The sequence below is a fragment of the Melitaea cinxia genome, chromosome 16 (assembly GCF_905220565.1).
Source record: "Melitaea cinxia chromosome 16, ilMelCinx1.1, whole genome shotgun sequence".
In the NCBI taxonomy this organism is placed as follows: Eukaryota; Metazoa; Arthropoda; class Insecta; order Lepidoptera; family Nymphalidae; genus Melitaea; species Melitaea cinxia.
The window spans coordinates 6095734-6239912 of record NC_059409.1 but is presented as its reverse complement, the minus strand read 5'-3'; the positions used below and the strand labels follow the sequence as shown (position 1 = coordinate 6239912).

General features: G+C 34.2%; 7 protein-coding genes and 1 long non-coding RNA gene across 8 annotated transcripts; 3 read left to right on the top strand and 5 right to left on the bottom strand.

Moving 5' to 3' along the window:
• Positions 1 to 29726: 29726 nt before the first annotated feature.
• On the top strand, positions 29727 to 37525 carry LOC123661234. Its single transcript, XM_045596221.1, has 9 exons — positions 29727 to 30054; positions 30163 to 30418; positions 30499 to 31055; positions 31579 to 31908; positions 32338 to 32473; positions 33288 to 33429; positions 34339 to 34447; positions 36433 to 36566; positions 37325 to 37525. The coding sequence occupies exons 1-9, from the start codon at positions 29727 to 29729 to the stop codon at positions 37466 to 37468; spliced, it is 2136 nt and encodes a 711-aa protein (XP_045452177.1). The 3' UTR covers positions 37469 to 37525.
• Positions 37526 to 39367: 1842 nt separating this feature from the next.
• On the bottom strand, positions 39368 to 99427 carry LOC123661233 (sortilin-related receptor-like). Its single transcript, XM_045596220.1, has 25 exons — positions 98035 to 99427; positions 94790 to 94951; positions 92292 to 92540; positions 68919 to 69181; positions 64603 to 64790; positions 64213 to 64294; positions 60725 to 60988; positions 58268 to 59789; positions 57031 to 57229; positions 56274 to 56398; positions 55601 to 55819; positions 54887 to 55211; positions 54237 to 54451; positions 52501 to 52662; positions 51365 to 51531; positions 50932 to 51047; positions 49884 to 50098; positions 48615 to 48852; positions 48041 to 48298; positions 43637 to 43772; positions 42695 to 42797; positions 42010 to 42165; positions 41379 to 41524; positions 40535 to 40740; positions 39368 to 39974 (listed from the first exon to the last, which is right to left on the bottom strand). The coding sequence occupies exons 1-25, from the start codon at positions 98254 to 98256 to the stop codon at positions 39637 to 39639; spliced, it is 6276 nt and encodes a 2091-aa protein (XP_045452176.1). The 5' UTR covers positions 98257 to 99427; the 3' UTR covers positions 39368 to 39636.
• LOC123660881 lies at positions 50944 to 51549 on the bottom strand. Its single transcript, XR_006744266.1, has 2 exons — positions 51365 to 51549; positions 50944 to 51047 (listed from the first exon to the last, which is right to left on the bottom strand). It is a non-coding gene; the product is annotated as an uncharacterized LOC123660881 (long non-coding RNA).
• A 5222-nt stretch (positions 99428 to 104649) lies between the features above and the next one.
• LOC123660880 (40S ribosomal protein S19a) lies at positions 104650 to 106523 on the bottom strand. Its single transcript, XM_045595904.1, has 3 exons — positions 106453 to 106523; positions 105692 to 105901; positions 104650 to 104865 (listed from the first exon to the last, which is right to left on the bottom strand). Exons 1-3 carry the CDS (start codon positions 106521 to 106523, stop codon positions 104685 to 104687), a joined length of 462 nt encoding a protein of 153 aa, XP_045451860.1. The 3' UTR covers positions 104650 to 104684.
• Positions 106524 to 107801: 1278 nt separating this feature from the next.
• LOC123661022 (protein lin-52 homolog) lies at positions 107802 to 109126 on the top strand. The gene is made up of 4 exons (XM_045596038.1): positions 107802 to 107895; positions 108041 to 108142; positions 108390 to 108488; positions 108878 to 109126. Exons 1-4 carry the CDS (start codon positions 107862 to 107864, stop codon positions 109018 to 109020), a joined length of 378 nt encoding a protein of 125 aa, XP_045451994.1. The 5' UTR covers positions 107802 to 107861; the 3' UTR covers positions 109021 to 109126.
• A 3405-nt stretch (positions 109127 to 112531) lies between these two features.
• Positions 112532 to 113797, bottom strand: LOC123661232. Its single transcript, XM_045596218.1, has one exon. It carries the CDS (start codon positions 113795 to 113797, stop codon positions 112532 to 112534), a length of 1266 nt encoding a protein of 421 aa, XP_045452174.1.
• Positions 113798 to 120553: 6756 nt separating this feature from the next.
• LOC123661231 (1,25-dihydroxyvitamin D(3) 24-hydroxylase, mitochondrial-like) lies at positions 120554 to 135645 on the bottom strand. Its single transcript, XM_045596217.1, has 10 exons — positions 135270 to 135645; positions 134939 to 135176; positions 125983 to 126176; positions 125401 to 125599; positions 124808 to 124878; positions 123294 to 123403; positions 121816 to 121985; positions 121554 to 121619; positions 120930 to 121143; positions 120554 to 120764 (listed from the first exon to the last, which is right to left on the bottom strand). The coding sequence occupies exons 1-10, from the start codon at positions 135643 to 135645 to the stop codon at positions 120654 to 120656; spliced, it is 1749 nt and encodes a 582-aa protein (XP_045452173.1). The 3' UTR covers positions 120554 to 120653.
• An 828-nt stretch (positions 135646 to 136473) lies between these two features.
• On the top strand, positions 136474 to 143052 carry LOC123661230 (probable N-acetyltransferase san). The gene is made up of 4 exons (XM_045596216.1): positions 136474 to 136536; positions 137424 to 137480; positions 138826 to 139238; positions 141969 to 143052. Exons 1-4 carry the CDS (start codon positions 136474 to 136476, stop codon positions 142165 to 142167), a joined length of 732 nt encoding a protein of 243 aa, XP_045452172.1. The 3' UTR covers positions 142168 to 143052.
• The last annotated feature ends 1127 nt before the right edge of the window (positions 143053 to 144179 follow it).

Sequence of the window (144179 nt, the reverse complement as noted above, 5' to 3'; positions counted from 1 at the left end):
AAATTTTTTTTTATAATTTTTTGACGTCTGAAAATTCGATCCAAGAAATCTTCCTCAATTGTTAAGCACGAGCAGAATTTTTAAAACAATATCTCTAAAAGTTCAAGATTTAAAAATGGTTTAAAATCACATATTCCATGGACTAAATCCACTTTCAGAAATATATTCATAACTCCTTCCTTCCTAAACCTAACGCTTGTAAGAATCGTACTCAGTTACTCAATCTAACATTAATTTCAAAATGTAAGCGTTTTCTGATTCACTAGAATATCAACGAATATGTATTTGCAAACATCACCAAAAGGATTAGAGATAATCAAATTGTAATTACATATAAAAGCGAATATAGGGCAATAAAACAAATCGTTTTACCATCATCATTAAGCCGTAGTAATCATACGCCGACTCAGAGGCGCCACTGTCAACGAACTGGTGCAGAGCAAACGCCCCGCAGTGTCCTATTTAATAACTTGTTTACCCTAAATATAGGCTACCGATTACAGCGGATGATGAATATTGTATCTTATATAATTAATGTCGAAGTTATTTAGGACAACTTAATCTAAAGTCATTATATGTAATTTGAAATCGAGCTACAAAATAATATGGAGAATTCAGATATAATGAAATTGAAAACGACGCGATTATACTACTTTTTAGTATAACTGCTAATAAATCGTAACATAAAGTTTGATAGCCTAACAGTTTTTCACTAAAACGTAGTTAGAACGCTCAAGCGTAAGTTTTTCTTTCTGATAGGTCCTGAGGTTAGTGCGTTCAAAGGAACTAATCCTTCAGATATTATCATTAGTTTAGATTATTTTTATATCTAGTAGCAACAGTGACACTCAGTTATTACTCATTTATTAATCATTAATACTAAATCACTTCAGCCTATCGCAGTCCACTGATGGACATAGGCAGGAACCATACATTATAATTCTTATTTATCCATGTGAACTAAAACAGTAATAAAAAAATAATAATTCGATTTTCAAATGGTGTAACAAAATTGTATAGATGTTCTTTCTAACTTTAATAATAGTACCTGGGTGACCGAGCTCCGCTCGGTATTTTTAGTAAATCGTGAAGGATTAGTAGTAGAAGAGAGAGTTAAAATGATTCGCTGCCGGGTTGGATAAAGTCTTTTTTAACCGACTTCAAAAAAAGGAGGAGGTTACTCAATTCGGCTGAAGGAAACTCAATATATATATATATATATATATATATATATATATATATATATATATATATATATATATATATATATATATATATATATATATATATATATATATCGCACCTTCGGTGGAACAAAGTCACAATTCAGGACACTTTTTTTGTTATGTCTTTTATTAGGACTTTTTGATAATTTAATATAAGATTTTTAAACTATAGCAAAGAAAGTAAACTATTGATTTTATAAAGATTTTATAAAGCGAAAAAAAAAAAAATTAAAAGTCCTCTCCTGTAAAATTAAGAAATGAGCTGTTGTGACTTTGTTGCACTGAAGTTGCGATATATATATCACTACATAGTATAAAACAAAGTCGCTTTCTCTGTCCCTAGGTCCCTATGTATGCTTAAATCTCTAAAACTACGCAACGGATTTTGATGCGATTTTTTTTAATAGATAGAGTGATTGAAGAGGAAAGTTTATATCTATAATTACATCCATTAAATAGTGAAGAAATACTGTTATTTTGGAGGTTTCTATTGTGATGTAGTAAATAATTACAATTTTTCCGCTTACATTGCAAACGCAGCCTGAACCCTACGAGATTTATCAAAATAATGTACTAAGTTCACATTGAAAAGTTCTACAGAAAACTCCGCTATAGTATATAATATGTCTATCTCTTATGAATATCCCACAATAACATTTTTTTTGTCATTTACTTTTTACGACAAATAATGGCTAATTTTCAAAGCGATTTTAATCAATACAGCATTAATCCTTATCTAATTAAATACTTTAAATACATTGTTGATTTAATATAGATCTATATGGCCCTTTACAGTATATGATTTAAATAAATAATTTTGAAGATTTAAAAATTGCGGTACGTAGCGTTTGCGGCAGTTCCTGCCGGCTTTAAGTTAACGCGTGCGGGCCACGGGCAGTAATGAATAAATCAAAACTACTGGATCGATTTTAATCTTTTTTATTCAGTGAATGATATAGGCTATAATTATATTTTATACCCGTGTGAAGCCGGAGCGGGTCGCTAGTATATATATTAATGTATGTTCGGGGATAACTTCGTCGTTTAGGAAAAGATTTTGATAATTCTTTTTTTGGAGGAAAGAAGATATCCCTGGTGTGGTAGCATGATAATGAAACCAGGATCTGATGATGTGATCCTAGAGAAATCGAGGGAAACTCTCGAAAATCCACATAACTTTACATTAACTACATAATACTTAACATACTACTGGGTGTACTGAATTTGATGATTTTTAACTTAATCGAAAGCCGATATTTATCATGTGGTCACATTTCATCGAGATCTGATTACAACTTTTGGATTAATCTTTGATAATGCTTATTTCTCGACTATTTTTCCGTGTACCTACATTGTATTACCTGTCGATGTAATTGAAGTCGATTTTTTTTTCGTTTGCCTGCAAACACAATTACTAATAATGAATTAACACAAAATAAAAATAAAAAATAACGATAAATTAAAAATTGATATAAAATACACAATTACAAGATTGAGAGTGATTGCTTCTCAAAACCGATAGGCGCTCCAACAAATCGTGTTTTTTTGAAAATCATATTTACGAATTACATATTTATAAAATATGAATAATATTTTTTTTACCGACAATAATAAAAACTATAAATAAAACACTTTTTTCGGATTTTATCGCGGTTTATTGTTAACTTTTGATTCCCGACGTTTCGGATACTTTACAGCAACCATGGTCACGGGAGGACCTCCCTCCTTTATTAAATGAGTAAAATTCGCGTAAACATTAGAAAACAACTATAAATAAAAATAAAAAATCAAAAATAAAAAATCAAAAATAAAAAATAATTAAAAAATAATAATGATAAAATATGAATAATATTTTTCGATTTAACCGACATAATAATAAAAAATAAGAACAGCTTATTTAAATAAAAAATAGCGAGTGCAATTAGAAAAAGAAAAAGAAAAAATAATTGATCAGGGACATGTGGATTTGAACCATGATCTTCTCGGTTGATCCCGACCGGCCGATTTTCCACCGAGCTATTGCAACTAATTTGACAAATGCGAAATTTACCTTCGTATTCTAACGATATTTTTTTCACTCCCTAAAAACAGGGATAAAACGACATTTTATGAAAATGAATCCTAGCTAGATAGATTTATCTCCCTCGAAACCCCCTATATACTAAATTTTATGAAAATCGTTGGAGCCGTTTCCGAGATTCAGATTATATATATATATACAAGAATTGCTCGTTTAATAGTATAAATAAGATATTTTAGATTATAGTCTTAAGTTAAATTTATAAAATTTTAATGATAAAAACGTACAAAAGGTAGATTTTAACAAATATTCCATGTTTGATTTTCTTTTCTTGTCGAATTATATTAATTTTATGTCGAATTATATTATATAATAATTATTATTAATATAAACGCCATCAAGTTGAGCTGTAAATCTATTACCTAACAAATTCATAAATGGTTAGATTATTGAAACCAGCTGTAAGTAATAAAGGTTTATTTTTATCTTCTGTCAATAAAACAACACTTAAAGTAGAAGATTATAGATATAAAATGTTACTGTAATAGCCTATAAATTCTGTGTGTTCTGCTGCTATGTTGACGTCTTATGCACTAGGTTTACCTCGCGAGTAAAATACTCGCGTTAATTTGAAGAAAAACCCACTAAAATATTTTTAAAGCATTACTGTTTAACTCGGGCGACTTACAAAGGTGTGCGGCGCGACTAGATGTAGTTTCATTTGATTTTAAATTATCTCCTAAATTATGCGACCAAATTGAATTCTATAAAAGACAACTATATAAATTTATCTTCATAAAATTGCCTTGTTGATGAAGTATGCTACATACGGAAGGATTTATATACCTGGCAAATAATAATGCAATTAAATCGACTTTTTTATCATTTATTCGTTTCAGGGTTATTTTAAAACTATGATATATATGAAATATTTTTAAATATATTATTATTAGGAAAATTTGTTGCTTGTATAGATAATTTAAGATATATATTAAATAATATTAACTAACATAAAAAATATATAATAAAAAAATGCACATAGATAAATTTATACACATTGAATAAATAAATAGAATAGTTAAGAAAAAAATTGCATCTTATACTATAGAATAAGAACCGGTCGGTGGACTCAGGTCTCTGTTAGAGACATTAAAATAGTCCAAGTTAAGCAATGATGTTGTTGAATAACGCCTACTTTGATAAAAAAAAAATAACATATTTTAGGAATAAAAAAGGACACGAATTTTAAAAGCCCGTGGGTGTATTTTCATGTTATAAAAATAAAATAAAAACTTTGATATATTCTAAGATATTCATTCAAACAAGTGATGTCAAGGACAATTTTGTACAAAAATAAATATTTGTGATGGATAACGTATTTCAATAGTTTTTTTTTTTTTTTTTTTTTATAATTTGAACCAGTAGTTCCTAAGGTTATTATGGTGCTTAAACAAACAAACAAGCTTTTCAGCTTTATATTATTAGTATAGATAGGAAAAAGAAAGTTATACCTACGAAATTAAAAAGTTATATCTAATTCAAAAAACCTACTGACGATGGTATGGTTGGGTAAAAATAATATAGAAACATAAAAAAACTATCCATCCGCTTAAAAATATAATATTTCGCAAATTATGTTGTAAAATATACGTAAAACTAGAGATATACTACTGTGGGAGATTTCCTTCAAAGGCATCTGGTAGGAATACTTTCAAGCAAGCGAGACTGGGAGATTTATTTCCTTAAGAGGATAATTTTATTACAATTTATGTTGAAGCTGATAAAAAAGCCCTTTTTTATTCGTTTAGTTTTCCTTTGTAAAGTAACTTTCGAGAACTTTTAGAACATCGATATTTTGTGTATAGTATGTGCTTTCATGTGTGTAGGTCTAGGTGTTGAATAAGAGTAAAAACATATTTTTCATATGTTAACTGTTTTAAAATCATTCTACTACCAACTTAAATCTACGAAGAAACTTACATATCTCGTTTATTAAATTGTTGATAGCGAAACCTTTGCCTACACTAACAAACATGTGACTGAAAATAACAAAATAATCCTTAGCTCAACTATACTTAAGAAATCCGACTAACTATTACAGACTTAAAAAAATATTGCAGATCATTGAGACGGTTATTTTTTTCTTATAATATAAAAACACTTGTATTGATATGCTAGAAAGAAAAAGTATTTTCTTTCAAATACGTAAATTAAGATAATAACGACATTGTTCTTAAACTCCGCTCCGTTTTTCTCAAACAAAAGAGTTAAGTATTCGAAATGATACCACCTATTAAGTACAGTCTCGCATTATCGTCTATAGACAGATCTCTTTTTTGGAAACCTTCGCTCACTAAATATTCTCAAAAGACATCATGGGTGCGATGAAAAAAATATTAAATGGTTTTTATTTTATACTTTTTCTTGTTTCTTAAAACGCTATCGTTGAGATAGCCCGTATTAAATTGTTGGGGTGGTTTAATGGCCTGTAAAAACGTGACGCCATCATGAAGTTACCATATTCTAAATTAAGTGAAATTAAAGTAAAATGACGATTTTATAACGCAATTTTATGAATGAATTATGCTGAACATGGAGATAATGCTGTCATTAAAAAAGCATTAATGTTTCTTTTAGAATTAGGATTTTTGCTTATCTTTGCTTTGACTTTTTCGTACGAAATACTTTTAATGTTCAATTAAACAATAGTAATTTCTTTTTTCTTCTATTATAATATTAACGTGGAAAAATACGACTACGTAAAACATTGTTTTTGCTTATTTTTACCTTAAAATTTACCATATTCAAAGTAATTTCATTAATTGAATACTGAATGAAGAAGTAAGTTCAGTTCACTGGTTAGAAACAAAGGCTGTTGAATACTCAAATCTCAGAAGAATAGTCCGGAGCGAATCCTTAAGATGTTTTAAATGAATTTTCTACCCTTGTGCAAACTAGTTTTGAGTTCTTAAGAAGGTCTGTTTTTCAAAGCTTTCTTGTTTGCACTAAAGCACTTCGTCAAATCGAATTTATCTTCAGAATTGTATTTTAAAGCATCGCTGAACAATCTACTGTGTTTTGTAATCGCACAAATAATAGTATTTTATTAAATCGGATATAACAATTGAAGAAAAGTTGCTTCAAGCAGTAATGAAAGACTTTATAATATATAAATAAATTGCTTAAAGTAATCAATCATCCATACTTTTCTTTACTGTTCAAACATACCAACACACTACAATGTGAATCAACTTTTAGATTAAATTAAAAATTAGTATAAAGCTACATTTTTTTTTTTAAATTCACCAAACTTTTCTTTTATGCAACTAGGTCGGCAAACAAGTGTACGGCTCACCTGATGCTACGTGATTACTGTAGCTAATAGACACCAGCAACACCAGAAGCATGGCAAGCGTGTGACCGACACTACCCCCGACCCCCCACTAAGGGCTCTGGTTACCTTACTCACGTTTCGCTATACGTTTAAAAGTGCATATATAATTGATATATGAAAAAACATAAAATAACAAGAAAAATACAATATTAATAATCCCATTAAAAAAATCCATATTCTATTTATTTGACGACAATTCACAAAATCAAAACAATTAATTTATACTTAACAATTATCGTCATTTCTTAATTTCCTTTTTTAATATATATTTTTTGACGTCGTCAGTTCTTAGCTGTTTTGTACTGGACATTTTACGAATTTTCGATTTTCGCATTTCTGACGTATACTCTCCACGATTCATTTACGGGGAGTCGGCAGGAGTGTACTAATACTGTATTTAATAGAAACGAGGTCGCTATTTCAGTAACCTAGGACCTTAACGACTATTGACTCCACAAGACGTGTAGTTTATGATTAAGTTATTAAGCAATAAAACCCCACTTTTGAAAGGCTTCACTACTAATACCCAAGCGTTTGGAATATTTTGGGTGTAATGTGACTAAAACGACAATTAGTTGTTGATGTAATACCTAAGGCTCAGTGGCGTAGCGCGGTTGTCGGCCGCCCGGGGCGGAAGAAAATATTGCCGCCCTCTTATTTAGGTATTTCAATTTAATGCATACTATACATTACATAGATTATTATAGAGAACTTTTCGGCAAGAACAGTCATCATTATTTTGCATTGCAGAGGTTATATCTATAGATCTATACAAATAAATAAAATTGGCTACGCTACGCCACTGCTAAGGCTTGCTGCTCGTAGTTAATGTTATTATTTTCTTACTTGATTGGTAATTTAAGGCAAAATAATAAGATGCATAGTAGTCAGATCTAATTAAGGTACAACTGTGTACAAGACTTTTAATTGTATTTGTTGCCTTATGGTATTGTGACATAGAATATAATTACCAGCGTAAGGTTGAATACTCGCATTTAATGAGATAATCCTACCTAAAATGCCGTGGATTAGCATCTCCCACTCATCAAGAGACTGCTGAAGTATAATTTCGTGAGCAGGAGCAATGTTGCAGGAAAATCATGTGAAATTCTGAGAAATGTATATTCGGGCATTTATAATGGATTAGCAAAACTTATTAAGCTACAATATAAACAAGTTATCAAATAAATAAAAAAAATCTAAGTTAACAGCCTCAGTTTGCTTGATTTTGGTTAAAGTTAGAGGATAAATAAGTATTAAAGGACTTCATCTGAAAGATCCTTTCAAATAGCCTACGAGCATTTTTGAAATGGCTCTCAAACGCCAATGTGGCTGGTACAAAAGGCTCCTTTCTTCGCCTTACGCTCAAAGCAACGTTAAGTAGACTAGATCATTTCCATTGAGCTCGGTGGACTGCGCTGCAGTATATTAACTTTAATATTTCTGGAACCTTCAGCGTTATTAATATTGAAACATGATTAGAAAATCTATCTCCGATTTAATACAAAATATAAGTATCTGTTACAAAATGGAAAATATGGAGTTTATCATTACAATATTATAGCTTTTTTTTTACTGCACGAGAAATCTGGTGGTTCATGATTTGAACGATTCATAGTAAAAAAACGGTCACCAACCCGCCTGCCCAGCGTGGTGACTATGGGCAAAACACATGAGTTCACGTTATTTTTGGCGTAAACTTGTGGAGGCCAATGTCCAGCAGTGGACTGTATAGGCTGTAATGATGATGATGATAGTAAAAAAAAGTTGTTATAGATTAGATTATGATCTCCCGTTTTACAACAATGCTTGTTTATAAAAATTATTCTTTAAAATACTAAATATCGAAGCATTTTTGTAATATGTAAGAGCAAATTAATTTACAAAACACCTAATAAAAATATTAAATTTTTTACTAAATTATTTTTATGTGGAAACATAAAATTTTCTCCTCTTATATTTGCAAAATAATAAAGTTAGAAATACGCCTTATTTTATTATTATACGCAACCATTTACGACGCTCATTTTTATAAAGCAAAATGATATAGTAGGTAATGATAAAAATAAATGTTTTCCCTTGTAATGTCATCTTCAATGAAGGGTAACCGAATGTGACATGAATAGGGAAAGAGCCCTTATTGTCTGCGCTGATTCACCATTTCGTATACAGATCTATATTTATAGCATCGATACACTATTAGTTGATTGTTGATTGAAAACTTATAAAAAAAGTATCGTTTTACCATCATCCCTACCATGCTGTACTGTTGTAATTGAAACTGTAAGTATTCTTAGATTTTTCTTTAGATTTTTTTGCTTATAAAGTTTTAACTGTGCAAAAATCTGTAAGCTTTTGAAAATATTGTTTGTATCTGTCAATATGTAAGTGCTTTGAAACTTCTCAATAGGACAAGAAGAATTCGTTCAATAACTTACAGGCTTATACATTGATACAGTATAAATATTTGTATAGACATTTCTATGTTAGATGTTACTAATTTAACTTATTAAAGTCGCTTAAGTGTAATTCAAAAACTAATAATAAATAAATAAACCTCTCACACTCAACGGCCTTCACTAGGATTTACTCCTGAGTAGTATAGTAGTAGAGTCCTGTAGCAAACATCTTTATGGCCAATACAAATGTTTGCCATGTGAGGAGATCGAACCCGCGACCGCCAACGCAATAATCATAAGCCAGCGCCGTGACTGTTGTGCTTACGCTTCGTCATTGAAAAACTATAACTACTCATAAAAATATATGACACATATAATATGAAAAATAATTTGCAATTTTTACACGCAGTTACTTTAATTTACTAACATTAAAAAAACAACAAAAATGTACACAGGTTGATGCTGAAAATATAATAAAATCATAGATTATCCCATGTTATATAGTTTGATATGAAAGCGACAAGGCTTTACGGAGTTTAAATGACGTCATAAAACACCAGTCCACTCAGAATAAGGCTTCGCATTCATTGAAAAGGATCAACGCGAGCTATAACATTTAATAGTTTAATATTAATTTCCTTTTTATTATTTAAAATTAGCAAACGGTGTAAAATAAAATATTCAAATTACATTTATTTATCGATATCGCATTTAGTAAGTAAATGAATAATAAAGAGCAATTACCTTTAAAGAGAAAATGTTACCAAAGCTTCTCCGCATATCCATGGTGTGGTATCACCCTACCCTGGTATATTATGTCGTCGACAATGGTGCTGCAAAGCGCTATTGGCTTTATGAACTAAAAATATGGTATGGTGTCGTACCACATAACATGCAAAAAGTATGAAGTATTTAGTCTATTTCTTATAATAAATACCAACTACTAACGTCTTGCTATAAGCGTCGTTCGTCGCAAAAAGTTATAAGCAGTGCGGTACAGCTGGGGTCGCTGCCACACGCATTTATAAAATCGGTGCTGGCGGTACTGGTAATGAAACATGATGAACGATTGCTCCACTCATTTAAGTCTATTATATATTTTAATGATTTTTAATGACATGAATTGGATCTAAAAATATTTTGTAAAACCAGCTCTACGTTTATTCTGCTTATATTAATAAGTAAAATTTAAATTACTAGTTAATTACTATGATAAAATAAAACGAAACATTAACCTAATATTCTAACAATCTAATCAAGTAATAAAACTCCTTGCAGATGAAAACTCGCAACAATTTAATATCCCAGTTATAGTCTCAATTAAGTATCACCACAGGTTATATTTATCCGATGGAGAACAATCCTTAAGATGTTTGTGAGAATCCACTAGTTTTAGCGAGAGCACTTTATAACGGTCATATAATTTTATCTTTTTCACTGGAACGCGGTTATTTAGGATTATTTATCTATTTATAACTTGTCCTTTGGGATATTAAGATTTTATATATTTTATTATTTTTACTAACATCATAATAACAAGTCTCTCTTAATATCGTTTATATACATAATTATAGTAAATAAATTATGTTATTATAAAAAATTCATATTTTATTAGATACACGTTTATCAATATAATTGTGTTTGCTCGCAAACGAAAAAAAACCGACTTCAATTACATCGACGAGTAATACAACGTAGATCGACGAAAAAATACTCAAGTAACTGCGCGTTATCAAAGATTACTCAAAAAGTAGTTATCAGATCTCAATGAAATTTATATGTGACCACATAACAAACATCAGCTTTCGATTAAATTAAAAATTATTAAAATCGGTACACCCAGTAAAAAGTTATTGTGGATTTTCAAGAATTTCCCCCGATTTTTCTGGGATCCCATTATCAGATCCTGGTTTCCTTATCACGGTATTAAACTAGGGATATCTTCTTTCCAACAAAAAAAGAATTATCAAAATCGGTACACCCAGTAAAAAGTTATTGCAGATTTTCAAGAGTTTTCCTCGATTTCTCTAGGATCCCATCATCAGATCCTGGTTTCCTTATCATGGTATTAAACTAGGGCTATCCCCTTTCCAACAAAAAAAGAATTATCAAAATCGGTACATCCAGTAGAAAGTTATGCGGTATAATACAACGTAGGTCGACGAAAAAAGCGTCAAGTAAAAACGCATTATTAGATATAGCTCGAAAAGTAGTTGTTAGATCTCAAATAAATTTAAATGGGACCAATTGGCACACACCACCTTTCGATTAAAAGAAAATTTGTCGAAATCGCTCCATCCAGTCAAAAGTTCTGATGTAACATACATAAAAAAAAACAGTCGAATTGAGAACCTCCTCCTTTTTTGGAAGTCGGTTAAAAAGATATAGAGAATCAATGAATGCGATTAAGAAAAGTAGAAAAATATTTAACAAAAAAGAGCTCGAATTTTTATATATCTGTATATGTATCTAAAACTAAAATAATAATATTGTAATTAATTGCAATGCGTTCAGCAAAAAAAATATAAATGTAAATAATTGTGTTTGCTCGCAAACGAAAAAAAAACCGACTTCAATTACATCGAAGAGTAATACAACGTAGATCGACGAAAAAATAGTAATACTTTGTTCGTATTCCATATAACGCGACATTATAAAATTGTAGAATTATATAATGTTCTACTGTTATTTCTAACATTTTGTTAGCGATTGTAGGCAGAAATTTCATAAAAGGCCCGTCGTCGATTCGCGCGAAGCGCTGACATCGCTTATTACGGCGGGTTTTTTAGTTGAAGCGGATTTATATTGAATTACGGTTTATGTCTTTTTTATTAAAAATATGTAATGTTCATGTTTTCACACAGCTCCGATGCACGACTGGAGTTTACCTCTTCAGATCAACTGTCTAAATAGGCACAAAAAGGCTTACTAGTCTAAGAAATATATTATTACTATATCAAATTGTAAATAAATGAATGCAATAACGCCATCTATCGGAACCTAATTGCGTTATTAGAAAACGTCTGAACGCCATCTCTAACAAGGTCATTCGTTCAGTAGATTTTACTGTTCAATTTTTTCATTCCGGGGCCTTAAATGAAAATCAATTCTTAAGGAGAAAACTCCAAAAACAGTCAAGTAAATACGCCATATCAGATATAGCTCAAAAAGTTCGAGTCAAATCTCAATTATATTTAAATGGGACCACATGACAAGCACCACCTATCGATTAAAAAAAGAATCATCGATATCGGTCCACCCAGTAAAATAGTAATGAGGTTAATATAACGTTGGTCGACGTAAAATAGCCAAGTAAATACCCAGTATTAGCGATAACTCAAAAATTAAAAGCTCAAATATATTTATAACGAATAAACTGCTACTCTCTACTCTAGTGGAATATTGTAATTTGATCGATAGTGAACGAAGTAATTTCATGACATTTTGATAGATGGCGTTGTGGCAAAGTATTGAACATGACCACAGTCGTCTTAACATCGTCATGTAAATACGTGTCATCAAAGATTACTCAAAAATTGCTCATTATATCTCAATCATATTTAAAACGGACGACATGACAAGTATTAGCTTTTGATTTATACAAAAAAGATCAAAATCAGTGTACCCAGTAAAAAGATATAACGTATAATACAACGTAGGGTGACGAAAAAACCGTCAAGTAAATACGCAATATTAGATATAACTCACAAATTACGAATCAAATCTCAATTAAATTTGAATGGGACCACGTGACGAATAGTAGCTTTTAATTTATATAAGAAACGTCAAAATCGGTGCACCCAGTAAAAAGTTATGAGGTATAATACAACGTAAGGTGACGAAAATAATGTCAAGTAAATACGCGTTATCAAAGATTAATCAAAAAGTAGTTATCAGATCTCGATAAAATTTATATGTGACCACATGATAAACATCAGCTTTCGATTAAAGTAAAAATTATCAAAATCGATACACCCAGTAAAAAGTTATTGCGGATTTTCAAGAGTTTCTCTCGATTTCTCTGGGATCCCATCATCAGATCCTGGTTTCCTTATCATGGTACCAAGCTAGGGATATCCCCTTTCCAACAAAAAAAGAATTATCAAAATCGGTACACCCAGTAGAAAGTTATGTGGTATAATACAACGTAGGTCGACGAAAAAAGCGTCAAGTAAAAACGCATTATTCGATATAATTCGAAAAGTAGTTGTTAGATCTCAAATAAATTTAAATGGGACCAATCGGCACACACCACCTTTCGATTAAAACAAAATTTGTCGAAATCGGTCTACCTGGTCAAAAGTTCTGATGTAACATACATAAAAAAAAAAAAAAAAAAAAAAAAAAAAAAATACAGTCGAATTGAGAACCTCCTCCTTTTTTGGAAGTCGGTTAAAAAATAAAGTACTTCTAAAATATTATCTTCATTTTTAATTACGCTACATCCTAAGATTAAAAAAGATTGTTCATCAAAATTGTTGATTTTGTTCACAAAGCGAGATTCGCTAACGAAAAGGGCCCTTAATGTTATCAGCCTATCTCTAAATTAAGATCCTTTGATCAGTTTTTCAATAGGTCAGAAAAATAAAAAGCAAGATCACGATATTATATTCAATAAACATTTCACACCAATACATAACAATATTTTAATCTTGTGTAGTATTAAATCTTCATAAGTATCTTTCTTGATTAAGGGAATGTAAATAGCTGTTGACCACAATAGCGAAGTATATAAAAGTTGCTGAAACAATAAGATTAATGACAAAAATTTCCTACTTAACTCATTTAATCAGTGAACACGATTCGTGGATCTAAATCTAAGAGATTACGAATTCAAATATAACTTGAAGAGCTTCGTGCTTTTTTGACTGACCCAAATAATAGATATATACATAAATAAAATTGGAGTGTCTTTTTGTCTGTCTGTCTGTTTGTTCCGGCTAATCTCTGAATCGGCCGATTTTGGCGGGACTTTCACTGGCAGATAGCTGATGTAATGAGGAGTAACTTAGGCTACTTTTATTTTAGATTTATTTTATTTTATAACTGTGAACTAAACAATAACTATTTTATTAAATTCCACGCGGACGAAGTCGCTGGCACCTCAAGTATATATATGCATATACTTGATACTACATATATATATATATATATATATATATATATATATATATATATATATAGCACATATTATCTCAGCATCATACAACTATGACCTTACCAAATCTAAAAAATTAATTTGCCTGTCTAAAACAGAACGATCATATGTGTATGTTTCAAACATTTATTTATTTATATTATAAAATTCACATTCTCAGAAAACCTAAAGATAGTTTAAGATATGATTTTTTTGTCAATATCTAATAATGAAAAACTCCAATGATTTCCCAACTGTGACTTTTGTACAGGCTACATTGCAATACAATACACCCTAGTATGATTAATATTATTTTAAATCCAATATGGCGGATTTCCAAATATGGCTGAACCAATTATTTTATACATCCCCATTATACGAGTATCAAATAAAAAGATTTTGCAATACAAAATGAAAGCTTACTCTTTTTATTAAAACTGACGTAAAATTTCGAGTATGAAAATAAAAACCTTCATATAAAATTCCCGTTAAAGCTGTAATCACTCCACTGACGACGTATCTCTTGAAACAACAGACCACAGCCTCCGCGCTGAACAGTAAAAAGTACATCGTCAACAGTGATATATGGGACACGTACCATAGCATGCAAATGAATATGCTACCTTTCGTCTGAAAAGTTTTTACTGTATTCGTTATTTAATAAAGTATTTCGTGTCATATTTTCTCTACTGGTAGCAAAATAGGTGGTTGATTTTGCTGAAAAAATCGTAACTTATCCGTCAGTAATTCTGTTTATGTACGCGTAATAAACACTTGTTAGCTTAATTTTTTGTTCGTCTATTTATATACACATAATTATATGAATACAAAATTTTTGTATGTATCATAAATCATTCATCGGCACCTTGAAATTTATTCTGTTGCATGTAATATTTTCTTTAAAGTAGTGAATTTTAACCAGTTTACATTTTAGTTTTAACAAATGCGAAATATTTTTATGGAAGTTTACTCCTTAAGATACGATTTGTATATAAGGCCTTCGGAAAAAAATATGAGGAGTATAATCTACTGAACGAATGATCTCGTTACGTTTCTCGTAACGCCATCTATCAGAACCCTATTGGGTTGGGTATTTGATTCGTTTTTTTGCCATTTGATATGGTATTAATCTTTTTCTTAGACTAGTAAGTCTTTTTTGTGCCTATTTATATAATCGATCTGAAGGAGTAAACTCCAGTCGTACATCAGAGCTGACACACGCACTTTTTTTTACAAATATTTATTGAATTCAAACTTCATTACGCACGCTTGACTTGGGAAGTAGACTGGCTATGCGTGACGAAAGCGTTACGAAAAGTATTATCGCGCAACGTGACCGGAAGTTGAGAGGGAGATATAAGTTAGTGAGGATAAAAAGAGAGAGAGTTACGTTTCGTAAGCTTTACTTAAGTCTTGGGGCAGTAGTAAAGCACACTCGTTTTTTGTTTTCTCGTAGATTTCCCTACAGTACTTAGCTTACTTATAATTATGTTACATGCTATTCATTGCTTTTAAAAACACTCTAAATTAATGTTATCTGTTGTGATTATCCGTTAAAGGAAGTCAGTGCCTGTGGTCTTTTTGAGTAAGAATCAATTAATAAATAAAAGTAAACACAAATTATATTTACCCTAATTGATTGCCAAATCAATAGCATGGATAGGATGATCTGGTAAATCGACAGACTACAAGCGACGAGTCCAAATATCAAAGTTGATGCCATTACCGGATTGCTATTGTATTGTTTCTTCGTAGTTCCTACGGCTATGATACACGCGACTGCCATAAATAACATCATGATTGACATTACCTAAAATATTTAATACTATTATTTACGTCGAAACCAACTTGGTTCAATTTGTACAAATAGTTATTTCTATTACATTTGTTGCTAATAACAGTTACTGCTGGTTGAAAAATTATGCAGCAACATTCTAAAGAGCGGCTCTCATCCAGGACAAGCTTAATACATCGATGTATTAAGCTTGTCCTAGTTAAGTTTTTCCTGCATAGAGAAAAGGGCATTAAGAATGGAAGTGAGACGTTTAGAGATCATTATTCTTGTTCAATGTTTCAAATGTATAAAATAGTTACTACAACCAGCAAACCACTACTGCTTACAGTCGAAATTCTGTTTAGCTTAACTCTATTAAACAATATAGTTAATTTTTGGTCGCTTTGCATAATTGATCTAGTTTACACTAAACATGAACACATTGTAATAGAAGTAGATTAGCATACTGTGATGAACAACAATAAACAATTAGGCAGTATTATTTAGATACTGTTTACGGACCCTACATATTTACCCTGAAGGGTCTTATGTACAATAATGATAAAGTAAATAATATGAAGTATAAGGAGTTTACTATAATTATCCTAGTCGGCTAAACCCGATACAAAAAAGAATTGCTGATTTTGATGTAATAGTTTGGAAGTGCACATAGCATATATACATTCACTTTTATTTATATATAAGATTTGTGTAATATAAGGATTTGAATCCTGTGTCGGGTGTTGAGAAATGTACAAGACACACAATCGTACACGCCCAGACTTATTGAGGTAAGGGCACAGCAGGAAATATCTTGCTCAAAATCTGAAGCAGCTCGTCTAAGAAAGTTCATTTGCTCCTTATATTTTAAATATATCTATAAATTTGTATGCTATAGTAAGATATATACATATATTAATCTATCAATTACACATTGAGCGTTCACGTTTATTTATCCTCTGGAATAGTGCTGGCTTGTGAATGAACACGAACTAACTAATAATTCTAAAGACAAATATTATATATTGCTGGGTAAGTAAGCGAGTAAAATAACAAACGAAAGCAATATACCTTATGTAATGTCCTCTTATCGAATGGTGAATATAATTGTGTCCTACTGCTGTGTGGCTACGGCAGTAAAGGATAACACAGTTTCACTACCACCTTGGAACTTATAAAACCAACTGATGGCGGGTTAACTATCCATCTGATGACTTTGAAGTACACAGGTCTTCAGTGCGACAAAACCAGCCCTGTGGTCACCAACCCGCCTGCCCAGCGTGGTGACTATGGACAACACACATTAGTTCACGCCATTTTTGGCGCGAACTTGTGGAGGCCTATGTCTAGCCGTGGACTGCGATAGGCTGAAGTGATGATGATAATGTCCTACTATAAGTATATCAAAAAGCTTTAAATATATTTACCAAAGATACTATTCCCACAAATAATACACCTTCTTTCAAACTGTATCCAAAAACGGACTCCACTTCGCAACATACACATTTTGATCTTTTACACATAAAATTTAGTACATAAAATAGTTATTCATGTATTGGAGTTTTCGTGTAATATAAAATTCTTGATACAAATTATTTCGCCAATGTCTTGTGGGATAGAGAAGACTTGGTAGAGATTATTTAGTGCAGTCGAGAATCAAACCTCAATAAAATTATAAAAAACTTTTAAATAATATGAATTTATTAAAAGTCTTTAACCTACAACATAAATATAAATTATTATTAATACACTTACTACTTATATATTTTATAGGCAAGTGATAAAAATTTAAAAAATTGTATCAAAATAGTTTTATGTCGTCAATGTCAATCAGTGACATGAATCACTGTCTATCCAAGTCAAATATGCGAAAATTTCAGCCAATACCAGAAATATGAATATGTCAATGTAAAAATTTAACTGCATTATAAAGACAAATATATTTTTTGTACCTGCTTCAACAGTAAGTGCATTTACTAAACATATTTACTTATTTCATAGAAGGTACATATTTTTATTGAATATATTTTCTATTAATAGTGATAACTTTGTTTATTTTTTTTTATATTTATAATACAGAAATAAAGAAAGAAAAACAAAATAAACTTATGGCCAGATAACTGCTTTCCATAAATATTACAAATCTAAACAGGACATATTTACGAAACATGCAAAACGGCATACATAAAATACAAAATAATTTGCATAGCTTCTCAATTTGCATATTAAAATCAAAGAACGAAAAAAAATTTAACATAGAAATCGGTTTATTACACACGGAAAATATTACCATATATATGTATTTAAGTTTTATAAATCGTCCATATTTCCCTCGAGTGTGTTTGAGTTATTTGAAATAATGGAATTAGAATATATATTATTATTTATTTTCCGCAATAACATTTAGATATGGTAAATAAATTCATTTACTTTTCAAAGGTCATGCCAACTTTTTGGTATTTTTTTTTAAATATTTTAATTTAATTTTTCAGCTGTCGCAATTTTTCGCAATTAGAGGTAAAAACAAAATTTTTAAATTAACGGAAACCTTTTTTAACTTATTCATTTTCCTGTCATCTAAACTTTCATGAGTATATATTAACAAAATCCATAATAAAAATTTTTCCAGTAGGTTTTTAAACATGTAGGTTACTATTTAATATAGCACTTTATCCTAATGTTACATTTTGTGTATGTACTCTAAACAGAAATAAAAGCTGACGGTTTTTTATGGCTCCTACTCAGGCACAATCACGTAGAAACATAGCCCTGTTATAACACGCGTTCCATAAAAGGGTATACAAACTAGCGAGAAAACTTTCCACTTAAAGTTATGAATTTGCTTAGGGACATGCCATAAGGTCCCATAATTTTACAGCCAAGTCACGTTTATCATTTTACTCAACTCTGTAGGCTATATTTTTATGACAAATTTTTGTGTAGTAACCGCCTTCATCATGTGCAAGATTATGTCACAACTCACACTATAATGTCCGGGACGTTAGTTACATTTATTTTAATTTGATTCCAAAAAAAATGTACTCTATAAATTACATTATTAAAATAAAATGCGAAAGTAATGTATCTTATTAATTACTAGCTGTACCCGCGACTTCTTTCGCGTCGGAGATTGTATCTGGATTTTTTTAGCAATATAAATTTGATCCCGTCCCAATTATGAGATAAAAAGTATTCGTTGTCATGTGACCTTCTCTATCTTATTTTACGATTTTAGTTGTTTTTGAAAAATATTTGTTTATTTCATATCTATCAGGGCGGCAGGTACTCGCGCGAAGTAAATGCGAATTTTCCCGTGTAAATCCCGATTGCGCGGAGATTTTGGATTAAAAAGTAATATATATTTTGCTCCATAATCTCTTATATTCGTCAGTGCAAGTCCAGTAAAAATCGGTTCAGGCGTTCCGGGGAGTAGCCCGGACAAACAGAAAAACAGACAGACGGACAAAAATTTTAAAATCGTTTGTGAGTGTTTTAGTATCGTGTATATAACTATATGCACTCGAAAAAACATAGTTATTTTGAAATCACAGACAGCCACTGAAATTTTATTAATAGGTATGTATTTGTTTAAAAATAAACTTTTCTTCTATTTTTATTTAAATAACAGATCAAACTTCTATATACATTACTCTCATCGTGCTTTCGTGATCAGTTAAAATGTATACTGCAATATGCCATATAAAACAGACTTCTTTATTCAACTCGTACTTCAATACAAGGGATTTAAATGAAATAACTGGATGCTGATTACCTAAGATATTGAACACGGGAAATCATTTCAAAAAGTAGACAACCTGCCAGCTTTGCGTATATAACAATAATACGGTAGGTATTTGGCAAAGTCCCTGTTTGAATGTAAAGCCAAAGCAGACAGCTACATGAAGTCCATACAGACATGCTTTGTTTGAAATATTCAGGAGGTGAAGTCAATCCAGTATCCTAAATACCCGTCGTGTTTATCGCGTTCAGTAAACAAAGCTTGCAAAGAGGCAATGAGCAATGTTCAAAACGCTTTTGACATGTTTATGTATGTATATAAAACACTTCGTCTAATACGAATAGTATAGTATTAGTTTTTTATAATTCTATTTACTACATAAATGAAATTAGAATTAAAACATTTAAGTAAAATTGCTAATCTTCTCGGTAGATCCTATTAAAATATATTAGATACTTCAGCAATAATATACAATATTTATATTACGTTTATTTATTAAACAACTAGATTTTAACCACGGCTTCGCTCGCATTGATTTTTTTTAAATACAAAGTATCCTATGTTACTTCTAATACTTCCAATAATATGTGTACAAAGCTGTGGTACAAAGTTTCAAGATGATCGGTCAAGTAATTTTCGCGTGAAAGCGTTACATAAACAAACTTACATTCACATTTATAATATTATATTAGGGATTTCTTGCATCTATTTAAATCGAATGGATGATGGTCTTATCGCGCTTAATGATTACGTACAGACAATTCATGCATATAAAGAAAACATGGGTAATATAACATTGTTGTATAAAACAGGCACAAGGTACAAATAGCCAGTAAATAGCTTTCTGTTTCTTTATATACAAATATTGATTACATATATACTGATAGAGCCGCTCTGTAGGTACCTATTAATCGAAATGTTTGATCATTTGCTAAGATGCAATCAAGTAAACAAGACGAGCACGGTACATAATATATAGGCGATAGCTGACGGGCCCGACACCCCAGTGTAAATTTGCTTAACAAAGCGTTACTAATTCCCTGAAAACGTGTCAAAGGCATATTGTAAAATCAAGCTATAATCTCATCGGAATTTATCGTCCTGTGTATAATTTCAATAGTAATTAAGGATTCTGTAGTTAAATTTATTCGTAGATTAAAATTTGCAGAGAGTATTTAAACTAGACCCGTATACAGATGAATTGATTATGCAACGGCTCCTTAATGGTTCTATAATATGGTTTTAGGTTGCTTTGCTGACAGATCTCTTGAAACGTCTGAAACAATAGCTGATAGTGAGGTCTGAGCTTCTTCATCGTATCGAAATACTTAATTTAAAAAGTATTACATAGGCGTTTAATAAAGTTAATAGCTGTATTTGATTTATATCAAAGTGGTATTTCAATTATATTCAATATTTCAATTTCTTGAAAATTTCAACTTGTGGAGGCCTATGTCCAGCAGTGGACTTTATAGGCTGAAGTGATGATGATGATGTGATGATGGTATTTCAAACCTGCTATGTATATTATTATCATTACTTATAATGTAAAAGAATAATAACAATAAAAAATATATGATCATTGTTGAAGGAAAGAATTTCAGAAATTACACAATTTGTACAAATAAATATTTATATAGAAAAAATTATGTAAATATCTATACAATATTTCAATTTTGAAACTGAATATTGTATACCGATAAATTTGATATTGCAACAGCTGTACCTCCAGTCATCACTCTACATATATAAGTAGCTTCCGGAAATTCATATTATTTAATCGAAACTCAATTTTGGGCTTGTGTACATGCTCATATATAACAAAGTCCTTTTCCATGAGGTAATTTACTTAACATTAATAAGTCTATAACTTACCTGGATTTCAAAGTTATGTCGAATTATATAGCGAGGATATAGTATAATTATTGTTAAAGTTCCGGTGAGATTGCCTTACTAAAGCGATATTTCACCGACACAGCTCCCTCGAGGGCTTTGTTCGTAATCCCGTGACTGAATAGTAGTCATTGTACGAATAACCGTACATCACCAGCTTAGTTACTTCTCAAGTTTTTAAGCAATTTTATATTTCTTTCCTATAAAAAATGTCACATTCTTTTTAAATTATTATAATACATAAGGGAAAGTACATAAGATTTATAAATATTACAATTTCCACGTAGCTAAACATAATTGTGTTTGCTAGCAAACGAAAAAAACCGACTTCAATTACATCGACATGTAATAAAACGTAAGTAGACGATAAAAATTACCAAACGCACTAGTCTTCACTACGATTCCCTCGATTCTGGGATTCCACCATCAGATCTTGGTTTCCTTTTCATGGTACCACACTTGGAATATCTCCTTTCCAACAAAAAAAAAAAGAATTATCAAAACCGCTTCATAAACGACAAAGTTATCCCTGAACATACATAAAATAATTGTGTTTGCTCGCAAACGAAAAAAAAACCGACTTCAATTACATCGACGAGTAATACAACGTAGATCGACGAAAAAATAGTCAAGTAACTACGCGTTATCAAAGATTACTCAAAAAGTAGTTATCAGATCTCGATAAAATTTATATGTGACCACATGACAAACATCAGTTTTCGATTAAATCAAAAATTATCAAAATCGGTATACCCAGTAAAAAGTTATTGCGGATTTTCGAAAGTTTCCCTCGATTTCTCTGGGATCCCATCATCAGATCCTGGTTTACTTATCATGGTACCAAACTAGGGATATCCTCTTTCCAACAAAAAAAGAATTATCAAAATCGGTACATCTAGTAGAAAGTTATGTGGTATAATACAACGTAGGTCGACGAAAAAAGCGTCAAGTAAAAACGCATTATTAGATATAACTCGAAAAGTAGTTGTTAGATCTCAAATAAATTTAAATGGGACCAATTGGCACACACCACCTTTCGATTAAAACAAAATTTGTCGAAATCGGTCCACCCGGTCAAAAGTTCTGATGTAACATACATAAAAAAAAAAAAAAAAAAATACAGTCGAATTGAGAACCTCCTCCTTTTTTGGAAGTCGGTTAAAAAAAACATATATAGTCGAATTGAGTAACCTCCTCCTTTTTTAAAGTCAGTTAAAAATTATTAGCAACATTTATATTAATTCAAAAAACGCAACAAAGTTAAATAGTACACTTAATTTAAATTCAAACTCGTATAACTAACATGCATACGAAACAGAATTTAAAAATGTATTTGACACGAAGCACCATAAAAATATGATTAAAAAAGTTATTACAGTTTCATACTCCGGAAACGACTTTAAGCATAACTACATGAGACCAATATCTCTTGCATATTTTACAAACTCCAACATTTAAATTCAGTGCAGACGCAATCCGACCCAAAACAAACAGAAAAAATGTTATCATGTAAGCAAAAGCTTAGTTTTGATGTGAAAATCAAGAAACATATTGATTTCAAGCGATTTTATATTCTATACTCTTCAATAAGGGGTCTGATCTCTTTTGATTTAGTCGTCTGTAGAGTTTCCGACATCCTTTTCTCATGGGGGGTTGTAAAGGGGCCGCGTAAAACCAACTGCGGGTTACCGCCAACATGCTCTTCATTTAAAATTCAGTTGAGCGGTCTAGAAGTGTACTATGAAACATATACTTTGCCAAGTTTTTTTAAACGGCTTAACAGGGTTTTTAAAAAAAAAAACAAAATTAGCTTCAAACAAATTTGTACTTAACTTTCAAACTATTCTTGTAAAAATAGACCTAAAGTTGTTAATTTTTATTTAATAACTAATTACTTTCAGTTGATATCGACAATATCTTTACAAATGAAATTACTTCTTCCACTTTATTGTAATATTATTGAATAAGTAGCATTTAATTATTATTGATTTTCACAAAATAGTTTTGTACATTGCCTTTGTTTTGGTTAACCCTTGAGAATTTAAATGATTCTGGGTTTGTGTACCTATAGGTAGTTCTACATTAGGTGTTTCTACATTTTACGTGAAACGAAAAAGTCTATCTTGTTTTCAAATAAATCAATAAACAAATAGTTTGTGAATTATTCAATTTTTAATACATAAAAAGTAAAACATACAGCGTATGACTAATAAATAAATTTTAATTGCACGGTCCTCGAATGAATGAATATTAATTGAGCGTATGTATAAAAGTATTTGATTCATTTTTGAACATTGTAAAAACATAGAATATAAAAAATATTTTCTTATTTCGTATATTGTGTTTTATTTTGTTGTTTTCTTTAAAATTAATAAAATTTGATTTTTTTGTATAATATTATTCTGTTAACACAATAACGAAAACAATTTGTTTTTAATCTTTCACGATTCAGCTTGTAATATCCCACCACTTGGCATAGGCCTCTTTCCCCATGTAGGAGAAGAATCAGAGCTCAATCCACCACGCTGCTCCACAGTGGGTTAGCGGATATATTCCCTACGATGAGTAACGATCACTATCAGGTGTTTCTACACGGCACACGCACCATTAAACCAGAGTAGTATTCATTAATCTTTATATTACTAGTTTTAATAATTTAAATCTATCTAATACTATTAAACGAGCAATTCTTGTATATATATATGTATATATATAATCTGAATCTCGGAAACGGCTCCAACGATTTTCATAATATTTAGTATACAGCAGGTTTCGGGGGAGATAAATCCATCTAGCTAGGATTCATTTTTAAAAAATGTCGTTTTATCCCTGTTTTTAGGGAGTGAAAAAAATATCGTTAGAATGCGAAAGTAAATTTCGCATTTGTCAAGTTAGTTGCAATAGCTCGGTGGGAAATCGGTCGGTCGGGACCAACCGAGAAGATCATGGTTCAAATCCCTATGTCCCTGGTCAATTTTTTTTCTTTTTCTTTTTCTAATTGCACTGGTTATTTTTTATTTAAATAGGCTGTTCCTACTTTTTTATTTATTATGTCGGTAAAATCGAAAAATATTATTCATATTTTATCATTATTATTTTTTAATTATTTTTCATTTTTGATTTTTTATATTTATTTATATTTGTTATTATTGTCGGTAAAAAAATATGATTCATATTTTATAAATATGTAATTCGTATTTAAATATGATTTTCAAAACAAATACGATTTGTTGGAGCGCCTATCAGTTTTGAGAAGCAATTACTCACAATTTTGTAATTGTGTATTTTATATCAATTTTTAATTTATCGTTATTTTTTATTTTTATTTTGCTTTAATTCATTATTAATAATTGTGACGCGGCGTTGGCGCAACGGTTACAGACATGGATTGTACCTGTTGCGCTGGCGGTTGCGGGTTCGATCCCCGCACATGACTAACATTTGTATTGGCCATACAGGTGTTGTCGTGGTCTGGGTGTTTGTGCAGTCCTTGTGGGTCTCCCTACCGGAGAGCATTTTAAGCCGTCGGCCCCGGTTGTTATCATGTATACCTGATAGCGATCGTTACTCATAGTAGGGAATATATCCGCCAACCCGCATTGGAGCAGCGTGGTGGATTAAGCTCTGATCCTTCTCCTACATGGGGAAAGATGCCTATGCCCAGTAGTGGGATATTACAGGCTGAAGCGTAGACAAATATTTGCTTAGACATTATTAAATTGTGTTTGCAGGCAAACGAAAAAAAATCGACTTCAATTACATCGACAAGTAATACAATGTAGGTGCATGGAAAAATAGTCAAGAAATACGCATTATCAAAGATTACTCCAAAAGTTGTAATCAGATCTCGATGAAATATAACCACATGATAAATATCGGCTTTCGATTAAGTTAAAAATCATCAGAATCGGTACACCCAGCAAAACGTTATGCGGATTTTCCAGAGTTTCCCTCGATTTCTCTGGGACCCCATCATCAGATCCTGGTTTCCTTATCATATTACCACACCAGGGATATCTCCATTCCAACAAAAAAAGAATTATCAAAATCTTTTCATAAACGACGAAGTTATCCCCGAACATACATTTAAAAATATATATACATATATGTATATACTAGCTGTGCCCGCGGCTTCGCCCGCGTTGAAATCAGTTTGTCACAAAGTTTTCCCGGCAAACTTCCAGTGAAACTCTCATCAAAATCGGCTTTGCCGTTCCGTAAACCTTCCTCTTGAAGCCCTGTCTCCATTTGTGAAACCGCATGAAAATCCATTAAGTCGATTTTGACGGAATCGATCACATACGCTTTTGGGAACGTTGTTTTATAATACACTAACTGTTGCCCGCGACTACGTCCGCGTGGTTATGAAGATATGCATTACTATTAAGATGCTTAACGCAAATTATTTTTTTATTTCAGTCACTTGAAATGCTTATCACTCTGAGTAACTTTTTCAAAGGCACAATTAAGTATAATTTAATAGTTATTTTTATAAAACCTCTCTATATACCACATTTTTAGTTTTATTTTCAGGCTGCAGTATGAATAACCTATCAGGCGAACTTATTGCTGCTGTATATGTTTCATACAAACTATCAACCCCAATTAAACCCCCTTAGCGATGGAATATCGCAAAATCCGTTTTTAGCGTACGTCTACTAACTATAATCTACCTTCCTGCCAAATTTCATCTTTGTCCATCTTGGATGATGGACCATCCAGCGGTTTTTGAGTTCTCGTGATGTCAGTCAGTGAACTTTCTCTTTTATATGTAGATTACGATGTATTATTTGGACACTTCCTCGCCATCTATAGAGCTTGCATTTGAAATGTCAAGTCTCTTACTTCAAAAACATAGGACTTTCATACAAACTTCCAACCCCCGTTTTACCCCTTTAGGGGTCGTTTTTCATAAAATCCGTTCTTAGCGGTTGCTTACGTCTTATAAGGAGCCTACCTACCAAATTTCAAGTTTTTAGGTGTTATAGTTTTGGAGATTTCGTGATGAGTGACCTTTCGCGTTTATATATATTATAGATTATAGATAGATAAGATATATATGTATATTGAGTTTCCTCCGGCCGGATTGAGTAACCTCCTCCTCTTTTGAAATCGGTTAAAAAAGACTTCGTCCAAACCGGCAGCGAATCATTTTAACTCTCTCTTCTACTACTAATATTTCACGATTTACTAAAAATACCGAGCGGAGCTCGGTCACCCAGGTACTTAAATTAATTAACTACAGAAAATGTAAAGGTGATGTAATATTCACACTTAATATACTTCTTATAGCACGATATAGATTAGATTTAGGTTTCATCAGTTTGCAAGCATTGTTTGTTTTACTGAGTATAAATTTATATGCTAATGAATTAACGATCAATTAAACCGTAATAGGTTATACTTACTGGCAAATATGTAATAATAAGAGCATATTTTTAAATAATTCGCTATCATTAGATGATCATTATATTTTATAATGTTAATATTTATCGACAAGAGCTGGCAAATAATTACTGTTTTTATAATCGTGTAATAAACATACCTTGTGACAGTTATTAGTTAGGATAGAAGTTCAAAATTTTATTGTCAGCTAAAGTGAGTAAAGAAAAGAGAACAGAAGTAAGGAACGATGAAGAGAAGATATTCTGTAACAAATTTCTCACTTTGATTTCTACTTGAGTCTTTGAGTTACTATTGTCAAGCCATCCATTTACGAAGTATATTACGACTATAAACTAACTATTTAACTGCATTATATTACTTAATACCATAGGTAATTTATTTGCAATTAAAAATTATTGATTTTTTTTATATACAACTAAGTCGGCAAACTAACATAGCCTATAGATGCCTAGAACACCAGAAACATCGGAAGCTCGTTGCCAACCCTACATCCAATCCCCCCAGGAACTCTGGTCACCTCACTTAATACAGGAACACAACACCTCTCGAGAGCAATATAATTTCATCACTCATCACTTCAGCCTAATACAGTCCACTTCTGAACATAGGCCTCCAAAAGTTTGCGAGAATAATGACGTGAACTCATGTGTTTTTCCCATAGTCACCACGCTGGGCAGGCGGGCTTGGCGGTGTTGGTGACCGCAGAGTATAATTAAGCTGTGATCTTCTAGGTTAGGTCGAGGTACTTCCCCAGTCAAGCTGCTCCAGATTCAAAGCAGGATATGTCCTGCTATGCTCTACCTCAGTTAGTAGTTTTTGAATTGCACTATTTTACTTTAATGATTACATAATTAACGTCTACATGCTGTGAGTATACGGCATGTAGAACATTGTTTCTACAGTAAAGTTTTTTATCCACAAAAAAGAAATAAACAAAACAACATTTAAGGCAAGTTAAAAGCAAAACGTAAGTATTAACATGATGTAAATGGAATTTTCAATTAACGACCATTTCTTTTGCAAATAAAATAGCTACTTTTACATCCCACATCTACTACTTAAATGCAATGGAATATAAGTAAACCTTAGAATTTCCTGCATCCTTGTTGTCACTTCTCATTCCATAAAAACTAAATGGGAAAAGGAACACATCAAGGCAATGTACTCGTTACTTCTCGCATAATTAATAACGATGTATTTTTAGGAAAGCGAAGACAGAATGAAGTTAACAATTCTTAGCTTTTCCAGTTCAAACTTTCAAATGAAATCAATTTGAACGGCGCAGTAACTTTTTAAGTACCTAACTTCCATCGACTCGGAGATGAAAACTCTTAGTAAAGATAGTGTATAAATGTACAGGTTAAGTAACTTCGTTTTTTATCCTTTATCTCCGAAATATATTTTTACACGTGCATAACTTCCGAACTAGGAAGCTTGAAAAATCATGTTTATCCAGTATTTCAGTCAGTTTGTCAGGACAAGGATAAAAGGAAATTAAAAAAATGCTCTTTTTCCACTCATTTATCGCTTACTTTTATTTCGATTACAATTGAATACCATTTTTAATGTAAATAATTTGTTTTTTACTCTTATTAATATGCTATAAATAGAAATGTTGTTGTAAATCAGAATATGTTTATTTTTATTTCACCTAAAACAAGCTGTACTTAATTGATTAGTTATTTAATTAGTTCAGTAGAGCATCAATAATTATCCTCTTAATTATATTTATAGTTACTGTGATCTCTAACGCTATTATTTTAGCAAAAATATTATGATTCAGTGCAGCATTATGTAGGCCATGGCTTAATTCATGTGTTTTCCTGATTACTTAATAACACAAATTGGTACAGTCAAATTGATAATGTATAAACTGATAACTGTTAATGAATTATATTTTAGATTTGTAATTGACATTGTGTATTTCTAGACACCTGATATTGACCAATCAAGTTTTCTCCAATTAATAGATTTTTTTGCAATATGTAGATGTCTATTCTATGTATATCTTCGTGTACATATACACAAGAATTGATTCAAGCTAATTGTTTTTATTTTTCTTTTAGGTTTTTTTTTGCAATTATTTTTTTTAAATCATTTTTATGGGCTTTATCGCAAGAGCGATTATGTAACATTCGGGCCAAGTCTGAGAGTGATTCAGCCAGAATACTATTACACTTCCCAACTCATTTATAAAAGAACATCTATCTCTGATGTCCCTATTCCAGGCACATTCCATCAATTTGTGGTAGAAATTATCAACAACATAACAGACGCTGCAATTCGGAGATGTAATCAAATATTATTTTATCATACTACTAAATATTTACTGCACAATATATATTAGCGATGTTTTATTTTATAGCGTTATTATAACATATATATTTTTTTATTTGTATTTATTTAATAATAACAAAAAAAATTAAGAACAAGCCAAAAGAACTTAAATTAATAAAAACGTGAAAAATAGAAAAGCATCTAAATGAACCGAATTACTTTCTTAACTGTACCAATTTCAAAGTTCTGGCCGCTTCGATAATTGACCGCAAATTGTCCATAGTAGTGTGTGTGGGTTCTACGCACTGATCAATCATAATTGTCGCGAACTAACAGAGACCGTAATTATAGTAAATTACTCGCTAATACGCGCAGTCGATGCAACATCCGCTGCTTTTAAATTCAACCATCAAATTTTATCTGCAGTTTTCATTTGCGTTCAGGACGTGTAAACGCATAAAATGTTTTCGTATACTTTTATCATTGTATTATTGTCTAAAACAGTTTTTTCGCAAATGAACGGTGAATTTTGGTGGCTGCATGAGAAGTTCGCAAAGTTACAACAGGTCGAAGCACCTCAACCACAATTTGACAATGTAAACGAATTCGATACAGATGAAAGTGCAAAAATAATTTTTAAAAATAATGAATTATCTCCCAGAGAAGAACGTAATCTTAATGAAGATGAAAAAATATTTCTTAATGAGGGTGCGAAGCTATCAACTATTTACTTTCGAGATCAAATGGAATTATCCAAGCTCGCTAATATAGAGAAAAATCCTGAAGTTCGTAATAGCAAAAATAGAATGAAGGCGACAGTCCAAAATTTTAAAGAAAACAATATAACTACATCTATTTTTGAAAAAAGTAATTATGTACCTAGAAATAAATCCCAAGGTGATGGAGACGAATTAGTATTTGTGTTCCCGGAAAGTAATGAAATTGTTTGGCAAGACAATAAAAAAGATGTTAAAAATTCCTTGCCTCCTAAAAATGAGTTCTATAAAAACAATAGCATCACGACACCAAAAACAACCATTATTAACAAAATACGATTTCAACAAGAACCTATACAATCTGAATCAGAAAGTATATGTACTTTTATTACACAGCAAGATTGTATGTATAAAAACGGAATCATTCATCCTTCAGGGTTAGTAAAATACATTTAAATACTACTTTTATCTTTGTAGTAAAAATATTAAATAATTTTATGAATTCATTGTGTCCTAGGTGCAGTATATCTAACACTCAAAAAATTTGTTGCGTGTTTCCACTGAAACCAAACGTCATTTCATCTACGAAACTAAAACAATCTAAAAAAAAATACGACTTCAATATACGATATAAGCGTTCAGACCCCAACGAGAAATTTAATACAGCTTTGAAACAAAGAAATAGATTATTGGAGAGAAATCATAATTTACAGATACAATCCTCGAAACTAACGGCTACAACTGTACGCTCTAAGCCTACTCACAAAATTGTAACACCTGAGTACGTCGACCCATACTGGAATATAAAAAATATAAAGTTCAGAAATCCTGGATCTCAAAGTAATACAAATGCTGATTACCAAAATACTAAATATGACTATAGCGATCAAGATTATGTAGAAGATTATGCTGTTGAATTACCTAAACCGGGACTCGTCGGTCTTTATTCAGATCACGATGAATCACAAGGACAAACAAGTTGGAACTACGGGGTTTACTATGGAGATACGAAGGAAGTAAGCGAAGAAGAAAATAATGCCCCATTTGGATATTCAACTTTCGACCCAAGGCTAGGTAAAAGAGACATAATTAAAGAGACATTTTTGGTATTTTTTAACCAACTTCAAAAAAGGAGGAGGTTACTCAAGTCGACCGTGTATTTATATATATATATATATATATATATATATATATATATATATATATATATATATATATATATATATAATGTAAGTTCGGGGATAACTTTGTCGCTTATAAACCGATTTTGATAATTCTTTTTTTTTTGTTGGAAAGGATATCCCAAGGGGATATCGTACTGATGACTAGTGAATTTGTTAATTTTTTTATTTCGTCTACTTACGTTGTATTACTTGTCGATGGAATTAAAATCGTTTTTTTTTTTTTTTGGTTTGCGAGCCAACACAATTATATACCACTAGCGACTCCTTTGTACAGGAACCCAACACATTTTAAAAGCAGTTTTATTTGCTGGAACCTTTTGTAAGAATGCGATATTTCCTCAGTTGAACTGCTCCAAATTTAAATCAAAATATTTATATCACCGATCAGTGAAACTAATCATATTAATTTTTAGGTAACCGTGCATCCACTCAAAGCCCCAAACCTATAAGACGTAAACCACAACGATTAACGACAGCACAAAGAAATGACGATGTTATGAAAAATTCTGGGAGTCAAACAATTAGTTTCCATTCTACGCCAGATTTTCATGTTTTACAAGGCTTTAAACTAATTAACTTAGCATCAAGTAAGAATAATTTTGTAAGAAAAACAGAAAGGTTTTACGACAGTGGTGAAGACAGTTCATGTGACACCTCAGCGCTAGTTGAGGAGGATTATTTAGACGGTATAGATCTTGATCAACAAGTTTATAAACAATGTGGAAAAGTTCCCAAAAAACCAGGTATTTCATTGTTTTAATTTATTTTTTATTTATTTTCTCTTTGTTGTACACCACAATATGCAAATACAAAATAACAATAATACAGACGACTTAAGAATGTGTAGTACAAGAGGCGGTTTTATGGCTAGTTAGCCATTTCTTACAGACAACCCGAAATAGGATTGGCTATTATTTATTTGAGAGAATAATTAATAAATATTTAATATTAAATAATTTAATGATTATTTGCTTTTATACGTAAAAATAAACTTGATTTAGGTGCCATAAAATAAACTAAATTAAAACTAAATTCTAATAATAATATCTTCGTCAAAGCCCTTTCTTAAGGTTTTTCGCAGCAAACAAATAATTAACTCGAATATGAAATAAAACAAAATATCCAATACACTAAATCAATATAATAAATGAATTTATAAGCTGTTGTTGTAGGAAAAGACGCTGTGCAAGGTGGGAGTGATCCTTGGTTGGCTTTGGTCGTCTTAACAAAGAGTATGCAAAGTATTCTTTGCTATGCTACTATAGTGCACCCTCGAGCAGCAATAACTGCTGCAGATTGTGTTCATGGGTTTGTAAAATATAGCACGTCTCTAAGTAATAAGTGCATTATAAACTAATGTAAAAATTTATATTCTTAATTTATGCCAAATTTTAATTCGCTTATACGCATCATATACCTACTAACCTACACGCGTAAGCTAAAGAGCCCCGGATCTAGGGGGCAAATTCAAATTTTGTGCTTCATGTGATATAGAAAAGGCTAACGGATACTATCTCTTCTAACAGATCTATGCGCATGATACAGAATGGCCTTCTTAATATTTGTATTGCTCTGCGAATTTTCTCTCAGCTTCCTACTACGTCCGCAAGCTGTGGGCGAATTTTTTGCAAACTAAAACTTATTCAAAATTATTTGCGATTGTCTATGAGCTAGGTCGTCATTTTTGGGAGGCCTATATAATTATGTTCAAATGTCTATCAATGCTGCTGGCTTTGAAATACACAGGCCGAAGACGGGCAGCAGCGTCTTCGGTGCGACAAAGCCAGTACTGCGGTCACCAACCCGCCTGCCCAGCGTGGTGACTATGGGCAAAACACATGAGTTCACGTTATTTTTGGCGTAAACTTGTGGAGGCCTATGTCCAGCAGTGGACTGTATAGGCTGTAATGATGATGTCCATCAATTAGTGGACTTCCGATGGCTGAAATGATGAAGGTGATAAAAGTAAAAATAAACATAGGTGGGTGGGGTCGGCATTTTTCAGTCTTTTCCTCGCCTAACAAAATTAAAGATCCGGGGCTGAAGTTAATACATAGATGTATTACAATATTTACTACTATTACAAAATTTATTGATTACAAAATTTATTTTATTTATTTAGAAAAGCACCTGGCGATATCACCATTATCAGTGGCGTTTGGGACTTAACGGCAGAAAAAGAAAGTTCCCAAAATAGAATGGCCACAGTATATCTCCATTCGCAGTTTAAGCCTGGTGATCTCGCTGACGATCTTGCTCTATTGGTAATGTTTCTGCTTTACTAATATATTTGTAAATACACAACTTTAGCATTAATAAACTTGATAGCTAAACGTTTATCTGGTATTAAGATCAAGTAATTTATAATATACATATAGCTTTAGAGATACTTCATTCACGATTCTTGATTCAGCCTGTCAGCATCCCACTGCTGGGCTAAGGCTTGTTTCTCCCTGTAGGAGAAGAATGTAGATACATGTAGGAGAAGATAGATCCTTATTTTTAACCGACTACCAAAAAAGGAGGAGGTTCTCAATTCGACTGTATTTTTTTTTTATGTATGTTACATCAGAACTTTTGACCGGGTAGACCGATTTCGACAAATTTTGTTTTAATCGAAAGGTGGTGTGTGTCAATTGGTCACATTTAAATTTATTTGAGATCTAACAACTACTTTTCTAGCTATATCTAATAATGCGTTTTTACTTGACGCTTTTTTCGTTGACCTACGTTGTATTATACCGCATAACTTTCTACTGGATGTACCGATTTTGATAATTCTTTTTTTGTTGGAAAGGAGATATCCCTAGTTTGGTACCATGATAAGGAAACCAGGATCTGATGATGGGATCCCAGAGAAATCGAGGGAAACTCTCGAAAATCCGCAATAACTTTTTACTGGGTGTACCGATTTTGATAATTTTTGATTTAATCGAAAGCTGATGTTTATCATGTGGTCACATATAAATTTTTTCGAGATCTGATAACTACTTTTAGAGTAATCTTTGATAACGCGTAGTTACTTGACTATTTTTTCGTCGATCTACGTTGTTTAATATAACTCTTCGATGTAATTGAAGTCGGTTTTTTTTTCGTTTGCGAGCAAACACAATTATGTTTTATTAAATATTAATGTTTTGTAGTAAATGAAAAATAATGTTTCGTGTCAACAGCACTGGAAACGGCCATTGACTATAAACAAAAATGCTCAGCCGGCTTGCCTCGCAGACCCTCATATAGGGGATGATTGCTACTTTGTCGGTTGGAGTGGATACGATCAAGGTAACTGTTCAATTTTGTTTTAAGATGACTTCAACAAATAGCCTATATTTGAGGTAAGTATTTATATACTTAATAATTTATACCGATGAACGCTTAATGCTATTTATGAGAAAACTTTCTATCTCAAAAACAACGTTTACTATGGCTTCCTTTATATTGAAGCTTTATAATGCCTACGTTACTTCTAAATATAATTTTCTAATAGCAAAAGATTTATTGACATCAACATCCCAATTTTAAGCATTAAACACTAAAAAGGCAAACAAATCTTTTTAATATTTGCATTGATTTTTATTTCTGCTAATGGTTAATGAAATATTTTAAACATCATTAGGTACAAGTTAAGCATGTATTACGAAACGCGACATGTAATAGCAATTGAAATAATTCCATTGAATGAATGTGTTACCTAATATTTATTTACAATAGAATGGACTCAATATAGCTTCTATTGTGTCTAGTTTAGTTACCTTTGTATAATGTTTTTAAATGCTTTTACGTGTGTACATAGGGCATGATTATTTACAAGCGAGATAAGTACCCGAAACAGTTTTAGACGACTGCATTGTGTTTCAAATAATATATATACATATATATAACAAATATTTCAAAATATTTTTTTTCTGTAATTTTTTTTTTTTTTTTGAAAATATTCCTAATATAACTTATGTCACCGGGGTTAGTGTAGCTTCCTAACAGTGAAAGAATTTTTCAAATCGGTTCAGTAGTTTCGGAGCCTATTCAATGCAAGCAAACAAACAATCAAATCTTTCCTCTTTATAATATTAGCATAGACAATAGCCTTTATTTTGTTTTATTATATACTAGCTGACCCGGCGAACTTCGTATCGCCTAACAGTCGATTCTTTAATTTTATTATTTTTTTTTTTTTTTGAATTTCTCTCCGTAAGAACCAATCTCGTACTTCAAGGAATATTTTAAAAAAAGAATTAGCGAAATCGGTCCAAGCGTTCTCGAGTTTCGCGCTTAGCAACACATTCAGCGACTCATTTTTATATTATACTAGCTGACCCGGCGAACTTCGTATCGCCTAACAGTGACTTTTAAGTATTATCACAAATCTTTTGTATGGGAGTATAGAAAAGTGTTGTTTTTAGACTTTTTCAGGAAATTTAAATTTTTTTTTAAATTTTTCTCTCCGTAAGAACCATCCTCGTACTGGGAGTATAGAAAAGTGTTGTTTTTAGACTTTTTCAGGAAATTTAAATTTTTTTTTTAATTTTTCTCTCCGTAAGAACCATCCTCGTACTTCAAGGAATATTTTAAAAAAAGAATTAGCGAAATCGGTCCAACCCTTCTCGAGTTTTGCGCTTAGCAACACATTCAGCGACTCATTTTTATATTAGCGTAGTAATCTCTATCCAATAAAAATAGTCTAGGATAGTCCTACGTAGTATTACTGACGTTTTAGTTCTAACGCTATTGTTATTATAGCGTTCATTAATTAAAAGCAATTATTAGTAAATGTCATTTAATTTAGACTAGCTGTGTCCGCGACTTCGTTCGCGTGGAATTTAACAAAAAACTTATCGTTCAGTTCGCAGTTATAAAATAAATAAATTTCTATAGTAAAAGTAACCTGAGTTATTCCTTATTACATCAGCTATCTGCCAGTGAAAGTTCCGTTAAAATTGGTCCAGCCGTTTTTAGAGATTAGCCGGAACAAACAGACAGACATACAGACAGACAAAAATTGTAAAAAATGTTATTTTGGTATATGTACCGTGTCCATATACATTTAGTAAAAAGCGGTTATTTCAATGTTACAAACAGATACTCCAATTTTATTTATTTGTATAGATAAATTAATTTAAAATGTTCTCAAGTTCCGTCTATGTACCTACCTATGTCATTAATCGATATGCGTTTTCATGTATATAGGTACATAATAATTAATGGCGAACATGTAAAATAGGGTTGAACAGTTAAATATTGAATGTTTATTTATAAAATATATATTTCAGCATTACAACAACATCCGCGCTGCCAGCAAGCAACTGTACTCACACCCCGGAGTTGTAACGAAAAATTGTCGGCGCCAGACGTAGATTTACCTGCCGGCGCTTTCTGTGCATCCGTTGAAACTCGCGGGACAGTGGTAACAACATCGTTGTTGAAGTAAAACTTCTTGACGCACGCTTGACTTGGGGAGTAAACTGGTGAATGCATGACGAGAGCGTTACGAAAAGTATGATCGGGCATGGCGAACGGAAGTTGAGAGGGAGATATAAGTTAGTGAAGACAGAAAGAGAGAGAATTACGTTAGTTTAGTTTTACTTCAGTCGTGTGGTCTAAAACATACTCGTTTTTTTTTTTAATTCTATTTGCCTGGGTAACTTTAGTGGGACACACAACACGCGTTACAATAAATAAATAATTGCTTTCCCTTATTACTATGGGTGTCTATGTTGGATTCATTGTGTCAGTTAATTCTTTTCCTGGCAAATCTACAAATGTCATGTTACGTCTGTAATATAATAATGTTAATCTATATATTGGCTGTATGGATTATAGTCCTTTGCCTTTCCCTATTGGGGAAAAATTTTAAAACAATGTTAATCTATATAAATTAAACCAATCGAGAATCATTAAGTCTTCAAATGGGAGTGTGTAACTTAAGCGCAAAACTAGAACGACAGGACCAACTTTATTGCTTTGAGAGAAGTTCTTACAGAAAAAAGAATTAAGAAACCTGTGGAAAATAATTGAACACGATTTAAACGGGTAACAGCTCAAAATGTAGGACGTCCGTCAAGTCAGCTAGTTATTCTTACACAATGTCTCTGATCGTTTTAATTCTCCCAATTTTGCCCGTTAAGAATATACGTATGCACTATAACTTTCTTTTCTTTTCAGACGGGCATAGGAGGCCCACTGTTGTGTAAAATTGGTGATCGAGTATCAGTAGTAGGCGTAGCGGTCTATCGAGAGAACGTCGTAGTACTACTACCAGTTTTTGACTGGGTGAGCACAGCACTACGGGAGCTTCGTATTAATTAATTATGTTACCTATTTTTGTGTAAACGTGTTTTTTTTTAATATACTTTTTTTACGTTTTTTCGTTGTGTATTTCATTTCACGAACTTTAAAATATTTCAAAAGAAGGTCGAAGTCTTATTGAAACAGACAAATTAGAATACGTATCAATAAAATAAATACGAAATACAAATTTCTTGACTACGTTTAGTCAGTATTTTTTTTTGCAACTATTTTCTGATAACATTAAAATATCTAACGACGTGTCACATCCACGCATTATTTAATAACAGAAATAAAACAAAAACAATTAATTTTCCTTTATACTTTATTTCATTTTGTCGCTCGAAAACACAATATTTATAACATTCGGTGAAATTTAATATCATTAATAATATTGACGCTAATTTTCTAATAAATTACAATATTAATTTTCACGGAACGCTCTTACAATTAGACATAAGAGGACGCGGGGATTTTAAACATTTCATATAGGAACTAGAAAATAAAACTAATCAAGAAACTTCGGGAATGTCGAGATCTACTTCTTATGGTAACGTTGTTCAACACAATTCGATTTACAATAATTACACTAGGCACGTAACGAACGAATGATTTACTATATAGGCTATCATTTCAGTCGTCGGTCCGTATTGTCTGTACCGCGCTCTATATACAATACGTACGTTTTATCTTTATACGGAGATCTTTGGTGTCGAACTTGAAAGCAAATATGTCAACATTTAAATGAATTACTGAAATTATAAACTACAACCTACCATTAAAGATAACTGTAGAATTATTACATTTCAAAAATCATCACAATAACAGCCTTTTAGAACTAAACATAAATTAGACAAATTAAAAATAATAATCATAAGACAATTTTATCCAATTTAAATTTTTTGTTTTTTTATTTTTTATTTTTTACCAATTTAAGAGATATTTATATGTTTGCTAAATTGTTTACAAAGTGAAAAATAAATAACAATCATTTGAACTAATGAACTAAGAAAAAAAATAATACTCTGAGCATTTATAGTATCCGTAAATAGTGAGCGAAATTAAATATAAAATTAAATGTGTACTTATATAACTATATGAATACAACATTTTTTTATGAACTGTCATCATTGTATTAGCTGCAGACAACCACGTGTTTAAAAATAACTAACAAATGCACAAAATTACTTCGTATGTAATACAGATAATAAATATGCAATACTAGAAAACCGGCATCATAGCTAGTTCACTGGCCGAGGATCGACTTAAAACTTTAAAAGAAATCATAAGATTTTTAAAACATAACTGCTTGATGTACAATTTTAAATAAAAGCAGTAAATTATCCTTTTTAGGGTGCCGTGCTTAAATAGCAAAGTTAAGATGACAAAAGTTAAATATTAAAATCAGTGGTATATAGCAATACAACAGCTACTTATACTTGTTTTTAATGATCCTAATTATTTGTTCTTTTGAAAAATTCTAATATATAGTAAACGCAATACAATAATCCTGTAATGTAGATTGTAGACCATAATATATATAAACTTAAAAAACATAAAACAAAAAAAAGTGAACGAAAGGCGGTCTTATCGCTAATAGAGCGAAACAGCACGTATGTAGCACGGAACCCTTAAGCGCAAGCTCAAATTGTATTATTTAGATTTACTATTACAATTTTATTAATTATTAGTATTCCTAACCAAGATAACCGGTATTGACAAGATTGTTTATCACAAGCAGCTCACGCTATCACCAGCGGCTCATCGTCTGAGAATCCGTGGATTGGAGGTACGTCGTCGTCATCTAGAAAACATTAAATGTTTGTCATAATTTATAATGTAGGTAATATTATATCTATGAATATTTTAAAATTTTATCTTGTCGATATCTGTACAAAAACGAAATATCTTTTTTCTTTTTGAATTATTTTTTCGAAATATTATCTTTTTTAATAGTCTTTATGAGAGCAACAGAATCCTCAATAATTATATTTAGAATCACTGTCTATCTGTACGTTTGTTCTCGCGTCTTGTAAAATCTGCTGTATAAAATTAAAATGGTCCAACTTAAAATCTGAGCAAGTATCTCTATAAACATAGTGTACATCTATAAACTATATTGATGGTGTTTGTGCGAGGTGGTGCAGTGTCGTTTTTTTTCCTATCGCGTCGTACAGTTTGGTAGTTGGTTAGTCACGTCGTGTCATGTCATGTCGTGCCGTGTCATGTCGTGTCGTGCCGTGTCGTGCCGTATCGTGCCGTGTCGTGTCGTGTCGTGTCGCATCGTGTCGTGTTGCGTCGCGTCGTGTGCCGTCGCGGCCGCGTGACGCACCGTGGTCGATGGTGGCCTGCCCGCGGCGCGAGTCGTAGCGCGGCGTGGCGCCCCGCGCGGGCGAGTGCGCCAGGCGGCGCGCGCGCGCCACGCGCAGCAGCGCGGCGCCCGCCAGCAGCGCCAGCAGCGCGCCCGCGCCCGCCGCCCACCACGTGCTGGCGCTCCACGTGCGCGCCTCCGCGCTCGCCTCCGCGCCTGCGGAAACGCCTGCTTTAGACGCCTGATCGAATCGAGGAGTGCGTGCAAATGCGTCATTTATATGCCACACAGTATTTTTTAAATCAGAGGATGAATGTGAGTTCTAGTTTCACAAAATCCTATCAATATTAATAAATATATAGTAATTAATCTGATTTTTTTAAACGCCGTTACATAGTAGATATTTCCTTAATAAAGGAAAAAAGGCCTTTGGTACATTAATTATAATTAATTTATTAAAAACGATTATAATTTTAATTTGTAAAATGACAACTTAAAACTGCTTATCCCAATTGAATTAAGAATTTTTATGTTTGTCCTAAGAAACTAAGATACAGCCCAGTCAAACTAAGAGTCAGCCCAGGGTAAAGTGAGAGTGGTCGATGAAACTTCTATACTTCATTCATGGTACTCAACTTTATGGACACATATATGCGCATACGAGGGACGTTGGAGTAGTATCTACTGCCATAATGAGTGGGAAGAAATCTACTTAATTGTCACAATATAACATTTTATAAAAGACGGGACCACATATAGAAGATAATAACACCTACCTTCCATACTGAGCACTTCGCTCAAATCACTGTAGTATCCTTCCTCGTTGACTGCGCGTACGCTCACGTACAACGGCCCGCTCGGCTTGCTGTCCGCCGTCATTATGAGCGGGGAGAACTCCGCTTCCGCCGACTTTATATCATCCGTTATTTGAACGAGGTCTTCTGGTATCTCTTTTTGTGATACTAGGATTTGGAATTTATGTCTGAAAAATTATATATATTGAAAAATGAAATGAACACTATCGAACACAAAAATAGTTAAATAATTAAACAAGCGAACGTTTTTAATTATTTATAAAATTTATATGTTAACGAGATAATAAGTTAATAAGCAACATCTTCCAAGCATAATAATGATGAGTCATTTATAAGAAAATAATACTTTCTTAATTAATCCCTATATGGGGCAGGCATAAATCGTTAACATAAAATATTTAATACAACCTACTAAATTGACAAACACATAATACTAAAAGTTTTCAATAAAAATACATAAACTAAAGTAATCAGCATTTGTGTAAATTCTCCCTTAAACCGTAGATAGAGAAGTAGAACTGACGCAACTTGACTTCTCTAATGTAGTATGATCACTATTTATTATTGGTTGGCAAAAGCGTAAATAACACTCCTTCATCGAGCGAGAGACAGCGGGATATACCCTGCTCGAAAGCTGGAGCAACCCGTCTGAGGTGCCTCAACCTTACAGGAGATCACAGCTAAATAGCATTGCTCTTAATTAGTGATTGCATCGTGGTGGATTAAGCTCCAATCCTTCTTCTACATGGAGAAAGAGGCCTAGGGCCAGCAGCGAGCGTCAAGCACAACATAGCGGACGCCGTACTTGCGCTGCGAGCTGTTGTCGTCGGGGTGCTGCCAGCTGACCATGACGTGTCCGTTGGGCGACAGCCACGCCATGACGGCGCGCGGCGGCTGCACGGCGCCGCTGCGGAACACGCCGCACGAGGCCGCCGCGCCGCGAGCCGTCGCCTTGTTTATGCGGAAATTATTGTTAATCTGTGTATCTTATTTTCTCAAATGTTTCAAGTGAATTATATTCTATTTTTTTTTTTTTTTGAGAAATACATTCTAAAGTCATAAATAAAGCTTCGAAAAGCATACCGTCTAAAAATCTGGCGTAACAGATGGCATAAATGCAATATAGAAAAGTACGGTATCTCTTATCATAAACATAGTAGAATTTTTCAAAAAACTATTGATTGACAATTACAAATAGTAATGTTTTATTTTTTTTCAAACCAAAAAAAAACTTTAGTTTACAAGAATAATACACATTACTAGTGATAACTCAAAAACTACTTATCAGTTCAAATTTAAATGGAACCACACAACAACACCAGCTTTCGATAAAAAAATAGAATCATCAAAATCTCTACACAGTAAAAAGTCAGATTGAGACTCGGTTAGATTATAATTATTGAAGTCGTTTGAAAATGACATTATATGTAATATTAGTGTACTAAATAAATGTTTTGAGCGCTCACATGTACGCAGACGTTGAACCGCGCGCCCAGCGGCACGTCTCGCAACACGTGCGACAGCGACACGTTCCGACTGGCGCGCAGCTCGTAGCGACTCACTCTCGAGTGTGTCAGCTCCGTTATATCCAGCTAATAATAATAATAAATCTTTATTTCATGTAACTATGGACACAAGACACATTTTTTTGCCATTATATAATAATATTTACAGTTCATAGAACAAAAACAAATAAAAAATTTATAGGTATTAACACAGATATTGAGCGCTCCGCGACAAAATTCGAAAACAGAAATTACCTTTATAATAAAAAAAATAAGTATTTAAGCACTCATTATATATCCATATACATAAAATTGCTTACGCTATCAGTATTATTTGTAGCTATTTCGTCATAAGTAAACTCATGAAGTCAATTAGTACCAAAGGTTTAGCGCCCCTGGAGAAAAGGAAAGAAGCTAATCACGAAAGGCGCGCGAATGATAGTTATGGCGCCAAGTACGACTGACCAGTCACTGAACAAAATATTACCCGACCCCCGTGCAGGTGTTCTTCACAGGTTGAATTGGAATTTATAGACCACGTCTCGACGACATAAAAATTATTTTATTAGAACTTTATTTAAAGTTTGAGAGTAACCATATTATAACATAAACTTACCCTATAAGCTACTGGTTCACTAATACTGTTGCAGTTTGCAGTCCATGAGATATTTAGTTCCTTATTTTCGTTGTAGACAACGTTCAAGTCCTTAATGGGCGCCCTGTAGAGATATAAGAATTCTAAGTTATTACAGTTTGTAAAAAGATCTAAAACCTGAGAATCGAGATAATTATATTCGTCATTTCAAATTTGTTTCATTGTTAGTAACATTTTTCCTTTGGTTGTATTAAAATAACCATTTGTTTTACTTAGGAAACAACCGTCTTTAATGCTAAAGCTTAATTTTTTTTTGGACCTGTATAAACTTTACTTGCCATCATTTGCTTCTGTATATTTTGATGCTATTAAATTATTTGTGTGTCCTTTTATATAATGTATTTAATATAATTAATGTAATTTAAAGACTCAAATGAGCAATGTTCACTACTTATCGCTCGCTATACATACTTCATAAATTCTTCAGCACATGAGTTACTTAACTAGTTTGCCCAAGAAAGTTTAAATATTCGTTATAGAAGGAACTTTACCCATCTGCTTAATGGATGATTATTATTTAATATTTATTTTTATATATTAGAAAAATAATCACGAAAGGGTTTCCTAAAAAATCCTGTCCAGACTATATTTATTTCAAAATTGAAAAATTCCTCTTTATTTAAAAAATATACCTACGAGTTATGAGTAAGTTGAATACCTACAGTCAGTTTGAAACCTTTATAAAATACAATTAAATAATTTTCTTTACTAATTTATATCGTATTTTCTTTACTAAAATAAGAAGATAATTAATTAATATTTATCCATTAAGCAGATGGGTGTAGATCACGTCTAGTTCGTATCTCAGACTATTACGTTTGCTGAAATTTGATAACATAACATTTAGCGATTCATTTTAGAAGACACGTTGAGAATGTGAGAGTACGTTAGGTGTGGTCGTACTTAGGATTCTCTCTGGTGAGGATTTCCTTGGGAGCGGCCAGCGGCCCGCCTCGCAGCGCGGCCGAGAACACGTACGTCTCGCACGCCTGCAGGCCGCCGACCAGCACGCTCGTGTTGCGGGTTATGATGCGGGTGTCTGCAAACATTGCTATATATACCATCGCAAAAATTTAACCTACAAATTGTACCAATACACCTCGCCTAAATTCGATCTAAATCACACAGTTTCGAAGGAGCATAAATTAATTTTTTTTTTTTCTTCAACTCTGTTGACAGTACAAACACTGGCTCAGCTGGCTCATGTGTGTAATAAAAGCATATCGCACCCTTAATAAAACAAAGATGTAACTCAAAAATCGCAATTTGTGGGAATTGGCGTTTGAAGTTTAGCACTTTTTCCGCATTGTGTTTGATTAAAGATTACCAATTATTTGTAATGCTCTTAATGACTTTTACTATTGATATCAGTAGTTTAAAGTACAGAGATTAATAGAATAATAGAAAAACAACTGTGTTAAAATCTATGATAGCTGTAAAATGGAGATGAAAAAAAAGTTCCGACTTAAATCTCTTTATGCCAAAAATTACTTAATATTTTAGGTAGTATTTCAAAAAAATTCTCTTTAGTATTAAAACATAACAAAAAGTTTTAAAAATAAATCACAATATTTCGTTTTATGATTATTTAATTTTAATTATGACGTTGTATGTACTAATGCATCATTTTTTTATAAAACGAAAACGCAAATTTATCACCTTTTTTTTTAAATTAAACAAATTTTTATGAATCATCTGATATTTATATATCTCTTTATGGCTACAAATATTGTTTTTTAAACAAAACAAAAACTATATACTATTATAAGAATTAGGTACAATTAGTTTCCAGTAAATATCTCCTAAAATCACAAATAATTACTAACCACAAATAATCTAATATATAAAGTTCTCGTGTCGCGATGTGTGTAGTTAAACTCCTCCGAAACGGCAAGACCGATTCACACGAAATTTTTTGTTTTTGCTCATTGTTTGAATTATCATATGATACACATAGATCACACTGACCTTTTTTTGGTTGGTGAAACCCTAAGTTAAATACCGTCGGAATCAATATTTTCTGCACATTTGAATGTACATTTTTCGGTACATGTATCTTTTATAAAACGAGCTAGATTTGTTTACGAGCTTTTGACACTGACGTATAATAATATGATTGGTCTATGTTTCTGAGCCGTTTTGCTCTAATTTGATGCCATTTTTCAACGTTTAGTGACCTTTTGCGGCCCCTACACATATTTGTACCACTGAGCTTCTTAAAGCCGCAGAGCAACCTGCCCTAAAAGACTTGGCAAGACTCTTTAACACTGACATCCACCTAGGTACTACGTCGGAGTTGTGATCCTGAAATGTGGTGGTGTTGTTCTTTAGGAGAGGCGTTAAGTCTCTGCTGAAGAATTACAGACCGATCTCACTTCTGAGTCACGTATATAAGCTGTTTTCGAGGGTAGTTTCGAATCGTCTCGCCATAAGACTCGACGAATCCCAACCACCAGAGCAGGTTGGGTTTCGAAATGGCTACAACACCGTAGACCACATCCATACTGTTCGGCAGATTATTCAAAAGACAGAGACATATAATCAGCCGCTGTCTATGGAATTTATGGACTGCGAGAAAGCCTTCAACTCTGTCGAGACCTGGGCTGTCCTGGACTCTCTGCAGAGATGAGGGAAGAGAGGGGTAAGACAGCAAGATGTAATATCACCGAAACTGTTTACCACTGCGCTGGAGGATATCTTTAAGACCTTGGATTGGGGGGAACAAGGCATCAACGTCAACGGTGAATACATCTCTCACCTTCGTTTCGCCGACGATATCGTCATCTTTGCGGACACGTTAGATGAGTTAGGCCAAATGCTAGCCGGTCAAAACGAGTCCTCTCGACGTGTCGTTCTCTGTATGAACTTGGACAAAACGAAAGTTATGTCTAACAACCAAGTCATACCGAGACAGGTATCGGTTGATGGTACCCTTCTCTTATATTTACTTAGGCCATACTATCCAACTAGGCCGCAACAACTTTGAGAAGGAGGCCGATAGGAGGATTCGGTGGGGCTGGGCGGCATTTGGCAGGCTTCGTCGAGTTTTCACTTCGAAGATTCCGCAATGCTCGAAGACAAAAGTCTTCGAGCAACACGTCCTGCCTGTGTTAACATACCGAGCCGAGACATGGACACTGACGAAGGGACTGGTCCACAAATATAAAGTCCCTCAACGTACAATGGAACTGGCCATGCTTGGGGTTTCCCTCAAAGATAGGATTAGAAACGAGACTACCGCGAGAGAACGAAAGTATCCGACATAGCCCACAGAATTAGCAAGTTGAAGTGGCAGTAGGCTGGTCATCTGTGTCGCAGGACCGGTGGCTGTTGGAGCAGACGCGTCCTGGACTGTGTTTGCCAAGACGCGGTCTCTACGACCGCGTCTTGGCAAACACAGTGTGTGACGTCCTCTGGCCCGTTGGACCGACGATCTACGTAAGATTGCCGGTGTGTCTAGCGCGAACTTGGGGAGGCCTATGTCCAGCAGTGCATTGCAATAGGCTGAACTGACTGACAGATATTTGGTTTATTATTGCAGTCAGAGTCAGAAGAACTTTGCTTTTCAAACATAAAATTTCTTCTGTTGACAGGCTTATTAAACAATTTTTTAAAATCTACAGTGGATCGTCGTCACTCAGGTCGACGTCATTTAGATCTGTGTATACTGGAAAAATATTTTAACTGGCCACACTATTGTAATTTCGTCGCTCTCTCAGCTGAATTTGCTGCCTCTCAGTATTTTGTGGTGAATTGGTGTAAGACGTCTTTTCTTGACAATCCGTTGTAACGTTTTGTGGGCCAGGGTTTTGGGTAGGCATTGAACTATTGAAGCTCTAGAGATGAATCGGAACTAGATGAAGATGATCTTAAAGACGAACTAGAGGACTGTAAATGGCTAGTATTATTTAGGTGTCATTTTTCTCGTCAACTCATAAGTGACAGTAAAATATTGAGTCGGTGTCATCATTTTCGTCAGCTCTTCAGTTACATTTTTGGGCTCTGGAGATGTATATATTTTGTTGATTTTCCTCTTCAACCTGCATAACTTCTTTAGTCTAAAATAACAATAATTCATAACGCTGTAGTATATTTTAAGGATGAATAATAATTATAATTGTTTAACGTCAAAATAGCAGGATTGTTGAATGACAATGATCTATTGTCGTTTTGCCGTAAAAGAGTAACAATCATCCATCCATACGTCATCCTCATAAACTTTCACATTTATTACAGTAATCAGATGAAAAAAAAAATATAACTTATTACACTATTATTATATTACTTAAAAAGCCGACTGGTGGCGGGATAACCATCCAACTGCTGGCTTTGAAATACACAGGCCGAAGACGGGCAGAAGCGTCTTCGGTGCGACAAAGCCAGCCCTGCGCTCACCAACCCGCCTGCCCAGCGTGGTGACCATGGGCAAAACACTTAAGTTCACGCTATTTTTGGCGTAAGCTTGTGGAGGCCTATGTCCAGCAGTGGACTGTATAGGTTGTAATGATACACTATTATGTTTATCTTATAACTTTTACGCTCGATACGCTGTAACTCTTCATTGTGGTGTTCAGTTTCTGAATGTGGTATTAAACTTAAAAAAAATTGTGAGCTCTAAGACGACACCATTTTCAAAACCTATACAAATAAGCACAACAGTTACAAGTTATTCTTAACTTTTACACGAAAAGGGAATTAATGTTGAAAGTTTTTTGAAGTAAACAAAAGTAACTTTTATAAACAGCCTTATTTATTACAATAAAGTGATACTTAATCAATTACTCCAACAACTAAGGCATATATTTCAATATAAAACTGAAGTGTTAGGCGTTAACTTTGTAAAATTTGTCAATTTTTAAAACAAAACCGAAGTAAATCCAAATGTTACACATCATCATTAAATGCGTTTTCTGAGAGAATGAAGTATCACAAAAATTATCTTTTTAGTTTTAAATAATAAAATATTCCATATTTACCTTTTAATCTAATACCGAATTATTTGATGTTACTCAAAACGACAGCACTTCAATCTCCGCTCACTGCCGATGCATCTCTGAATCACGCCACTTTATAAGAACTGACTTGTCAGCTCCAGTTGATAGAAAAGAGAGCAACAATCCCGTATTTCCCTGTATCTTATAGTTAAAACGCTGGAGTCAAAGTCTACCTATTCTTTACGCGACGAAGACGCGTTTTATTGTAAAACCTCCAAATTCACAAATTTTGAGTTACATCTTTGTTTTATTAAAGGTGCGATATGCAGAAGCATACAATATATTCCGTTTGAAATGAATTCTTATAACTTACCATTAGTCCTCCAGTTCCTAATATGAGCGTAATGCACTTCATATTCGAGCTCCTTGTTCTTGTACCGTTCAGCGATAGGTGGCGACCAGGACAGTTGTACGGTTGTACGTTCTTTCTTTAATAACATCACTGTAACGTTGAGCGTTTCGTCCGGAATTCCCTCCGTGATGTAAGGTATCGTGAACGACTCGCCGACTGTCGTGTTCTTGTACGCCATTATGTCGATATATATTTTCACACCGGGAGGAAGGTGGGTGACTGGAATGTGACATTATTCTTATTTTTTTACAAGATTTTTTATGTATAAAGTGGACTAAGCAATATTGTCTATCTGACTAGCTCTAATGCTTCCCCTAGATAGATAAAGAGATCCAGAGTAATGGGATGTTACAGGCTGAATCAATCTATCAAAAAATGAACTAGACAATTTGGTCTCTATGACTCTAATAATAACCGATATTTTTCTATCGAAACATTTGCATACTTTAATCTTTAAATATGTATATTTTAATACGTTAATGATTAAAGTTTTTATTGAAATAGACATAAAATTAAGTAATAAAATAAAACATACTATTAGCTTTGTTATCCTTAGTCTTAATGACATCCATCTTCGGATACTGTATGGGCAGTCTCGTCTGTACTATGTAGCCGTCAACGCCTCTCAACTTATGCCACTGCAGAGATACCGCGCTGGGCGACAAGCGGCTCATACTGGCATTCACGATGTAATCCACGTCTCCGAGATCATCGAACGTTAACGTCACGATTTCTGAAGGATCGGATGTATATGCGTTGTTTGATGCCGTTACCTGAAACATATATAATTGATTACTGGTATGTTTTACCATTTTCCAACATACAAGACATCCATGGAACTTACAAGGAAAAATTGTCGTGTTTATCTGGTTTTTTAAATGTAGAGACTGGTTGTGTAGAATATACTTATATTTGCAAACGATTTAGTACATAGTTTTAGATAAAATAACAAACATTTATTATATATATTAAATACTATTTACTACTACTTATGTTTGAGTTTATTAAATCCTGGTACTTACTTATTATCGTTATAAATCTATTACGTCGAAAAATATTGATTTATTTATTTACTAGCGGCCCGGTTTCGCTCGTTTGAAAAAAACTATCAGTGTTCCTCTACTATATTATGCATTATTATACATATAAACCTTCCTCTGGAATCACTCTATTCACTAAAAAAACCGCATCAAAATCCGTTACGTAGTTTTGAAGACGTAAGCATACAGACAGCGGGAAGCGACTTTATTTTTTACTATGTAATGATACTCTACTGACTACTTTATTGCACAATATATTTTGTAGACTTCTTTTTTTTTGTTATTTCTTGCATATTTTATGTTACATGTATTGTTTCTGGTCGTACAATAAAGTATATTTGTATTTGTACATTAAAGAATTGTACAAAGGTGGGTTTCTACGAGAAATAGAATTTCTTTCCATATGCGTTTCTTTAGTCGTATGCGGCATATTTTATTATTATTTAATATTAATATTTCATTATTTATCGTCGTTTTTTGGGATAAAAAATTGTAATGGACGGTTACAAATGAGTCACTTGCCAGAGTAGATTTTATATTAAGATAAAGTAAAATTTTAAAAAGCTCTAGATTTTTTTTCACGTGGCACGTGATCAATAACTATTACGGAACACCCTCATTAGAAGGAACGCAAGTTATACTGTCTGACTCCTAACTGTGCTCCTTCGAATGGGATCAAACTGCGCGAACGTGCTAGTCGCGTAAATACGGGTATGGAATACGCAGACTAGAGAGCAAAAGCAAATGAGAAAGAGCGAACGCACCCAGAAGGAGTAGTTGGAGCCCGGCTCGAAGTAGCCCTGGATGACGACGGAGCGCTCGGAGGCGCGCACGAGCACGTCGGCGGGCGGCAGCGGCGGCGCGCGCGACACCGTGTAGTGCAGCAGCGCGCCCGCCGCGCGCGCCGGCGCGTCCCACCACAGCTGCACGCGCCGCCCCGCCAGCTGGCGCGCCGACACGCGCGCCGGCGGCGACGGCTCTGGGGGGAGATCGGTCAGACTAACGAGTGCGAGCTAGTGAGCTGCCGCGCGGGCCGGGCCCGGCGCTGCGCGTGGCAGAGTAAGAGTAAATGGCCTTTTACTCTACTACATTCTTTTTTGGAAACTTTTTTACCCGACTACCGCAAAGCCAAAAGGAGGGTTATAATTTTAGCATTATATGCATCTATCTATGTATGTATACATGAATATATATATGTATGAATATATATATAAATTATCCTTCCCAGGGGTATTTATAGGTTTAATATAAAAAGAAGTTTGTTTTTTTTTTCTTGTGTTTTTTCTTTTATTTTATTTTTTCACGTTTGTTATTTTAAATTTTAAACGGATGGATGGTCGTAATTGGCCTTTTTGATTATATTTCATTCTAGTTTGTTTTATAATTTTTTCTGTGCTGTGTACCATCCCTTGTAAATAAATAAATAAATAAATATGTATGTATGTCTGTAAGCGTCTTAATTGTCCGCTGGTTATCGGCTATATGGCGACCTCTAAAAGACAATGTTACGTACTTTTTTTTTTTGTCATAGACGGGTTTCATTTTAACTTTCTTTATCTTGTTTCATTTTTTTATCCGATTTTAATAATCCTTTTTAATACTGTCATCCTCGTTTAGATATTAATTCAGTGAACAAGTTTTACCTTTGGTTTATTTTTGCTATTTATTTCACGTAATGTATATATTTATTACAATTATATTTAAATCATAATTGTAGTTGAATAACTATTATTATATTTAATATTCAAATATTTTATTACAATATTATAATACAGCTTATCGTCTAAAAATAATAGAAATAATTAGACTCACTTCCTTCACCCGTTTTGGTCGTAACATATTTCATCGAAGGGTAAACCTTATTCGATTTACTGTCCTGAACATATACAGTCACATTGTAATCTGTATATGGTTCCAAATCCGTGAACCTAAAAGAAAAACATCAAAAAATGATTGCGCAACTTACGATACCTAAAACTTTACCGTAATACCACAATCGATTTAACAATATACAATAAAAATTAAGAAATTTTTAAATTTAAAGCATTCAAATAAATGAAAAAAAAAAATTATAGCGTTCTTTACATAACATCACACAATATTCTAGTAAAAAAGCTTTTTTATTGATACCCATCCCTTCTTATGGATCTGACTCAGTCTGAACTAGATTTTTGTTTCAATAATAATAATTTCAAAAATAAATTGATACCTGAAATAAAGAATTGTTTATTTAAAATGTTCTTACCTGTAAACGCTATCGTTAGTCCAAGTCATGTTCTTCCAAATACCATCGCTGACTTTAGCAATCGAAGGTAGAAAACTGTACAGGACTGATTTCTGCTGAGCCAGCCAGCAAGATATTAGGAAACTTGAAGAATTGATAGAGGTCTGATCCACTCCGATGCTGATGAACTGATGAATAAAAAAAATATTGGATATTAAAAAGAAAATATGCATACATAACGTTTTAATTATTTTACAAAAGGAAGTTCTTTCAATATTTTTCAATATTACGCAAGTAGATATAAAATAGATAAATATTTCTTATATTCATGTTTATATTTATCGTGTAACCATTATACAATTATTACGTTCGTGCTTAGTATTTAAAAGTAAAGAATTAACGTGGACGAGATGACCGACAACGTGGTGAAGACAGTGTGTGTACACTGGTTCGCAGACACTTTCCGCCAACCAAATTTTCTCCCGAAGCCTTGGATCTAATGCGGCGGAGGCGCGATTATTAATTATAATTTGTTTGTGTTTGGGTTGTATGGAAGAAATTGCTAAATAGGCATAAGCCCGCCCATTCTACTTCACAGTCTGTAAATATTTTTTTAAATGTGTTTATTGTTTAAAATGTAGTTGTGGTGTACAATAAAGTATAAATAAATAAATAAATAAAAATTTAAGTTCTTAGCTACAGTAAATAGCGTGATTTCTCAGAATTTTCGGAACCAATGGAAGTTTAAGAAAAAGAACAATTTATTAAATATTTAATGATACAGTTTTAGTTTTGTACAGTAGCTAACCTGATAATCGTTAGACAATGTTTTTTCACGTGATAAAGTCTTATAAATCGATGAACACCGGCTGCACGCACGAAAAAGTGTCACGTTCCGTCTGATCCTGAGTGCAAGCGAGAGCGCGAAACAAGCGATAGAGAGGCATGATCGGCCCAAGCGTTAGCTTGTGACACATTTATCTTTCTTCTCGCGTAACGTCTTAGCTAGTTGTTCTAAATAATTTTATTCAATTCATAAAAGTATGCAATTTTTCATTAATATTTCTTTATGACGTTATCAAGCACAACTATCGTTCTTAAACCAAATTTACAGATAACCAATTATTTTATATATAAAGTAGTCAAAGAGATCAAACCTGATAGAATTGCGTCTGCTTGGTCTCGCTGGTACAGTTCGCCTCGTCGCTTCCATCGTAACAGTCCTGGTGACCGTTGCACACCTTCACTTGCCACAAGCACTTCCGGCCGTCGTCGCATTGGAAGTAACGCGACGGACAGCTTCCACTGATCTTATGTTTCTGATACAATATAATATTTTTTGAGTCCGTAAATCCTACTAACACAGAGGAACAGTCTTGTTTAGTAAACAAATATGGCGTACTTCCGACCCCAGACTATAGAGTAATATTGTAAGTATAGTAAAGTGACACAAAGAGCAAATGAATAAACAATATAAATAAGCCATAGACGAAAGTTAAATTCATTTTATGTTCAAATATTTAACGCTGACATATTGCTAAAATTATTTCATAACCTAATAATATAGTGAATATTTTTGCTAAGAATTAGTAGAGGTACAGAATTACGAAAGAAGAAAAATATTAATCGAGCACCGAGCATAAAAGGCAAAAAAATTATATTTCGTTTATGTAAAAAGATCGGTAAAAAGACGTCAAAAATAAAATTTACAACAAAATAAATAATAATAAATACGCCTGTGTCTAGAAAAAAAAAGTCGACTCTATTAGTATTATTGTCACATTATTTGTATTCACTATGAATACGCTCTCTATAACATCTAAACAAAAGGATTGATAACACTGTTTCTCACATAGCTCTCATTGGGTAATCTTAAGTCTCATCCTAAATTCCTAAATTTTCCTCTGAACTAGAGTACTTTTATGCCAGTGCTATGTGCTATACTTTTATATTATATGGGATAGTGTTAAAAATGTTCAGGGTGAAATTGACATTCAGAAATAATATTCATAATATAAAATAAAACCTTTACAATAAAGACTTTACTATAAAAGATTGACATTTGTAATATTTTGTTAGCATTTTTTACGTTGAACATTAAAAAAAAAAAAAAAAAAAAAAAAAAAAAAAAAAAAAAAAAAAAAAAAAAAAAAAAAAAAAAAAAAAAAACAATGTTTAAAACATAATAACAAATCGCTTTACAGAAACGTTGTTTTATAACTTATTAACAAGGTAAAAATAGTAAAGGCGAAAATTTAAAATATAGCTTTACCTATATTTATATAGGTAAAGCTTATATAACACGGCCTATTTTATCGCTCACTGTTCATTCACTTATACTCATTCACCTCTAAAAATATTATGACCACATCCCTATTTACCTTATAAAAAGAGGATATCGAAATGTCATATTCAAAAATATTAATTATCTGTACTCTCGAAATTTTTATTTTAATAGTTTTTATGTGTTTAAAATGATAAATTGATATTTCTTTTTCGTGAAATAAATAGTAAATTGAGTTTTACAAATATCTGTAAGTTAATGTTTTGTGAAAGCGAGTGATAAATGCGGAAAAAACGTGAATTATTTATTGACAGGGATTTGTTTACTAAATAAGGCAGTTCCAAAAAAATAGACTTTAGATAAACACATATCCATATAGTAATAGATATTTGTAGCGACATCTATCGCGCGGCATACAACCTAGAGAAACTGACGTATCCTACATCGCGCTATCAAAGTTATCAAAGTGATTGAGTATATATACAAGATCCCGACAACAACCGTCGGGCCAGTAGACACAATAACCGTCTGGTCGGAGGATCCTCCCTTTTCGATGGCCGACGTGATTCTTCGTAGTGCAAATATATAAATGTACAGTGTGCAGCGTACCGCGCCGCAGTAGGCCTCGTCGCTGCGGTCGGCGCAGTCGGGCGCGCCGTCGCACAGCTGCGCGTGGCGCACGCAGGCGCGGCCGTCGGCGCACGGCGTGCTGTCGGCGGCGCAGCGCTCGGGCGCGCGCGGCGCCGCGGGGCACGCGCGCTCGTCCGCGCCGTCCGGGCAGTCCGCCATCTGGTCGCACGCCCACGACAGCGGGATGCACACGCCTGCGGGCAGGGAAGTCACTTCACTTTACTTCACTTTTTTTTATACCACTAGATCGACAAATAAGCGTACGGCTGATGGTAAGTGATTACCGTAGCTTACAGACAACCCTGCAACACCAGAAGCATCGCAAGCGCGTTGCCGACCCAATCCCCAATCCCCCCAGGAGCTCTGGTCACCTCACTCACCAACAGGAACACAATACTGCTTGAAAACAGTATTATTTAGCTGTGATCTTCTGTAAGGTCGAGGTACTACCCCAGTCGAGCTGCTCCATATTTTGAGCAGGAAATTCCTGCTGTGCGAGTCAATTTGCGACTCCGTTACATGCGGAGCGAATACGTACACTGACTGATTGACTGATTCATTATCTTTCTGATTTGTTATTACGATTAACTAAATATGGAGATAACTAAATATAAGAATATCTTACTTACCGGGAGCACAGGTGAACTGATTCTTGGAACATTTGTGTTTAGTCGCGTCGTGTTCCGGACTGACGACTGGTTTCTCGGGAACGACCAATCCACAGCCCGATTCGTCAGAATTGTCTCCGCAGTCGTTGATACCGTCACATCGCCACCAATATGGTAAGCAGTTACCGTTGTCACATTTAAACATCCAGTCTAAACATGAACCGTTGTTGGTGAAAATAGGTGGTTCGGTGGTAGATCGCGGTAGCAACTTGGAATGACCAATAGATTTGCAATTAATCTCGTCGAAAGAATCTACGTCGCTACAATCATTTTCACCATCGCAAACCTGTAGGACAATTTTTTTTTTTTTAAACAATTGCGAAAATATTCATAATAGGTTTAAAGCGATAATAGTAAAAATTTGCAGTCTGTGACTCGATTATACAAGTCAGATTTGTAGTTCTGTGCTAGAATACGCAACTCAGTTTTTGTATAGGTTCATATTGTAGCAAAGTTGAGCATAGCAGTCATGGCCAATTTACTACTGTAGAAAAGAAACACAGTCGTATATCGCCTCCCGTCACATCACTTATCTTCTTCCGCTCAGCTACAACTCCTGTCTTTTATTCAAAAACCTAATTACCAACTATTCAAATCATCAAACCGTCTCATGTTCGTTAGTAACAACGTTTCAACATTTCGTTTCGTAAGTAACATAGTATCCCTAACACTTACCCAGGACATAAAGATGCACTTTCCGCTCGGACACCTGAACATGTAGGGCGCGCAAGATGAGTTCCTACACTTGTCCTCGGTCTCGTCGTCCCCTCCAGGGCAGTCGCGTTCCCCGTCACACACCCACGAGTCCGGGATGCAAGAAGGATTCGTATCATCGTTGCAGCGGAACGCGTGCATGTCACAACTCATCGTCTCGGGACGTTTTGGTAGATTTTGCTGCAAACAACAAACATTTATGACATTTACAAGAAAAGTAGAACTTAGATTGCAATAAGAGGAGTGGGTATTAATAAAGATATAACCAATGCTAAAGTTTTGGTCCAAACTAATATACCCATTTTTATATCGATGCCTAACAGCCAAAAAGGGTTAAGCGACATTTTTTGAGAAACTGAGTTATATATATAGTTAGAATCGAATACAACTATATATATAACTCAGTTTCTCAAAAAATGTCGCTTAACCCTTTTTGGCTGTTAGGCATCGATATAATAGCTTATCCTAACGGTCCTAATCAATATGTTTTATCACTAAACTATTGTATAAGATAACTATTGTATAAGATAGACAAAATACGTTTGATCAGTAGAGTTCACATCAACGAAAAGCTACCGTTAAGAAGTTTAAAAATTGTAAGAAAAGTCAACATATTTCAAAATAAATTTAATACCGTGCAGTTGCGTTCATCAGATCCATCCTTGCAGTCGTTATCTCCGTCGCAGACCCACCGCTTCTCGATACAATTACCGTTGGCACATTGGAACTGAGTTTCGGTACAATTTTGTTTTCCGCAATCTTTAAATAAAAGATATTGTTTATATAATCATCATATTATCTTATTTTTGGTTCTATGGACAAATAACACTTTTTAAGTACTCGCTTAAAGCGCCCTGATTATCTAGTTTACTATATAAATGACCTGGTAATTATAAACATAGGAAAAAACTACAGATTAGACGGTCTTTCTGCGACAGAGTGGAGATTGCAATTACTGACCTTGCAGGGGTTGCAAACAGAAAATAGTTTAGTTAAGTAAAAAAATAAAAATAAATAAAATTTATTCACCAGAAGAACACAAACCACAACACTGGTTGAAAGCAGTATTATTTAAGTGTGCTATCTTCTGTAAGATCGAAGTACTTCCCCACTCGGGCTGCTCCAGCATTGAGCAGGATATTCCTGCTGTGCCCTACCTTAGTTAAAAAGTCTACATCATAATATGATTCTATGTATTGATGACGCGTTAGCGCAGCACTCACAAAACTGGCTGTTGCGCTGGCAGTCGCGGGTTCGATCCCCGCTCACTAAAAACATTTTATTGGCATTGTAGAAGTTTGTCGTGGTCTGGGCGTTTGTGTGTGTTTCCGGACCCCCTACACAGAAAAATCCTACTGGCAGCCGTTACGTGAAGCGTTTAACAAAGGTACCCTTCTCGTCGCTCATGTCCACGCAGTCGATGTCGCCGTCGCAGCGCCAGGGCGGCAGGTAGCAGCGCGCGTCGTCGCACGCGATCATGGGCGGGCGGCACAGGCAGCCCGCCTCGTCCGACATGTCGCCGCAGTCGTCGTTGCCGTCGCAGCGCCACGTGCTCGTTATACACATGCCGTTCTTGCACGTGAACTGCTCCTAAACAATAGTTTGACGTATGAGTAGAACCAGAATTAAGTGACTAGTGTGTAATTACACTAGTTTATATATATATATACACAAAGGTCGACAACAATCATGAAAAACATTAAAAACTGCCAAGTTATAAAAAAGGAAAAGAAATTAGTGAACCTGAGTGAAACCTAAAACCTGAGTTAACGGTTGATTGACCAGTTTTAAATAGTGTCATTACGGTCACAAAACAATATTTTAGTCCACTCAAATGAAATTTGAAAAAGATACTTCACAACACTATTTTAGATATAATAAAAGGCTATAATCGTATTAAATAGAAATAACTCTACGGATACTTGACTTTGACTTTGGCACAGTTTGTATTTACCCTGCTATTCTTTATCGAAAAAAATTCGTCTCTTACCTATAACACAAGCATTAAGTTCCGTAATTTAGGAACAGACGACTCATCATTTCCTTCTCTTAGCCCACTTATGTATGGTCGGCACAACATGTTTTAACTCTTTCATTTCTCTCTATTGTTCGTCACTTCAGCGCTTACTCCTTTCTTTTTCATATCCTCACTCACACAATCCATCCATCGCTTTTTTAGCCTGCCGGTCGCTCTTCGTGTTTTGACATTCCTATCATCCCTAACATTCTTTTACCAATATAGCGTTCATTCCTCCTCATTACATGCCCATACCACGCTAACCTACTCCTACTCATGCATCTTAGGTTAGCATGGTATGGGCATGTTGTATATATATATATATATATATATATATATATATATATATATATATATATATATATATATATATAAATTATTATTATTACTATATCCTTACGGATGCTGCGGTTACCAACCCGCCTGCCCAGCTTGGTGACTATGGGCAAAACACATGAGTTCACGCCATTTTTAGCGTGAACTTGTGGAGGCCTATATCCAATAGTGGACTGCGAAAGGCTGCTGTGATGATGATGATGATGATTTCCTTATACTCTTAATACTTAAGTCGATGAAGCCGATCGTTACAAAACTAAATTTTAGATTCTTACCTCTTCACAAGTTCCGGCCAGTTTCGGACACGTCATGTTTGGCGCCGGCTCCATTCCGTTCGGACACATACATTTTCCATTGATTCTTTTAAATCCATCGGGACAAAGACAGCTGAAAGTATTACCAGGACCACCTAGACATAAGGTGTCGCAGCTTGTATTCTTATACGAGCATGCATTTGTTCCGTGCTGCATATAGTAAGCAAATACTTTCAAATCCATCAAACCAGACAAATGGTCGTTGATCGTTATGATATTACCTCCGGTGTCTTTATCTGCCATAAATATCGACTTAGCTTTCCAGTCGTCCCAGTACATTTTATTCTTTAGGACGGCGACCGCAAATGGATGCGAGTTTTTATCCTCATTCCATAATATTCTCTTAAAGTATTGCCCATTTAAATCTGCACTTGCGATGTAATCTTCCATCGCATCGACCCAGTATATCCTGTCAGCCATTCTATCTATTGTGATACCATTGGGCCATTGTACGATCGGTGTTGTAAATAACATCTTTACATTCGTCCCATCGAGATTTGATCTAGATACCGAAGGACTGTTACGGTCCCAATCAGTCCAAAATAAGTATCCCGCTCGGGGATGGACTGCTATTCCACGGGGTTTAGAGAGTACAGTGGAATTCAATATGGTAGCTCTCATTCTGCCCTGACTAGTAAGATCAGTCCTTACGGCTTCGATTTTCCTTCTCATGCCATCGACAAAGAACAGTACGTTAGAAATCCAGTCCAGGGCCATACCTTCTATACTAGCCAAGTCAGTATCAACAACTACTTCCTGTGTAGTACTGTTGCCAAAGCATTGCCGACTAATTTTGTCAACTTCAATATCAGCCCAATAAATACAGTTATTTTTCATATCAAACTCGATCGCGACAATGTTCCTCTGTCCTGTGACCGGTATTATTGTCGAATTATCGAATAAGTCGATGCGCGCAATTTTGTCCCTTAACGCGACCAAAATAAATTCCGTAGGTTCTTCTATTGGGCAAGGAATCGATTCCGGCTCGTAAGGCATGTAGAACGGTACTTTACATACATCTCCATCGATCTTTTTGTAACCCTTGGTCCTTTTATAAAATGTACCTGGGCGACAATGTGGTGGAATAGCATAAGGGTCATAGTTAAGACTCTGATTTCTGACACAAATATTATGGGAAAGAACGAAACCAAAATCACACTCATAATCTCGCCTACTACATTCGCACACTTCTTTTTTAACTGGCCTATCATATCCAACGCCGTTGTAACAATTTGTATGAGCGAGGCGGCGTTGAAACGTGTCTCTTTCACCGAGAACGCAAGATACTGAAGAATTTGGTGTCGTTACTGACCAAAACTTGTAGTCGTCCTTCGTACAGTTTCGTGGAAAAGCGTTTAGCAAGTCAATGGTAATAATTATCCATTGGTGTTGAGCGTTCTCAGAACCGAACATTGTAAATGTTGTTGTATTTTCGCCTGGTTCTGTCATAAGTCCGTATATGCGAAGATCGTCGTCGTTAAATCTAAAAATAAGACGGGAATAATAAATATAAATACTCCATTATATATGAGATATTGGAAGAAAAATTATCAAACAACTAATTTATTTATGATAGTTAACATAGTTATTTGTAATAAACAGTTAATTTTATCGTTCCATTGCTAAAAAAGTAGTACTAGTTTTATATTAAAAAAATTTAGTAGAATACTAGTTTATTAATTAACACAAAGAGAATAATTTGACTTATACTTCTATTTCATGCCTCCGACTGCATATTATGTACGATGTTGCATAAAATTTCAAATGACTACAGTATTGATATTTTTAAGTATTACAGTACATAATGTTTGATGTTATTACGATTTATTTCGCTGGTTTTATGTTGTTATTAAATTTTTATCTTGTTCTAACCTTTTCAGTTGATTTTCCATTATTTCTTCTTATTATCTTCATGTTGCGGTGTTTTTTTTATTACTATTTTATTTATGTCTTTTTAGTGAGAAAAATTACGTAATCGGTTCAATTCATTAAAAGAGCTATTGTATGGTTGATTAAGTAATTTTTGACGGAAAGTCGAGAAAAGTTGGCATAAACCTAATTTAAATAATATTCGACTTAAGCATTTTTTTCTCATAGATAAACCTTATGGTATTTTTTTAAGAAAAATTTTCATCTACCGCACTTAATTCTACTTGCAGAGAGAGATGACGTATTTTTTCAACCGACGAAAAAAAACTGAGAAGGATCTAAAGTCGCCAAGTATATATATATATATTTTTTTTATGTTTGACCATGACAATTTTACAGAGGTAAAAAGTTATGCATGGTCAAACCGTAGTCCAAATTTGATAATGTAGCTTATTATTATATTTCAATGAGCTCTTTTCTTTTAGCTAAGTGTCATATAAAAATGTGTAAAACTAAAGATATAATACATGGTTTAAAATTAATACTTACTGATAAGAATTCCAGTCCAGACCTTCATTAGTCGAGTACAAGATCCTTCTAGTTTCCCCTCTCGTCTTGAAATATTTAACTGCGACAAGTACTCCGCCGTGATCGCCGTAATTGAAGAAGTAATAGTCCTTCAGAATCCTCTTCCAAGTGAGACCAGCATCTCTACTGAGATAGACTCCTGGAATGCCCTTTAGAGACTTTCCAATCACTCCTGTTGCCATGATAACGCCGGGTACAGATTTAGAACTCATTATACTTGCCGATCTGAAAATAAAATTTTGTTCTGAACAAACATGTCGTAATAGCATTCGATGACATGACACGCTTGAACAGATGAAAAGCTTGTGGGACTAAATACAGACATTAGTATTTCAAAATATTTCAATCCATAAAAATCATTATTAGTCACGAAAACTTTAATTACCTAATAGTTGTTTTAAAACCCAAAAAATTAACTGTCTAATCAAAATGTATGTTTTTGAATAATGTACGTGCGATTTATCATAAACAGTGATGACTAGTGAATATAAATGAGAAACCAAAGCTGCAAATAATATCAGTCGATTATCATTGAACGTATTCCCAAAAAACACATTCACAAATTTTATGTACATAAATTATAAATGAAATACGAGAAGCGCCCCGTGCTCAGTGCACAACGAATTATAAAAACCACATTCTCTATAACTGTACATATGTTTTACCTCATATCACTGTTTAACACATTTCCTGGTTGGCTGCAAAAAATTTACTATTATTACATTCCATTTACTAGCTATTTTTTTTTTTACCAAAACTTTTAGAACTAACAATTTGTAATAACTGTAAATAATTTTGATTTTATAAACTAAGCTTGGTCACCAAACCAATGCATAAAATATAATTTTTACAGCAATTTATTTATCATAAAATTAAATTGTATTCTCTTAATAGAAAAATCAACAAAAAAAAGCCATAAACGAACAACAGTAATTCACATCAACACTACGTGTAATTTGATCTCATCTTAATAGGTTTTAATTATTGATGAAACGATAATAATAATTTATTGCAGTCATAGTCACTGAATTTTTTTATCATAACTACATTAATTCCGGCCTAAATGTATGGTTGATTTCAAATTTTAGTGGATTATAAATTCGTTAAAGCCTTCATTAATTAGCTTTATAAAAATAACGTTAATGAGCATGAGAATATTGTAACTGGCTATTCTTTACATTAGACCTATTTAAGAAAATGAATATAAATCATCTTTAAAAAAAAAATTATCTAAAATAACTTTGCTTAGAACGGAACCAAGTAAAAAATATTTTATAATAATTTTTCCTTGATTTCTAACTTAAACTCTGTTACTGATAGTGGTAGGGGCGAGAAGGACAGATTTTTAGCGATAAGTTTGCAGTAAGTTTTACCATATATGATCACGCTGCACGTGTACAATAATAATTTAAATATTATACGTTTTTAACATAAAGTCTCAGTGCTGTTAAAAGGACAAAGATATACAGGACAAGCTTGACATTGTTTAATTAATTTAGTTAATATAGTACCACCGTGCTTTCAAGAATTTACCGACGGCCCTACATTGTAGTTATTCGTTAATTTTTATAAAATAACATTCAATTTTACACGATGATTACAGTCAATCCCATGGGCATTTTAAAAGCATCACTAACAAAAATAATACATTAACGTTAAATAATAATATGTAATATAACATTCTTTCCGTTAACAGATAAATGTTAAGGCACTCTATGGCTGGACCGTCACCTCACCGAACTTGAAATGGAACTGAATCACTTTAAGTGGGGCATGCTGGGGTTGTCTGAAGTCCGAAGAGAGGGTGAGGACACGATGATCCTGGACTCTGGGCACTTGTTTTACTTCGAAGTGGCGTCGGTTTTCTAGTCCACAAGACTAACTAACAACGTTGTGGAAGTCAGCAGTGTGTCGACCCCGGTAGCGTAACTTGTACTTAAACTCACTGACAGGTAATCCCTGAAAGTGATATAATTATATGCGCCGACCTCGGCACACTGACAATGAAGTCGAAGCCTTGTGTGATGAAGATATTGCAAGGGCCATAATTGTACTACTTCGGCCTTCTATGAGAGATGTTATGAGAGACTTCAACGCTAAAGTGGAAGTACAAGACCGCGACCAATCGAGTATCGGACCACACAGATTGGGGCGCAGGAATCGCAGGGGGCAGATACTTGTCAACTTCCTGGAAGCGGAGAGGCTTCTCAGGAAGTGGCGAATCCCCGATACTGTGACGAGGAACGTCATAGCGGGCCTGCTTGATGAAATCTCTCTCCGACCTGCGCTGCCCCAAATACTTGGCTCCGAGTAGTTCCTACTGCAACTCCAAAACAGATTCGATTCTCTGGAAATTACTAGCGACGTGGACGAGATGACCGACAGCGTAGTGAAGACGGTGTGTAAACTGGATCGCAAACAAAACAAAACTGGGGCTGGGCGGCGTTTGGCAGGCTTAGTCGAGTCTTCACTTCGAAGATTCCGCAATGCTTGAAGACAAAAGTCTTCGAGCAATGCGTCCTGCCTGTGTTAACATACGGAGCCGAGACGTGGATACTAACGAAGGGACTGTTCCACAAGTTTAAAGTCGCTCAACGTGCAATGGAACAGGCTATGCTTGAGGTTTTTCTCGAAGATAGGATTAGAAATGAGACTATCCGCGAGAGAAGCAAGTCGAAGGGGCAGTGGGTGGGTCATCTGTATGTGAGACTGACTGACTGCACCATGCACCGCGCAACACATGCTGCTTACGATCGCCTTCAATGGAGACATATCATTCGTGGTCGTGATCCTCATCATTGAGGGAACGAGGAAGAAGACTGACTGACTATTATATAAAACTAGCTGACTCGACAAACGTTGTCTTGCCGCTAAACACTATTTAAAAATAGGGGTTGGTGGTAGAAGGGTGGAAATTTAGAGTTGTATGTATTTTTCAACGCCAAATCCTAATAAAAAAAAATAATTTATATAAAAATTTAAAAAAAAATGGGTTGGACTACCCTTAACATTTAGGGGGATGAAAATTGATGTTGTTCGATTCTCAAACCTACCCAATATGCACACAAAATTTCATGAGAATCAGTAAAGCAGTTTCGGAGGAGTTTAACACCGCGACACGAGAATTTTATATATTAGAATTATACATTATCATTTGTCTTCCGCAGGTAGAGTTGTCAGTTGTCAGTGTACAGTATTCTAAATAAAACGTCGATACAAAAATAAGTAATTACGTATACAAGCATGTTATGTACTCATTACATAAAAAAAAAATAATCCTGTGATACATTTCAGAACTACAAGTTGCCATTTGCCACTAGCCATTTGAAACATAAATTATATTTTACTATACTAATCTAAAGAATTATGTCAAAAATTACAACACAAACAAGCTATGCGTCGACGTCAAGTGTATGAACTTAAATTAGATACGATTATAACTTCCTTACCTTGTAACTGGATACAACTGACTGAATTTCTGGCACAAGTGCAAGCGGCACGAGTTTTCAATGTGGCAGTTAAGCGGGATGCCTGTTAAATGATATCACATTACTTTTATTTAAAATCACGATAACACAAAATATATTGCGATAAACAATATATAAACTAGCATATGGCATATGTATTATAATTTACATCAACGAAAAATATATCTTGAACTACTTATTGATGAATTTCCTTTCCTTCGACTGGGAAAGTATCTCAACCTTACAGGGGATTACACGCTTGCGATGCTTCTGGTGTTTTAGGCGTCTATATGCTTCGATAATCGCATACCATCATGTGAGCCGTACGCTTGTTTGCCGACATAGTTGTTAAAATAATAAAATATGTTTTACCATTTTCATCTTCAGTCGGCGCTTTAATAGATGACCAAGTGACTCCGTGATCGAAAGTTATGAGAGACACTAGATGTTCAGGCTCTATGTTCGATGCTTGCGTCTTCAAGTTTACTTTTGAAGCGATGTAGATGCCCTTCAGACCCTCGACACGATATAGATCCGTGAAAGGATCTTCTGTAACATCTCTGAAAGTAAAAAGAAGATGATAAAATAATACGTACGAAGGAAATCGCTAATTAGCGATAAGGCCGCCTTATGTAATCGATTGTATATTCAAATCGTTTCTTTTAATTATTTTGTAAGTGATGCAGTATAAAGTATTCTCTCTCCCTACGTAATAATTAATAATTGAAACTAATTTAAATGTCAAAAATTTCATAAAAAAATTAGAATGATATCGTTTTCATTCAAATAACATAAGATAGCAATAATAATTAAGGGTAATAGAAATAAATTAATTTTCTCTGCATTACCCGTTATAATTTAACAAATAATTGCTTTGTTATTAAGTATTATCATCATATCTTTCACATGCCTGATTTAACTTAGAAATAATTATCATAAGCAGTGAACAGGAAATCTTTTATTATCCAAAACTGCTTTATAGTAATTATTTTTTTATAGTAATATTAACAATTACTATTATTATTGAAAATAATTTTTTTTCACCTAGCCCTATCAACTAAGATTGTTTACAGTTTATGTTCGTTCTAGTAAACCGTGTTAAACGGTGTTGGTATTTATTTTTAACAGACTTCAAAAAAAGGAGGAGGTTCTTAATTCGACTGTTATTTATGTATGTTACCTCAGAACTTTTCACTGGTTGGACCAATTTAGATGATTTTTACTTAAATGTGGTGCTTCTGTGGCTCCATTCATCATTGAGACTGACAAATACTTTTCGAGTTACGTCTAATAATACGTATTTACTTAACTATGTTTTCGTCCACCTACGTTGTATTATACCAAATAGCTTTTTACTAAGTATATCAATTTTGATGATTCTTATTTAATCGAAAGCTGATGCCTGTTTTGTGGTCCCATTTAAATATAATCGAGATCTGATGACTACTTTTTTAAGTAATCTTTGATTACGCGTATTTACTTAACTATTTTTGCGTCTCACTTCTCACTTCAGCCTATCGCAGTCCACTGCTGGACATAGGCCTCCCCAAGTTCGCGCCACACATCCCGGTCTTCCGCAATCCTCATCCAGCCTCCACCGGCAATCTTACGTAGATCGTCGGTCCAACGGGCCGGAGGACGTCCCACACTGCGTTTGCCAAGACGCGGTCTCCACTCTAGGACCCGTCTACTCCAACGGCCATCGGTCCTGCGACACAGATGACCAGCCCACTGCCACTTCAACTTGCTAATTCTGTGGGCTATGTCGGTTACTTTCGTTCTCTCGCGGATAGTCTCATTTCTAATCCTGTCTTTGAGAGAGACCCCAAGCATAGCCCGTTCCATTGCACGTTGAGCGACTTTAAACTTGTGGACCAGTCCCTTCGTCAGTGTCCACGTCTCGGCTCCGTATGTTAACACAGGCAGGACGCATTGCTCGAAAACTTTTGTCTTCAAGCATTGCGGAATCTTCGAAGTGAAGACTCGACGGAGCCTGCCAAACGCCGCCCAGCCCAACCGAATCCTCCTATCGGCCTCCTTCTCGAAGTTGTTGCGGCCTAGTTGGATAGTATGGCCTAGGTAAATATAATCCTGAACAACTTCGAGAAGGGTACCATCGACCGATACCGGTATCGGTTTGACTTGGTTGTTAAACATAACTTTCGTCTTATCCAAGTTCATACAGAGACCGACACGTCGGGAGGACTCGTTTAGGCCGGCCAGCATTTGGCCTAACTCATCCAGCGTCTCCGCAAAGATGACAATATCGTCGGCGAAACGAAGGTGAGAGATGAATTCACCGTTGACGTTGATGCCCCGTTCCCCCCAATCTAAGGTCTTAAAAACATCCTCTAGCGCAGTGGTAAACAGTTTCGGTGATATTACATCCCCCTGTCTTACCCCGCGCCGGAGGGAAATAGGTATAGATATTTTTGCGTCTACCTACGCTGTATTACTGGTCGATATAATTGAAATCGTTTTTTTTTTTTTCGTTTTCAAACTATCACAATTACAGCGTCACATATACCTACTATGTATTTTTGCACTAGTTATAATACTGTTTGTTTACCACACAAAATAATAATAAAATATATTTGAAACTGAAAAAAAATTCAAATTTTATTTATTCAAGTAGGCTTCAAAAGCACTTTGAATCGTCATTTTACGAATAAAATTATATCTGTTTTTTTTTATAAATTAATCATAGTTTAAGTCACCACTATTTCCATATACCAGTCGTAATGGTTTTAGGGCCTTTGTTCTACATTAAAGTATAATCATTTTAAAAGTTAAACAATGACTCATTTAGCGATGTTTTAACTGGTATATATTCTGAATAAATAAGCTAATATCTTGAAACCGACATCTGTCACGCTTTAGTGCATATTACTGGAATGAATCATAAAATAATTAAAATGCAAGCACTAGCAAGTCCTAATATGTCACTATATAAGTCTGTGCCTCCTAGTGGTCAAATATCAGAACCTAAATCGACCTTCATCGATCTGATAATAATAGAATGAAACGTATTTTATAATTTTAGTATATTAGATAATATATTTAAAATGGGTTGCCTAAAAAATTCTGAACTGACTTTATTTTTTTATTTTTTTAAAAATGATTTTTAATTGAAAATTGCAACATCAAGATAATAAGAAAATTTAATCCTGACTTAAAGTGTGAAACGTATGGAATAAGCAGCTATTGGGTTGCCTATTGTTTACCTGGATAAACTACTGGGTTGCCAGATATAATATAAACATGTATGTCGATGCCAGTTACTTTCAATTAATTGGATAATAGCAAAAATTTTATATCAACGTAAGCGCTGTTTTAGCTGTTTTCATGTTGCAATTTTCAATTAAAAATAATTTAATCTAAATAATTAAATATATTCAGTCCAGGGTTTTTTTAGGCAACCCATTTTTAATATATTATATAATATACTAAATTTATTATAAAATGTGTTTCTTACTATTATCAGCTCGGTGAACATTTAATTTTAAAGGTAGTTTACGAAAAAACTTTTAAAATGTAAATTTTTTCACAAACATTAACGGTCTTACTTATAAAAATCTCGCTAAGCAATACTTAGCCACCGCTTAGTTAAACCGCTCTTAAGCTACAAATCCATGTTTAACTTTTGTTTACTTATAAACGTTGATTAGCTGTTACTTAGTTAAGAAACAAACAAAGAATGATAATTTTTTTTTTCTAACAAACACACGCAAGTAAGTAGATCAAACGTCACAATATAACAGCTGATTTATGTGAAATCCGCCATCTTGCCGCTTAGCAGGAGTTAAACTATGCCTCGGCAGTGTTTAAATTTGACGGCTATTTAAACACTACTTAACGACTTCTTAACGCTAAATAGTGTTTATAAGTGAGGTTTTTGCTAATCCGTTGCTAAGCAATTGATTAAAAATTAAGAAACGTTTATAAGTAAGACCGTAAGTGCTTAAATTATGTGATAAGTGATACTTGTACAATTAAATCACTTTACACTTGTTAACTTTTCTTGTGTTCCTCAAACTAAAGATAAAAACAACCCCTAACTTTTTTGCTATCACTCTCCTTTTCATTTAATTTACTTAAATTTTACCAGAATACGAAATTTTTAGGTTTAAAAGGATACAACTCTAGATACATATTCACGCAAAATGCACTGAACATTAATTGTGAAGTTTAATACAATCTCTTAACCACAAAATAGTGTTAAATGCTTCCAGTGATTCATTACTGACAAACTTCTATTTCTTCTTGACTTCTTGACCAATATATTTTCACGAATTTTTTAACAGTTATATAACTTTATAAAAAACCGTAACTATAGCAGATAGAACGTGATTCAGACCAAAAAATTCATTCTTTTTTTCTGATAATGTTCACAATAAAATCGCAAAAAGGGCATCGCTCATCACAGGAGACACAGTATTAATTATTTTACATTGTATCCCATAAATAGATTAATAACATTTTTGATGGGAATTATAATAATGATATTAAAGCCAAACTGTATTCCATTTTGACTGTGTCTGTTTATATCTTGACCGAGCAACAAAATCAAATAAATTTCAATGATACTTGGCATAATTTGTATCCAAACTGTGAGTGCATTCCAAAATTTAATATAGCTCCTTAGGGAGAGGTTATGAAAATTAAAATATGTATTCCATTTAACTTACTCTAACCAACTGTCCTTCCAATTTCCGTCCGGGAAATAACTTAGAATGTGTTCCAAGCTTAGAACAAAGTTATACTGGGTAAAGTTTTTGCTTATTTCCGATACATAAAGATTTGACAGGTTTTCAGTGTGCATGACAGAGACGAAAATACGTTTATCAGTTACATCTGAAATGTGAAACTTGCTCAAGTCCAATTCAGTCTGAAACTTCGCTTTGAAGAAAGGGCCTCGCTGATGGGATATGTAGAGATCCAAAGAGTTTTTCTGAAACAAATTAGTATAATTAATATATGTATTTTTTAAACTTTAATTAATTATATATACAGCCATATCACAAGTGACTTTGAGTTCCACTTCGAGAATATATAAAAATTCTATTTACAAAATTTGCTCAGAAAATAAAAATTCTTTTAAAAATTGTTGCTAATTAAAATATCTTTAAACTTTACCGTATTTTTTGTATATTTCGATAATCAAGAAAAATATTAATAAAAAAAAATTATAGTGCTGAATTTAATTGGTTTGTATTTTTATGCAAATCGGTATAATTGTGATTAAATTTTAATTGGTTGACCTTTTGAAATAACGAAATACATCTTCTAATTGAGTAGTAGAATTTTATACCCTTCCCATTCTCAATATATTTTAGAACGTTTTTACAAGTTTTCTATGACAAACATTCCAAATAGTAATTAATATTATTCTTTAAAAGTCTAAAGGAAAGTATGTTCATGTTCTAAAGATATTTTTAAACGAATTCAAAAAAGAGGTTCCCAAATCGACTATATTTTTATGTGTGTTACCTCAGAACTTTTTACTAAGTGAACCGATTTCAATGAAACTTTTTTTAATCGAAAAACATTAATTGTCATGTGGTCCCGTTTAAATTTAATTGCGATATGACAAGCACGTTTTGAGTTATCTTTAATCATGCGTCTCTACTTGGCTATTTTTTCGTCTACCTACGATGTATTACTGGTCGATGTGAGTCGGTTTGGTTTTCATTTGCGAGCAAACACAATTATACTAAAATAATATTAAGATGCAACATTTTTTGATAAAAAACACTTCTCGGTTACCTTGAATATTAAAAATAAATACCGCTTTTGTACCATCAATTTTTACACTTTATACTAATAATTTATAGAAACTAATGTTATACATATTGTACAAAGTAGATTACCGATAACATATTAGCTGTATAAGCTTCGATCACAATCGATCACGATTCAGCCTGTAAAATCCCACTGCTGGGGACAGGCCTCTATTTCCATGTAGGAGAAGGATGATGATGATGTAATCCGACCGATTTCGGCCATGGCGACCACTTCGACCCCTTTTCCCTATAGAGCGCCTTGGCGCTGATGCGTTCGGAGATGGCTTATATAGCCGAGTTAGAAGTTAGAGGGAGAAGGATTATAGCTTAATCCACCAAGCTGTTTCACTGCGGGTTGGTGGATGTATTCTCGACTATGAGTAACGATCGCTATCGGATATTTATAATAACAACCAGAACTGACAGCTTAACGTGCTCTGAGAGGCTTGGCTGGAAGACCCACAAGGACAAACATCCAAACCAGAGCGAAATATTTGTAAATACAAATACCCATCTCGAACGGGAATCGATCCCACAAACCGCCTGTATGTACAGGCCGACAAGAAACAAGCACCACAATACCAGAGCAGTTAGTTGTATAAACTTCAGCTTATCTATATAATTATATCATAAGTATATGAAAATAATAAAATAAAAATAAATAAATAAAATAATTTGTTTATTTTATAACTCTGCGAACTGAACAATAACTTTTTCGTTAAATTTCACGCAGATGAAGTTGCGGGCACAGCTAGTATCATAAATAAATAAAAATGAATCACCGCAATGTATGTACACATATAACTTTTGAACAAATGTACCAAATTGGATAATTTTTTTTTATTTTTTTTTTATTGTCTAAACAAAGTTTGTTTAAAACAAATATTAAAAACAAAATCGATATATTCGAAACAAAACATAAACATATCGATACAAAGTTTGCCGAGTCATTAAGTTAACAATACAATAAGTATATCATTATTTTATATAAGAAATAAACTTATGTATATATTTTATATCATATAAAGATATCAAATATCAGCATTCGACGCTTAGATTGATAATAATCTACTTTCACAATCGAATGAATAGACAGATAGTGTTGACTACAAAATTGTATACATAATATTATTTAATTATACAAAGTACATAATATTTATAAAAAATATTGACCTTCAAAATATCCTTTATTACAAGTGTATACCGAGTGAATACTTGCGAAAAGATTAATATAAACCACATTTTCGACTGTATACCATTTCTAAGCGATGTACAAAAATCAGTCAAATAGAAACATAAGAAGAAGAAGATTTACAACTGAACTTAAGCTCCTGCTTCTATTTTATTATTTTTCGTTTTGTCGCTTATATGATATGTAGTACCTACAGCATATGGTTTAATTTAACGTCGCTTTTCTATCCATCCTGTGTGTTATGTATTTTAGCGGAACTTCACAACAATGATACTCATACCTAGAATTAGTCATTATAACTTATCACTGAGTTTTTTTTTCGATAAACAAAATTGTTAATTGACCAAATACATTATTTTAGTTTTACACATCTTCTGTATAAGTAAAATGAATTGCCGTAATATATGAGCTCTAATAACTTCCGAACGAAGGCACCAAATTAGAGAATTCTTTTTTTTTTGTGTTTGTTATTGTCAGAACCATTTGTTGAACCACTAAACTAAGCTGAACCAGGTTGTCAGGAAGGAAAAAAATACATTCACAAAAAAATGACGGTTCACCGTGCCAGCTAGTTACATATTGGCCTCTTGTTAACAAATACGAGTAATTATGATATTTAACTGTATACCATCTTGGATTGAATGACTCATTTTCGTTATTAAAATATATAAAATTCTCGTGTCACAATGATAGTTAACATACTCCTCCAAAACGCTGGACAGATTTTTATGAAATTTTGTGTACATATCGAGTAGGTCTGAGAATCGGCCAATATCTATTTTTCATACCCCTAAGTTATATGAAGGGTTAAGGGGGGTTAATATCATATATGGCTAAACAACGTTTGCAGGGTCAGCTAGTAATATATATATATTTCATACTATCAATGAATTTTTATATAACCTTGTTCGATAGATATGGATAAGGAATTATCGTAGCTTATAGAAGCCTGGACACCAGAAACATCGCAAGCACTTTGCCGGCCAAACCCTTAATCCACCCAGGAGCTCTGGCCATCTTACTCACTACAGGAACACAACACTGCTTGAAAGTAGTATTGCGTGATCTTTTGTAAGGCCGAGGTATTTCCCCAGTCGGACTGCTCCAGATTTTAGACACGATAGTTCCTGCATTTCCCAGTTGATTGAGAATGAAATTTATAATTTCTTAACGCTTTCTAAAGATCCAGTCAGTTCAGCCTATTGCAGTCCACTGCTAGAAATAGGCATCCCCAAGTTCGCGCCAGACATCACTGTTCTCCGCGATCCTCATCCATCTTACACCGGCAATCTTACGTAGATCGTTGGTCCAGCGGGCCGGAGGACGTCCGAAGACGCGGTCTCCACTCCAGGACACGTCTGCTCCAACGGTCATCGGTCCTGCGACACGTTACAGATGACCAGCCCAATGCCACTTCAACTTGCTAATTCTGTGGGCTACGTCGGTTACTTTCGTTCTCTCGCGGATAGTTTCATTTTTAATCCTATCTTTGTCAGAAACTCCAAGCATAGCCTGTTCCATTGCACGTTGAGCGACCTTAAATAACTTGCAGGCCAGTCCCATACCAACCATACCGACCATCTCGGTATGACTAGATTAAAAAGTCTTAAGTAAAGATCCAATAGAATTATTTTAATAAGAATAAAATATCTGCTGTGTGGCTACGGCAGTAAGAACATAGCCTCCCCCTCTCTTCCTGTGGGTGTCGTAAGAGGCGACTAAGGAATAACACAGTTCCACTACCACCTTGGTACTTAAAAAGCCGACCGATGGCGGGATAACCATCCAACTGCTGGCTTTAAAATACACAGGCCGAAGACGTCGTCGGTGTGACAAAGCCAGCCCTGCGGTCACCAACCCGCCTGCCCAGCGTGGTGACTATGGGCAAAACACATGAGCTCACGCCATTTTTGGCACGAACATATGGAGGTCTATGTCCAGCAGTGGACTGCGATAGGCTGAAATGATGATGATGATGATGATGAAAAGTATCTAAAACTAAACGCAGGTTGTATAATAACAATTTATCAAGAATTTCCCAATACTATATTTTATTTACGCTGTTTCTTCAGAAAATTAAGATTTCGCACAAACACATTTTAGTGCACTCTCGTTAATAGAATGTCTAGTAGTAAGTTAGTGTCATCATCGAATTTTTAAATGCCTATTACCAGAAAATAACAACTAGTGATATAATCTATAATATATATAAAAGCGAAAGGTCACTCACTCATCACGAAATCTCCGAAACTATAACACCTACAAACTTGAAATTTGGCAGGTAGGCTCCTTATAGGACGTAGACATCCGCTAAGAACGGATTTTACGAAACTCGACCCCTAAGGGGGTGAAATGGGGGTTGGAAGTTTGTATGAAAGTCCTATGTTTTTGAAGTAAGAGACCTGAAATTTAAAATGTATGCTCTATAGATGGTAAAAAAGTGTCCAAATAATGTATCTTTAGAAATCAACCCCTTTTTGGGGTTGAAACGGGGGATGGTACGTTGACTCACTGATCACGAAATCTCCGAAACTATAACACCTACAAACTTGAAATTTGGCAGGTAGGCTCCTTATAGGACGTAAACATCCGCTAAGAACGGATTTTACGAAACTCGATCCCTAAGGGGGTGAAATAGGGGTTGGAAGTTTGTATGAAAGTCCTATGTTTTTGAAGTAAGAGACCTGAAATTTAAAATGTATGCTCTATAGATGGTAAAAAAGTGTCCAAATAATGTATCTTTAGAAATCAACCCCTTTTTGGGGTTGAAACGGGGGATGGTACGTTGACTCACTGATCACGAAATCTCCGAAACTATAACACCTACAAACTTGAAATTTGGCAGAAAGGCTCCTTATAGGGCGTAGACATCCGCTAAGAACGGATTTTACGAAACTCGACCCCTAAGGGGGTAAAACGGGGGGTTGGAAGTTTGTATGAAAGTCCTATGTTTTAGAAGTAAAAGACTTGAAATTTAAAATGTATGCTCTATAGATGATGAGAAGGCGTCCAAATAATGTATCTTTAGAAATACACCCCTTTTTGGGGTTAAAACGGGGATGGTAAGTTGACTCACTGATCACGAAATCTCCGAAACTATAACACTTAAAAACTTGAAATTTGGCAGGTAGGCTCCTTATAAGACGTAGACATCCGCTAAGAACGGATTTTAAGAGAAACGACCCCTAAGGGGGTAAAACGGGGGTTGGAAGTTTGTGTGAAAGTCCTATGTTTTTTGAAGTAAGAGACTTGAAATTTCAAATGTAAGTTCTATAGATGGTGAAAAGGTGTCCAAATAATGTATTTTTAGAAATCAACCCGTTTTTGGGGTTAAAACGGGGGATAGTAGGTTGGCTCACTGGTCACGAAATCTCCGAAACTATAACACCTACAAACTTGAAATTCGGCAGAAAGGCTCCTTATAGAGCGTAGACATCCGCTAAGAACGAATTTTATGAAATTCGACCCTTAAGGGGGTAAAACGGGGGTTGGAAGTTTGTGTGAAAATCCCATGTTTTTGAAGTAAGAGACTTGAAATTTAAAATGTATACCTTATAGATGATGAGAAGGTGTCCAAATAATGAATCTTTAGAAATCAACTCGCTTTTGGGGTTAAAACGGGGGATGGTAGGTTTACTCACTCATCACGAAATCTCCGAAACTATAACACCTACAAACTTGAAATTTGGCAGATAGGCTCCTTAGAAGGCGCAGACATTCGTTAAGAACGGGTTTTACAAAACTCGACCCCTAAGGGGGTAAAACGGGGGTTGGAAGTTTGTATGAAAGTCCTATGTTTTTGCAGTAAGAGACTTGAAATTTAAAATGTAAGCTCTATAGATGATGAAAAGGTGTCCAAATAATGTATCTTTAGAAATCAACTCCTTTTTGGGGCTAAAACGGGGGATAGTAGGTTGACTCACTTATCGCGAAACCTCCGAAACTATGCCACCTAAAAACTTGAAATTTGGCAAATAGGCTCATTATAGGTCGTAGACATCCGCTAAGAACGGATTTTATGAAATTCGATCCCTAAGGGGATAAAACGGGGGTTGGAAATTTGTATGAAAGTCCCATGTTTTTGAAGTAAGAGACTTGAAATTTAAAACGTGTGCTCTATAGATGATGAGAAAGAGTCTAAATAATGTATCTTTAGAAATCAACTCCCTTATGGGGTTAAAACGGGGGATGATAGGTTGACTCGCTCATCACGAAATCTCCGGAACTATAACAGCTACAAACTTGAAATTTGATAGATAATTTCCTTATAGAGTGTAGACATCTTTTAAGAACGAATTTTACGAAACTCGACCCCTAAAGGGGTAAAACGGGGGTTGGAAGTTTGTATGAAAGTCCTATGTTTTTGAAGTAAGATACTTGAAATTTAAAATTTATGCTCTATAGATGGTAAAAAGGTGACCAAATAATGTATCTTTAGAAAGTAACTCCCTTTTGGGGTTAAAACGGGGGATGGTAGATTAACTCACTCATCACGAAATCTCGGGAACTATAACACCTACAAACTTGAAATTTGGCAGGTAGGTTTCTTATAGAGTGTAAACAGCTACGAATTAATTTTACGAAAATCGACCCCTAAGGGGGGATCGATCCAAAAAACGGGGGTCGAAAGTTTGTATGAAAGTCTTATGTTTTTGAAGTAAGAGACTTGAAATGTACAATATATGCTCTATAGATGGTGAGGAGGTGTCCAAAAAATGCATCGTAATCTATATATATATAAAAGAGAAAGGTCACTAACTCACTCATCACGAGAACTGAAAAACCGCTGGATGGTCTATCCATCCAGGTTGGACAAAGATAAAATTTGGCAGGGAGGTATAGTCAGCAGACGTCCGCTAAGAACGGATTTTACGATATTCCACCGCTAAGGAGGTTTAATTGGGGTTGATAGTTTGTATGAAACTTAAACAGCCTGAAAATAAAACTAAAAATGTGGTGTATAGAGGTTTTATAAAAATAACTATTAAATTATACTAAATTGTGCCTTTTAAAAAGTTACTCAGTTTGATAAGCGTTTCGATAAGTGACTGAAATAAAAAAATAATTTGCGTTAAACATTTTAATAGTAATGCATATCTTCATAACCACGCGGACGTAGTCGCGGGTAACAGTTAGTGTATTATAAAACAAAGTCCCCAAAAGTGTATGTGATCGATTCGCTCAAAATCTACTAACGGATTTTCACGCGGTTTCACCATTCGAGAAAGGGCTCCACCAGGAAGGTTTACGGAACGGCTAAGCCGATTTTGATGAGAGTTTCACTGGAAGTTTGCCGGGAAAACTTTGTGATACACTAATTTCAACGCGGGCGAAGCCGCGGGCACAGCTAGTAATATAATAAATACTATAGATTTTACAAAATTATGTAAAATGACTATAATTAATAAATAAACACAGTGTTTAGCGTTTATTTCTTCAGGCAAACAACAAAAGAAGACACAGACGTTGGTCTATTTAATATATTTTTTAATAGAAGCAAGGACCGAACAAGCAACCGTAAGCGCAACAGCCGATTGCTTTAAGTAACACTTCACCAAGGCCACATAATGAAATCTGTTTTTCAAATGAATCAAGTTGAATCATTTCAGGATAATTAAACAATTTAATTTTATTATTGCTGACAAAACTACAAATATCATAAACTAATAAGAAAAATTAGGAACCAATAAAAATTACGTCGTTTTATACACAAGTCATTATTCGCCTTGTGTATTGTAAAGCAACCACGATACTCCGCTGTGTATTTTTCAGTAATTTTCCGTACAAGAGTAGAAACCTAGACCAAGACCCATACCAGGAACAAATATTTGCACAAATGCAAATATCTCCTCCGAGCAGAAATAGAATAATCGACCGCCGTAGGCTAACGCCAAGGCAATTGCTAACCTGTACATATACAATTGGTATATGTACCGTGTATACATCCATATGCATTTAGTAAAAAGCGGTTATTTTAATATTACAAACAGACACTCCTATTTTATTTATTTTTAAAAATAAAAAAAACTTTTATTACACGTATAGACAGGTACTTCCCGTAAACAATATACTACTTCGCTTAACCAATTATATATTAAATTATGGATTTCTTTGTTCTTTATACTACTCATAATTATGATATAAATAACACATTGAATTATAAGCATTATATGATCATTGATTATACAATAAAAAAAGCAAACCAACTGTACTGAGGATACAAAAAAATATTTCCAAGTATTATTTCACTACATATCTATAATCAACAGGAATAAAACTAAATAAATATTTTTATATGACATTTAATGCTTCAAAAAAGTTTATTGCTTAATTTTCTTAGTATTTTGTATTTTCTTAGTATGTATTTTGATTTTTTTTGTCATACAATTCGTTGAGATAAATAAATAGAATCCAAGGCAAAAGCTGCTGTTAAAAAACTTGGTATCCCCAATAAAGTCAGGCAGCACTTCACACCGGAATAGCTTCTTACTCTGGACCAAGCACAGGTCGATCGTGTATGGAGTACTGCAGCCACTTATAGGATGGCTCTGTCAAGTACCAGCTTGGTGCTTTGGATTCTGTGGATCGTCGCGCCAGAAAACTCATCGGTGACGAACCGCTGGTTAACTCTAGACTTCAAAGTCTGGAACATCGGCGCAAGGTTGCCTGTCTGTCTGTAGTTTACAGAATATATTTCGGAGAGTGTGCTCAAGAACTATACAATTTGGTTCCACCATCACCTTTCTACCACCGAACCGCAAGACATCGCATGAGTCTGCACCGCTACGTGGTTGTAACCCGACGATCTCACACTAAGCGTTTTCCTTCCTCTTAATACGCACCTCAAAAATTTGGAATGCCCTACCGGCTTCCGTTTTTCCAACTAATTACAATTTGGATAACTTCAAATCAAGAGTGAATAGGCATCTTCTAGGTAAGCACGCACTATCTTAGGCTGCATATTCACTTACCATCAGGTGATATCGCAGTCAAGCGCTAGTCTATATATTTAAAAAAAAAGCTTAACTAAATAATCATACAAAGATAACTAAATACACATACAAAGATAGTAACTGCACAAAGCACAGTCACAGAAACGTTAATTTGTTAGATGGCTTACATATATTAGAGTTACAAAAAAAAAACCGACTGCCTTTATATGGTTCCTATAATGAAACCATTGAAATAATTCTTATCAGCATCGACACGCCTGAGTCATTGGACCTACTAGAATTAGTTGTGATGTAAACATGAGACTTCGGTGAAATAAACATTATTACAATTGACGTTATATAGGAAGTAATATGAACACTATGATACATAAACGTCACCAACGATAAGACGATCTTGTATAAAAAACAGCCTCCAAAAGTCGCCGGAGAATAAGTTGAACCTACATTAAAATAATATATACACATCTTTGTGCTGTTTGCAGTTGTAACATTTGGATTTGTAACTATAGATCGGTTGGATGTTTAGTAACATAATTAATTATGCTACTTTCATCCCTAAATTGAGGTTAGGAATTTAACGGTTAAATTTGCGAGGATTAGCTAGTATATTAAACAAAATAGGTATATATCGAAGGTTTAATTAAATGAATTTCTTGAAAGCAGCTTTTGTTACTAAATTATTGTACTTTGTCAAGGAGCATCTATTTAGTGAACTTAAGTATTAAGTCGTAAATCTCGTTCGATTGTTCGTTCGATCGTTAATCAATCGTAACAATCATTCACTACAATATCACATTTCGTTCATTCAAGTGCTTGTTTGAAAACTGTTGCATAGAACTCATTGTTTCTTTAATATCGCTGTACTTACGTAGCTTGTTAGACAGTGACTATACTGTTGTATGTTCTAAATGTGAAATCAGATATTTGTATAATTATCTCAAATATCTAAAATACTTAAAAGTCAAAACAAAAAGTAAGCCTCGGTAACGAGACACCTCGACATCTATAATATAAATAATTTATTAATATAATAGGTCGGAGTAGTTTTTTTTTTTTGTATTTTCTAGTTAAAACGTTGCAATGAAAACTTTTGTATTGTTTGTAACTGGCTGCTCGTAAAACCAAAAATTTAAAAAAATAAATAATCATGAGCCTGTAACTTTGTTGTTATTGATGATATAAAAAAGTTGACAGCAACTTATATTAGGATTTTAAACGTACTACAAATTTTGTAAAATGTTTCCTTAAATTTTACTATATAAAATACGAAGAAACATTTTCCCGACCTTATACATGTACTTACATTGATTGTGATTCTGAAACACTCAAGTGAGAATAAATTAAATAAAACAAGAAATAAAGTAATTTAAATACGTTTAACATAGTGTATTTATTTTTATTATCAAACCGAATGACACATTATGTACAAACGTTTGGCATTCAAGTGCGTTTAGGACCTGTTACACCCGTTGAGCTATTATTACTTACGAAACGTAGTACATTATACTTCAATGGTTACACCTCTATTACCTTTTAATGAAACTGCAACTTTTAGATTTATAATTGTGAAAGGAAATATCACACAATTAAATTGGAATTCGATGGTGAATAATTGTGTTTGCTCGCAAACGAAAAAAAAACCGACTTCAATTACATCGACAAGTAATAACAACGTAGATCGACGAAAAAATAGTCAAGCAACAACAACATTATCAAAACACGCAACAACAACACGTTATCAAACAACGCATTATCAAAGATTACTCAAAAAGTAGTTATCAGATCTCGATGAAATTTAAATGTGACCACATGATAAACTTCGGCTTTCGATTAAATTAAAAATCATTAAAATCGGTAAACCTAATAAAAAGTTATTGCGGATTTTCAAGAAGTTCCCTCAATTTCTCTGGGATCCCATCATCAGATCCTGGTTTCCTTATCATGGTACTAAACTAGGGATATCTTCTTTCCAACAAAAAAAGAATTATCAAAATCGGTACACCTAGTAAAAAGTTATTGCGGATTTTCAAGAGTTTCCCTCGATTTCTCTGGGATCCCATCATCAGATCCTGGTTTCCCTATCATGGTACTAAACTAGGGATATCTTCTTTCCAACAAAAAAAGAATTATCAAAATCCGTACATCCAGTAGAAAGTTATGCGGTATAATACAACGTAGGTCGACGAAAAAAGCGTCAAGTAAAAACACATTATTAGATATAGCTCGAAAAGTAGTTGTTAGATCTCAAATAAATTTAAATGGGACCAATTGGCACACACCACCTTTCGATTAAAGAAAATTTGTCGAAATCGCTCCACCGAGTCAAAAGTTCTGATGTAACATAAAAAAAAAAAAAATACAGTCGAATTGAGAACCTCCTCCTTTTTTGGAAGTCGGTTAAAAAGAAAAATATTAAAATATATCATCAACTTTTATCTGTTGGATACCGTAATAAGATAGAGCTGCATTTAAATGCACCCGGTAATATAGGCCCTTAGCATAATACGAGTGAGTATAAACATGTGTATTTTCAAAACGAAGAGTTAGGACCTTTAAAATACCCTTTATTATACTACCAACCTTAGATAGATGCAAACATGTCTAATAAGAAGTACATACTTATAATTACCACAGGTAAGCATAGCGCTTCTTAGAAATGCTGCCTAAGGACAGCAATCGCTTTGTGAAAGTTGAAACTATGGTATCATATTCGTCACGAGTGTTTATAAAACAAGTTAGAAAAAACATAAATTCTTAGAGATAAACAAATTGTGGTGGATTAAACTCCGATACTTCTCCTACATCATGATGTTATTACAGGCTGAAATTAATTATATGTACATATTATATTACAAAGTACAACGCACCATTGTTAAAACTATTGTTTCATAAAATCGATATAGCCTATGTTCATGGCGAAAATCAATAGCGCACCGATATTTTTTATTTGCAATGTACAAGAGTAGAATTATTAAAAGCGTTACAATCGTTTCAGAATTAAAACTACTGAACAAAAGAGTAGTACAATTAATATTTAGGTATTTTTCGTTGAATCTTATGTAATTGCAACAAAATTAGAATTAAACAAAATTTAATCAATCAGTCTTCTCATCAACATTTGCTTGTTTTTTAACTGACTTGAAAAAAAAGGAGGAGGTTCTGAATTCGATTGTATTTTTTTATGTATGTTACTTCAGATCCTCAGAACATATGACTGGGCAGACCGATTTCGATGATTTTTATTTGAATCGAAGGGTCGTGCGTGTCACGTGGTCCCATTTAAATTTAAATGCGATCTAACAAGTACTTTTTTAGGTTACATCTAATAATGCGTTTTTACTTGACTATTTTTTCGTCGACCTACGTTGTGTTATACCGCATAACTTTTCACAGAGACACTTGAGTATACTGATTTTAATAATTCTTGTTTTATTCGAAAGCTGATACTTGTCTTATATTCTAATTTAAAATTTATTAAGATCTAACCACTACTATTTGAGTAATCTTTGATAACGAGTATTTACTTGTCTATAATATTTTCCGGCTACTTACGTGTAGTACCTACGCGTGTGTTTACTTGTAGATGTAATTGAAGTCGGTTTTTTTTTTCATTTGCAAGCAAACAGTAGTAGTAGTAGTAAATAAAACAAAATTATTTTCTGTCGGCGGAGGGTTGTTTCCTTGATTCGATGTTCAGGGGGTTTTAGGGGGCTACGGCACTAGTTTTACAAGGTATCTATTATCCTGAAGAAGGGATTATAAAAAGGGAAGTCATTTTACCTCTAAGTTTCGCAAGAAGTAAACTGCTAGGATAAATTTTAAATACACATGCAGATATGTCGCAAGGCTATTAGGCACAGATGAGATTTTAAGATAGATTGTTCTTCTACTTTAGGGAATTCAATAGAGCCAAATGAGCACAGATAATTTCGCCAATGTCACGTAGAAAATATTAAAGGTTGTATTATGTTTTTACATACCTAGTATAGTAGTATACCTAGTATAGTAGCGAAATTTTCGAGTTACTTAAACAGTTTAAGACTGTAAAAAATACAAAAAATGCGCGCAGAACTTTTAGCAAAGTTTTTGACATTAACTTCATTTGAAAGCTTCTTTTTTTCACAGAGTTCACTTACAAAGTTGGTTCAGTAAACAAATTTTATAAATTTAATTTTACGCACTAAATGTGGCCAACGTAAAAAACAAAAAATAATTTTGCGATTTGACTGTCAAAGTTACCTGGTCAATCAAAATTACCCCGGGTGACCGTAGTAAAATACCATGTTAAACTTTTTTACAACACCCAAAATTGAATTAACATCAATCATTTTTTCTTTTTAGTTACCAAGAATTTCCATATCGTTGTTATTTTACTAAAACAATACAAGTAAACAGGAAAACATTTACCACTGGTCATTTGCGACATATATTAAGTTTTACAAAGACTAACGAAAGAATATGACAGACAATAACCTATAAGCGAGATATACATTCAGAAATAGCGGTGAAGACGTTGTTTACGTTGATAAGGTCAACACGATAGCGTATATTCTAACTCACTTATTGATTCACTGCTTAAATTGTTTTATCACACCCAAGTGCTTCCGTTCTATTAAGCCAAAGATCATTCGATTTGTGACCTTGTATAAAAATTAGTCTTATTGGGAAACAGAAATGTTGTTTTGAGGTAGACACGAAAATAACAACAAACACACTGCACTGCACACACATTTGCACTCACTAAGATATATTTGTATAAACCCACAATACACAGATATTTGTTTTTTTTTTCATAATAATATATTGCTTCATTATCGTTATGTATCATTTCACGGCCAAATTGTAATTAGATTCCTAAAGGAGAAGCCCCCGTAATTCTGAGATATTTATTTTTTCCTAGTTCAGAGAGAACAGGCACACTTTCATTTTATAATATTATAGTTACATTTTGTTTGTACTATTTTATTTGTAAAAGTGTAATTTGTACCGCTTTCTATATTAATAATACACTAAAACAGTTTTTTTTTTCACGAATTTTGATATTTATATTTATATGACGATACATAGGTATTAAGAATAAAATTTCAGGATCAAATTACCCATAGATAAGACCTTGTGTTTTAACACATAAACTAACTAAGAAGTAAAATCGTAGAGTAAACTTTTTCATATTTTATTCTATTAAAACAGAATTCTAGGTCAAATATATCATTCTATTTCTTTTTAGCGTAATAGTATTAAAATAATGTAATGTTATTACTAAAGTACCGCTACCGCTGCTTCGTCGTCATGTACGCAACTTAATCGTAAATTATTAAGATTATTTATTTATATAGACACATTAGTTAGTTAAGGCCTGTAACATCTTGACAGATGATTTAATCAGTGTCTGTGTTATTTATGCGACAACGCCGTTCGTGGCTGAATAAGCCAATCCGTGAACGACACATTCGTCCACACTTTGGACACACATATTGGGGATTCATCGGTGGAGGAGCCCCCTCGCGATTGTGTCTCTTGGCACGCCTTTGAGCCAGGTCTTCGAACCAGGTGCTATCGTGGGTTCTGCAACCCGTGAAGATGGTCTTCCGCCACTCATTGCGGTTCGATGCTAGATCTTCCCAAGAGTTGCGATCAATGTTAAATGCAACCATGTCACGTTTAGCGCAATCCCTGAAACGCAGCATAGGTCGCCCCACGTTACGCTTTGCAAACGCAATTTGGCCCAATAAGGTTTGTCTGGGCAAACGCGCACTGCTCATTCGGTGTACATGTCCCAGCCATCTCAGGCGTTTCTGTTTGAGGAGAGCGACAACACTAGGAAGCTGTGCAATCCCCAACACTCTCTCATTTGTTACTCTGTCCGTGGAAAAAAAAACGTGATGTTAAGTATGCTACGAAGACAGCGCATGTGGAAAGTGTTAAGTCTTCGCTCTTGTTTGGCGTACGACGTCCAGGTTTCGGCTCCGTACAAGAGTATGCTTAATATGCAAGTTTGATAGACTATCATCTTAGTCTTTGCGGTAAGGTGTTTGTTATTCCATACTCTTGTACGCAGCCTGCCGAACGTCGTGGCCGCTTTGCCGATGCGGATATCAATCTCTCCGTCAACGGAAAGATTGTTCGACACAGTTGACCCCAAGTAACAGAACTTGTCGACTACTTTCAAGGGTTCGCCTTCCAGCAAGATAGAAGGCTGGTAGGTGTAGCCCTGCGCTAGAATTACGGTCTTCGTTGCATTTATGGACATAGAGAACAGCGAACATGCGTATGCAAACTTGTCCAACAAAGTCTGAAGCTCCCCGGGAGTTTTCGCCACGAAGGCTGCGTCGTCGGCATAGAGCAGACTATCGATATATAAATCCTCTCGTTTACGGGAAGATTTCAACTGGGCGGTACCAAACAATTTCCCATCCGCTCTTGTGTGTAGGTGAACTCCCTGTTGTGCATCACCGAAGGCAACTTTCAGCAGCAAGGAGAAAAATATGCCGAACAAAGTGGGTGCCAACACACAGCCCTGGCGAACCCCTCTTCGCATGTCGAAAGCGTCGGACATTTGGCCATCAAAGATAACGGTACCCTTCGTGTCATCGTGAAGAGATTTCACCAGCTCCAGCAGTTTTTGTCAGATGTCCCCCAAAACTGCTAGACACATTATATAGACATAGAAAGATAACACCAACGTTTACGTATAATATAAATAGATAGAATACAAAAGGGTTTACGGTTTTTATTTTGAAAATTTACATATTATATTCGGCTAACTATTTTATTATTATTGAACAAAAAAATCATCGATCAATAATAGTATATGTAAATCAAGTCGGAGTGATGCGAGCAAGATGAAAACTTTACTATTATATTTACATCAAAAATAATAATTAACGCCCAACGAAGTGGGCACGGGTCAGCTAGTTATTTTATAAACTTACATAAGGTTAATAATTATGATATCTAATTAAGACTGCTTATCGGTCGATAACATAGCGTCAAGATCATTGCTCCATATTAGTCACGTGTTCACTGTACAACAGATGTACTCGTAGCACAGAAAAAAATAACTGTATAATATATAGGTAATACGATAATTTACTTGTAAATAACCGTGTCGCCTTATCACCCCGCTTATATACAATAGTTATACATAGGTAGTAAAAATAAATAATAAGTTCACGAAACACGTGTATAGGACTTTAAAATATTGTTTTATCTTGACTGTGTACTGACACTAATTACCGGGATTACGATATAGTTTAACTTCAATAATAAAAGTTAACATATAAATGTTCGCAGATTCATATTTTCTAAAACGAACGAAAAACAAGTGAATAATGAATTAGCTAATCTATTTTTCTTAGATGAAATAACCTTGCAAATATTAAATCTTAGTAAATTTAAATATAGTGTTAAAGTTACAAATACTTTGCAACATGTTTACACAAATTGGCCGAATTATAAACCTTTATAAACATTCTTTTCTACACTAATGTATTATATAATATATGTGATTTAAACAAAAAAATTTCGATTGCATACATATAAATAAAAACTGTTTACAGACCATAAAAACAAACAATGATTAATAGGTATGTGTCATACGAATTAATATCCAATTGAATATGTTATAGTATTATTAGTCATTTTGGAATATAATAATTATTTAATATTATTATTAGCTCAATGTGTCACAACACAAAAAAAATACTATCATATTTTATAAAAAAATAAACAACAAAATCGTTTTGCGAAAACAACATTAAATAAGTCACTCCACTTCTGACATTTGTACCATTAAAGACCCAAAAATATATATGTTATTTTGACGATCTGTTTTAATCTCCGTAGATCATCTACTGCAGTTGTTGTCTAGTAAAAGAGTAATTACACACTAAATACTTATAGTAATCGTTTTTAATATATAAAATAGTAATAGATGTTACGCTACAGCCTGTAATATCCCACTACTGGGCATAGGCCTCTTTCCCCATGTAGGGGAAGGATTAGAGCTTAATCCACCACGCTGCAATAGTAATCGCTCATAATAACAACCAGGACCTACGGCTTAACGTGCTCTCCGAGGCCCGGGGGGCAGACCCACAAGGACTCCACGAACATCCAGACCACGACAAACATCTGTGTGGCTAATACAAATGTTTGTCATGTGCGAGGATAGAATCCGCAACCGCCAGCGCAACAGCCACATACCACACATACCATTTTATTCCTACCTTATGTCTTTTTAAGCTTTAGTACCTGGGTGACCGAGCTTAGCTCGGTATTTTTAGTAAATCGTGGTTTTTGGAAATCATATTTAAATACGAATTACATATTGATAAAATATGAATAATATTTTCCGATTTTACCGACATAATAATAATAAATATGAACTGGCTTTTTGAATAAAAATCACGAGTGCAATTAGAAAAAAAAGGAGAAAAAATAATCGATCTGGAGTCATGGGAGAAATGAAGGGGCCTAAAGATTAGGCAGTATATCTTAAGACAATAATGAAGCCTTTCTTATATAGCCTATTCTCCTTGCCTGGCTTTCTAAGTAAAATTGCTATTGGGTTAAAAAATGAGATATTTAAATTACATACCATATATTAAATTTCTTATGTTTATCACAAAAACAAATTTTTAAATAAAAGTGGGTCGCTATTTCCCGCTTTCGCTCTTTTAGAATACATTTCGTATTTGTGATGTTAAGTATTATTTACTAAGAGCTTTTACCGTCAGTCAAAACCATCGATTCGGATTTCTACTGTTACTACAGCTGATGAGACTTAAGCAAGAAATTAAGGATAAGCGGCCAGAATTAATCAAAAGAAAATGTTCACGACAAGGCCCGGCCACATACGTTTTTAGCCACTCAATAAAAATTAAGAGAGTTTAACTGGGAAGTCTTAATACATCCACCATATTACTATAGTTCCAATCTTGCACCCTCCAATTTCCATCTGTTTAGGTTTCTTCAAAATTCTTTAAGTAGTGTAAAGTTAACATCAAGAGAGGACTGTCAAAAGACTTGTCGCGGTTTTTTTGTCAGAAGTCTCAAAATTTTTTTGGGGTTGGAAGTTTGTATGAAAGTCGTGTTTTTGAAGTAAGAGAGTTGAAATTTAAAATGTATGCTCTATAGATGGAGAGAAGGTGTCCAAATAATCTATCTTTAGAAAACAACTCCCTTTTAGGGTTAAAAAGGGGGATGGTAGGTTGACTCATCACGAAATCACCGAAACTATAACACCTAAAAACTTGAACTTTGGCAGGTAGGTTCCTTATAAGGCGTAGACATCCGTTAAGAACTAATTGTACGAAACTCAACCCCTAAGGTGATAAAATGGGTTTTGAAACTTTGTATGAACGTCCTATGTTTTTGAAGTAAGAGACTTTAAATTTAAAATGTATGCTCTATAGATGGTGACAAGATGTCCAAATAATGCATCGTAACCTATATATATATAAAAGAGAAAGGTCACTGACTCACTCATCACGAGAACTCAAAAACCGCTGGATGGTCCATCCATCCAGGATGGACAAAGATGAAATTTAGCAGGTAGGTAGATTATAGTTAGTAGACGTCCGCAAAGAACGGATTTTGCGATATTCCACCGCTAAGGGGGTTTAATTAGGGTTGATAGTTTGTATGAAACATATACAGCAGCTATGAGTTCGCCTGATAGGTTATTTATACTGAAGCCTGAAAATAAACCTGAAAATGTGCTGTATAGAGAGGTTTTATAAAAATAACTATTAAATTATACCAAATTGTGCCTTTTAAAAAGTTACTCAGTGTGATAAGCATTTCAAGTGACTGAAATAAAAAAAATAATTTGCGTTAAACATCTTGATAGTAATGCATATCTTCATAACCACGCGGACGTAGTTGCAGGCAACAGTTAGTGTATTATAAAACAAAGACCCCAAAAGTGTATGTGATCGATTCCCTCAAAATCTACTGAACGGACTTTCATGCGGTTTTACCAATGGAGAGAGGACTTCAAGAGGAAGGTTTACCGAACGGCTAAGCCGATTTTAATGAGAGTTTCGCTGGAAGTTTGCCGGGAAAACTTTGTGACACACTGATTTCAACGCGGGCGAAGCCGCGGACACAGCTAGTTATACTAAAAACCAAATGACGTTACTTTTAAATAATTATTATTATATTCAACTATGACATTATTTAATAAAAACTTGTTTAAATTTCCTCTCTATATGTAACATTAACGTACATTAATCGCGAATATTCTATCAGTGCGTATAATAGTTAATGAGAATCTTTTTGCTTCACTCGCTCACACAAGTTGGTTTAATTCTTAGAATTAAAAAAAATATTAATAATATAGCTGTGTACGCTACGTACTTTGCAAGTATATGCCTTGTCTATATAGTTATTTTTAAATACTTTAATTTTAAGGAGAATGGCAATAGAAAAATAACATACAATAAAAAAAAACATTAACCTAATACCGTATTTTCATTTCAATATCAATATATGAATATATGCCATATACGTGCAATAAATGTTCATTAAAAAAGTAATACAACGTTAACCTCCAACATATGCCGCATAACATATAGTAATTAACTATGGTAATAAAATAGTAAAATCTATGTATAAAACCCGGGTCAGGTCACAGAGGTCATAGAAGTGATTTAGCGCGAACACTCTAGACTTGAAGGACCACAAGCAGTGGGGACAAATTCGTTTCGTATTATTCACTTTACTAACAACTTCCTCGCGTTAAGTGGAAATTTAGTGATAACTGGACCACTAGCGGGGCGTAGTATTCGATCGAATAATACAAACAATTTTTCATATGTCAAAACCCCGAGAATCGTTTAAACTAACAAATATTATTTATATATATATAATTATGTATTTTGTTGTGTTTCCTCATTAATTTATTTTGTAGATTTGCTTTAATTTTATATGTATGGTATGCTCAAGATACTTGTATACAAAATACATTAAGAAACTTCTCATTTTTATAAATAGATTATTTCGCATATTTCAATGCACATCACGTTTAAGAATTGTTATAATTATTATATTTTACCGTGGAATATTTTACATATCTTATTTTTATTTTATTGTTCGTATATTATCAATAGTAGGTACATGACTACACATGACAAATCAAGCTTACACTCGTATTAGTGCGCAATAAAAAATGTAACAAGATCTTATCAGGAGAGATATCTTCCAAATGTGGGTATCCAAACTAACTTTTTTGAACAAAATTTACCAGATTCTTCTACTGAGGATTGTAACCAATTTCCTTTTAAATCTAGTATAACGTAAAGTAAAAGTAAGTGGAAGTGTTCTATATAAAAAATATATCCTATTACAAACGGTGTTACTTTTTATAACTTGTCGAAATATTGAACTTTATTTTCAAGCTTGAGTGCCTTAAAGTGGGTTTTGCGAAGTGTTTGGATAGAAACAACAGTTTATACGAGACGTGTCATTTTAAAGGCTAAGAGAATAAAAACTTATTTTGAGCACTTATGTTGTTTTTCTGTTTTTGAAATTCAACTATTGAGAAGTTGAAATGTGCGAACAAAACTTTTATGGGTATCTTAAAAGTTTTGAAGCTGGAATTGGTCAAATTTAGTATAATTATTTTTTTAACATAATAAAAATTAAATTAAAAATTAAAAAAAAAACCCCGACACAATAACCTGAGTTGCCTTTAAAAAGTAAAAAATAATTAAAGAAACTCAATCTTAAAGTACCTAAGTATGTACGAGTATTAATAATTAAGTTAAAAAAAACAAATTGAAATCGCTTCATCCGTTCGCGAGCTAAGGAGCCACAGACAGACAGACAGACACGTCAAACTTATAACACCCCTCTTTTTGGGTTAAAAAAATAATCACAAAAATGTACTTCCAAGCGACTACACCAAATTAAATAATTTTGTTCGTGTTCATTATTGTCAAACTCAAAACAACTCAACAGTCAATTATTAAGTGATAATAGAACCTTTCGCTTTTTTTTTCTTTTGATAGTCAAATTCACTCACCACCGACTTATATATATTATATTCGTTTTTTTTTCACCGTTCATTCACGTTACGTAATTTCAATAGCTTTAAGCGCATACTGGAATATTGTTACAGGACAAAGTTTGCATATAAGTATGTTCTGGTTAATAATAACTATACCTCTTTGTAAATTAAAAAAAAAACAATACCCTATTTTGAAATTTAAAATATCAAATAAACTGCAAGCAAGGACGTTTTTAGTATCAAAGGCAAGCCATAAAACCACTGAACAAACTAGCATAAAATTTTAAAACTAAAACGTCAAAGCATTTTCGAATAAAATAATTAAATATCATGGGTACCACAATTTAGTTAATATCATATCATTATAATTAATATGTAAATGTAAACGTATGTAATAGTTAATATGAAATGTAGAAATCTTACTTTCATAGCTTAAAATGTCAAGGCCATTTGAGCCAATATTTAGCTAATAGCCTAATATTCTACTTAATACAACACGAGGTGTGACTAACTGGCAGACGACGCAATGAGTATGTCTAGAATGATGTATGATGATTTTGTTGTTGCAGAAGTTAGTGGAGTACAAATACTTTTATGTATGTTTATATTGGCGTCTATCAATCTAATAATCGTAACTAAGCCAATGAAAAATTATTATACTATTAAGTGGCCGTAAATAGACCGATTTTTTTAATTTCCTGCTACTTTCCGATAACGTTCGAACTAACAAGACTATAGGAAAACGGACGTAAACTTATTTATTTCACTATATAAATCACTTCAGCCCACTGCCTCTTTCCCCATTTAGGAGAAGCTCAATCCACCACGCTGCTCCAATGCAGGTTGGCGAAACTAAACCACAAGCATTAAGTTGCCCACCTTAGTCGAGAACAGACAACCGTGTGCGTATGTTATACATATATTAGTTTGTTTTACAATTTCACTGCAAGCTTGACATGTTTTTTATCTAATAATTCTGTTTGAGTTTTAACAAGTTAACTTCGACACTAACCATTTTTAACGAGAAAAATTCCAACGACTTACGGATACAGCTATCAACGCCCACTTGAACTAATTAAAGTTTTTAAGTACGTAAAATAATTTCACTATACGGCCAATAACTTAATGGAGTAGCAAATAAGAACCAAAATAAAAATTATATTTATGGTAAAACAAAAAAAAAACTTTTCTTAAGACAAACATAACACTCATAAGGAAAAATATAAAAAAAATAATAATTTTTCGACGTTTCGTATTTTATTAGCTCGTGACTTAGTAACACCGTAGCGTGCATATGTAACTATGTAATTATAATATTGGAGTTTTATGTAAAAAAGTTATATCACAAACGAAAACAAAAACCGGGAAGGTCAAATGATAGCCGTTCGAATTTTATCTTTGAATGAAGCATTCTTGCTTATCACAAAGATTACATACAATTATAAGTTGGAAACAAATTATAAAAAATTAAAAAGAATAAGAAAAACGTAAGTTTATTTCTATTTTTGAACGAGATATTAGAAAAATATAAATTTAGAAAAATTCAATAAATTAAAAAGATATTCATTATATTTATGGGCTCATTCAAGTATTTAAGCAGAATTTTAGTAATTTTTAACACCCGAAAGTCAGCGAAAGTCAGCAAAACCTTACCGCTCCCCCTATGCTTACGTAAGCATTGTTATATACATTTTTAAATCTATGTGGATTTCTTTGGGAAGCCATATTTGGTTGAATAAAAAACCTACCAAATTTTGCATAAACAGAAAAAAATATTATAAAATACAATAATGCTGACGTAACCACCATCTAGAGTCTAGATTCTAGAGCCTTCGAACCTCCTGTCGTCAAAAATAAGCAAACCCCACCCCCCTTCAGTGCTTACGTAATACTTGAATGGCCGCTCTGTACATCGAAGGAAAATAACTAATCCTTGCGTAAAAAAAAATATCAAAAGAGGATTCAATTACATTAACATAAATGAGCAAGAAAATAACAAACACATCATCCATGATTAGACGATCTAAATAATTAACTTTTCATATTTCCAGACAACAAACAATCTAAAAAAAAGAAAAAATAACAATTACAACAATAATATTAGTCAAATAAAAACTTACCTCTTTAGATTGTCTCGTAGCGAACATAAAATCTCCTTTTATCTGGAAATCCTTGGCGTCTGCGAACAACTCGTGTGCGTTGACCATATTGGTAGGATCGTCGACACTAAGAACCGTGCTATTACCGCCTGGCTTCCATCTTTCCACATAGAAAACGTTAGGGAAACCGGGTCCGGACGACCAGAAAAACGTTTTCACGTAATTCTGTATAAGCTTGAACGTTTTCCCGCCGTCCAAGGTCATATAGAGCTGGAATAGAAGAATGTATTATAATAATTTTGTTATATTAACAACTAGCGACCCGCCCCGGCTTCGCACGGGTGCAATGCTGATACTAAATATTACAGAATGTCTTTATTTATAGTGTGAAGCTAGCTTATAGCATGGTTATTAACATAATAACAACATTCAAATATGCGTCGTTAGATTACATGTTGTTACAGAATTCGTTGTAGAAATAAAGGTTCACTGCTCGTTCCCCGTAGGTGATAGCGTGATAATTTGTAGCCTATATTATGTTGACCCGACTTCTTAATAATATTCCTGCCAAATTTGAAGTAAATCCATGCAGTACTTTTTGAGTTTATCCCGGACACAGACAGACAAACAGACAAAAATTCTAAAAACTATATTTTTGACTTCGGTATCGATTGTAGATTACACCCCAAGTATTCTTTTAAAAAAAATATTCAATATACAGTTTTGACTTTCCTAGCATTTTATTATATCTATAGATCATAGAACACAAGGCTGCAATTTTCGATTTATTCGATTGTATTACGAAACTTTTTCATTTCGAAATATTAAAAAAAAAAACTAAAAGATGCACACATCGTATCCATCTAAATATAGCATTAACACATCACTAGTACTTATCAACAATATATTAGGGAAAAAACTATGTATCATAACTATTGTTTACATCTATACTACTTAAGTACTTAATATTATAAAACTGAATGGTTTGCTTGTTTGTTTTTTTTAAACGCGTTAATCTCAGGAACTACTGGTTTGATTTGAAAAATTATTGTTGTATTGGATAGCCCATTTACCAAGGAAAGTCTAGGATATTTTTTCCTCAAATTAACGCATGTGAAAACGCGTGGTACAGCTAGTCTCTTATAAGTAGACTAATAAACCTATCTAGTAAAAACATACCAAGAAAAATTATATTCGATACCGTACTTTTTTTATTTTTAACATTTATAAGTAAAGTATTAAGTTGTATAATCAATAATAGATGATTCAATCGTAGGTATGAGGTATAATATATTATTGTTTAATTCATATATAATACAATAAAGTAATTGAATTAATCTTTTTCACTTATAAATCGAGTGCTAAATAATACCAAGTCCGACATAATCCTACCCTCGAGACAGACACGAACTGTGCCGCCAAATTTTATTTTCGCTTCTTATTTATTCATTAATTAATTTATAAAATAGGTACGTGCAAATCTATATATAAAAAAAAACGTTAACTGTAAAACGGTTTTACGAAAAAAAATTAAAAATTTTAATTTTATTATTGAATTAAAATCTGCTGTGAATACTAAGGTAAGGGTAATGAGCTACAGTACTTCTACTCTGTAACGAATTACAGTACTTCGCATCGAATATTAATCGACCGTTATTTAAGTTAAAAAAATAGTCTAATGACCTTGACCGCTAAGATTACGTACAGCTAGTAATATTAACGGTACCACGTCACGGTTATGTTGGTACTACATCGAATTATGTATAAGTGTAGAAAATAACTATTTAGAATAATTGTGTTTGCAAGCAAACTAGAAAAAACAGACTTCAATTCTATCGACAACTAACACAACGTAGGTAGACGAAAAATAGTCAAGTAAATACGCATTATCAACGATTACTCAAAAAATTATAATCAGATCTCGATGAAATTTAAATGTGACCATATGATAAAAATAAGCTTTCGATTTAATTAAAAATTATCAAAATCGGTACACCCAGTAAAAAGTTATGCGAATTTTCGAGGGTTTCCCTCGATTGCTCTGGGATCCCATCATCAGATCCTGGTTTCCTATCATGGTACCAAACTAGGGATATCTCCTTTCCAACAAAAAAAGAATTATCAAAATTGGTTCATAAACGACGGAGTTATCCCCGAACATACATAAATATATATATACGGTCGAATTGAGTAAACTCCTCCTTTTTTTGAAGTCGATTAAAAAGCTGTCTAATTGTAAGTCATATACTTTTACTACAAAAATAATCCTTATGATACCTTAAGAAAGATTGAACATCAAAGATTCTAAGAAGATCGTAAAGGTCACAGAAAAATGGAAAGTTTTCAATAAACTTAACGACTATTTAAACTTTAATGTGCATCTGTTGAGTCAGCTACTGTTTGATAAAAGCTGAGATGTTATATATTTAACACTACATACTAAGAATTTACAATTTAGTTAAATAAGTTTTATTTATTTGTACCTAAATCATACATGGAAAACAATATAAAATACTTACGTTTCGTGTTGCATTAACCTTATCCAAAATAACATATCTGTTCGGTATTTCTTCGTCAAAGGCAAGTTCACTGGGATGGAAGTTTACATCTGATCTGTGTATTGTCCGACCATTATCTTGTGTGTAATAGAGCTTCTTATTTGTTGAATCGACGAAGACGCACTAAAATAAAAAATATATAAGTATAAATTAATAATTGACCAGCCCGTTGGCACAGTGTGCTGTGTTTTTGACCTTAAGGGTTCTGAGTTTGATCCTCCAGTCTGAATGTAATACACCTATATTTACATACGTATTCTTCAGATGTGTTATTACAAAACAAAAATTAAATGCATGTATGTTAAACATATTTATTTATCAAAAACAAAGAAAAAAAAATTCATTTATAAAAATTTAATTTAATTTAAAATACTATTCTTAACAAGTTCTTAAAAATAATAAAAGATTAATATAAAATGCCTTTAAAGTATTTACCTATCAATAAAAGTAAAAGTAGACTATAAGTAAATTAGCATACAAATAACTGTTACATTTGCATGAAAATTAAATACAAATTATCGCATTTTACTTTACTGTAATCATTGACACTTACGCTGAGTTGCACGAAAAGAAATTAAAATTTAAGTAGTGATTAAACTAATTTAATCGCAAGAATTGTATGAAATTCTTATGATTAAATTAGTTTAATCTCTTCTTACATTTTAATTTTGTTTCGTACAACTCGGCGTTAGTGAACTAGTATTGTTTCTACTATTTTTACTACGATAATTTTTATACCTCTGTACTCTCTTTTATACTGTCTATTTCTTATCAAAATAGAACAAGAATGGTAAAAATAATTGTGTTTGCTCGCAAACGAAAAAAAAACCGACTTCAATTACATCGACAAGTAATACAACGTAGATCGAAGAAAAAATAGTCAAGCAACTACGCGTTATCAAAGTTTACTCAAAAAGTAGTCATCAGATCTCGATAAAATTTACGTGACAAACATCAGCTTTCGATTAAATTAAAAATTATCAAAATCGGCACACCCAGTAAAAAGTTATTGCGGATTTTCGAGAGTTTCCCTCGATTTCTCTGGGATCCCATCATCAGATCTTGGTTTCCTTATCATGGTACCAAACTAGGGATATCCCCTTTCCAACAAAAAAAGAATTATCAAAATCGGTACATCCAGTAGAAAGTTATACGGTATAATACAACGTAGGTCGACGAAAAGTAGTTGTTAGATCTCAAATAAATTTAAATGGGACCAATTGGCACACACCACCTTTCGATTAAAATAAAATTTGTCGAAATCGGTCTACCCGGTCAAAAGTTCTGATGTAACATAAAAAAAAAAAAAAAAAAAAATACAGTCGAATTGAGAACCTCCTCCTTTTTTTGGAAGTCGGTTAAAAAATATGAAAATATAAACAGTAATCCATCAGATGTTATGACTGCCTTCTGACACTTTCTTTTGATATAAATAACGTTCTATTAAAAAGAGCAACATAGATAAACTTAATAACAAGGAACACAATACAAAGGATATTTCTTAAATTAATAAAGGTTTATAGATTTTTTTCGTTATAGATATTGGAAATATCTTTATATTAAAATTGTAAGTGGCCAATGTCTGCATGTGACATATGTTTATTTAGAAAAGACGTATTATGAGTAATAGAAGACAAAACAATTCAATTTTTGGTTGTCTATTTATCTGTACATTCGTACCGGCATCAGATAAAATTTACTGTGCAAATTTTGAGATTTCAAATTATAACTTAAAATTTTCTTACATCTAAAGGAGAGTTAATCTATAATATAAAAATGAGTCGCTGAATGTGTTGCTAAGCGCAAAACTCGAGAACGGTTGGACCGATTTCGCTAATTTTTTTTTTAAAATATTCCTTGAAGTACGAGGATGGATTCTTACAGAGAGAAAAATTCAAAAAAAAAATTTTTAAATTTCCTGAAAAAGTCTAAAAACAACACGTTTCTATACTCCCATACAAAAGATTTGTGATAATACTTAAAAGTCAATTTGAACTTTAATACCATACGATAAAGTTTGTGTTAGGCGATACGAAGTTCGCCAGGTCAGCTAGTACTATATAAACTTCTATAGTGAATTTATCAATCTATGCTAGAAGTAAATTAATTCTACGCGTGCGAAGTCGCAATAAAACTGGTCAAATATAAATAAATATATCATAATGTTTCAAATTTTCATCTCATAACGTCGAGTACGACCGCACGCGGTAATTTGACACAAACGGTAGGTACTTATTGCGTAGCTTAGTTCAATGACTCTTGCACTACCAACATCGCCTATTCTACCGCCAATCTGTCATTGAGATACACATTAAGATCAAGTTACATTGCATTCGACGTTTTTCACAAAGAATACATAAATTGATGCCCTTGTTAAAGTCATTTTCATAAGGCATTAATGTTTGCCAATTTTATTTTTACAGCAGCATAGATTTTAAAAATATTGTAAGTACCTAAAACAATGCGTGTTTTGTTTTTGTTCTATTAATAAAAGCACTTAGCTTGCTATCTTAATTCGCGCGAATGTTCGATTTTTTTATGTTATTTATTTAATAACTCTCTTGATTGCAGTATTTTGAAACTCGAGGCATTATTTGTTTGATTGCATTAATTTTAAAAACAAGACAGATTATTAAAAAAATAGAAAGGCTATTAATTTGGGTTTTATACTACTAACGAGACTCCTCTGTATGTACATATAAGACTGCCTTTGCATGCTACCATTGTAACTACTTTTTGTTTAATTTTATTTCTGTACTGTTTGTTTTTTCCTTTTTTTTACTAGGTAAAAGTGTTTGATTATATGTATGCAAGAAGTAATATATAAATAAATAAATAAATAAATATTTAAATAAATAAATTGGTACACATTTGAAATTTTCACAGAATGTGTATTACCTATACATACCTACTAGTCTAGTTTTCGGCGTTTTTTGCAGATATTTAGTATCAAGTATTGTAGTGTATGTCTAGACAAAATAAGTTTTCAATAAAATGACACATCATGCATAAGCATGTGCTTAAAACCTTTAAAAAAAACATACAAAACTACTATTTCTGTGCTGTACTTTGATTGTTGTTTTTGTAAATAAATTAAACTCTGTAACATTTAAATTATTTCTAATTTCATATGATACATATACATTACTACAATATTCGTGATTCAGATATCTCATTCAGATAAATACAAAAAAAATTATACTTACGAATTCGGGATATTTAGGATGATTAAAGAACTTGTCCAACTGAGCATATCCACTATCAGCTTCATCTCCAAGTCGAAAGCTCTCTGTCTTATTGGTGAAGTTCTTTCCATAATCATAGGATATGTAAAGAGCTGACGATGAAGCAATTCCTTTGTTTCTAGAGCTGGAGTCTCTTGCCAGGCAGATGATAACATCTGAACCTTCTCCGACCCAGTGGACCATTAGTTGCTGGTGACCATCGTTGAGATGGGTTGTCTAGTCATTAAAACAGTTATGTAAATTAAAATCATTCATATTTATATCTTACATTTTTTTTCTTGATTACAGAATTTCTCCTGCTCTTTTTTCTCTAGTTAAAATATAGCCTATGTCACTCAGTGATAATGCAGCATTATATTGCTTAAAGAATTTTTAAAATTGGTCCATTCGTTTTTGTCCTTTAGCCATTACAAACAAACAAAAAATCAGAACTTTCCTCTTTAAAAAACATCACACTTCTTGAAGATATGATATCATAAATTTTAATGGTTACAAAATATCACAGCATAATTTTAAAAAAAAAATATATAAAATCTTAATCTTTAGAAAAAAACTTATAAATCTTAAAATTATAGGTTTTCGTCATATTAATTTCTTGTTTTAATAAACACAATTTAGTAATAATTTTTTTTTTTTCAAATAAAGAATTTTGAATATTGATTTACAGAAGAAATTGAATTTGCTATGGCTTGACTCTGACCACTTGAATTTTTTATTTATTTGATTCACAAATAAAGTGCAATACTCTTATTGAAATATAAAATATTACAGTTCTGCTCAATAAAATAAGAACATCAAAAAATTTTAAGTATTAAAAATCTTTGCACATATAGGGAAGGCAATTATTATATATAAAAAACAAAATTTTATGCAAAAAAAGTACCTATAATCTTTATCATAGATATAACCTTTATCATCATTGAGGAGCTTATTATTATTGTAGTGCGTGACTAAGATTTACACAATCAATCAAATATAATAAGCCTGATAAACCAAAAATGTGTTTTCTTTGTCTAAAAAATTGATTAAAATATTTTGTTCTATCAACAAAAACTGTACATATCTACGCTAAGAATAAGATTCATAAAAACATTCAAATTTAAGCAGAATATTTTTTGATATCCATCAAGATATTTACGTAAACAATAGATAGTAATCAAAAGGATACAAAAATTTCCAAGAACATTTAAAGATTTATTAGAGCTACTGTTTAGTTCTTACTAGAAATATTTGTGCAAGTAATGATTCTTAAAATAATTCTCTCGAAATGCCCTTCAATGTAAATATCCGTCACCCTCAGTACGACGATACGTCGTAGATATGACGCGATAAATATAGAAGAAAGTATGTAATGCAAATATGTTGCACGGTAGTCGGTACACCTAGTCGTCGTATCTACATGAAAAACAACAACACATACGTTTGTCATATCATACGGGCGGCGAACGATTAGAAAAATCAAAACAAAGGGGACATTGAATTAATAAGGAAATGAACATTACCCATGTACTAATATTTTTATGCGTTTCCAAAGGATGCGGCGGTACAGTCGTGGCATCTCGTTTTTTCCTTTCCAAAACATCTTCAGTATTTTCTTCAATATTCCTATTTATTATCATGTATTTTTGATTATTGTGTTGTGGCTCAGCCACGTACAGATTAACCGGGTAATCATGTTGTTGCACACTTAGTACGCACGATATTATATTCACAACAGTAATCAAACTGATTTTAAATCCTAAAGCCGCTAACATTTTGTCATCACTGCAAATCAAAACTCATCCGACCTCAAGGATAATTCGAATAAAACTGCGCTTGGCCGATGTAAGGCTGTAACCGAACTAAAAAAACACAATGAGATGACAATTGAATAATGACAACAAATTTTCAAGTTTCAACTGTCAAACAATAGACTACAGAAAAAGTTACTGTCAGATTTATATTAGTCTTGGGTAGCACATGTACCATGGAGCATAGACTAAAAGGCTGTCCGACTGTCCGAGATGATGTTATTCGTACGGCGTTCGTTAGCTCTGAAATGAAACAGAGATATACAGCAGAATTGTACGAACGAACGAATAATGTTGAATTTGTTAAGAAAGTACGAGTTACATCGCGTAGCGCATTCTATTCATTTCGCGTTTTAATGTCCCCTTTTTAATCAAAGTTTTATAAACATACATAAACTAATTCCTTTTACGTAAAAGTAATTTTTTTATTATAGTTTTTGTTTAGCGTAGGTACGTAAGAATTGAGAATTTTAGTGATTTAAAAAATCTTTTAAATACACTTTTACATAAAAGGAATTTGTTTACTTTATATTTATGGAAATCAAATAATGTGTATAATGAGGTTTGTCATTTCACAATCGTATCTTTGGTGCTAGAAGACAAAAAAAAATATAAAATAATGAAAAAAAAGTATTTCGACCTGTACAGTGTTTTGTAGCCAGTTACTATAAGTACTAATAAGATGTACTAGTACATTTTTCGAATTGTACGAATAGAGTGCGGACCTGACAACGTCCGATTAAGCCCAAGACTAATTAATATTGACTCAACAGAACAGAAATAACCGCGAAATGTGACGTATCATTCATTTATTCTGACAGATGTCAAAGAAAAAAGATCGTTGTCCATATCAATGATCTCCTTTAAAGTTTAGTATGGACAATGATCTTTTTTAACCTTTTGACCGCCACGCCTCAAAACCATTCCCGTGCCCTGTACGCCAAGGCATAAAATAAACAAAAATACCTACGAAAAAAATAGTGCTGCCAAGAGTCGTTATCGAGTACCACACAGTGACTTGTTTTTGCTGGTTTTTATGCAATAAATGACTACTTATATACTCTAGGAAGGTTTTTTTTTTAATATTTTTCTTGTGTTATCTTGCACTCGTTATATATACTTACAACAACATAAATAAATAAAAAAACATTACAAAAATAATCGTAGTAAAGCACAACACTCTTTTCTATCGCCATGACGTCATTGTCACGACTGGACGACTACGGCGCAGCTGACCTATGGTTATGAAACTCTTATTAGAGACGTGCTGTGTCGCACGCAAGGAAGCCGCAGGCTATATATCGATTTCGAATCGAATCGATATATACATGAAAAGAAATTTAGAAAAAAATTAACCGAATTCAAATTTGTAATTTTTTAACCGACTTCAAAAAAGGAGGAGGTAACTCAATTCGACCGATTCGATATATATTTTATATTTTTTTATTTATGTTCGGGGATAACTTTGTCGTTTATGAAACGATTTTGATAATTCTTTTTTTGTTGGAAAGGAGATAACCCCGGTATAGTACCATGCTAAGGAAACCAGGATTTTATAATGAGATTTTGAAAATCTGCATAACTATTACTGGGTGCACCGATTTTGATGATTTGTAATTTAATCGAAAGTCGATGTTTATCATGTAGTCAAATTTAAATTTCATCCAAACCCGATTACAACTTTTTGATTGATCTTTGATAATGCGTATTTACTTGACTATTTTTTCGTCTACCTTCGTTGTATTACTTGTCAATATAATTGAAGTTAGTTTTTTTCGTTTACCTGCAAACACAATTATTATCTTATTAGATAATAGTTTATTATCTAAGGTTCATTAGAACAGTATTCCACTGTGCCCCGTTTTATAATATAAACGAGTTTTATAAAAAGTTAGGTTATTTTTTGAACTTTCCACGCAATTGTCTCAAATAGACAAAATGATTAAAATTAATGAAAAAAAAAATCATTTACCTATTCTTTAAATTTTTTTACTAAAAAGAAAGTACTTTGAAAAGAAATCTCAACTTTTGGACAAGAATAATTGTGTTTGCTCGCAAACGAAAAAAAACCGACTTCAATTACATCGACGAGTAATACAACGTAGATCGACGAAAGTAACTACGCGTTATCAAAGATTACTCAAAAAGTAGATATCAGATCTCAATGAAATTTTTTATGTGATCACATGATAAACATCAGCTTTCGATAAAATTAAAAATTATCAAAATCGGTACACCCAGTAAAAAGTTATTACGGATTTTCAAGAGTCCCTCGATTTCTCTGGGATCCCATCATCAGATCCTGGTTTCCTGGTTGGTACCAAACTAGGGATATCTTCTTTCCAATAAAAAAAGAATTATCAAAATCGGTACATCCAGTAGAAAGTTATGCGGTATAATACAACGTAGGTCGACGAAAAAAGCGTCAAGTAAAAACGCATTATTAGATATAACTCGAAAAGTACTTTTTAGATCTCAAATAAATTTAAATGGAACCAAATGACAGACACCACCTTTCGATTAAAAAAAATTGTCGAAATCGGTCCACCCAGTCAAAAGTTCTGAAGTAACATACATAAAAAAAATACAGTCGAATTGAGAACCTTCTCCTTTTTTGGAAGTCGGTTAAAAATGGAATATTTTTCTATTCACAGTTCCATCGTTGTCACACCGCCATATTTCACTACGTCCTCGTTTGACGCAGGACGCGCTGTAATTGGTCGAAGCGTTAACACACGAATTAGTTTAGAATTCAAATTTTTATCGACACTGTTCTATAGTGCCCCGTGTTCCATTGTTCCCCAACTCAGTAGTTGATCCGATGAAGCAAATTAATATAATCGGTGCGGTCGATGCCAGCCTTAGTTTAAAAGAAATATTTACATGCGTTAAATATTTTTTTGCTTAGGTAGCAAATAGTACTAAAACAGTACTGAGTAAGTAGCAATATTTCAAATCAAATATTTCACGACACACGACATGACATGGGTCTTAGAAAAAAAGCTTTTATGAGAGTGGGGGTTAGAGATGATATTGATGCTGCCAGATGATTTTGAGAATGAGAAAGAAAATCGTAATTTCGCTCTTAACCTTAGATAAAAAAATGAAAAAAAAAAAAAATTTTTTATTGGTATCATCATCATCATTACAGCCTATACAGTCCACTGCTGGACAGAGGCCTCCACAAGTTTACGCCAAAAATAACGTGAACTCATGTGTTTTGCCCATAGTCACCACGCTGGGCAGGCGGGTTGGTGACCGCAGTACTGGCTTTGTCGCGCCAAAGACGCTGCTGCCCGTCTTCGGCCCGTGTATTTCAAAGCCAGCAGTTGGATGGTTATCCCGCCATCGGTCGGCTTCTTAAGTTCCAAGGTGGATGTGGAACCTTGTTATCCCTTAGTCGCCTCTTACGACACCCACGGGAAGAGAGGGGGTGGCTAAATTCTTTAGTGCCGTAGCCACACAGCACTTTTATTGGTAAGTAATTGTATATTATTAAAATCATCGACGCCTTCCAAAATGCGACGATGTTCTAAGGTATCGCTCGTCTTGCACTTCACTAGTTTTCTCGCTATTCGCTTATGACGTCATCAGCGTGTCGTCTATACTTGACAACGGCGTATAGAGAACGGATTAATGACTACGCGCTAGAGATGCGCCAGATTTGAGACAAATTTGAGATATCAGATTTATTATGGCGATTTGATTGATTTTAGTTGATTTGATTTTTTATTCATTTGCTATTTATGTGTTAGCTGATGATAGTTTTATGTTTTTTAAATTTTGTTTCATTCAAATATCAAATTATTTATAGAAAATATAACACGTTTGAGTTGAATTTTGAATAGCTAATTGCAAAAATGACTTGTAATTATGATTTTTTTAAAGTGTAATAAAGAATATATAAATCATCTATACCATTTTGACTAGCCCGTTGGCGCAGTTTGTAGTGACTACAGGTCAGCAGGTGCTTTCTGCTCCGGAGGTTATGGGTTTGATTCCCACCCCGAGTCTGGATATAATATATATTTATTTATATGTCTATTATTTATATGTATGCTTATCAAAAAAAATATATAGCTATACCAGTCAGCTGTTACCTATAACACAAGCATTAAGTTGCTTACTTTAGGAACAGATGACCGTGTGTGTATGTTGTAAATATTTATTTATTTATACCTCTTGCGTCACATCCCTAGCGGTCAACTATAGACGACTTCGGCGTTCTGGACATATCATTTACGTGGAATAAGAATGCATGTTTTTATTTCAATGTTTCTCAGTACGTGTAGCTCTAAAATACTTGTTTTTTATACTTAAATGTTGCGGGGATATTCTATTTTCATAAATGTTCAATTAAAATACTAGATATATTTTTTTAATAATTTTATTTAATATTTTTGTGGTCCGGGTTTTTTGTCACCTATAGACGTCGCTGGCGCATAGGACTCGCGAGCCCTTGTCAAGTATAGGTGACTACGGCGGTCAAAAGGTTAACTGGTTTGCCGTTACTTTCAATACAATTTTCTATGGACTACGCTTCTTATTTGTAGTTTCTGTTTTCACTAGACTATAGAGTTCCAGATTTTAAACAAGATGGCATCATTAACTTGATTTCCGAAAAATGTGACTATGATCTTTCTTTCCCCTTACCCTTTTAATTACATATTCTGTCTTCTGTAAAAGCTATAATGTCAAACTGATTTCACTACACATAAGACAAAAAGAAAATCATGATTTTACTTGAAGTTGATAGTAAGTTTTGGATTTCAAATGATAGAAACTATTAGCTTATTTTAAAGTATTTTATTAAATTTAAAATTACAGAACAATAACACTCTGTTTGGCCGCCTGTTTAGCCTTTAGACGGACTTGTGCACCAATTCTGTCCAAATCACGTCTTCCTTGAACAGTGACGATTCTGCCACCATCTGGAATTTTCTCAACAAGTTTCAAAGCCTCAAGAGCCTGGAGAGCTTTACGGGCAATGCTGCCTGATGACCTGAAATCAATATTGACAAAATGTTCAAAAAAAGAAATGAAAAAGTACCAGTAACAATTGCAAAGGGCTAATTATAATGTGTATGAATTGTATGTATTTATATATGTGTATATTTGAGTGTGTATATATATATATATATATATATATATATATATATATATATATATGTATAATTCTATATTCTATTGTAATTTAATCTAATTTATGTTATATAAATTATGTGTACACTTCCTGTCGCTTTTGTATGCCGTCCTATACCCAAATGTTGTCTGAAAGAAATCGCTCTTTTAGCGATAATACCACCTTTGCACATCTTCATCTAATTGTACTACTTTTGTTTGTATCTTTTAATAGTGTACAATAAAGAATATTATTTTATTATTATCATAACAATTTTATTGCAAAAGAAATATTAAATTATAGTTTGTAAAACATGTTGTGCCGACCCTACATAAGTGGTATAAGAAACAGGGAGATGAGTTAGGAAACTTAACAAATAACAATTCAGCCTGTAGCATTAAACTGCAGAACATAGGCCACTTTCCCCACGTAGGAGAAGTGTCAGAACTTAATCCACTATGGTACTCCACTGCAGGTTGGCAGATATATTTTCTACTATGAGTAATGAGGTGTATTTGATAACAGGGACCATCAGTTTAACACTCTCCGAGGCACTGTGGGGAAACCCCCTAGTACAGACATCCAATATGATAGGAAGTATTTATATGAATATAAATATCCATTCTAAACAGGAATCAAATCCACGAACCGCTCATGTTTAGGTGGGTGGCACATAGCACACGCAACTGTTTAATATAAAATATACCTGCAGAAGTGTGAAGGAGTGACACCATTGCGTTTGCGACCACCGAAGATCTTTGTAACAGTCTTTACACCAACCGGGGAGCGGATGTAGATGTGACGGAGGATGGCAGCACAGCGTACATAAAACCAGTCAGGATCATAAGGTGCCAATTCCTTGAAACGGGCAGTTTTTACAAGGTCCATATGTTCTGGTACCTTGATCTTGCCCATCCTGAAAAAATTTAATATAAAATGTTATGATCTTGAATTATTAACACGTTAAACACCGGCTTGATTTTTTAGTTGTTCTGTTTGGGCCATGGGGAACACCATGTAGTAAGCACACAATTTTTCCGTTTGTACCGCGGGGGACACCACATGAACGTGAGCCAGTCAGCTTGAAAAATATGACTTAGAAAAATATGTCATATATTGTAAAGAAAAATAAGTAAGATCTTTAAGAATTGGTATGGTAATGCAATAAAAACTTATCATAAAAATTTTGTAAATATGGACTTTTAAACTGGCTCCATGAACTAAACAAGTGAAGCCCAACTGGTGGCCCCCATAGCATTCAACGTGTTAAAAGACATAACTTCTAATTACAATAAATACAAAATTATAACTAAGATATAATATGGCAATTTTGATATTTTGTTTAAAATTTTATAATAATGTGATGAGATTTTTAGAAAGATAACAATAGTTCAATGATGAGTCAGTCATTATTATCGTTTTTAGGCTAATAAATGATACTTATATAGTATTTTATTATAAACTTACTTCTTTAAATGGGCAGCTAGGTGCTTAACCACCTTGTCTTGTTCACAATCCTTCAATGTGACGGAGCGCATCTGGAAACAACAAATAAAAATGGTCTAAATGACAATTGTTCATTAAGGTTTTTTTTTTTTTTTGTTTTTGTTTTAAACTATTTTATTTCAAACTTCTTTATATTGCAATTAAAAGCATCCCACATAATTATATTTATAAGACATATACATATGTGGGGTGCTTTTAATTGCAATAATTAAATAAAGACATTATGTATGCATGATATTATATGCACAACAGTAATTAAACTGATTTTAAATCCTAACCTAAATTATTGTCAACAATGTTGATATTTTCAATTTAATTAACAAGCACATCAGATTGATTTTAGCTTTATTATTAATTTTAGTACATACTGAAAATGTTGTCATTTTCCAAATTGTTCAATTGAAAATAGAAAATTTAAATGTTTTTAAATCATCAGTAACTCCATGAAGATGATGTGATCATTTGTTTAACATCGGCATCATATCTTTTTAATATTTCGCAATTCACAATAAGGCATGAAAGATGACGAGAGGTTATGTTGTATCAAAATTAGTACGGTAAAATACAATCCAAATGTAGCATAATTCTCAAGAACTGATATTTTATGTTAGTTAGAGATACACAATGTTGTATTTGTGACATTATTCTCTTCTCAAAATTTAAAGAGCTTAAATATGTGAAATACGCTTGTATTGTAGCTTCTAGGTTCAACATGTCATCAGTTCAAAGACGATTGAAAGCATGAGTTCCTGGAGAGTTATTTAAGTAATTATTTATATTTACCTTATACAACAATTTTACACTTTTTATTCCTTAATCAAATATGCACTTTTAATTTTACACTAAAAACCACGCGGTGAATCTACGACACTCACCTTGCTTGGTCCTGTATCCGAGCGAAAGAAAGAGAGGATGAACACATTGACGTATAATGGTGATCAAATACAGATATTAAATACAATTAAAAAAACATATTTTTATGTAGTAGCACCATATACACAAACGGTGTAAAAAAATTAAAAATATGTTGTTATAAGTAAATATCGTGAATAAAATTAGCTTTTATTTATAAATATATATAATTATTACTATTGAAATACGATTTAATATTTTAATCTTTTGTTTAATTGTGTTTGTGACGAAAAGAGTAGTGTAGAACACTTAATCACTAATAATATTACATAATAAATATCAGTAAATTTTGTAATTTAGAAGGTAATAAAGAAAATACACTGGAAATGGAAAATAACTAAAGAATAATGCTATTAAAATCTGAAGTAACGTCACAAAATTGAACGCAGTTTATCTATGATAAATGCGCAAAGACTATAAGCTTTGTTTGTGCTTATTTTGTTGTCAAATTCAAGAAAATGGCCGCGAAACAAAATTCCATAATAAGAGAAGGTAAAATTACTGATATTTATTTATATATTTACTTTTGTAATATCACATTAAGTATTAAATTTTTTATAGATTTTATGTTATCCACTACTATTGTTTAATAACTGTCTATAGTTTATTAACATAAGATACTATACCATTCTTTCAGCCCAAACTACATCAGATGATATTCCTCTGACGTCCCTAGAAGAAAGCTTACTGAGCTTAGAAAAACTGGACCGAGCTTCACCCGAGCTATGGCCGGAGCAAAGTAAGATTGTGTGTCTTTTCAGTCTTGAAGTCATTTGATGTTATTTTATTATGAATGTAATAATTTTCAAAAGTGCCGCGATTACGTTACTTTTCTAATGTTGTCATTCCGACGTCCATTACGTTCATACATAATTTGGCATTTCGGTTATAACGACTGTTTTTAAACATTTAATTTGAAATGGGTGATGGAAACAGTAATTTTTGTAACGATGATGGTTCACGGTGCTCAAATGATTCTTTCGCAGTCCCCGGTGTGTCAGAGTTTGCACCGTTGCAAAACCCTGACCAGTCGCCACCGTCGTGGAATAAAGGTTTGACCAAAGAAGACTATAATTATATGCAACGTGAGTACTTACATTTACGTCGATTGTTATTCTTTTTGCAAGACTTGCAATAGGTTATTACTTCCAAAACTAGCGTCATTCATAAGATATTTAATTGGTTTAAGGTTTTTATGATGTACGAATTTTTAAATTTTCACACCTTTTCTTCGAATTATGTTGTTTTAATAAGTAACTAAAGGTTTTTAATTGTATACTATTGATTCTAAAGAATCATATTTGTTGCAAACAAAATGGTTTCTATTTTTTTTTCTCATAGAGCTGTTTTATTTTAAAATTATTCTGGGAGACCTTAACAATTAATCAATATTGTTTATCAGGCGGGGGGATTAAGGGGGTGAATAACATATATGGCATATATATATAAATATATTAATATATTTATGTTTCAGAACTTGAGATGTTAACAACAAGTAGTCTCATTATGGAAGTAAAGAAACTTCATGATCTCGCTTATCAATTAGGATTAGAAGAGGCCAAAGAGATGACAAGGGGAAAGTATTTAAATATATTTGCATCTAGGCGACAAAGATAATAACTAATTGTTAATAATACTCATAAAGGAATACATTTTTCGTTTTATAATAATAAAATGCTAAAAAAAACATGAAATTAAATATCATGACATTCGTTTAATAATATTTGCACTTTTTCTTTTGGATTCCTAAACTTAATAGATATATAGGTGCTATTAAGATATATTTAGTTTGACTTGTTTTGAATAAAAACAGTTTATAATTCATATTTAATGGACTATCTAGGAGTATATAGTTTTGTTTCATAATTCGTTTTCTTCTTCTTTACATAACATAACATAAGCTATGTAAGCCAATAGTGCCAAGGTGACAAAAATGCTTTTGCCAATGCCACGTAAAATCGAGAAGACTATGTGACAGAGATTGTTTGGTGCAAATGAGGTTACAAACTTCATTAAATTATAAATAAAAAATAGTATAGAAAATATATTATAGTCATTAGCTGTTATGAATATCAAGTGATCTTTTTGCAGCAATAATATTTTTTTTAGAACAAAATTTGTTGAAAATAAGAAAATGTTTTAACATTTCATTAACAGTTGTACATAAATTGACTTTTATGCATTATTGAGCTTGTTGATCTCAAATATTATGTTGTTAAGATCACAAAAATTTAATACTTGGAAAAATAGACAACTAAAAAATTAAAAAAAGTTTGATGAAAAGAAAATGGAATGCATAATATATTAGTTTTGGTAGTATTGTCAGAGAATTTAGTCATGCACTAAGAATTCTCTTTTTTGTATCGTAATAGCTAAAAATGGAATTGGTAATTTAATGTAGTAATTTATAGTAGAAGACCCAAACTTCACCCATCTGCTTAATGGATAAAAATTATTTTTTATTTATCTTTGTATATTAGAAAATAATTGGAGAATTTTTCAGGTGAGGGTTGTCTGAAAAATCCTAGCCTGGATATATTTGATTCAAAATCAAAAAAATTGTTTTTATTTAAAAAGTTTAAAGAACAAAAATACCTACTGTCAGTGTGTAGAAAATGCAAATATTGGGTTGGGTTGGATTATTTTCCTGGCGTAAATTACTAGGTGACAGGTATCATCATCATCATCATCACAGCAGCCTTTCCCAGTCTACTACTGGACATAGGCCTCCACAAGTTCACGTCAAAAATGGCGTGAACTCATGTGTTTTGCCCATAGTCACCACTCTGGGCAGACGGGTTGGTGACCGCAGGGCTGGCTTTGTCGCACCCAAGACGCCGCTGCCCGTCTTCGGCCAGTGTATTTCAAAGCCAGCAGTTGGATGGTTATCCAACTGCTGGCTTGGCGTTATATTTTAAGTTGCAAGCTGGTAGTGGAACTGTGTTATCCCTTAGTCGCCTCTGACGACACCCACGGGAAGAGAAGGGGTGGCTTATATTCTTTGATGCCATAACTACACAGTATACAGGTGACAGGTATATTAATAAATACTATTGGTCATCCAGTGGTCGAAATTTGACCATAATTAATTTAAATTATAAGTTTGAGCATTAAAAAAAAGGGTATATATGCGTTTGTCAAATACATTGTAGTGGTGTATATTTTTTTTTATTGATTTAATGTATTTTTTATGCATAATTTAAAAAAAAAAAAACATTAGCAATCTGCTCTCTTTATAAACTATAAGTGTGCAAAATTTCAAACCCCCTCCGTCCTCGCAATTTTCGTAAAAAGGGGTACAAAGTTTTTACTTCACATGTTATGGTATGGTATGGTATGGTGAACACGGGCTAGTTTCCGCAACTCGACGACTTTGCGCCTATTTTGCGTGTGTGGGAGTGATCCGATTCACTCTTGCCATCCAAGCTCCTCCAGAAAATTTAGAAGTCTTTTCGGCTTCTTGAAGATCTCCGGAAGTGTCTTCAGGGTGCCAAGATGTTGTGCCCGGTAAGCCGCTACACCTGGACAGTAGAGAAGTACATGCGTAGCCGTTTCTTCTGTTCCCATGCAAGCTCTGCACAGGGGACTGTCGGTTATGCCCATATTAAATAGGTGTTTGTTATACGGACCGTATCCAGTCAGTGCCGCAGCTATTTGTCTCAGTTGGCGTCTGTCCAGATTTATTAGAATTCTTGCTAATTTGGCATCAGTTTCTGGCAGCGCCAACTTGGCTTGCCTACAGTCCTCAACTTCGGACTATAGTGTAATGTGTTTGCGTTTCATGCGTTGTCGAATTTGGCCTTTGAGCACGCAAGAAGGTAACGGTATAATCGGTTCGGCTCCTATGGCCGTCGTACTTGACCCCCTTCTTGCTAGCTCATCTGCCCTGTCGTTACCGCGTGTGTTGTTGTGACCATTGATCCATTGCAGTGTGATGTCATTATTTTCACCTACCTGCATCAGGGTGTTATGGCATTCATAGATTAAACCTGAAGTGGTTGAGTTGCTATCTAGTGCCTGTAATACTGACATGCTGTCTGATAATATACGGATGTGGGAATCCTTTACGTTCCTTCTCCCGATTGTTCTGGCTGACTCAAGTATACCCAAGCACTCTGCTTGGAACACTGAGTTGTAGGTACCAATGGGTAGTGATATATTAATATTTAGGTCTTCGGAGAAAATACCGCTTTCTGACCCTGTTTTTGTTTTAGAGCCATCCGTGAAGATACTCAGGTCTTGCCCATTTAAGGCTACACGTGAGTCTTCTTCCAGCTGTATTTTGTATTTTTTATCAAAAATATATTTGATTTGTATTCCGTCATTTTGGTGCTTCCATGAACGGAATGTCTTTGGCTATGTCTTCCAGAATCTTTGTGTGGTATGCCTGTTTTTTTTTTTTTTTTTTTTTTTTTTTTCCTATGCCTCCGATTTTTATCTTTCGGAGTCCTTTTTTACAAATTTACTATATTACTTAAGCTAGTCCTCTTTGTCATACTTCTCGCTTTTATTCCACAGACATTCTGCATACCAATTTCTTCTTTCATCCGTCCACATTCATTCATTATGGGGTATTTCCCCTCAATACAAATAAGGCAAATCTAAATCTAAACTATTCGCACTGTGTGCAACACACCAGGGGGGAGTGACATAGGGAGGGAGCATATATATATTTATTTATGTATTCTTTTTTTTTTTTTTTTTTTTCCCCTTATTGCTACAATATTATATTTTTTACAATTAAACTTATACATACATGCTTAACACTATGGAGACCGTTTATGTCTATTTACAAATTTTCAATTAGGCATCGATTTTTACAAATCAATTTAATAATTACAAAACTTATAACTATTCCTTATATTACTTATACTAACTATAACTATATGTTTATGTAAATATATGTACAATATTTAAAAAACATAATTTTTAAGTCCTATTTCTATTATTTACAAGTACAGCAATTTCTTTGCAAAACTGCAGGAACAGTTTTCTGCTATTTTCTTCTTCTAATAGTTTCGGTAATATATTTTTGCTCAGTTTTATTCTCAATTGACACTCGACACGCAGTCTCTCGTAAGCCAGGGCTGGGCAGTCCAGGAGGACGTGGAGGACAGATTCCGAACACTCAGGGTCGCAGACGCACGATGGACTCTCCTTGCACTTGAAGCGGTACAAGTACTTGGAGAATCCGCCGTGCCCCGTCAACACCTGAGTGAAACCTGTCCACCTTTATTTTACCTATGATCCTGTGTGCGGCCGTCGCGTCAGGGAAGAAGACCCTGGTGACGCCAGCCGTTTCGCCGGCCCGATACCGCTGGTTCCATTCATCAAGCGACTGCATGCGAATGCTCCGCTTGATGAACGAAACCGGGCAGCTGTCGTAGTCAAACGCGCGTTTGGACTTCAGCGCAGCCTCCTTGGCCAGATGGTCGGCACGCTCGTTCCCCTCTAGCCCTGCGTGGGCTTTGATCCAGAACAATTCTATATGTTTGTCCTGGAGCAGAGCCCTTCGCAGGTGTTCCCTCGCCTCTACGGCCAGGGGATGGAGGGCTTTTGGATTCTTGAGTGTGAGCAGTGCCGACAGGGAGTCAGAGTATATACCGACTGATCCGGCCAAGTTGTCTGCGGCCATCCGCGCCGCCCGGCATATCGCCAAGAGTTCCGCCTGGTACACCGTGCAATAGGACGGCAAAGCAAGCTTGAGGGTTCTAGCTTCGGCGGCGCCAGTCCATACGGACAGGGCTGCCCCCACCTTGCCCTCAATCTTGCTGCCGTCCGTAAAGATGTTAACTTCGTGTTCGCTATTTGCAATGAACTGTTCTCGGTCGACCAGGCACTTGAACTCGAGGTCGACATGACAGGCGGGATGCGGAGACCGCAGAGCCGAGGACATCCGCTCCACCTCCCGATCCCCTATCACCCGCTGGGGCACCCCCCTCCGCGCCTCATATAAAGTCGCCGCTTCGCGAACGCGGAGGTCGAGGGGGAGTATTCCAGCGAGCAACAGTGCGGAGTTCAGGGAGGTGGTTCGGTATGCCCTGCAAAGCTTCTGTGCGAAGCCCCGTTGGACCACGTTCAGCTGTTTGCGTATACCGAGCTTAGACACGGCCGGCGACCAGACGGCGGCCGCATACAAGATCACAGGTTCGACCACCGCTCTGTAAATAGTGCGGATCACTTCAGGATGGAGACCCCAGCTGGCCCTAGCCGCTCGGGCCAGCTGGTGGTAGAAGGCGACCGCGCGTTTGCAGACGTTCGCGACGTGGGCGTTGAAGGTTAGTTTATGGTCTATGACGACCCCCAGCAGCTTGATTTCGCTCGATAAGACAACGTCGACCCCGCCCATGCGAAGACATGGGGTGTCATACTTCAGTTTGCGCGTCACAAGCATAGCATTGGTCTTGTGAGGCGCAAACCGAAGTTTATTTGACTGGCCCCACGCCCTCACGCGTTAGAGGGCGGCATTGGCTCGCCGTTCGATCTCGAGGGCCGTCTCACCCTCAAACAGCAACACCACATCGTCGGCGAAGGCCTGCGCGTAGTCGCCTTTGGCCTTCATCTCCTGAAGCAGTGGATCCAGGAGCAGGTTCCACAATATCGGCCCACCGATAGACCCCTGCACGCAGCCCTTCCCAGTATCTCTCATGTGCTCCTCCCCCAAGTACCTCACTTCTAGCACTGGCTTTCCGGACCCTTTCAATCTGAACCCATCCCTCTTTGGCGTCAATGGACTTTCTGATCTTGCCCAGGACCTCCTCGCTCGTTTCTTTCTCGTCTTGAGACGAGATAATTACTGAGTGGAGGGCCGCACGTTTTGAGGGTTGTTGCGGCTTCGCAGCGGCCACGCTGGCGTAGCTTCTCAGGCTGGCGGCCTCCACGGCTTCGCCGTAGCGTGTCAGGCGCTCCTGAATATCCACCAGCCTCTTGTTGTGCTCCAGAAGGATTTCTGATTGCTTGTCGATTTTTTCGCTCAGTCCAGAGTCCGTAGACACCGCAGGTACTTCAGCGGTGTTTTTGTACACCGATTCCGCGCCCGCGAGGCCCCCGTCCCCGTTCCGAGCCCTCTCGACCTTTAGCGCTGAGTCTGCTTCTTCTACCAAAGCAGCGCTTCTATATTTTGCTCCAATGTGTTTTTTAGTTCTCTTTTTAGGTTCTTGGACTCATTGAGTGCAGTCCTTGCATTAGACGCCAGCGCTTTTGCTTTCTGCACCCTGTCCGTCACTGCTGGCGACATGATGTATGTCAATCCCCGCTTTTTGGGACTGTCTGGAGTTTTTCCTGTCATGTTTACTCCAGCCTTGGAGGTGGAAGGGGTAGCCTGCGTCATTTTGAGAATTTGCTCATGTGCTGTCCCCTCCACTATCTCCAGGCTAGGTCGCGGTGATTTACTTGTTGCTTTAGGGGGGGTTTTAGAGAGATGGTTAGTCTCCTTTTTATCTTTTTTCGGGGTCCGGAATATTGTCAAATTTTTTATCGGAGGCTACGTCGATTTTAAAAGGTCAAATAGGAATAAAACTGTATAATTTATATAATTAATTCTCGCAATAGCGAGTTGTAAATAAAACTAAAGCAGAAACTGCTCCTGTCAGTTGCAAAATTTTCCTAATATTTTCTATCCTAATTATTACTATTCTCTACGATGGCAGTCTCTATTTACAATATAATAGCGGGTAAATATACCCTGTGGTATGCCTGTTGAACACAGTAGTTTGTGAGTCTTTAGTCTTACTGCAGTAGTTGCAACTTCTTGTTGGATAAATAGGTGAAGTGGCAGAATATTTAGCATGGCCTCCATTGCTGTTGTTGGTGTGGTTCTCATACTGCCCGTGATTGCCATGCACACCAACCTCTGCCAGCTTTGTAGCTTGGATTGCGTTGTGGTGAGGAGTGTTCTACGCCACCACACCACAGCTCCATAGCTGATCACGGGTCTAATGACCGCAGTATAGAGCCATAGGGTCAGTTTTGGTGTAAGTCCCCAGCTCTTGCCTATCATCCTGCAGCATTGCCAGAAGATGATGCTGGCTTTGTTTAACTTATTTTCTATGTGTTTAGACCAGCTTAGCTTATTATCTAGTATTACACCTAAATACTTTACCTCTGTGGTTAGATTCAGGGTTGAGTTAGAGTTTAGGTAGAGTGTAATTTCCCAAGTCTCGTTTGTTCGTGAACATCACTAATTCTGTTTTGTTCGGGTTAATGGATAGGGTATGCTCCACGCACCATCTTTCTACTAATAGCAGGGCTGTCTGAGCTAGTTCACAGAGTGTATTTGTGAACTTGCCCGCCACGAGTATAACCAGGTCGTCTGCGTAGCCTGTTGTATAATATCTGTTGTCGTTTAGCAAGGATATTAGATCGTTAACTACAAGGTTCCATAGCAAGGGTGATAACACCCCTCCTTGGGGACATCCTTTAGCAACGATGGCGCCTTGTTTGTTGTCATTGTCTACTCTTACGATCCTGTTTGCCAGCATGTTTCTGATCCAAGTAATTATAGTTGGGTTTGTTTTGTGGCGGTTTAGTGCTGTAACTATGCTGTTGAAATTTGTTTTATCAAAGGCCCCTTCGATGTCAATAAAGATGCCTAGGCAGGATTCCTTGATTATAAATGCTTCTTCAATCTTGCCCACTAAAGCATGTAAGGCTGATTCCGTAGATTTACCTGCACTATAGGCATGTTGATTGTTGTTTAGGGGTACTTTTGGTAGTACGTTATCTCTCAGGTACCTTTTTTTTTATAGAAGAGGGGGCAAACGGACAGTTGTCTCACCTGATGGTAAGTGAAAAACAACATCCACAGACACCCGCTACATCAAAGTATAAGCAGGCGCGTTGCCGGCCTATCGCATAGTCTCTCCAGGGTCTTTAGGAGGAAAGATGTGAGACTGATTGGCCTATAGGACTTTGCGTCTGAGTAGTCTGCTTTACCGGATTTAGGTATGAAGATAACCTTTACTTCCCTCCATGATTTCGGCACATAGCCAAAAGCCAGGCAGGCTTGAAAGATTGTGTTGAGTGTGTGATTTAATCTTGTGCCTCCCCATTTGAGAAACGCAGGGTATACACCATCTGGTCCTGGCGTTTTAAATGGCTGGAAGCCCCTGATTGCACGCTATTCTCTTTGGTTGTATTACCTCACCCGCGCACTTCCAGGCGCTGTCTGATGTAGTGAGGTTTGTGTCTTGCCAGCTAGTTGTGGTAACCATAGTGCAGTCAGGGAAGTGCGTCTGGATCAGCACTTGATGTGACTCTTCTGATGATTTGGTGTAGGTATTGTCTGTTTTCTTTAGGGACGCCAGTTCTCGTTGTGGGTCCCCAGTAAGGATTTTGCGGATTCTACTGGCCTGCACAAACGACTCGATCGCTTCACAGAACTTTCGCCATGCTCGAGTTCTCCAGTATCTGATTCGCTTCTTGTACAAGGCCTTTACATTTCTGTAGTGATCCCAATCCTGGTTGTCATGTGTTCATAGCTCTATTGAGTGTTTTCCTAACCTTGGCTCTGAGGCGTTTTAGCTCTGGGCCCCACCATGATTTTTTGTCGGTTGGGTTATCCGGAGGGTGAATTAGGGGGCATGTTGCTTCATAGCATTTTGTTAACAAAGATGTTAGTTTCTCCACTAGTTCTTCTATACTTTGAGTGTTTGTTATTTTTTCAGGACAGTCAAGTGCTCGTAGTCCTTTTTCGAGCATTGCACGGAACTTTTCCTTGTTAGTCTTACGCACATTCCTGTAGGGTTGTATAGGTGTTGGGACTAGGCCTAGATCGAAACGTATCCACCTGTGATGAGCAGGACGCTTCGTCAGACACGTGCCAGTTCGATATGAGTTTGGACCCGCCGTCGTTTGCCAGCGTGAGATCAATTATGGTTCTAGCACGCCTGGTAACGAACGTGGGTTTGTTACCTGTGTTGATAATGTATAGTTTAGTAGTGGATAAGTATTCAATAAGTGTTTTACCTCTATTATTAGTTTTTTCGTTACCCCAGACTGTGTGAAGACAGTTCGAGTCTGTTGCAACGATAATGTCTAATTTTTCTGCCTCGCAGTAGTTGACCAGCCGTACCAGATCTTGTGGTGGGCGGTCCTCTCCGTCTGGCATATAGACAGACGTGAGAACTACTCCCCGCGATGTGCTCGAGGGATTTGCTGTTTTAATTGTGCAGACATCTCTGGAATAGAATTCAGTTAGGGTCTGCACGGGTATGTTATTTGTGACAAATATGCCCTTGGTTGTTGGTTCGTTACTTGTTATGAGCTTACCTTTGAGGTTGCCTAATCCTTGTATGGACCCTGACCGCGATAGCCAGGGTTCTTGGATGAGGGCTACAGCTATATTGTTTATCTCCAACCACCTACGCAGCTGTGCCGTGGCGGTAAGGCTGTGGTGGAGATTGATTTGGAGAGCTCGACTACTGGGTAAAAGAGACTCCATCGTCAGAGTCATCCCCTGTCCCAAGGTCGAGTTCCTGTATCCCTTGGGCCCAATCCCCGACACTATCCGCCTCATCACCGTCGCTCGCCATGTCGGCGTTCGTCGGATCGTGCGCAGTGTCCGAGAGGGTGCCTTCGGGAGTGTAGTTCTCTTCACGACTGGTGCTCGGCTGTTGGGTAGACTCCTCTACCATCATCGGGGTATCCCCTGACTGTTTCATCTCCGTCGGTTTTGTTTCCTTCTTTTGTGGTGGTATGTCTGTAAACCGTCCCTTGCGTTCTTCGAACCTATGTAGACGGCGCCCAGCATATATCATAATTGCCGTCCACGTTCTAGGATGGTAGGGATCAGTTCCTCTGGTATGCTGACTACAATGAAGGTCCCTGTAGCCTGTTTTTGCGCCGCGTGCAGCAACCAACGATCTACTTCAGCCCAGGGGTTGAAGTAGCGGAGTGCTTCGCCAATCTTGTTAGTCTCAGCCTTGCCTGGTATTAAAATTCCACACCTGACTTTCCTTGGTAAGTCCACTGACTCCGGAAGTCAAGTGTGTGGCCGTCGATGTTATTCTTCACTCATTCCATGGCCTCGACGTTCATGCACCACAGCTGTAGTGAGGCGTTAGCGTACGTCGGTTTGCCCTGGAACATGGGTAGATTGCTAGCTCTGGCCTGAACTAGAGACCAGAGTTTGTTATTAAGCGTCTCTTCGATCTCTTCCACTTGTTCCCTAGTTAGGTGTCCCGCATTTGTTGCTGTGACGGCCGCAATCAGATCGGATTTAGCGGCCGCTGCATAGGATTTGGGTGTCGCACCAGTGCAGGCCTTCTTGTTGGCCCCGCTGGGTGTCACCGTATCCTCGGGACGATGTCGTTTGTTAGTGTTCTTTGAGGTACCCGGTTCGGGATCTGGCGTTGCTTCCAGGTTTACCTCTGTTGCTGGTGCCAGAGCGTTTTCAGCTCTTAGCTTCCTCTTTCGCCTGTTTACAGCATTAGGTCTCTTTCTGCGTTTGTCTGCCTCGCTTTTCTCCGTATTTCCAGTGTTTATGTTGGCCTTTTTGGTTTGTTGTGGCCTGTTTGATTTTTTGGAGGTGACCACCGTCCACGGTCCTCCTTTGTCCGGTCCTGGTAGGGTGGCTGCAGTCACCCCCCCGGACGTCCCCTTCTCAGTAGCCGCGATTGCTTCCGCATCAGCCGACGGGGGCAAAACCACGTTTTTGGATGCCACCACATCTGCTTCAGCGTCAGCTCTCGTTTCGCCGGTCATGGGCGCCCCGGTGGAGCACCTACAGCTGCCCCCTTCCCCGCGACAGTTTCTCCAGCCTCCGCCACCGTTGGGGGGGGGGCTCCAGTGTCGTGACCATCGCAGGGCGGCCCGTGGTAGATGAGGTAAATGAGGTAAGGGGGCCCCGTGGGGCCACCATTAACCTCGATTGTTGCTAAGTGGATGTCGGTGGAGCGGGTTTAGAAACCTTGGGTTGCCGCTTGCTCTCCTTACCTTTTCCCCCTTTCCTACAATGTTTGTTTTGATCTGTAGCGTGGGACCCTCTCACAGGAAAATCTGTGGTTGGATCACCGGACGCGTTCGCAGCAGTTGTTTTGTTGGGGGCTTCTTCGGGATGTCCCTCCGAAGCCACCGGTTTCTCGGTGTTTTTTATATTGAATCCTGAGGTATCCATATTTCGTAAGGAAAAATCTTCATCTGCTGAGCTTCCCACCCTCCTTCGAGCCCGCAACTAGGAGTGCTATATGAGCACTAGGACTACCCAGCAGACATAGGTGAAGAGAGTTGGCGTACAGCGCGACATCAGGAGCTCGGACGCACGTGTCCGGGGGCCGCGTGCTATGTGTGGCTGGTAGACCGGATTCGGATCTACCAGTTGTTCCACACATCCTTACTCCGTCAGCATGGCCTTCCGCTTCTCCCCTCCACCTCACCTACGGCCCTCTGACGGGACGTATAGCCGTTTCCCCCAAGCTGGTTAGACTCTGGGGCTACTGTTTAGCACGAACTTGGGACCAAAGGGGCGTGTTGTCGGCTGGTCTGGCACGACTCAACCTCCCCGGACTCCGTCATCCGTGCGTACAGTGATCGACTGCGGAGGCTCTACGCAGGTAGGCATTTGTAGTTGAAATCCACCGGGTCACCTACTATACCCGGCAGATGGCCTGTCACACTTAGCTACACCAGTCCGGGGTAGATGGTAGTTTGCGGCGCCCGTTTTAACCACAGTATTTCCAGGGTGTGCGACCCACTCCAAAAGACCTAAGCCATAAGGATTGGGTTCGCCCCCAAGCCCGTACGTCGGCGAGCTGAGGGCGACGAGGACGCGTATGACAGACTTGACAGGGGCGAGCCAATAGCCTAACGCCGCGCACTTAAGCGTACTCACCCCAGCCCTACACCCCTACTTCACATGTTAATATAGAAGATTGTTTAAGTTACTTTCACTCACATATTTAATAAATAGATTTTACATCAAAGTTAGCGTTGTTTCATTGTGAATAAGATGACACGTGGTTGCCTGCTCAATGTCTAATTTAAATAGTAGAATTATTTAATTTTGATCCATTAAGCAGATGGGTGAAGAAAATGTCTATTTCGTATCGTAGATTATTAAGTACACAAAGTTAATAGAATGTTGTGTATTATTCTATAGGTCTTTATGTCGATATTAGGTTAGTTGAGTGTTTATAGAAAATAAATAATTAAACAATTTTTAATTTTTTTATTTCATAACTTAACAATATACTGAAATGTACGACAACCAAATTATTATAACAACCAATATTATTAAGTGGAAACATTTAAAATTACATTCTATCAACAAATCTTATTTTTAAAAGTCTGTTGGGCCTCGTAATAAAGCCTCGAGACGGCTGCACATCACCATAATGGTATTCAAGTCTGTATTTCTGTAATACCTGGAAAAAATGTTAAACTCAGTTTTACATACCACCCAATGATACATATAATTAAAAAAATGTGACTATAGTTAAGAAAATATTTCATAGTAATTTTGAAAGATATTAAGTTGCAATCTACAAAAAGACATAAAAGAAAAGTTATTGTTAACACATTGTAAGTACCTTTACAGTCAGTAAAGACATCATAGTTTCAGCAATGTTTTGTCCAATACATTTCCTAGCCCCAAACCCAAATGGTATAGAAGCAAATGAGTGATAGTTTTTAGCATCAGAGGTCAACCACCTTTCCGGGTGGAATTTATTGGCGTCATCATAGTTGCTTTCTTTAAGTGATGTGTCTTGTGTCGACATTATAATCATAGTTCCTCTTGGAATGCTATGAATAATAGTGAAATTTTAAATTTTGTTCATAATCAAAAAACAATAATATTTATAAATTTATTCTTGATAGGTACTTCTTCCACGTGGAATAGTGACTACATGTTCAACGTAATTCTTTAAATTGGCATAACTTTTTTATTTATGTACCGATTGACATGAAACACACTGAATGTTAAGCTAAGCTTGCCACAATATATTAGTAAAAACCACATCTAAATCAGATAAACCGTTTCTGAGATTAGCCTACACAGACAAACAGAAAATTCTGACAGTCATTGTTTTGTGTGCTATTTGCGTTGATAAAGGGCCCAATAATATTTTTTCTTATATATCTTAAATGTACAGTACAGACAGCGACCCGATACATTTTTATTATGTGTATTGATAAACTTTAAATTAACTCACTTGTAATTGTCCAAAGTTACATTTCTTGATAGAATTCTTGTTAACAGTGGTATTGGTGGAACCAGCCTACAGGGATTAAATATATTCAAATTAATATCAAATATAAAATGATCAATTCGTGTGGAAATATTAGACCGAGGAAAACATCAGAAGCAATTACAATATAGATATTTATTATTATTTTACAACTCTCTGCTGCTATACAATTTAGTTTATAAAATTCTCTACACCATCTGTGGTTTAAAACTGATTATCAACTTACCTCAAAGTCTCTTTAATGCAAGCTTGTAAATATGGTGTCTCATTTTTAAATTTATCAATGTCTTTTATAATGTTATCTTGGTATAAATTAGCCACTTCTTGGTAGAGCAATCGTTGACTCATTTGGTGTTTCGCTATGTTATATAATAAAAAAGCCATTGAAGATGTGATCTGCAAAATGGAGTAATAATTTTAAGTAAAATCTGTGGCCAAATTCTTAAAGAATATTTTTATCTTGCAAGAGTTAGGAATTCGGATAACATAGGTATTCAATTTTATGTGCTGTGTGGTTACGCCTGTAAAGAATATATCCACCCCCTCTCTTCCCGTGGGTGTCGTAAGAGGTGACTAAGGAAAACACAGTTCCTCTACCACCTTGGAACTTAAAATGCCGACCGATGGCGGGCTAACCATCTAACCGTTGGCTTTGTAATACACAGACCAAAGACGGGAAAGCAGCGTCTTCGGTCCGATAAAGCCAGCCCCTGCGGTCACAAGCCATTTTTGGCGCGAACTTGTGGAGAACTGTGTCCAACAGTGGACTGCGATTTTTTTTTTTTTTTTTGATATCGCAGGGTAACCCATTTATGGGTGATATCCAGGATGCCCGGGTAGGCATTCCTAGACCGTATGTCGGCTTAGCACTTGGGGGTGCACTACCGACCAAAACCCCTGCGGGAGCCTTCAGCCGCTTTAATTGGAGGGTCCCGGAACTGCAGGCAACAGGATCCCTCCAGCGACAGGCTGGCCTCGGCGAAAAGACCAGACTTCTCCTCCATGGGACTGTCCGGCTCACCTCTGAATAATCCCGACGACGCCATGTCTAGCAGGACCGGGTTCCCATCCCGGCCCGACATGGGCAGTGGACTGCGATAGGCTAAAGTGATGATGATGATGATGAGTGATTTAATTTTATATTTATTTGTTTTTATTTAAATAGGCTAAAAGTAGGTTCAACTGGTGAAATTTAAATGAAACCGATCGAGTGTATTAGTGCGCAAAACTGCTATATTGGCAGTAGTCACGGGTTCGGTTCCAACTTGGGGTAGAACATTGCATTTATAAACAAAGATTTAAAAATCTTTATTTATAAAATGTGTGGCATGCACGGTAACTAAATTACCTAAGTTTTAGTTTGGCTGTTTTAGCCTTGAGAACTTTGAGATATTTTATAGACTTGAACCTACATATTATTCATATACTTGTACTTCTTAAGCACTTTTGGACTATACAAATAGTGAAGGTTTAATAGATATGTAATTGGATTCTTGTGTTAACAATAATCAACAACTTGTTAAAGTTAGCATTTTAAATTAATTGAAAAAAACCTAAGGGATTAAATAATAAAATGCCACCAAGACAATTTTATCTGAATCATTTAGTAGTTACCATAACATTTGAAGATAGATAACAGAAATAGTAAATTTGTATTTTAAGTTTATATTTATTTATTAATAAAAATAAATAAGGAATATTAACCGTATTTACGCCAATGAGCATCATATCCATCAAAATAGTAGCAATGTCCTCTGCATGAAACTTATCTTCGCTTAGTAAAATTGCACTGGTCAAAGAATCAGCACTTAACGCTTAAAAAACAAAGAAAAGCTTTAACACGCAATGGACTTATCTCCGAAAAAAATATATTATAAAGAAATGTAAGTTTGGAATTCTTAAGTAATGGCGCCTTCTTTTACCATATAAATGAAATACTAGTTGTGATAATTTGAGAAGTAACTTACCGTGACGTAAATATATTTTGACGAAGCGTTGACGCAGCGGTCACATCGCTGATTGTTGCGCTAGCGGTTGCGGGTTCGATCCCAACAAATGACAATCATTTTAATAATAAATATCATATAACGTTCACACACGGTCGTCTGTTCCTATGGTAAGCAACTTAATGTTTTTATTACAGGTAACAGCCAACTGTTATACAGTCGACTCTCGTTAATTCGAAACTCGGGGACTCGAAAAATATTACGAATTAAAGAGTGTTCGAAATATCAAATTGTTCGAAAATTTTCAGAGAAAATAAATAAAACTTGAATTATTAAGTGTTGATCAATTATTTCCTACGAATTTATTAACTGCTATTCTTTAACAATGACAAAAGTCACCTTTCTTCTCACCTCCCTCTACTTTTTCGAATTATTCTTATTGTGATCTGATAACTACTTTTTGAGTAATCTTTGATAACGCGCAGTTACTTGACTATTTTTTCGTCGATCTACGTTTATTAATCGTCGATGCAACACAATTATTTGGAAGTCAGTTTGAACAGTTTGAACTTGTCTCGAAATGTACCTACTTACAAGCTTTCTGTTTTTTCTCTCTGCAACTTTGAATTGTCGAGTGTTTGACGACGATGAGTTCGAATTAACGCGTCGTTTTGTTACGTGGCAATGGTTTTATTGTTCAAATTACCAAGTGTATAAAAATGTACCTATTGATTTATTTCGAAATATCAAGAGATTTTGTAGGGAACTCGTGATGACGTGATGAATTATAGAAAAGTTCGAATTATCGCAGGTTTGAATTAACGAGAGTGGACTGTGTCTATTTTTTATATATAGAAATAATACATATATAAATACAAATATTACACCCAGACTCAGGAGGGAATCGAACCCGCAACCCGCGGAACAGAAAGCAGGGCCACTAAAAACTGCGCCAACGGGCTAGTCAAATTTTTATTGGCCAAACAGATGTTTGTCGTGGCCTTGGCGTTTGTGCTTGTTTATTGTATGTCTTTCCGGACCCCCGAAAGACATCCTACTGGGGGCCGTTGAGTGTGAATAGTTTTTTTTATTTTTATAATGAGTTAATGATAAAAAGGCAAAAGTCAAGGATATAGACAGCTTTGAAGCGTTTTTTTTTTTCTCTAACTACAGATGTTTCTAACCGAGGGTTAGCAGTTAGTCTTCATACTTTTTAGTCAGTGGCTAGGCCAAACAAAGTCACGCATAACAATTAGTGTTACATAAACTTACGAACGTTATTGTTGTCTTGAGCCTTTGTGGTAATTTCTTGTTCTATATCCAAAACATATTTACCAATCAAACTGTCAAATATAAAACAATTTTTAATATTATTTATATTAATTAGTACTTAATTTACTCATGGAATATTATCAGTATATTAAAAACAAAGGAATTTATTTTTACTGTAGATCGAGTAATTGCTTTTTTAGGTCAACTCGAATACATATAAGAAATTGAATACATAAGCGATAAACATAATTATAAATTTTAAAGAACTGACTGACGTAGTAGTCTGATACACATAATACAAGGCTCTTGTACCAATATTTTTAAGTAGGTACCTACTTATTACGTATTTAAATTATTAATTTCTAAGATTCAAATTGTCTTATTTGTATTACCTAATTTACTATTCATAGAACTGAATCCTTAGCCTTTTTATTGAGTTGAGGAAAGAAAATACACCAGGGAATGCTGCTCAAATTTTTTAGAGCAGCCAGTCACCATCAGGCATATATCCTACGCTTCTTTGTCACTCTAGTCATATAAAGAAAAGCCCTCTGAACCTTAACAAATATACATATCACTAGATGTGTACTTACCTGTCTAAATTATCACAATACTTGACCAAAGAATACCAAGCGGGAGTTGTGAAAAATTTCCAGAAGTGTATACCGGATTCACATTTAATTATGGCGTCGGTGGCCTTTTCTAAACAATGGTACATCCAGGCAGCGTCACACTGACTGTGAACTAACTCCGTTTCCAGCATTTGAAAATTCTTCGAGAACATAATCAGACCTAAGTTGCAAAAACACAAGCGTTTTGGTGCTATATAAGCATATTTTACAGTAATGTTGTAGTGGCAATAACTGATAAATGCCATCGATCGGTGGTTCGGTTCCCGCTCGGGGACGATTGTATTTGTAGATATATTTGTTAGTTTGGTTGTATGTGTGGCGTGTTTGTTCGTCGTTGGTCGAAATTGTTATCATAGACACATGATAGTGATAGTTACTCGCTATAGGGAAATAATCTGCCAAGACGTAATGGTGTGTTGGTGCCAATTAACCTTCAACTCTTCTACATGGAGGAGATACCTTTGCCAAGTTGTGTACCCCCGTCACAATTTGAATGTGTGAGAGATCTGCATAATAGTCGATAAGTATTAGTTTTATTCTTACCCATACAATCAAAAGCCCATTTATGTAATTCCTTATACAAATCTTTAGATATTTCATCCTGATAATTTCTTATATTGTATACTTTTTGCGTAAATTTTTCACAGACATCGTATACGTTTTGTGCGTGTTGAACGACTGCATTATGTACGGGCCTGTCCAACACCAATCTCTGTCGGACCCAATCTTGACCACGACTAAAAGTTTCAACTTTTTTGTTTAATAAAATTAATAAACATCTGGTACTTAACACTTCTTTGTAGAATCATATTAAATGAAAAACACACCATATAAATTAAACTTTTGTACGTCTACAAAAATTATTTGAGCTGATAATTTTATGAGCAGGGATCAAAGCCGCAACAGGCGGCTTAACAGCCACATGCTTCGATAACAATGTCAATTCGTAGTTATAAAGATTAAAGACTCATATAAAAAATTTGTGCATCAGAGTTATCATCATCCGTCTTCATTCATCCGGAATCCGGAATCGAATGCCTTAGTCCGTCTATTGCAGACAATTTAGACAGTGTCAGACAGACACTGTGGCCTAGGACACTCTTCAGGAAAACAAAGAGTTGGCATCAGATATATATTACGTAGGTAGCTACTAATACATTTAAATTTAAGTAGCTACTTTTTAATACAAAATAATAAATAATAAAAAAATACAAAAAATAACAAACGCACTAAGTCGCCACTACGATTTTCGAGGGTTCCCCTCGATTTCTCTGGGATTCCATCATCAGATCCTGGTATCCTTATCATGGTACCACACTTGGGATATCTCCTTTCCAACAAAAAAAGAATTATCAAAATCGGTTCCCCCAAACATACATACAATATATATATATATTATATACACGGTCGAATTGAGTAACCTCCTATATATATATATATATATATATATATATATATATATATATATATATATATATATATATATATATTGTTTGAGTACGTGCGCGCCTGATGATCGCGTGGGGCGCGGGCGACGCGAAGCGGCGGGGAGTGCCGGCGACGATGCGAGCGCAGCGCCGACGAATTAAATTGTCACCCGCGACGCCGAGCCGTCAACACTATTATTTCTTTATCCGCGACTCCAAGCCGTCCATAGTTTTATATATTTTTGTATTTTAAACTACAATATACGATACGAAAAAATACAGTCCACTTTCATTAACCAGCATCGGGTACCAGTTTTCCCTAACCATTACGGCACAGGGCACTGGCCCCAACAATATATATATATATATATATATATGCATAACGTATGGTTTGCAGACAGTCTTTCGAGCGGACGTATGGTGTGGGGACATTTGTATACTTTGGAGACTGGTTTCAAAGTATCTTTATATTAAGCGTATGGTTTGGGGACAGTTTATAGGGAAGTATAATTTGCGGACTGTCCTCAAAGTATCTTTATATTAAGCGTATGGTTTGGGGACAGTTTATAGGGAAGTATAATTTGCGGACTGTCCTCAAATTATCTCTTCTACTTGAAAACCTGGAAGGTATAGTTTGGAGATATTTTTATTCACATATAAAGTATACTATAAGTCGCACTCAACAATATACGTAACGAGATAGAGTTTCTATTGCCACCCTTAATGAGTTCACGGATTTTATCTTAGACATACACTCCACTAATATTTTATAAATAAACAGTATGTATTTTCAATAAAAGACTTTAATGGATAAAAGCATATAGGGATAGAGTAGATAGAAATATTATAATTACGTCCGACAATCGCGTTGGCATTAAAAACACTCACGGTGTATTATGTTCTTCTTCTTGCTACTGTGTGAGTAAGGAACGCAAAAAAGTTTCGTATAAAAAAATTAGCGTTAGGAGTCGCCCATATTTAGATTTTCCAAATTATTTTTTTCTTGTTGCCAATAGTTTTCTGAGCGAAAGCTAACTCTAAAAATGTAAAAAAAATCTCCAAAGCCAAAACGACGTATGTTCGCAATTATTCGTGTTTTCGGCTTAAGGAGATTGAAAATTTATTAGAGTTTGAGATTCATTATTTCCCTATACTTATATGCATAAGTATAGGCATAACGTATGTTTTGCCGAGAGTTTTTCGAGCGGACGTATGGTTAGGGGACATTTGTATACTTTGGAGTCTGGTTTTAAAACATTTTCATATCTAGCCTATGGTTTGGGGACAGTTTCTAATTTATCTAATTTATCGGTTCTATCTCCATACAAACGTAGTCGACTGTTTTCTCCCCGGATAATGACACTAGATCAAATATTCTTGTAACGTAAAACCTTTAACTTTCATGACCATGCTTTCATCATCATAGGGAGTAGGAGTCTTCAAAAACTAGAAATAATGCCTATTTTTAACCGACTTCCTAAAAAGGAGGAGGTTCTCAATTCGATTGTATTTTTTTAATGTATGTTACATCAGAACTTTTTACCGGGTGGACCGATTTCGACAATTTTTTTTAATCGAAAGGTGGTGTGTGTCAATTAAAATTTATTTGAGATATTACAACTACTTTTCGAGCTATATCTAATAATGCGTTTTTACTTGACGCTACTTTCGTCGACCTACGTTGTATTATACTGCATAACTTTTTACTGGATGTACCAATTTTGATTATTTATTTTTTTGTTGGAAAGGAGATATCTCTAATTTGGTACCATGATAAGGAAACTAGGATCTGATAATGGAATCCCAGAGAAATCGAGGGAAACTCTCGAAAATCCGTATAACGTTTTACTGGGTGTACTATTTTGATAATTTTTAATTTAATCATAAGCTGATGTTTACTATGTGGTCACATTTAAATTTTATCGAGATATGATAACTATTTTTTGAGTAATCTTTGATAACGCGTAGTTACCTACTAGACTATTTTTTCGTCGATCTACGTTGTATTACTTGTCGATGTAATTGAAGTTGGTTTTTTTTTTCGTTGGCGAGCAAATACAATTATTTTATACATTTTCAGACATTCATTAAAAAATAATGCGTATTTACAAAAAATCGACAACAGAGGCATGGCTGAAGGTTTTTTAGTAACATAAAAATGGCATATTTTGGGGAGGAAATAGTCGACTACGAAATTCTGTTTTGGTCATTAATTATCTACCTACCTAAAACGGTCTGAGCTGCAGTTATCCCTTTCTTGTCTCGGGGTGCGGCGACGGCATACAGCGAGACAGTTACATTTTATTCAAATACCTATTTTTCAGAAGTCTTTCAAGTACTCTTTCCTATTAAGAGTATGATTCGCGGACTGTCCTTAAATTATCTCTACTACTCGAATACAATCTGGAGTCATTATTGTACACATTTAACTGTTGCTCACGTATACCGTAAGTCGCACTCGTCTATATACGGCAATCTTTAGATAGCGTTCCTATTGCCAACATTGATAGGTCCATCGATTTTCTTTTCGACATACACTCCACCATTATTTGATCTATTCACACAATATCACAATACCTATTTTCAATAAAAGACTGTAATTGATAAGTCATATACCGATGAAAACGCTATTTCAATGGCTTGAATTTCTTACGGTATTGAACGGGGACGAAAAGGAAACAAAACTTGTAACATATGAAGCTGACGCGTAAATTTGTTTTATGAAGAAAAATAAGTAATCAATTTATTAAATGTATTTTCGTTAATTAATTAATTGGAATTTTTAATAGATACTAAAATTTATGATTTCATTTTTTTAAAAGATGCCAAAAAAATCGACAAATTGAGATATCAAGGTTTTATTTTCAGGAATTTCACCTTAGGAATGAGGATACTTATATTACAATTAATTCCATTAAACGATATTTATTTCATGTAAAGAAATAAGATACATACATAACGAAATTTATTGAATAATAACAATAAATTTACGTTTATGAACCTTTCGAATCATCACTCAAAAAATTATTCTAATAAACTTGTAACTTATCGAAAACTAGTCCGAACTTAGCCGAACATAGAACGTAGGTACGTTAGTAAGTATTATCCCTATTGAAAAATTCTAACAGGATCTCATCGAAAACGATAAAAGCCACTTAGAAACCGATAAATATCTATTAGTAGTAGGTATGCATTTAAAAATGCGCGCGAAAATATTATTCAATGACGGTTTAGATACCGACGACGTCACCCGCTCGATGTGACCTTCGCTCCGCGCCCCCCGCTGTTGCTGAGATAATAATTATAATTGTACTAGGTAAGAAGTCACCCGTACAAAGCCGGCACAGGACACTAGAGAAATATAAATTTCGACAAAATCAGTAACAACGAGTAGGTGGTATCTTCTTGTTAGTTTTATAAAATATTAGGATGCCATATCTTAATATTAATTGATTTTATTTTATTAATTTTAACATAAAATATATCACGCAAATTTTTATCATTAATTTGAGACCCCTCGCTCCCTCTTTGTCACCCTAAGTCACACATTCAGCGATCCCCTAACAAACATTACATAGCATACATATAACCTGTTTCCCGAAACAAAATTAATTTGTCTAGCATAAGAAAATCATGACTGTTTAAATACAAAACTGTTGAACCATGAATATGTTTTAATAGTAGTGTAAAATCGACTTTTAATATAAAATATTGTAAAACTTTACGATTTCATAAAAAAATTAACAAATATTTTACAAACGCGGTTTCAGCTTCAGAGTAAGTAAAGGTGACATTTGGAAAAAATAGTTTGCACGGTCTTATTATGTACACATTTCTTTATAAATTCTTTTGTTGCAATCTGCGACTACACCTGTTTTTCTCACTTAGTAGTCCCCCGACGCGACGACGTTTTGAAAATAAAAATATTTGAACTCACACACACACTGGGCAGGCGGGTTGGTGATCAACCTGCTGGCTTTAAAATACACCGGCCGAAGACGTCGTCGGTGTGACAAAGCCAGCCCTGCGGTCACCAACCCGCCTGCCCAGCGTGGTGACTATTGGCAACACACATGAGTTCACGCATTTTTGGCGTGAACTTGTGGAGGCCTATGTCCAGCAGTGGACTGTAATAGGCTGAAATGATGATGATGATAATATGATTTCAAATCAGAATATTTAAGTGTATTTCTACATAAATTTTAATTTTTATCAAAATTTTATAATTTATTTTTCACCACCGAAAGTAGGTAGGTACCCTAGTAGGTACTAAGTCAGTAGGGCGAGAGCCGCCGTAAGGTTCGTATGTCGTAGTGCGTCCATCTTCCCGCGCGCGCGCCTAGCGATCGATCTTACGCGTATACCTAATATATCGTGTGCGAATGAGACCTGTCATTAGTAATTAGGTATGGCTTATCAATACACAAATGCAGAGTACGTGATAGTGAGTTTACTGCCGAGGTTCACTCGGATATAATTAAACCTACCTATACGATAATAATTTCCATGGCAACGAACCCACGCCACCCGTACTGCGGCCCCGGGGAACTCCCCGCTTGTGGACTAGTCGTCACTTGTTTGCGTAAACAACACTCGTTATTGCATTGATGATTTTAATATTGTAGTTAAATAGTAATTGAATTATTATTTTATTGAAGTGTGTGAATAGTCTTTTATTTGTTTCTTTTTTTGGCCTCTGGAATGAAAATCTTATGTATGTAAAGATGAATAATTCAAAACCAAAGTTTATTAGGTAGCTAGGTACATAATACCAAAAATAAAAATTATTAGCACCTTTGTAAGTACAAATAAAAATAAAAATTAAAACAAACAAAACGTGTATTAATTTTTCCTTTAGATTCTTACGTAATAAATATGTATAGGACGAATTCGGCGTTCTGGATATATCATTTACGTGAAATAAGAATGCATGTTTTTATTTCGTTTCTAAGTACGTGTAGCTCTAAAAGACTTGTTTTTATACTAGAATGTTGCTGGGATATTCTGTTTTGAGATATGTTGACTTAACATATTAGAAATATTTTTTTAAAATAATTTTATTTAATTAATATTTTTGTGGTACGGATTTCTTGTCGCCTATCGACGTCGTTTAAAACTTATAAAAAATTATCTGCACTCAACAATAAGCCAGGAAAGATTAACAAATTTAGCAACAATATCCATAGAGGAAGAAATATTGGACCATATAGACAAACACGAAACTATTAGGTCCCCGGACAGACTTCGTTCTGTCAAAAGTTAATACTAAAAATTAATTAATTTTAATAAAACACTTTTTTCGGATTTTATCGCGGTTTATTGTTAACTTTTGATTCCCGACGTTTCGGATACTTTACAACTTAACAATAAACCGCGATAAAATCCGAAAAAAGTGTTTTATTAAATGAGTAAAATTCGCGTAAACATTAGAAAACAATATGTGAACCAGTACGGACTGGAAATCGCAAATAAAATTCGCCGCCTGGAAGATCTTATGACAAAGCGCGCAAGATTTAATTAATTTTGTTTTTTTACCAATTAAACCTTCCGTGGACCTTATGGAACATATAATACAAAAAAAGTAGCCGAATTGGTCGAGCCATTCTCGAGTTATAACGCTAAGCAACACTTATTTTTATTTGTATCATCATCATCATCATCATGATTTCAGCCTATTGCAGTCCACTGTTGGACATAGGCCTCCACAAGTTCGAGCCAAAAATAGCTCGAGCTCATGTGTGTTGCCCATTGTGACCACGCTGGGCAGGCGGGTTGGTGACCGTGTATAGATATCGCAAATAGAAGAGCGAGAAGAGTGGAAATAATATAATTTAAGTATGTTTATATTCTTACACATTTTACTCTTGTTTTTTTTTAAACATAGCATACCTAATAGTAAATTTAGCATTATTAGACAAAAGTCAACTATTTTGTTATTCATATCTAAGTAGATATACACCACAAATAAGTATGTAAAAATTTAATCCGTGTTTTATTTATCGCAGTAATTGGCAAGCGGAAGCAAAATAGTTTTACACATTTAGGAAAATATTATCTAAGTATATATGAAACTGGAATAATTTATTTCGGTCAAAATTAACAAATCTAAAAAAAAATAAGTTAAAACATGAAGTGTCGTGAATTAATTGTGTTTGTAGGCAAACGAAAAAAAAAAACAACTTCAATTACATCGACAAGTAATACAACGTAGATCGACGAAAAAATAGTCAAGTAACTACGCGTTATCAAAGATTACTCAAAAAGTAGTTATCATATCTCGATAAAATTTAAATGTGACCACATAATAAACATCAGCTTATGATTAAATTAAAAGTATCAAAATCGGTACACCCAGTAAAAAGTTATGCGGATTTTCGAGATTTTCGAAAATAGCGTCAAGTAAAAACGCATTATTAGATATAACTCGAAAAGTAGTTGTTGGACTTCAAATAAATTTAAATGGGACCAATTGACAAACACCACCTTTCGATTAAAATAAAATTGTCGAAATCAGTCCACCCGGTCAAAATTTCTGATGTAACATACCATTCTTATATTATAATGATGATAGTTATAATTATGTTGATAAAATATAAGATGTATATTTTAGAGACAGGTTCCAAAGTATACTCATATATACCTATAAACATATTACAGTATATTGTGGAGACAGTCGCATTGTATGCGAAACTTTGATTGTGCAAGACTGATGACCTGTAATACAGGTATTTTATTCCTAGCATAGGCATCAGACTCGCATCAACATTGACGAGGTTCGGAAAAAAAGTATATTTGTTATACGGTGAATAATTTTGTCTTCAAATCTGTATATCTGTGGTTTCAGTTAGATTTTCGTTGTAAATTAGATAAAAAGGCCATCAGATTTTGATTTATTTTATATGTGTTTTAACATTTTGTGATTTCTAGGAATTATCAATCAATAAAAACTTCGATACGTAGTTAAGTATGTGTGTGTAAGTAGTTTAAATAATTTGTGTTTGAATTGTAAATAATAAAAAAGCATGTGTTTGTCAGCTGTGATCACCGTGATATTTAAAAACTTTAATTTTATTTGTAAAGAATCAAATTGTAATTAAATAAATAAATAAATAATAAAATAAATTTTGATGAGTCCTCAAACCATATTTATAGTACATGATTGCTGATAAAATGTAAGATGTATATTTTAGAGACAGTTCCCAAAGTATACTATATTTTGATGAGTCCTCAAACTATCGTTATAGTATATGAATTGTAAAATAATCGAAAATATTTGTTCATATGTTAACATATGAACATATGTTAATTATGAGGCTTGTCTTAAGACTAGATTAACAAAATCACAATGTGGCCCAAAGCATACGTTATACATATATATATATATATATATATATATATATATATATATATATATATATATATATATATATATATATATATATATATATATATATGTATATTAATATATGTATGTTCGGTCGAATTGAATTACCTCCTGCTGTTTTAAAATCAGTTAAAAAATGGAGTAAATTCAGATCAGTTCATCGCTAAAGTAAAACAAATACGCCTGACACTCAACGACCCCCATTAGGAATCACTTTTGCTTAGGCGGTCCAGAATTATTCCTAATACACTTTTTACACTTGCAAAAACGCCCGGACCATGGCATACGTCTGTATGACTTAAACAAATGTTTCCAATAAGCAAGGATCGAACCCGCGGTCACTACAGTGCAACAGCTTTTGCTGTGATGAATGCCCCAACGCGTCTGTCAATGCTCTATAAAACTTTTTATATATGAACATCAGACACAGAAAGATTAAAATACCTTTACGTTATAGAATCATTGCACGACTTTATTTTTGGGCCGTCATTTTGAAGTTAGATAGATTAGGGTTATTTTTTTTTGTAATGAAAATATGTCGATAAACGGTCTAATTTTGAAGTTAGTTTGAGCTTAGATCATTCAACGGCCCTTTATCTAAAGTATTACCGATTTTCAGCTTATTCTTAACTTAAATCTATCAACAAGTTAAAGAAATGGATATTCAATTAAAAACGTATTTACTAACACAGTATAAGGTCCTCCAAAAGCATGATTCTTATGCTCTATTCGGTATTTCTCAAGTGACTCTAACATTGACCTGACAGGATACTGTCCTTCCATACTGAATACCTTTTGTATATGGTCAGGGTGATTGATGAGTACTATGTCGCTACCAACCGGACTGACAAATCGAACAACTGGACCGTATTTATCAAAAAGGTTGGAAAATGTTGGTACCATTTTTCTGTCAGAAATTATTGACCCTAAAAATAAGTGTTAAAATAACGATTGCAGCTCAATTAATAAAATTTATATTTATAAGCGCATTAAAATAAATAAAATATTGAATATATTACTGAAGGTAAGACCGAAAGTTAAAAAACTAGCAGTGAGTTGAGTTCCAAACTCTGTGATATATTTACGAAAAATCGATAAATATTTTAAAGATTTCGGTCCAGGTACTTCATCAAATGGCAGCACTATGGGTTCTTTTACATTTAGAACCATTGGAACTATTCGTGGTAAAGGAGAAGCGTTGCCAATTGTTTCTGATGTTACTTTTTCTATAGAAGAACCCTTTTTGGATTGTGGTTGATGTACAGTTTCGTTACTAATTTCCAGTGGTTTTGCTGTCTGCATTTGGACAGTTTTCCAGGCATGAAATTTATTTCCCACTTGTCCGACATGTTTTTTAATATTAGGATGTAGATTTCGCAAATTATTCAATAACATTTTCAAATAGTTACGAATAAATCACTTATTATTCCTTCACAATACTTCATGTAGAATAAAACAAAAGACGAGAGTCCGTTTTATTTTTTAAATTGGAGCTGCATAAACTTTTTTTTAAGTATTATCTGTGTCAGTAAAACAGTTTCAAGTTGCAACCACCAAGATAAGAAAATATACTCTTTACTAGGGTTGACGATTCTTTCCAAAAAAGATCGATTCTTAAATCGATTCGAATCGTAACCTGATGGATCGATTCATAAAAAAATCGAGGTCCAAAAGATCGATTTCTAAAAAATCGACTTTTTTTCAAGTTGGATTTTACAACAAAATTAAACAACAAAAACACTATAATAAACGTTGATATATACAAAAATGTTAGAATGAATAAAATCATTTACAACATACTAGTAAAAAAATCGTAGTTGTAATAAGACAAATTACATTAAACTAAAAAACCCTTATATATATTACGGTGCGTGCTATATTTTAAAGGAAATAATTAAATTTTGATTTGATTGATTCTGTTGCCCTGTGAAATTATTTACGCTAATAATGAATTATGTGCTTTATTACGATTATTGTATTTTGGAGCGGGTAAACACCGGATGGAGTTTGTCAGTCAGGTGTCAGTTCGGTTGCTGGTCACTTTTTGGATTGAAAGCGGACGTGTGACATGTACTCGCAAACCCATCAGCTCCAAATCAGTTTGTTTCTTTGTAATCTTTTCAAATTCAGTTTCTTAAATTATTTTGCCGATTAAAATTAGTTCGATAATATTTCGTAGTGGTATAACTATTTGTTTTAAATCTTTGTAAAACAACATCCATGATGGCCGATTCTGAGGAAGCACCCGCTATGAATAACCATGATGAAGAGAGTCCGGTCTATTCTGTGAATTCGCTCGGCGCTCCTTCATCAGAAGTGGGAAGTACCGAAACGTCCTAGGAGCATGTAGTCAGAGTTTTCATGATATTAGTGATAATAATCATTGGAAAATTTTGTTGGAAGCGTAGCAACGTCAAACGTAGGAATTAATTCGTGCCTTAAAACAACCTGGTACTTAGTACTGATTCAAAGATCACATTCCCTAGATATAATCTAGATGCACAAGATAGCGATGCACGCGCATGCTTTAAAATCGCTTAAACCGAAAATAAAAATCATCATATCAAGAATTTCGCTCTGGCGGGTACATCGTTCCATAGCTTAATTCGCTAGAGCGCCGACACGGTCAGTCGGAGACGCGGGTTCGAATTCCGCTGGAGCGGTCAATTTTTGATATGATATTCAAAAATATTTAGAATTCCTAATGTGTGGGTAACACAAAAATAAAATCGTACATATCAAGAATAGCATGGTGTCGTCTCCTGTCAAAGATTTTCATTGTAATATGAAACTTTGCATAGTTACGGGTCTCTGTAAAGAACTCACTATAGACGGCGCCACGGTTCGCTTAAACCGAAAATAAAAATCATTATATCAAGAATTTCGCTCTGGCGGGTACATCGTTCCATAGATTAATTGGCTAGAGCGCCGACACGGTCAGTCGGAGACGCGGGTTCGAATCCCGCTGGAGCGGTCAAAAAAAAGACCAGTTCTTACTATATTTGACCCCGAAAAACATATTGGACTCCACACTGATGCCAGCGTTGATGGTTAAGGGGCGATTCTGATACAGAAATTCGAAGGCAAGACTCATGTGGTCGAATATCACAGCCACCGTACAAACTCCGTTGAGTCTAGGTATGATTCATATGAGTTTGAAACTCACGCGGTAGTTAACGCCTACAAAACACCTATTGATGCAGAGTCAGGACGTGCCGATAACGGCGATGGTAGGTATCTGATTTCTTGTGATAAACCATAATTTATGTGAAAGAAGCCTGTGTGGCATAGTAGCCTTCGTGGAATTGTAGCATGTGTGGCATTGAAGCCTGTGTGGCATAGTAGCCTGTGTGGCATAGTATTACGAGTACATTCAGCTAATTTTAAATAATCTTGTGGTTGTTACCAAAACAGGAAAAATCGAATGTCGATTTTCAATCCACTGAATCGATTCAGTACAACATATCGATTTAAAAAATCGACTTATTTGGTCCGAGGAATCGATTCGTCGATTAATAGATTCCGGTAAAGACCACTTAGCAAAGCACTAAGACCGTGGTTTATTTAATATTTATTCTACTCTATGCCGTGAGTTGTAACTCCTGAAACATGTATAAATATATATGTTTTTAAAAATTTCAACATATTATAATATTATTATTAATAAACAGATTTTGTTAATGTTTTCATATCATTTATAGTAAATAATTGTGTTTGCAGGCAAACGACAAAAAACCGACTTCAAAAGACAAAAAACGTAGGTCGACGAAAGATTAGTCAAGTAAATACGCATTATCAAAGATTACTCCAAAAGAATACACGTTCATAGATTTTTTTTTCAGTACGTCATAAGTTTGTAAAACAAAGACATTAATTATTTTCCTCTTTTTAACTTTGGTGAGTCAAGGGTTGAAAATTCAATAAGTTATCGTTATGTTTGTTATTATTTATTATTATTTAGAATATTGTTTATCATTCCGATCATTCCATGAAGATTTTACGAGTATTCGTCAATTAATTTCTTTTTAATGCCCTTTAAAGTGATAGATTCGGGGGGTTTTCACCAATAATAATAAAATTTAAAAAAATCTAAAATAAGTGAACATGGATTTTTCAAAATATTTTTCTGTGATTGCCCATACCCCTCCTGACAACCCCTGAAATGGATCGTGATATATTACAAGTAACCTTGTATATACGGTCGAATTGAATAACCTCCTCCTTTTTTTGAAGTTGTTTAAAAATGGTATTAAATGGTACCATTTTCATAATTTTTTTTCTGTGCTCTGATAGTTTTCGTAAGTAAAACTCGAAATTCGAACAATAGAAACACTAATTACGAATGTCAAAGTGAATGTCAAGTGTGCGTTATAATAAAACTGTCAAATTATGTATGATGGCGAAGAGTGAGTGAGTTAGCTAATGTGGTAGATGGCGGGAGTGATCTCGTGTGATATAACTGTATTAGATTAGTTTTTAAATTTTAGTGTATAATAATAAATAGTTATAAACATGACTAGGTAAATTTAGATTTCTTTGTTACAAGGAATGTTTTGTGCGCTATTGTTCACGTAGATATATGTTCATGTACTCAGTACAGCGATAAGTACGTCTGTTCAATATCACTCTAAATCGTTTGTTAAAAGAACACTTTGCTATTTCAGAGCTAAAATAGAACTTGGCGATGTGACACCACATAATATTAAGCAATTAAAGAAGTTGAATACCGTCGTTTTTCCAGTTTCCTACAACGACAAATTTTACAAAGATGTTTTAGAGGCTGGTGAACTGGCTAAACTTGCTTATTATAATGATATCGTGGTTGGAGCAGTCTGCTGTCGAATAGACACCTCAGAGAATTCCAGAAGATTGTACATAATGACTCTGGGATGTTTATATCCCTACAGAAGACTAGGAATTGGCACTCTAATGGTAGAACATGTGCTCAAGTATGTTGAACAGGATGGTAATTTTGACAGCATTTTCTTGTGAGTATCCGGAAATATATTTCTCTATTGCATTTTTTAATTTACTGCAATTATTGTTAATTTTGTGTATGTGAAGGTTAAGTTTGTTATACATATGATATAAATGCAAAATAACCTATCAGTAATACACCCAGTTTCATTCGTTGTTATCAGTAATAGAAGATAAATCTTTGTTATGTACAGAATAAAACAGTTTTAACTTTCTTGCTTCAGTCTGTAATATCCCACTGCTGGGCATAAGCCTCTATCCCCATGTAGGTGATGGATCAGAGCTTAATCCATCAGGCAGCTACAATGCGGGTTGGTGGATATATTCCCTACTATGAATAACGATTGCTATCAGGTGTTTATGATAACAACTGGGCCAACGGCTTAACACGTTAAAAACAATTTTAATGATGTATTTTATTATGTGTTAAAAAAATATATATGTAGCTATACCAGTCGGCTGTTATACTGCTTACTTTAGGAACAGATGACCGTGTGTGTACTGTGTAGATATTTATTTATTATTATTATGTCTTAATACTGTGCTTATTCTCTTTCACTTTCCCTCTCTCCTGTCTTGTATACAATTTTATTTTTAGAATATCATTTATTATTTTAGATTTTTTAATATTGAAAAAAATAAATAAGAAATGTTTGAATGCACGTATCTTTTATAATAATTTAGCTTCCTACAATATATCAACCTTGTGGAGTTATTTTCTGAATAAATTTGATGTGTGTAATTAAAAATTAATTAATAACCTTACACTTTGTTTAAACATGTCTTATTGTAATACTTTGTTACTAATTACTATTTACAAATTGAATTCAACATCATACATAAAAAAGTATATATATACTATGTATATATATATACTATAGCAATGAATCAAAACAATTTATACTCTTATATATATATATATATATATATATATATATATATATATATATATAAGAGTATAAATTGTTTTGATTCATTGCTGTATAAACACACATAGCAGACAAAGAAAATGTATGCCACACATAAGCAAAAATATTTAGTATAAAAAATAATCTCCTTATTAAATTGGGGTTTTTATATAATGATATATTGATGACGCATTGGCGCAATGGTCACAGTACTGGTTGTAGGTTCAATCTCCACACATGACAAACATTTTTATTGACCATACATATGTTTGTTGTGGTCTGGGTGTTTGTGCAGTCCTTGTGGGTCTTTCCACCATGCCTCAGAAAGTATTTTAAGCCGTTGGTCCCAGTTGTTATCGTGTACACCTGATAGTGCTTGTTACTCATAGTACAGAATATATCCGCTAACCCGCATTAGAGTAGCGTGGTGGATTAAGCTTTGATCTTTCTCCTATATGGGGAAAGAGGTCGGTACCCAGCAGTGGGATATTACAGGCTGAAGCGTATATAGCTGATAACAATTGGCAATATTGTTCATCTGCAGATGCTTCATATTTATAGAGCATTGTTCAATTAAAGTTTTATAAGATCATTAAAGAAACATGGTTTTGTGGCTTTATATATTTCTAATATATTTTTTGTTTTAATTTATTGTCATACATCAGTAGGTACAAGGTTCTCTAATTATATTATTGATATTTTGGAATATACTATTATAATTGTCTTATATATAATTATTAGTTTGATGAGATATAGGCTTCTAATCAATTTACTGTGTCACTCACGTTTTCCTGCTTTAGTCTGTTCTGTATTATTTATAAAAAAATAAATAAGCATACATATAAATTGTATCTAGGATGTTCGAAGGCTAATTGTGTTCCTTCAAATAAGGGGTTTTGTAGGTGTCATAGATCACATTCCACCGGAAAAAAAATTACAAGCCCCCTTTTAAAGTTTACTTTGTTGACAAGATAACGTCTACTAAATCGATGAACGCCAGCGGAATTTACGAAAAAGGATGACTCATTGCGTTACGCTCCGCACTGTCCCGTTCCGCCTATTGGCCTATACGTCCGAGGAGATGTTTTGTTATGACATTGTCACGTTAAACTATCGTCCATAAACCAACTTTACAGTTGTCTGTAAAGTTGGTTTATTTAAAGGTTGGTTGGTTTAAAGGTGGACCAATTTTTTAATATACGAGCTACTCTGGCGACTTACTTTTGTAAAACTGTCTAATACTATTTTTCTTAGCCCTAAAGAAACATTAATAAAGTGAAATATGAATACTTACTGTCGCATAAAACTAAAGAACGCTCACAATATTATGCGGAATGAGTCTATTAAAGTAGCTCGTCCATACTGGAAAATCACGTGCATTTTTTGGGGAAAGTAAATTGAAATTTCAGAATATGATTTATAAACTTAGTATAATAATCTTTAAATTTAAATACTGACAATTAAAATTTACATAATCTGAATAAATTTTGAAAAATTAGGCATTGTGATACAACTTTATTGACAGGCATCGTGTAGGCAGGTTGTAGGGTAGATTGTTATTTGTTTTTTTGTTCGTGTTCAACGAAAAAAAATAATGTAACCCCCTCCTCCTTGTGATATTTTATGATGTTTTTCTGATGACTGATGATGATAACATGACGATGGACGATACCTTAAGTAAAAAAAGATTCCATTATTCAAAGAAAACAAAATGTTTCATTATACTATCTTATAATATCTACTATAGCCTCCACTCTCGCCACTAAAATATTGAATTAAATGCTCATATACCTTACTGCTTTTCAAACATTAATTGAATGTTTTATTTTTCAGGCATGTACAAGTTAATAATGAGGGCGCAATAGATTTTTACAAGAAATTTGGTTTCGAAATCGTTGAGACAAAAGAACATTACTATAAGAGAATAGAACCTGCTGATGCACATGTTCTGCAGAAAACTATAAGACAACCCCAGTCCACACAGCTACTCAATGGAACAGTTCCTCACGCGAAAACCAATGGTCACGATTGAATAAATTAAATCCCGCTGTCTTAATTCAGTTGTTATTGCTAAAAGGAACAAGTGATAAATAACGTAAACTTAATCAAGTCACTTTTATATGTACACAATGGAATAAAAAGACAACTGTAATGGACGGATTAATATGTAGGGTTGTGGTTGTGGACTGTTTGAGGCCATAAAGATAGGTTAATATGACTGATTTCATTGTAATATCATTGTCGAACTTTAATCTGTACATATTATGTCAAGTACTTGCATGTTATTGACCAAAATAATCCAATTTGCATTTTTTTCAATATGAGCCTACAATCTAATACTTTACTGAAATACTACCTATGATTTTCTAAATAGCTTAATGATGTGTCTGTAAATGATTTTTCTCAATTGAGATAATATGTGAATTAATATAATATCATAGTTCTAGGTGGTTCAAACCTGGTGGCATACAAAAATTTGTGTCTCATTTTCTACAGTGTAATAATGTAAGGTTTATATAATAAGTGTAGTTCACTTCGATTTAACACTTTAATTTTTTTAACTCGAAATATCCATAAATATATTTAAAAGGTGTCACCTCGCATTTGTTTAAAAAAAATTGTAGATAACTTGACATTTTTCAACAATACCAATTTTTTTCGTGTGACAGTTGTTGTTGTTTTTTATTATGACTATAGGTATGTTTATTTTATCTTCTAAGAAAATTTTTGTTAAAGGTATAAAAAAATTGTCTTTGTTAACATTAAGTAGAATGACATAATATATTTCTCCCATTATTATCAATAGGTGTTACCAAAAGTCAATTTGTCTACTGTCATAATATTCAAATAAATATTTGTTGATTATCATGTTTCTCTAAAACTTTTAGAATTAGTACAATAAACATGATTAACATTTTCTATTTGTTTTTTATATCCTCTGCTAAACCTTTTATAAGTTCGAACGCGTTTTATTTTAAACAAGAGTATTATAAAACTCAAAAATATTTGAAATTAAATTATTATTTAATAACTATTAAGCTGCTCTTAACTAAGTTGGCATACAAATTTTATGTCAGTCATGTGCTAAAAAAGTTTGAAACTTTTTTTAAAACTACATCTACATTAAATTTGTCAACATGCTTTTCTGAAAGAATAGTCAACTGTATCTAACCTTATTTTGCTAAACGAATTAATACCAATTACAGCAAATGTTTTGACAGAATACATAATCCTGTCCTAATCCGTAACCTCGAAAATATTGGAATTAGTGGTTATTTACTAAGGTGGTTGAGTCTTATATTTCTATCAGATCGCAGGCTGTAGTTGGGTTATTATTCCTAGTGGTGTACCCCAAGGTTCTCTCTTAGATCCACTGCTGTTTTGGCCTTTGTAAATGATATTGAATCATACTTCCGACACTAAGTTGCTATGTTTTGCTAACGATATGAACAGTTACCATCCATCAACCAGATCCGACGTACTTGACCTTCAGTCGGATTTATTACGTCTGGGCACTTATTGCGAAATAAATAAATTGAAACTTAATCCATCTAAGTGTTTACTTGTATCATTCTGTCGTCAGTCAGCCCACAATCCATCAGAATATCGGCAAAAGGGTCAAAATTTGCAGAGACTTACGAAAGTGCGTGATCGATTTACGATTCGAGGCTTCTCTTCGATGAGCATATCGATGAACTTATTAAGAAAGCCTCAAAAGCACGGATTCATTATGTGAACCTTATAAAATTTTAGACAAAACTATTAAGATTCTTTACTGTACGTTTGTTATAAGTATCCAAAGTATGGATCAGAGATCTGGAATCCTCGCTATAAAAAGTACACAACGAGCAACTACAAATGAAATTTGTTAAGTTTTGTGTTATCGTCTGAAGCTACCTTATTCCTCTAATTTACTTGAATCAAAGCGCACTATTCCACTTGCTTCCTTTATACAAACGGCTTGAAATTGCTAACATTGTTTTTTTAATACTTTAAACTAATTTCTAATAAAATTAACTCCGGAACTACTTTCTAAAATTAATT

Coding starts and splice junctions, on each gene's coding strand:
- LOC123661234 (XM_045596221.1), top strand. CDS start 29,727: ATGTTTTCGTATACTTTTATCATTGTATTATTGTCTAAAACAGTTTTT. Junction 31,909..32,337: donor AAAAGTTCCCAAAAAACCAG/GTATTTCATTGT, acceptor CTGTTGTTGTAG/GAAAAGACGCTGTGCAAGGT. Junction 36,567..37,324: donor TTGAAACTCGCGGGACAGTG/GTAACAACATCG, acceptor TTTTCTTTTCAG/ACGGGCATAGGAGGCCCACT.
- LOC123661233 (XM_045596220.1), bottom strand. CDS start 98,256: ATGGTCCACTGGGTCGGAGAAGGTTCAGATGTTATCATCTGCCTGGCA. Junction 52,663..54,236: donor ACGAGGCCTACTGCGGCGCG/GTACGCTGCACA, acceptor ATATTGTATCAG/AAACATAAGATCAGTGGAAG. Junction 48,853..49,883: donor GCTCCAACTACTCCTTCTGG/GTGCGTTCGCTC, acceptor TATATGTTTCAG/GTAACGGCATCAAACAACGC.
- LOC123660880 (XM_045595904.1), bottom strand. CDS start 106,523: ATGCGCTCCGTCACATTGAAGGATTGTGAACAAGACAAGGTGGTTAAG. Junction 105,902..106,452: donor CTAGCTGCCCATTTAAAGAA/GTAAGTTTATAA, acceptor AAATTTTTTCAG/GATGGGCAAGATCAAGGTAC. Junction 104,866..105,691: donor ACTCCTTCACACTTCTGCAG/GTATATTTTATA, acceptor TATTGATTTCAG/GTCATCAGGCAGCATTGCCC.
- LOC123661022 (XM_045596038.1), top strand. CDS start 107,862: ATGGCCGCGAAACAAAATTCCATAATAAGAGAAG. Junction 107,896..108,040: donor AAATTCCATAATAAGAGAAG/GTAAAATTACTG, acceptor CCATTCTTTCAG/CCCAAACTACATCAGATGAT. Junction 108,143..108,389: donor CGAGCTATGGCCGGAGCAAA/GTAAGATTGTGT, acceptor ATTCTTTCGCAG/TCCCCGGTGTGTCAGAGTTT.
- LOC123661232 (XM_045596218.1), bottom strand. CDS start 113,797: ATGCTTGTGACGCGCAAACTGAAGTATGACACCCCATGTCTTCGCATG.
- LOC123661231 (XM_045596217.1), bottom strand. CDS start 135,645: ATGTTATTGAATAATTTGCGAAATCTACATCCTAATATTAAAAAACAT. Junction 135,177..135,269: donor AACTTTCGGTCTTACCTTCA/GTAATATATTCA, acceptor ACTTATTTTTAG/GGTCAATAATTTCTGACAGA. Junction 121,144..121,553: donor GTAACTTTGGACAATTACAA/GTGAGTTAATTT, acceptor TATTATTCATAG/CATTCCAAGAGGAACTATGA.
- LOC123661230 (XM_045596216.1), top strand. CDS start 136,474: ATGGCCGATTCTGAGGAAGCACCCGCTATGAATAACCATGATGAAGAG. Junction 136,537..137,423: donor AAGAGAGTCCGGTCTATTCT/GTGAATTCGCTC, acceptor CTCACGCGGTAG/TTAACGCCTACAAAACACCT. Junction 139,239..141,968: donor AATTTTGACAGCATTTTCTT/GTGAGTATCCGG, acceptor TTTATTTTTCAG/GCATGTACAAGTTAATAATG.